This window comes from Tiliqua scincoides, chromosome 9 (genome assembly GCF_035046505.1).
Source record: "Tiliqua scincoides isolate rTilSci1 chromosome 9, rTilSci1.hap2, whole genome shotgun sequence".
Classification (NCBI taxonomy): domain Eukaryota; kingdom Metazoa; phylum Chordata; class Lepidosauria; order Squamata; family Scincidae; genus Tiliqua; species Tiliqua scincoides.
In genome coordinates this window covers 1,978,211-2,110,528 of record NC_089829.1, presented here as the reverse complement: position 1 = coordinate 2,110,528, position 132,318 = coordinate 1,978,211, and the positions used below count along the sequence as shown (strand labels likewise).

The 132,318-nt window shown below is 52.8% G+C and overlaps 6 protein-coding genes and 1 pseudogene across 15 annotated transcripts in view; 3 read left to right on the top strand and 4 right to left on the bottom strand.

Annotated features, from left to right (window-relative positions):
• Positions 1–11,541: 11,541 nt before the first annotated feature.
• Positions 11,542–13,254, top strand: LOC136660226 (uncharacterized). Its single transcript, XM_066637327.1, has 3 exons — positions 11,542–12,405; positions 12,450–13,029; positions 13,187–13,254. Exons 1-3 carry the CDS (start codon positions 11,542–11,544, stop codon positions 13,252–13,254), a joined length of 1,512 nt encoding a protein of 503 aa, XP_066493424.1.
• A 4,362-nt stretch (positions 13,255–17,616) lies between these two features.
• SPEN (spen family transcriptional repressor) lies at positions 17,617–85,844 on the top strand. 4 transcript variants are annotated; one of them, XM_066636895.1, is made up of 15 exons: positions 17,617–17,908; positions 33,132–33,452; positions 36,454–36,930; positions 59,048–59,208; positions 59,898–60,098; positions 60,834–60,985; positions 61,947–62,072; positions 62,583–62,696; positions 64,204–64,317; positions 66,830–66,930; positions 72,891–80,748; positions 81,535–81,939; positions 82,956–83,150; positions 84,054–84,212; positions 84,636–85,844. In XM_066636895.1, the coding sequence occupies exons 1-15, from the start codon at positions 17,826–17,828 to the stop codon at positions 84,765–84,767; spliced, it is 10,599 nt and encodes a 3,532-aa protein (XP_066492992.1). In that variant the 5' UTR covers positions 17,617–17,825; the 3' UTR covers positions 84,768–85,844. The 4 variants fall into 4 exon arrangements, with proteins under 4 accessions (XP_066492992.1, XP_066492993.1, XP_066492994.1 ...); XM_066636896.1 differs by lacking the exon at positions 64,204–64,317; XM_066636897.1 differs by lacking the exons at positions 17,617–17,908; positions 33,132–33,452 and adding an exon at positions 34,597–34,729.
• A 3,471-nt stretch (positions 85,845–89,315) lies between these two features.
• On the bottom strand, positions 89,316–101,865 carry ZBTB17 (zinc finger and BTB domain containing 17). Of its 4 annotated transcripts, none has more exons than XM_066637185.1 (15): positions 101,726–101,865; positions 101,157–101,363; positions 100,441–100,632; positions 99,391–99,567; positions 97,246–97,350; positions 96,103–96,371; positions 95,271–95,413; positions 94,390–94,690; positions 94,215–94,305; positions 94,021–94,137; positions 92,936–93,056; positions 92,463–92,593; positions 92,159–92,374; positions 91,673–91,801; positions 89,316–91,441 (listed from the first exon to the last, which is right to left on the bottom strand). In XM_066637185.1, exons 1-15 carry the CDS (start codon positions 101,730–101,732, stop codon positions 91,161–91,163), a joined length of 2,487 nt encoding a protein of 828 aa, XP_066493282.1. In that variant the 5' UTR covers positions 101,733–101,865; the 3' UTR covers positions 89,316–91,160. The 4 variants fall into 4 exon arrangements, with proteins under 4 accessions (XP_066493282.1, XP_066493283.1, XP_066493284.1 ...); XM_066637186.1 differs by having other exon boundaries at positions 94,215–94,302; positions 101,726–101,864; XM_066637187.1 differs by having other exon boundaries at positions 91,673–91,762; positions 101,726–101,862.
• A 6,070-nt stretch (positions 101,866–107,935) lies between these two features.
• Positions 107,936–113,180, bottom strand: HSPB7 (heat shock protein family B (small) member 7). 2 transcript variants are annotated; one of them, XM_066637030.1, is made up of 4 exons: positions 113,028–113,180; positions 111,993–112,088; positions 110,584–110,717; positions 107,936–108,256 (listed from the first exon to the last, which is right to left on the bottom strand). In XM_066637030.1, exons 1-4 carry the CDS (start codon positions 113,047–113,049, stop codon positions 108,074–108,076), a joined length of 435 nt encoding a protein of 144 aa, XP_066493127.1. In that variant the 5' UTR covers positions 113,050–113,180; the 3' UTR covers positions 107,936–108,073. The 2 variants fall into 2 exon arrangements, with proteins under 2 accessions (XP_066493127.1, XP_066493128.1); XM_066637031.1 differs by having other exon boundaries at positions 112,943–113,033.
• On the bottom strand, positions 110,999–111,118 carry LOC136660867 (5S ribosomal RNA; annotated as a pseudogene).
• A 5,091-nt stretch (positions 113,181–118,271) lies between the features above and the next one.
• On the top strand, positions 118,272–126,155 carry LOC136660164 (chloride channel protein ClC-Kb-like). 2 transcript variants are annotated; one of them, XM_066637236.1, is made up of 18 exons: positions 118,272–118,353; positions 119,647–119,775; positions 119,941–120,080; positions 120,212–120,289; positions 120,373–120,451; positions 120,594–120,719; positions 120,800–120,884; positions 120,969–121,070; positions 121,458–121,542; positions 121,807–121,980; positions 122,423–122,492; positions 122,688–122,798; positions 123,019–123,232; positions 123,772–123,905; positions 124,331–124,438; positions 124,612–124,715; positions 125,319–125,405; positions 125,795–126,155. In XM_066637236.1, exons 1-18 carry the CDS (start codon positions 118,302–118,304, stop codon positions 125,840–125,842), a joined length of 1,926 nt encoding a protein of 641 aa, XP_066493333.1. In that variant the 5' UTR covers positions 118,272–118,301; the 3' UTR covers positions 125,843–126,155. The 2 variants fall into 2 exon arrangements, with proteins under 2 accessions (XP_066493333.1, XP_066493334.1); XM_066637237.1 differs by having other exon boundaries at positions 118,274–118,353; positions 124,331–124,479; positions 124,632–124,715; positions 125,795–126,154.
• Positions 126,156–126,385: 230 nt separating this feature from the next.
• FAM131C (family with sequence similarity 131 member C) overlaps positions 126,386–132,318 on the bottom strand; it is a 7,199-nt gene continuing 1,266 nt past the window's right edge. Inside the window, exons 2-7 of one of the 2 annotated variants that reach the window (XM_066637308.1) lie at positions 131,160–131,330; positions 130,229–130,305; positions 129,900–129,993; positions 128,557–128,739; positions 127,637–127,747; positions 126,386–127,221 (exon numbers count right to left, since the gene is read on the bottom strand). In XM_066637308.1, the coding sequence (XP_066493405.1) occupies positions 126,929–127,221; positions 127,637–127,747; positions 128,557–128,739; positions 129,900–129,993; positions 130,229–130,305; positions 131,160–131,196 (795 nt within the window). In that variant the 5' untranslated portion in view covers positions 131,197–131,330 and the 3' untranslated portion in view covers positions 126,386–126,928. The remainder of the gene's footprint in view (positions 127,222–127,636; positions 127,748–128,556; positions 128,740–129,899; positions 129,994–130,228; positions 130,306–131,159; positions 131,331–132,318) is intronic. The other variant, XM_066637309.1, reaches the window with a different exon arrangement.

Here is a 132,318-nt window from a genome sequence, read left to right as displayed (position 1 = left end):
AATCCATTTTCTTGGCAGGCAACCCCTCTCTTCCCCCTGGCCACTTGAAAGAATGATAATCACTTTACATAAGAACAGCCCCACTGGATCAGGCCATAGGCTCATCTAGTCCAGCTTCCTGGATCTCACAGCGGCCCACCAAACGCCCCAGGGAGCACACCAGACAATAAGAGACCTCATCCTGGTGCCCTCCCTTGCATCTGGCATTCTGACATAACCCATTTCTAAAATCAGGAGGTTGCACATACACATCATGGCTTGTACCCCGTAATGGATTTTTCCTCCAGAAACTTGTCCAATCCCTTTTTAAAGGCGTCCAGGCCAGATGCTGTCACCACATCCTGTGGCAAGGAGTTCCACAGACCAACCACACGCTGAGTAAAGAAATATTTTCTCTTGTCTGTTCTAACTCTCCCAACACTCAATTTTGGTGGATGTCCCCTGGTTCTGGTGTTATGTGAGAGTGAAAAGAGCATCTCTCTATCCACTCTGTCCATCCCCTGCATAATTTTGTATGTCTCAATCATGTCCCCCCTCAGGCGTCTCTTTTCTAGGCTGAAGAGGCCCAAACGCCATAGCCTTTCCTCATAAGGAAGATGCCCCAACCCCGTAATAATCATAGTCGCTCTCTTTTGCACCTTTTCCATTTCCACTATGTCTTTTTTGAGATGCGGCGACCAGAACTGGACACAATACTCCAGGTGTGGCCTTACCATAGAATTGTACAATGGCATTATAATATTAGCTGTTTTGTTCTCAATACCTTTCCTAATGATCCCAAGCATAGAATTGGCCTTCTTCACTGCCGCCGCACATTGGGTCGACACTTTCATTGACCTGTCCACCACCACCCCAAGATCTCTCTCCTGATCTGTCACAGACAGCTCAGAACCCATCAGCCTATATCTAAAGTTTTGATTTTTTGCCCCAATGTGCATGACCTTACACTTACTGACATTGAAGCGCATCTGCCATTTTGTTGCCCATTCTGCCAGTCTGGAGAGATCCTTCTGGAGCTCCTCACAATCACTTCTGGTCTTCACCACTTGGAAAAGTTTGGTGTCGCCTGCAAACTTTGTAACCTCACTGCTCACCCCTCTGTCTCCAGGTCATTTATGAAGAGGTTGAAAAGCACCGGTCCCAGGACAGATCCTTGGGGCACACTGCTTTTCACTGCATTGGTGAAGGGAGGGGTTGAGTGAAGCCTTTCTAAGCTCTTGGGGGGAGACGGATTGATGGATTGTCTTCTTAATGACACTTACCTTACATCACAAGGTCAACAAGGCTGTTTTTAAGTCACCTGAGCAAAGGGACTTTGTTTTTTAAATTGATTTGCTTTAGTGCAATTTTTGCCATCCACCTGAGATCTGGGAACAGAACCCTTCCTGAATAATGAGGCTCAAACTGTAGCCATTTCTAAGAGGCTTCTATTTTTGCGTTCTGCAACACCATTTTGTTGTGGTGTGTATGGTACAGTTAATTTGTGTTTGATTCCTTGACTTTCTAGAAGTGACTTTGTGTGCTGTGAGGTGTACTCACCACCGTTGTCAGTCTGCAACGCGCCAGGATTCCTTTCAAACTTGTTCTTCACCATGGCTAGGTATTTTCTGAGCATCTCAGGAACTTCACTTTTCTCTTTCAGCAGATAAAGCACTATATATCTTGAGAAATCATCTACAAATGTTAATACATATTTATAGTTCCCTAGTGAGTGACTGGGCATTGGACCTACTAGATCACTGTGTACAATTTCCAGAACTTTGGTGCTGCGCTGTTCAGTCCTCTTTGGGAAGGATGGACTGACTGCCTTGCCTTTGATGCAACATACACATCTGTCTGGATAGTTCTCACAGTGTTTTACCTGTATTCCTTTTGCGAGGTCCTTGTTTTGCAAGTCCAGGACTGCAGTTGTGTCTCTGTGTCCCAGCCTGCGATGCCACAAGTTCAAACAGTCTTTGCTGCAGGTTTGCTTGGCACTCATCAGCTGTGCTTCTTCTTGGCACAATTCTAAAACATAAACTTCATCTCTTTCAAAACCTTGACCTGTTAAAGTATTATTGCTTACTCGTATGATGTCACAGCCTTTTTCTGTGAAGATAACTGTGTGCCCACATTTGACTATCTTTGATACACTTAGCATGTTTCCACTTATGTCTGGAGAATACACAACATCACGTACTGTAATATTGTTTATTGAATCGTCTGCTACACATTTCATTTTCACTGTCCCTTTTCCTTGGATCTGGACTTTCTTACCATCAGCTATGGTAATCTAACCTTCCACGTCTGTGTCCATTTCCTGAAAGAAACTTCGGATGGAACATGTATGAAATGAGCATCCTGAATCAATAATCCATTCCTTCTTTTCTACTTTTTCTCCTCTGAGGCAAAAATCATTATTACTCCTTTGGTTTGAGCTGCTGCTTATAAATCTGAGAGTGGGATTGCCAACCCCCTTCTTCTGATTCTCTCTCTGACCCTTTCCTCTGCCTTGGGTGGAGCTTAGGTGCACCTTTACACCTGGCTGTTTTGAGTCACAAAGGCGAGCCAAGTGGCCTTCTTTGTTGCAAAGGTGACCCCTTAAGAGTCCTTTGTTTGGTTTAAACTTTGCCTTGTACAGTAATCTGATCTACTCCTTGCAAGATACTCTTGCCTGAAGGGTCCGCAACATGATCTCAGCTCTGCAAGTATGGCTTTATACTCCTTTCTCTCTCTTCCAAATATTGCTGACTTAAAGCCTCCAAAAACAGATTCATCAAGACATCCTACAAGGTATGCCACTCTTTGGTCTTCCGAAAAAACCAAGTTGGTAAGCGCTAAGTCATTGAAGAGCTGAGTCAACTTGCTACAGTATTTATCACAGTCCTCCTTTCTTCCTAATTTGAGGCAACACAACTCATTAATCAATCTGAACTGATCCTTCACTCCTGTTTTTGCATAGGTTTCAGTCAGGATAGTCATCATTTCTTTTGTTGTTTTAGCCTCTCTTACATAAGGCAATTGAAGATCAGTTAATGATCTGAGAATGAGGCACTTAGCTTTGCCATCTTCTCTGCTCCTCACTGAGATTGCCGCCTCTCCACTAGTAGGACACTCTGCCTCTAGAGCAGACAATGCTCCATGTATTTGGATTTCTGCCATAATCCTACAATGCCAGTTGTGGAAGCTTTTGGGGTTCAGCCTGACCATTGGTTGGACGGCTAAGGCTCCTATGTCTGTTCCTTCTGCCATTGTTTACTCAGCAAGCAAGTTCAGTCTTATAGAGTGGGTGGGGAAAGTTCCCAAAAATCAAAAAATATTCTTTCAAGGTATCTGGGCTTCCCAGTGCACAACCCACCTAGGTTTCTTGGTACCTGGTCTCTGGGTTCCTTAGTGCACGGTCCCTGGGTTCCTTAGTGTCCGGTCCCTGGGCCCATAACCTGTTGGAGGAATCTTAAAAAAAATGGTTTCCTCTTTAGGGGGGAAGCAGAGTAGCTTCATCAGCAGCCCCCCCTCTTGCTGGGAATCAATCCAAGAGAAGCTCCCACACTAATTAGCTGACTGCTAATCAAGAAAGTCAAACGACAATGGCTGGTTGAAGTTGCAAAAGAAGTCATTTACTCACGGTTCCATAGAAGCATATGTTACGGCATCTGATTTTGATCAGAGGTTACACTAAACTTGAGGTAACAAGGCCCTGGAGCTGCCTCGTCCTGCGTGTGCCATGTGGTCAAGATGGCGTTGCCAGCAGAGCCCTGCTGTGACCCATCTTGTCAGGTCAGTGTTCAGAGAGGAAGAGGGGGCATGCACGGAGTAGAAGGGAAGGTTATAGTGTCTGGGCCACACCCCCACATAGGTCATCCAAAGGGGACAGGTAAAAGTGTAGGGTCACTGGGCCATGGCTTAACCCTTTCAGGACAGTATCCTGCCACCTTTGGACAGCAGACGGAGTTGCACCAAACTCCAACACCCCTCAGCCTTCTCTTCTCCAAGATGAACATGCCAAGTTCCCTCAACCTTTCCTCCTGGGGCTTGTCCTCCAGCCCCTGATCATCCTCGTCCCTCTCCTCTGAACTTGCCCCAGTTTGGTTGCATCTTTCTTAAAGTGGGGTGCCCAGAATTGGACACAATACTCCAGGTGAGATCTAACCATTGCAGAGTACTGGTTATGGCAGCTGTGTTTCCATGTACGGTAGATACTTGCCTATAAGGTGAGAAATTTCTGCTGGTCACATGGCTCAGGGGAGAGTGGAGGAGAGATTTCTGGAGTCCTAGGACTTTCTCTGAAAGCTAGACACAGATCATTTGCAAAACAATGCAGAAATGTCTTTTGGCAGGCAGGTGGCCTCTCTGCTCATGAACAAGCCAATTGTAGCAAGATAAGACTGAGGAGAGAAATTTTCTGGGCGGGGGGGGGGTCCTCGCGCTTGCCTCTTCAATTCCTCTCCTACTTATACAGGGGGAATGAACACACACAGAGAGAGAGAGAGAGAGAGAGAGAGAGAGAGACCATGGTCACTGGAAGAGAGAGACCAACTTCAACCACTGAAAAATCTCCTACACACTTCTTTAGTCTTGGAAGTGGGCAATGGGGGGGAGTGGGATTCAACATAGCAATAATTAGCAAGATGTCTTTTAACAGGACACAAATTGCAAATGCACTCTGGCAAGAGACTCAGACCATTTGCAAAACAAATGCAGTAATCAACAGTAGGCCAATTGTTATGAGATAAGCCAGGTCTGCTTCTTTTGATGAGCTGCCAGGGGAACATCAAGGAAGATGAAATGGGATCCCATAGCCCAGCCCTTCCTCACTCCCCCCCCCCCCAGCATAAGGATGGGAGTTAAGCTGCACTATAGACAGAAGATGATCCTGCCAGGAGCATGAAAGTAACAAAAGGGCAAGTTTTTTGGGGGAGGGGGGAGGGAGGCATTATTAGATCTTCTAAAGCACATACAGTCAGCACTCAGCCACTCAAGCAGCACATGGGAGGATAATTGTGGTGAGTTTCTCTTCTCCATTGCCCCCCAACAAATGTCCATTACTCTGAATCTACTGCCCAAAAGTTGGCAAACAGCCAGCAACTTGACAATGCATTCTGGGGCAAGTATTTTGTTTTTAAGGCATTTAATTTGGATTCCAGTATAAGCTGATTGTACTGGTAATTCATTTTTCAGGATATGGCCTTGGGTGAAATCAGTAAAATTATAGTCAGACGCTCCACTAAGCCCCCACCCCCACCCCAACTTATCCAAGGGCCACAGAAAATTCTCAAAGTCTGCCTTCGACTTATCTGTGAGATTGACTTATAGGTGAGCGTCTGCAGTAAGTGTGCAGTCATGCACATTGGGGCAAAGAATAAAAACTTTACTAATGGGTTTTGAACTGCCTGTGATGGATCAGGAGAGGGATCTAGGGGTGATGGTGGACAGCTCAATGAAAGTTATTGACCCCCCGCATGGCAGTGGGGAAGAAGGCTAATTCCATACTCATGATCATTAGTAAAGGTATTGAGAATAAGATGGCTAATATTATAGTGCCATTGTACAAATCGATTTGTACAATGGAATATTGTGTCCAGTTCTGGTTGCCGCATCTCAGAAAGGAAATAGTGGAAATGGAAAAGGTGCAGAAGGGAGCAACCAAAATGATTTCTGGGCTGGGGCACCTCCCTTAAGAGGAAAGTCTGCGGCGTTTGGCACTCTTCAGTGTAGAGTTTGAGGGGGGACATAACTGAGACATATTAAATTATGCAGGGGATGGATAAAGTGGATAGGGGGGTGTTCTTTTCCCTCTCACACAACACCAGAACCAGGGAACACCAATTTAAATTGAGCACTGGAAGTTAGGACAGACAAAAGAAAATATTTCTTTACCCAGCATGTAACTGGTATGTGGAACTCCTTGCTACAGGATGTGGTGATGGCATTTGGCCTGGATGCCTTTAAATGAGGGTTTGACAAATTTCTGGAGAAAAGTCTATCACAGGTTACAAGCCATGATGGGTCTTTGCAACCTCCTGATATTAGAAGTAGGCTACCTCAGAATGCCAGATGCAAGGGAGGGCACCATGATGCATGTCTCCTGTTATCCTGTGTGCTGTCTGACAGCCCAATCCTATCCCCACTTACCAGGGAGCAAGCTTCATTGACTCTAACGGGACTTACTTCTGAGTAGACAATGCATAGGATTGGGCTCTGAGGCATCAGGTGGGCCACTGTGAGATACAGGAAGCTGGACTAGACGGGTCTTTGGCCTGATCCAGCTAGGCTTTTCTTATGTAAGCTGGTAAAGTGAAACTTTTTTTAGTCTTGCAAAGCTAGGTGGGTCCTAATAGTTTGCCATTAAAAAAAAAAAAAGGGTTCTGGTGGTTTGAAAACCACTGCTTTATTGGAAATGGCTGCTGTCTCTTCCAGATACCTCCCCCCTCCAGTGGAGAATTATTTCCTCTCCTCATCACTCTGGGGTTTTAATGCTTGTATTAGAATTGCGGAAGATATTACTGAGGAGATAGGGTGTGGCGTCCACAGTGCCTCTTGCTCTGAGTAAAGTAAATTAAAGCCCAGGTGGTAGCTGGAGGTGTGCTGCACAGCTGCAGCCACTAGAGGAGGGGTCGGCAACCTGCGGCTCTAGAGCTGCATGTGGCTCTTTCAGCTGTCTGCTGCAGCTCCTCGGCTGAAAGTGGCAAAGGGGGTAACAGGAGGCACCTGTGTTGGGAGGGCAGGCTGCTTCCCTCCGCCGCCTGAGCTCACTGCCCTCCTCTCCCTTCACCCGCACCTGCCCCACATTGGTTTCACTTTTCAATTTTGTCAGCTCTGCAGGCTTAAGCTCCCTGTTTTTCCCTTCCCCAACTCTCCAGCAGGAGGCCCTCCTTCTCAGTCATTGAGAGCCCTTGCAGCCCACCTTTCCCTGAGCAGGTCCCCACTCAGTGCAAGGAGAGGCTTTTCCTCCACAGCTGAGGAGACATCCTGTGTGTCTACTCAGTAGTAAGCCCCATTACAGCAGATGAAGCTTACTCCCAGGAAAGGGTGCCTGGGATGGCAGCCTTGGAGCCTGCTCCCATGCATGTCTACTCAGTTGTAAGCCCCATTACAGCAGATGAAGCTTACTCCCAGGAAAGGGTGCCTGGGATGGCAGCCTTGGAGCCTGCTCAAGGCCAAGCACAAGGACAGGTGAGTGGGAGCCTGTGCAGGTCTGTTCGAGAGCAAGCCCCAATGTAGTCCCTGGGCTACTCCCAGGAAGGTGTGGAGGGCTGTAGCCTCAGCCCCCTCCTGTGCAGGTCTACTCACAAGTAAGCTGTAGTCAGGGGGGCTTCCTCCCAGGAAGGTGTGGAGGGCTGTAGCCTCAGCCCCCTCCTGTGCAGGTCTACTCACAAGTGAGCTGTAGTCAGGGGGGCTTCCTCCCAGGAAGGTGTGGAGGGCTGTAGCCTCAGCCTCCGACTGTGCAGGTCTACTCACAAATAGTCAGTGAGGCTTCCTCCCAGGAAAGTGTGGAGAGGACTGCAACCTGAGAGCTCCAACCAACTTGTCTGCTCAGAAGTCCCATTGTAGTCAATGGGGCTTACTCCCAGGATAGTGTGGAGAGGGTTGCAGCCTGAATGAGGGAGGACAGGCAGGGCAGAAGCTGGCCTGTGGCTGCCCCCCACCTCTGGCTTCTTCTCTTCCCCATCTCTGGAGTCTGTGTCCTTTTTTCCTTCCAGCAGGGTGCCTCTGGAAGGTGGGGGGAGTTCTTTAGTATCCATGTAAGATAAGCAGATGTCATAACTGCCATATGTATTGGAATCCTGGAAGATCTGGTGAGGAGGTAGATGTGGTGTCAGCAGTGGCCCCTTTAAGGGTAAGGCCTGGGCATCCAGCAGAGTGTGCTGCACAGCTGCAGCCACTTGAAGGCAATAGGGCCCTCAGGGATATAAGGGGCACCTGGGGCAGGAAGGGGGGTGTGGGTTAGAGAAGGAGTGCAGGTTGGAGAGGAGACTGACTGGGCTTATTGACTTTGACTTGGATACCCTGACTGATTTGACTGGAATCTGACCTTGGACTGTGACTTGGCTTATTGACTTTGGACTCTGCCCTGGATACTCTGCCTCTGACTGACTTTGTGACTAAGGGACTGCTGGAGACACTGGAGTTTGGTGTGTGGCTGCTGTGCCCAAGACCTGCTGAGGACCAAGGGTCTGCTGTAGTGGTGGGAGGCTGCTAGCAGGAGAGAGGACCTCAGCAGGTTGAACAGGCGAGCTACCCTGGAGGTGGGGTCCAGCAGGACTGCAGGCAGAAGCAGGGTCATTTGTTGGGGGAAAGAAGGGGAGCTAATTTGCTTAAAGTGGGCATAATTCTCCAGGTAGAGAATGGCCTTGGAATCAGGCAAAACACCATAGAGGACCAGGCATCTGAAAACACAGGACAAGAATGTATGACAAAACTAACTAAAAGCTACAAGAGGGGGCTACATTATAAAAATGGGACCTATAAGAGCATAAAGGTAAAAAAAAAACTATATATGCAGTGTTATCTTCATTTTAGATGTCAAAAGGGTTTTGTGACTCCTGAGGTTTTTTTTCCTCCAGAAAACGGGTCCAAATGGCTCTTTGAGTGTTTAAGGTTGCGGACCCCTGCACTAGAGCATAAGGAGATCCCTCAGGTATATAGGGAGCACCTGAGGCAGAAAGGGTTTGGTGGGTTTTGAAGGAGTGCAGGTTGGAGGTAGGAGAGGAGACTGACTGGGTTTATGGAATTGGGAATCAGACTGTGGATTGTGACTGGACTTTGGTTTTGGACTTTGATTTGGATACCCTGACGGATTGGACTGACCTACCTGGAACCTGACTTTGGACTGTAACTTGGCTTATTGGCAACTCTGATTGATTGGACTGGTTTACAAGGCCCAGTGGATTGGGATTTGGCAAAACAATGCTGTTTACTCTAGCCCAAACAAAAAACATGTTCAATTTAAAACTGATTTTGTCCCAAATCGCACTGAACTGGCTTAAATATAATAACTTAAATTGAAATGTACACTGGGTAGGGCTGAAAATCTTACTGATTTTTTCCCTTCTTTTTCTGGGAGGTGGGTGTTGAGTTTATTGCAAGCAAGCTACAGTCATTCAGAGGAACAGGGCTGGCTTCCCCATGTCATCTCTCCTTATTTATTTGTTTCAATATTTATAATTTAATTTATTAATAGTCTGCCTATCTAGGGAAAATGGTGCAATTTCAGTGCTTGCTGCATTCTCAGGAAAGCACTTTCTCCTTGATCCTCTCCTCTTCCAGCTGTGGCATCACTTTCAGGTTAATGACATCACTTCTAGTGGATCCCAGGCAGATTGTCATTCTGAAAAGTGGGTCCCAGAGCAAAAAGTTTGAGAGCCACTGGGCTGATGTTTTTGGGTCTATCTGTGACAGATCAGGACAGAGATCTTGGGTGGACAGCTTGATGAAAGTGTGTGGCAGTGGAGAAGAAAGCTAATTTCATGCTTGGGATAATTAAAAAAGAGATTGGCCATTTTATTATCAATCGATGGTAAGGCCACACCTGGAGTATTGTGTCCAGTTCTGGTTGCCACATCTCAAAAAGGATATAGTGGAAATGGAAAAGGTGCAGAAGAGAGTGAACAAAATGATTTCTGGGCTGGGGCATCTCCCTTTTTCTGGAGGAAAAGGCTATTTGCACTGTTTGGGGCTCTGCAGTCCAGAGAAAAAGCACCTGAGAGGGGGTGTGATTGAGACATACAAATTATGTAGGGAATGGGTAGAGCGGATCAGAGGAAGTCTTGGGCTTTCCCACACCCAGGGCCATCTCTGTGTTTGCTATGCCCCCACCCTTGACCCAGAAGTAATTGCGGTTTACTTCCACAAGGCTGCCTTCTCCATTCTACCTTTGAAAGAAAAGTAGGAATGAAGGAGGCAGCCCAGGCTCTCCCGAGGGGAGGGCAGTGGGAAGCAATGCGCGCCTCATCTGATTTCGGAGATGTGTGCTGCTTCTCCAGTTCTGATGGAGCCTTTCATGCTGTTTCCAAGTGATGCAAAAGGCTCCACTGGAGCCCTTTGGGTTGGCTGGAAGTGGCTTTGAGTCAGAATTAAAACAGACAAAATATTTCTTTACCCAGCATGCAACTAATCTGTGGAACTCCTTGTCACAGATGTGGTACTGTCACCTGAAGGCCTAGATGCCTTTAAGGGTATTGGACAGATTTCTGGAGGAAAAATAAATCACAAGCCATGATCTGGTACAGGTGGAAACTTTTTATGCGCAGGTGTTTTGTTCCCTGAACTTCTGCAATTGGGAAAATCAACGTTGTGCCAAATCAACCAGAAACACGTGATTTTATGCAAATTTTGTACTGTTAAGCAAATAGCGCTACAGTGTGATACTTGGGGATGGAAGAAAAGTAAGGCAGAAAAGTAAGTTACTCAATCACCTCCCCCCTCACATACTCAACCCTCCCCTGTTGCCAGCTGTCCCCACTTGTTTCACAGGCAGGAGGATGAGCTTTTGAGTCCAGTCCTATGCATTCTATGTAAGTTCCATTATAGTCAATAGGGCTTACTCCCAGGAAAGCATGGATTGTAGCCTGAGAGCTCAGGCCTATGCCTTCCTACTCAGAATTAAGTCCCATTCTAGTCAATGGGGCTTACTCCCAGGAAAGTGAGGGGTAGATTGCAGCTCCAGAGCCCAAGACTCTGTATGTCTACTCAGAAGTCCCATTCTAGTCAATGGGGCTTACTCCCAGGAAAGTGTTGAGAGGATTGTAGCCTAAATCTAATGCTTGGGATTGTTCAGAAGACTTGCTTGTTGCTGGAGCACAGAAAGCCTGCAGCATCTCAGTCCGAAGGAGGGGGGAATTCAGAACAATCTTCCAGAGCCTCTTCCATGGCTACTTAGCACAGCTTTTTTGCAATGTTTTGGGCTGCCTTGTAATGCACAGGGCAAAGGAGGCAAAGGTGTGTTGAATTTGGTGACTTTGAATCCCCCCCCCCCAATTTGCACTGAGATAAATCTGCAGATAAAAAAATCCGTGTATAAAAAGGTTGCACCTATATATGCAGCCTCTGGGCTTTAGAAGGAGGGTGTCTCGGAATGCCAGGTGCAAAGGAGTGGCAACAGAATGCAGGTCTCTTGTGGCCTTGCCTGCTCCCAGAGACATCTGATGGGTTACTGTGAGATATGGGAAGTTGGACTAGATGGATCCTGGCTTGATCTTATGTTCTTATAAATGTGTTGTCTCCTGTGACCAAGACAAGTTGTGTAGGCAGAGGACAAAGACAAAGAGCTCAGAAGCTGACCCAATGGATGGGGGGCACCCAAAACATTCCTTGCATTCCTCATGGGCTGGATGGGAGAGGTGGCCAAGGAATGAGGTGCTGAGCTTCCCAGGCCTGGTCAACAGAAGGAGGGAGAACTGAGCGAGTCAGTCAGATGGTCCTGGCTTCTCTCCCTTAAAATTGTTATGTTTTAAATCTTGGGAGGTGCTTTGATTCCTCTCATCTGGAGAATGGCGGGGAAATATTTCTTTAGTGGGGCACAGCAGCCGAGTGAGGAGCAATGGGGGACGCCCTCCTGCCTCCATGGGGGGCGTTCTTTCCACAGGCTGCGATGCTGAACAGGCTCGGAGCCCAGCGCTGAGCGGCACTGCTGCCGAGCTGCTCCCAAGGAGTCGCGGGGCTGAGCGCTGCCAAGCCAGCCCGGCAGACAACGGCCCGCTGAGCGCGCCAGGAGCACGAGCGCCGCTGCCTCCCCCCTTCCCTGGAGGAGCTGACAAAAGCACAGCAGGCCCGGCGCGCAAACCGAGAGGCGCCTCTGCAGCTCCGCGGTGTCCTTCCTGCCCTGCGCAGCTGGACCCGCAGGCGAGGCCGGTGCAAGGCCGGCCGGCCGGCCGGGCGCAGGCAGCCCTTTGCTTCCGAGAGGTCGGCGCGGGCAGCGAGGCAGGGGCCGGTCAGGGCGCCGCAGAACCGCCTCCTCAGGCGCTGTGGCGGCGAGCCGCTTCCCTGCGTGCAGGTGGCGCAGCGCTGCGCCGCTTCCGCCTGTGCGCAGCCCCCTCTGTGCTGGGCGGCAGTGCCTGCGACGGCGCCCAGCGGCTGCCGGGCCGCGCCGGCACGGCCGCAGGCGGAGGGTCGGCCCCGCGAGCGCCCCGGACAGCCTCCACGCGCTGGAGCAGCTGCGCCGACGAGGAGGCGGCTCGCTGCGTCCGGAGCGCTGCAGAGCCCAGCATAGGCCGCCTCGGCAGGCGCGGGGCGAGGCGCCGGAGCGCCCCGGGCGGCTGCGGGGGGGACTGCAGCGCCAAGGCGGCCCCGCGCCGCGCCACAAAATGGCCGCCCGGCGGCGCAGAGGCCGCGAAATGGCGCCCGCGGAGGGAAGGGGCGGCGGGCGAGGCCGCCGCCGCGGACACGCCCCGGTCCCGGGAAGCGGCGTCGGCGGCCGCGTCCCGGAACGCGAGCCGGGCCCGCCAAGCGCAGCCCCCGCGCCGCCGGCTCAGCAACGCAGCGCCGCGCCGCCGCAGAGCTCTCCGCTCCCAGGCGCAGCGGTCCTGGGCGTAGGAGGCGCGCTGCCTTCGCGGAGGGCGCGCTGCGCTAGCCGGCGGCTGTGGCTGCGCTCCGCGGAGGCTCGGCTGGCAGAGAAGCCGGGGCGGCCGGAGGGGGCGGTTCGTGCCGGAGCCTCTGAGCGCGAGAGGAACAGCCGGAGGCGTGTGGGGAGGCCGGGCGCGGCTGGGACGGATCGCGGACAGACCCCGGCGAGGCGGCGTTCGCTGGAGGACGAGCGGGCCGGAGAGGAGGCCCGGAGCCGCTGCCTTCGCCGCTCCGCGAGGGCAGAGGCTGTCCCGGCGGGGCCGCTCGCCGTGTGCAGAAGCGAGTGTGCTGCCCTTGGCCTGGTCTCGCAGCCCGGCCCCTTGCTCCCCCTCCCGCGAGCGCAGCAGGCCTGGCGCCGCGCCCGGTTATCCCCGCAGGGGCGCGCCTTCCGCCCGCCCCCACAGCAGGCTCAGGCCTGCCCTTTCCCTCTGCAGGCCTTGGCGCGTGTCCGGGCTGTCCTTCGCGCTCCAAACTTGCCAGCTGGCTCAGGCTCGTCCCTGGCACTTGGGAGTGCCTTCCTGGGTCTGCATGACTGCCCCAAAGTCCTGCCCTGTGAACATGGAGAGCAGACACCTGATGGAGCCCATTCCCTCCCCCAGCAGCCTCCTGCCCCTTGCCTGCAGCTCCAGCTTTTCTTTCTCTGCAGGCCTCCAGCCAGCAGAACAAATGTGCACCAGAAAGGGGCTGGGGGAGAGGAGGAGACACATGGCCTAGACCAGCATTTCTCACCCTTTGTCCACTGCCATAGTCCACCTGTTGTAAGTAGCACCAGAAGTAACTGGTGGTAACATTGCCAGTCACTTCTGGTTTGGGAGGCCCGATGTGACACAAAAACACAGTAAGGGTGCAATCCTAACCCCTTATGTCAGTGCTTTCCAGCATTGCAATAGCAGTGCCAATGGGACATGTGCTGCATCCTGCACTTGGGTGTCACTCACAGAGGCCTCCTCAAAGTAAGGGAATGTTTGTTCCCTCACTGACATAAGGGGTTAGGATTGTGCCCTAAGGTTCAGAGTGGACAGGAGGACTTGTCCAACCTTAAAGGGCTGGTGTTTCAGGACTCTGTACATGGCTTGTCAGTTGGCTTGTGGAAACAATTAGAGAAGAGGCAATAACATTTAATACAGTAGCAGAAACACACTGTGCTGGTTTTGCTTACATTCTTATTGAGCACAAAAGATCAGGTGTTCCAAAAGATTCATCATAGTTCTCTATGTAAACAGCTTGTTCAGAGCTAACTCCGATTGTGTTCAACTTCTTACAGCAAAAAGAGAGGAAAACTGAAACAAATCATGAACTTTACACACCACAGTGAGCCAAACCTGATTTTTTGCTTGTACCTTTGCTTCTGCCTCTTTTCCTGTTTACAACTCTTTTGGTTCCTTGGGGGAGATAACCTGGGTTTTTCTTCCAAGGAGGACAGAAGCTGGTTTTGCTAATACTTGTAACAGCTCATCCCTTCTCAAAACAGCCATAGAAAAAAGGAACAAATCATTAGTTGGACACAAATGAAAGGCTTTCACTAAGTTTTGTTTTCTTACAGTGCTTCCCCCCCCCCCCCCCATATAGATACATGAACCTGACGTTGAGGTTTGGTTTTACTTTCCAGAAGCTGTATCAGCCTTCACAATACACGCTAGTTCAGCAGGTGTGGAGCCTCATGTAGTTTCCAACAGCATAGTGACTTTCCCTTTCTTAACTGCAGCTTCTGAGAGGATTCTTATAAGACTGTTATTCAAACTGTGAGGTGTGGCTCCCTGGGGAGGCACCAGGAATGCACAGGGAAGGCTTGGGATGTCCTCTCGCAGCAGCTCAGGAAAGCTGGTGTGACATCTATACAGTCACACCAGCTTTCCTGGGCAGAATGCAAATCCCTCAGTCCCCAAATAAAATGCTTCCAGCCCAATCCTATTCCTGGGAGTAAGCCCCATTGACTGTAATGGAACTTACTTCTGAGTAGACATTCATAGGATTGAGCTGTGCATCTCCTACTATAGGAGACAAATCAGCCTCCTAACCAAACCCTTATCAGCTCTGATATATTTTCATGGTCTATTTTTATTTTCCCTACCAGCTGCTGGAAAAATTTAATGTAATTAAATTAATAAAGGGTTCAATCCTATCCAAGGAGAATGGGAGAAATGACTAGTTGTATTGGGGTCCGAAGGGAGGGGTGTGTGTGTGTGTGTAATGTTGGTCAGACTGGGTGTTCACAAAGTTCATTTGATAAAACAATTCAATTGGTATGCTTAAAAAGTTAAAAAAAAATGAGTTCTCCTGGACCAGACAAAATCTACCTACTCCAGCATCCTGTCTCCAACAGTGATCAGCAGCTGATCATTTATAAAGCATGTATATTGCTGTGTATTAATAATATATTTTTAAGATCTGCATTTAATTAATGATTGTTGTTGGCAACCTTCAGTCTCGAAAGACTATGGTATCGTGCTCTGAAAGGTGGTTCTGGAAATGGAAATGGTTCTGCATTTAATTAATGATATGATTAATATAATATTAATACAATTTCCTGTTTAATGATGTCACTTCCAGCCCTCAGGAATATGATGGGGAGTCATGGCCAACAGCCACAGGGGTCAAGGGAGCCACAGGCCAGAAAAGTTTGAGTACCACTGTGATAAGAGAACAGATTTTAGCACAAGCATAGCAAAATGGGTTATACTGCGTTCAGCACAGGATAAAGTTAATCGTTGAATGTATTTTAGTCAATGAGACTTCTAAAGCACGTTGGACCATTTTAGACACACAGGTGGCCCACCTTGAAAGGTCCCACCAATGTCTTAGTTTTGGACTGCTGGTATTCTTATGGTCTCCATTTTGCAAGCCTTGTTCTTCTCACATGCCCTAGAGCTCTGCTCCAGATTGTTAGTTGATCTCTCCATCCTCACAGGCAATGATTTAGGCCTTCTTACATCTTTCTGTAGGCCTTTTTTAGACTTACTAATTTGGATAAACAGACAGGCAAGCAAGTACTTGCTAATACAGAAAATGCAGCAGAGACAGACAGAGAAAAGATCTTGTGACACTTTCACACATCTTTCCACACACACACAAAGTCAGCTGATAAAACGCTTCATCAACCTCAGGTCTTCCATGGTAAAGACTCATGCCACACTCCATCACATACACTTCCTATACACATACCACTTGGACCTAGCATCAACACTCAGAATATACAAAAACTGGCCTGATGATTATGAAGACAAAATATCTTAAGGCAGTGTTTCTCAGACTGTGGGTCAGATCCCACTAGGTGGTTCAATTTCAGGTGGGTCTCAATTCAATTCCATATTTTATTTTTAATCTATTAGATCCCACCAGGTGGGTCTCAGTTCAATTCCATATTTTATTTTTACTCTATTAGACTTGATGCTACCATGGTCTGTGACTGCATTTAGGGAAATATTCCAGACCTGTACTTTGAACAAGCTACTTTGCATATTCTTCTAACAGTGATAGTAAATGCTTACTCTTAGGTAAGTATGGGTAGGATTGCAGTCTAGGTTTGTTTAAAATATTCCTGCTTGATGATGTCACTTCTGGTCATGACATCACTTCTGGTGGGTCCCAACAGATTCTCATTCTGTCCTGGTGCTAAATGTGTAAGAACCACTGCTCCAAGATGGTAGTCTAACTCTGTTTCTACTTTGATTGCACCCCTGGGCACCTGCAAGCACCCTAATACTTACTGCATAACTCATATCTCAACTACTCTGCTGCAGCTACCTGTCAGGGTCCCCCTGACTTACCTGGGGGGAAAGGCTTGCAGGGTGAGAGGGGGGCTCCCACAAGGAGAAGACAGGCCCTAAGGCCAGCTATAGGAGGAGTACTAGTCAGGAGAGCCCGGAAAGAGAGTAGCATCAGGCCCCAGCCTTTTAGCCATCCCATGGAGGAAGGGGCGGGGCCTGGAGGGGCTGTCATGAGCATAAAGCCCAGCTGGGCCAAGGATGAAGGCAGTCTGGATCAGGCAGCTGGCGGGGGCAGAACCTGGCTTGCCTATGAGTCTAGAGATGCCTGCAGGTGGGGAGAAGGGCCTGGGTGAGGCCCTGGTGGCTGGCTTGCTGCTTGGGGAATGGGAAACTCCAGTGCCCCACTGCTGCCCACTGTAAAAGGGTCCTCCACAGTCCAGGACCCCACAGTTCCTACTGAGGTGATGTAATCAAAATGGTTTTCTGTATAACAAGAGCGGTCAAGTAAGGAAAGAAAGATGCAGTGCTGGACCCTCATCCCCTCAGCCTGCGAGTCGAGGCAGGAAAAGCTGGCTGCCCTTGCGCACCACCCGAGGCAATAAACAAGCTGTCTTCTGCTGCACCTTCCCTCCGTGAAACCGGGATGCAGCACTCCAGGCAACGGACCTCACACTGCCTTTGTGGGCTCCGGGGCACGCCCTGCAGTCTGGGGGGCTGAACTCGCAAGTGTGTTTTGGCTTGGCGGAACTGTGCGCCAGGGACAAGCTGAGCCTCCCCACCGGAGTCCTCCCAGGGGCAGCGGGTACGTGCGAGTGGGCAGGCGCCCCTCTCCTCGCTGCTCCTTCTCCACTAGCTAAGGCGAGACGGCCTCGTTGCCTCCGGGCCGACGCATGCGCGCTGCCACGGCTTCGCGGCGCGTCGAAAAGGCTGCCCTTGTGCGCTTGCGCACAGACGCGTCTTGGGACCAGCGGAGCCTCCCCCCGCGCCCCCTCCCGATCGCTCGCGCGGCTGCTCCCTCTCTCCGCTGAGACCTTCTGCCAAGTGCGCACGCGCAACTCCCCTCCATGCCTGAAGGGGCGAGCGAGCATGCGCAGTTCGCTCCCGCCCTTTCGCCCCGACGCTCTTCTAAGTTGAAGGGACGAGGAGCTTCTCGGCTCTGCCGCTACATCGCCCCGCCCCGCCTCTCCAGAGCGCACGCGCCGCCTGCTCTCCCTTTCTCGCCGTGCCTCCACTCTGCTCCGCCGCGCGCGCGCGCGGGCCCAGCCCCTCCCCTCCCCCCGGCCAATGGGAGCGCGGCCCCGCGAGCGTCGGGATCCGGGCTGCCGGTGAGTGCGGTCGCGCGACGGCCGCTCAGTGCGCATGCGCGCCCCGCTCCTGTGCCGCCGGCCTGCTGCCGAGGCGAGCGCGAGCGGGAGAGGATCGCCGGAGGAGGGTCGGGACGGGCCCCGCGGGATGGTGCCCCGCGCTGGCGCCGCGGAGGGAGGAGGAGCAGCAACGCGGGCGGAGCGGCGGCGGCCACGACCCGGCGGCGGCCGCGCGGAGCCGAACTGAGGGAGGCCCCCGCCGCGCAGCCTCAGCATGGTCCGGGAGACCAGGCACCTCTGGGTGGGCAACTTGCCGGAGAGCGTCCGCGAGGAGAAGATCATCGAGCACTTCAAGCGGTGAGTGGGCAGCGCGCGTCGGTCGCGGGTCCCTCCGCTGCGAGGCCTCTGTGCCGGGCGCGCGGCCTGCCTCTGTCTGCAGGTCGGGCCGGGCCGGCACAGGCGGAGGCGGGGAAGGGCGCCGCGGCCCGTCGCTGTGCGAGGACGGGGCGCCCGGGCCTCCTCGGCGGGGGCGGCAGGAGGTCGGGAGCTGCAGAACGCGAGCGGGAGGCGCCGCTTCCACCCGGACAGGCTGCGGGACCCCGCCCGAGGTGCTGGCGGCGGAGCGGACTGAATGTAGGCGGGGGTCGCTGAAGAGACCCCGGAGGCCGCGCTCCTTCGGGCCGCCTTGCGGTGGTGGCCTGGCCTGGCCTGGCCTCCCTCGTGGAAGTGTCCGAGACGGGCGGAGCGCTGTCAGGACTGCCTGCCGCGCCTGGAATTGTCCCGGTCTCTGAGCAGGAGCCGCACGCTTCAGGTTGCTCTGGCCGAGCAGAGCAAACCCTCGCGGGCTGCGTGGACGGCTGTCCGGGAACCTCAGTCCCGGCTCTGCCCTGCTGCAGTCGAGTTTTGCTTGCTTTGCTGTCTGATGCTCCGCACGGGGGAAGTCTTGGCAAGATGCCTCTGCAGGGTGGCGTAGCTGGAGGGGAGCGGAGCGCCCAGGCTGGCGGGGAGCCTCTGCGGGGCGGGCAAGCGACCCCTCCCTTCGGAGCCATTCCCGGAGGGTACGGCTCCGTTTTGCTCCCCCCCCCCGCCGGGAATGGCTCCAAAGGGAGGGGTCGCTTTCCAGCCCCGCTGAGGCTCCCCGCCAGCCTGGGCGCTCTGCTCCCCTCCAGCTACGCCACCACCTCTGCATCCCTCTCTGTGCAGTGGAGGGGTTTGCTTTGCTTTCCCTTAAAGACAGAACAGGGATTTATGGTGGGAGCAGATGGGGGTGACTTGGACATTCCATAACAATGTTGTGTGGACTCCTTAATTCAAACTTTGATTGTCCCCCTTTGCTGTGGCGCACAATCCTGAGTTGGCTGAATCTCGCCATTGGCATCATTGTTCTTGCATTTATAATTATTTTTTCCTTGCATTGGGCCCAGAGAAGCAGAATTATGTTTTCAGCTGGCCAGAAATCTTAACTATGCAGTTTTCTCTTTTGGGCCAAAGCAAGTTAGGCTAATAGCGCAGAAGTCAGTGTGTGTGTGGTTGTTATGATAGATAAATCCTAGATGACAATGGCTGTAGGGATGAATTATGGAATTATTTCAGTGATTGCAGAGAGAGTCTGCCATGAACTGGTGGGAGGACATTCTTACAGAAGGAAAACATAACTCAGATTTTGGTGAGCTGAAATTGTTTCCAGTTTGGGACTCCGTAAAGGCCCGTAACTTTCCTTGTAATTTCCTTGCTACTGTTTAGAGTAGGAAAATTATGGAGTGTACCTAATGAGTCATCATGGGAAAAATAGACTTGGTTGCTACCTCATTGGGAACAAGCTTGACTGGTGAAGTGGGGTGGGGAGGCTGGATACTGGAACTGCTCTCCTTGGTTAAGCAGAGACTCACTTGGCCCTTCCTAGCTCATTGGTGCTCTTCATGGGGCTTGAGTTTCTGCCAAAGATATGAGCGAGAGGGTTGGTGTATTTTTGTCGAGAATGGTGCTTCTCTCTACCCCTCTCCAGAATTTTTGGGTGGGGGGGAGGGAAGACCAGGCAGCTTGATTCAGATTTTGGGAGTGATATGTGTAGTGGTGTTCAACCCATAATGGGGGTTTGTATGGGGGAAACATATGTATGGGGGAAAACCCACAATAGGGCTTAATGTGTGTTGGAGTTCCTGTATGTTGAATGCCACACGAAACCTGTGTGGGAGCAACAGTGTTCCCTTCTCTTGTCTTTTGTGGTTCCCTCTGTATTGTCAGTTTCGTGTGTGTGTGTGTGTGTGTGTGTGTGTGTGTGTGTGTGTGTGTGTGTGAGAGAGAGAGAGAGAGAGAGAGAGAGAGAGAGAGAGGGTACAGGAGCAAACTGTGCATTGCAGCATTTACAGAGATTGGCAATGTGCATCCTGCCGCTGGCCCCTTGGCAGCCTCTCTTGTTTTCACCGGCATTTTCAGGCTCATTTTCCTCTGTAGGATGGGGGGGGGGAAGGAAAAATGTTGGGGAAGAATTCCTTTTTGAGTGGTGTATGGCGCAGTGGTCTGGCTTGTGTGAATGACTTTCTAAAATGGCGGCCAGGACCCAGTTTACATAGGAGAGAAGAGAGCTGATCTCAGCTGCTCGCAGGGGGAGGTGGGGGCGGCAGCGGCATTAGGAGCTGCGCAGCAAGAGATTTCTCCCAGTGCCCTTGTTGTATCTGCCGTAGGAGCAGCGCTTCCTCCAGAGCATGCAAGGGAAAAGATTACTTGGAAAAGAGCAGTGGTGTGTGTGCACACAGGGGACAGCCGTCTCCCTTTCCAGCAGTCACTTCATGTGTTGTGAAGGGGCGTGTATAGCCCATGCCATGTCAAACCTAACCTGTGCAGCTGGTATACTACCAGGCAGTGTGTTGAACAGAGGCTTAAAAATTGAAATTGGAGTAGGTGGAAATCCAGGTGTGAGAGATTGGATTGCCTCAAACTGGGGAGTGTCTCATGAGAGAGAGCTTGTTATGTAAAACTGGAGGAGCCGCCTTGCACTGCAAATACTGGTCAGAGCTTAAGATGCCAAATGCAGCTCCAGCTTGAGAATAAGACAAAGAATATGCAGAGAGCCTGAGCAGAGTGCTGGCCATTTTCAGTTGCAGAGGCTGGAAGGGGTTGGGACATGTGGGCTTGTGGACGTGTGCCAAGATCTCTGAAGAATTTCTTGTGTGAGAATGAAATGTGACTTTCCAGTGTTTCCTCCTTCATCCTGTTTTCATGGAGCATGTTTCATGCTGAAAAAAGTTGCCATGGTGCTGTTGCTTAGTGATGGATTAGAAGACATGGAGGGTTTTGAATTAATGGCTTCATTAGAAAAATTTCTCAGGCTTCCGTCCGCTTAAATCAGTGATTTTCAACCTTTTTCATCTCATGGCACACTGACAAGGCACTAAGATGGTCAAGGCACACCACCAGGTTTTTGACAATTGACAAGACACACCATGCTGCAAGTGGGGGCTGACATCTCCCATTGGCCCTATTATTAAATGACCGTTCCCCAAAATCCTGTGGCACACCTGTGAACCACTCGTGGCACACCAGTGTGCCACGGCACAGTGGTTGAAAATGGCTGGCTTAAATATTGGTCTTGACACTGTTTGCTTCTGTGTGGGTTTGGATTTAGGAGACAGATATATTTAGTTCTTCTTTGAAGATTGTTGGGGCACACCAATCCCCTAAATATTCAGCTTTGTCTCCCAGAACTGAGTCAAGAGCAAAATGCCGCACTAGGTTTTCCATTGGGTCTTGCCTTTTACCGCTCAGGTATATGTTGAATGGAGTTTTGGGTAGCAGGAAACCTTTGTCAGAGTGGTCCACTGACAATGGAGCAACCCTGCCTTTGTATGTCCCTGGGTTGGTTGGGGGAAGGGACAGGCTGCACAAGGCTCCTATTCCTGCCTTGTGACCAGAGCAGAGCTTAGCTGCGTCATATGCATATGAAAGGCAATTTCCTGAGTGTGCATATAGAATGTGTAAGGTTTAATGCTTGGAAAAGGCCCTTCTTTAGTTCAGAGTATGGGAGATGGGGGAGGAAGATCCTTTTCAGATATAGTTTCTTGCTGCACAGAGTTCCCACCCATCCCCCAGCTTGGGAGTAGGACAAAGAATATGCACAGAGCCTGAGCAAACAGGAATCACCATGTAGCTGCTAAAGTGGAAAACAAGAGGGACCTCTGACTTGCTGTTGTATTGCAGCAGGACTGAAACATGAAATGGAGGGCAGAGCCAAGTGACAGCTTCTGCATTGACATTTCGTGTTAGTTCTAATCATTTGGGGTGGGGGCATTGGATCCAGAGATCTGTTGCTTGTCAGTGCCTTGGCTCTAAATGCACTTTCCTCAGAAGTGGCTTGTTGAAAGAAGAAACACCGTGTTTTTCAGACTATGGGAAGCTCCCTTTGTGTAAACCTTGGAATGGGTGTTTGAGAGGGACTCAGAAGAGTGGGTGCTGAAGCACTCTTGAAATTAACCTGACCTGGTTTTATAGGGCTGTGGGGTGTCAGTGTATAAAAACATGTGTAGAGACTGTTTTTTCATTACCCTCACCAGTTTTTCAGTGAATGTAGTGGGAACAGGAATCTATCTGCCCCAAGGGAATAGTTGTCCAAAATAGGGCATTTTATCCCACTTTTCCTCCAGCCCCTGTTTCATTCTTGCCACAGGGGCTGTGGTTGGGTTGAGAAATAGTGACTGGCCCAAGGTCACCAAGTGAGGTTTGCAGCTCTGTGGGATTTGAAAGTGGGTCTTGCCCCCCGCCCCCGTTCTAGTATGATCCTGTAAAATTCCACCAGTGAGTTTGCAATTTGAAATTGACAATGCTGGCTAAGGAACTTTGGAGGGCAGTGAAGAGGACCTTCTGGTGCTGCATGTTTTCTGGAAGGAAGTCTCATTGAACACTGTGGGACTTACTTCTGAGTAAATGTGCCTTGGATTGCATTGCAGGCCTTCTTTCCTGAGAGGCTTTCAGGCTGATCACCTTGCACTCTTAAAAATGAGTTCTTTTATCCTCTAATAACACTCAAGCTTTCAGGGAGTTGTTTAAAAATAGAGAGGCCAAAAGTGCTTTACAGCATATCAGGCCTCACCTTTCTGCCTATATCCTGTTATGACGGGTGCTCTGAAATTCTCTCAAGGAGTCTTAAGTCCCTCAGATACTCTTTAGATACTCTTCCTTTTACAATCTTGCCTCAGAATTTGAGGAATTGATTAGTTGTAACTGAAGGTGTTTTGCAGTTAATAAGCACACCCAAATTATTGCGGTCTGAAAAGCTGTAATTATTTCTCACCCCTGAATCCAATGTAGAGGTGCTTGCAAGACAAGTATGTTTGTTCTCTGAGCAAATGCCAAATGTTCACATTTCCCTTTGGAATACAAGAGCTTTTGCCTCCAAACTAAAAGAGTAATTAGTGTTTAGCCTTCACAGTCAGCAATGGAAGTGTGTACGCTCTGCAGAGTGGAGAGAGGGGAGTATCTTAAGCATAGCAGAACTTCCTTGAAGTCTCAAGTGCTCCTTTGAGTTCAGATGGTGCAAGGAAAGTGATTTGCAGACTGCTTCTTTGTCTGAGAATGCTCTGGGTTCTAGTACTTGCCTCCTACCTAAAGGATCCAACACAACTAACAGCCTTCAGTAGGTTGTTTCTGAGAATGATCCCCATTCTGTGGATTTCCAGTTCTGTTTCTGGAGAGTTCCATTTCATTTTAGCACCACCCTTCCAGCCCCTGCCTACTTCCTCTTTCCACTAATGGATAAGCAGCACAAACCTGAAAGCTGTACACACACAGTACTTTGTGTGTACTGTGTGTGTGTGTATGTAACTGGAAGCAGTATGTAACTGATGGCATCATTACTTGGCCTTGGTTAGAGGAAGTTGTGCTTTCAAAGCTGCAAGTAGGGGCTTGGAGTATGCACCTGGGCATAAGCCTGGGAAGTAACTGACTTGAACACTTGTGAGGGCAAGGTAATAAATAAGTAGGCACACGCCTTCCCTTAAACATATTTCTCTCTCTCTCTCTCTCTCTATGTGTGTGTGTGTGTGTGTGTGTGTGTGAGTGAGAGAGAGAGAGAGAGAGAGAGAGAGAGAGAGAGAGAGAGAGTGTTTTGAGGTGGTGGGGATAAGGGTTGTGTAAGAGTGGCTGTTTTGCAACTTATTTGAGAGGAGGATTTGGTGCAAAGAGAGGATGAGTCATTAGGAAGGACATAGCCAAGAAAGTAGACTTTCCCTGGTGAGCAGATATACCTCCCACCCCCGGCTTGAGAAAAAAATAACTGCTACTTATATTAGCAGTGTAGGGCCTGCTGCTTTATTGTAATTCTTTGTTTTACAGTCTTCCCCCTCTTTTACTGATACTTAATTTTCTGAAAGCAGTAGAGCAGAGCGCAAGTTTCTGGGTACTGCAGGTACTGTTTTTCACGTGTCCCCCTTGGCAGCACATTTCCATAAATTGTACTCTTCGTATTAGCAAAATGTTAGTAATTAATATAGCTACTGTTATTTCAGATTTATCTTTTCAACTTCTGATTCATATCTGATAATGCACAATTTGATGACCAAAAACTAGCAGTTGGTGGGGCTTTCACAGCCAACTAGCTGCCTTCCTTCCTGCCTTGCCACCCGCACAAGGCATTCTAATACAGACCTGCCTTTTCCCGCCATTATTCAGTTCTTTTTCAAGTATCTCTAAAGGTACCCCTGGGGGTACACATACACCAGGTTGGGAATGTCTGCTATACTAGATAGCTCCAGTTTCCCTGGCAGCCAGGTTCTACCCCTTGGCTAAGGCTTTCTTAAAGGATCTCCTTGTTTCCTCTAATGAGACTGCAGCCAAATGGACAGAGGAAACCGGAGCTGAGGTTGTCTGTTCCCCCACTATCTGATTCAGCTGTGGGTTTTCTGGATGGCCTTGGATGAGCCTTGCATCTGTAAGGAGTTGTCCGTGAGGAGGGGCAAAGTGCCCCATGGCACTCTGTGAACCCTGGCAGTATTCTGTAAATAGCATTTCAAAGAAACAGCAAGCCACAACCCTCCAGAGTCAAGCCTCCAGAGTGTTTCCATCAACTGGTGACATGTTGTATAGATCAAAGTCATTTTCCTCCATATTTGCACAGAGGCAGAACTTGGTGGGAGCAGCCTTGGTTGTTATTCCCTGGCTGCTGCTAAATGGCCTCTTTGGTATTCCCACTGTATCTTTCCAGCTCATTTTGAGACCAGAAGGCAATACTGTGTCGGCCATTCTGCAACCTGATCTTTTGCAAGTTGCCTGGCTGTTTAAGAGAAGCACACAAACTTTGTGGGTGGAACTCAGTGGGGTTTGCTTCAGAGTGGAGCGGGAAGTAAATGTGCAGTCAAGATTGCAGCTCTAACTGTACTAGCTTAACTCTGGGATTCTTTGCTGACCTGAGTGAAACCGGACACATTTGAAAAGATAATTCGCCAAGCTGGGAAATGAACTAGGGCAGGCATCCTAATAAACCCTGCTTTCAGCTCTGCCACTTGCCTGCTAGATGCATAGCTTTCCTAGGAAGCCGGACATTCTGAGGACAGGGAATACAATTCTGCTGGCTGGTGTTCAGAAACCTTTTGTGCCAGGCATTGGTTGGTGTTGTGCTTGAAACCAGGTTCTGTGATTTGGGCTAATAGAGTAGGTTCCTCCATGGAGCCAGTTAATTTCCAAGTGTTTGTTATCTGTAGTCCAAGTCTCGCCCACTCTGTGTAATCTTGATGAAGCAAGTTCTTGACTAATTACATGCATTAATCTTGGCTTAGCTTCAGTCTTTCAGTGGAATAAACTCAGCATGGTTAAAATCTGTATGAAACTTAAGGTCACTTGTATAGACCAGTCCTTGCCTATAACATACATATTTGCTTTTGGGCCGTCATCTGTTTTTTGGTGGGGAGCATTTCAAGCTCCCTACTTCTAGAAGCATGAATAGTATATAGTAGATGTGTACACACCTGGAATGGCTGATCTGGGCACCTATTGGGTAGTGTCTGTGACAAAAAGCACCCTGCCTTTATCAGAGACAATGTTGGAACTGTGTTCATTTCTCTCTCTCTCTCTCTCTCTCTCTCTCTCTCTCTCTCTCTCTCTCTCTCTCTCTCTGTGTGTGTGTGTGTGTGTGTGAGAGAGAGAGAGAGAGAGAGAGAGAGAACTGTTTTCTAGAGTATGTGAAAGACTGAAGACGCTCTCTTATAGGTGACTGTTGAGTGTGTGTGTTTCCTTCTCTTGGCATGCCTCACCTTGGATGCCTTTCAGGCAGAATAGTGATGAGCACACTTTATAAATAAGAACATAAGAACATAAGAACAGCCCCACTGGATCAGGCCATAGGCCCATCTAGTCCAGCTTCCTGTATCTCACAGCGGCCCACCAAATGCCCCAGGGAGCACACCAGATAACAAGATGTGCCCATGTAGTCTATAAAAGTGCAAGGCAATCTTTTTCTTTGCCTAGCCCTGTCATTTAAGGACACACACCCTTTTTAAAAGAAGTGAAATTGACAAGATTAGAAGGGACCTTTAATATAGTATAGTCAATTTTACTGTCATGGCTATGCTTTGTATGGGACAAGGGGGAATGATTGCAGTCCAGTAAGGCAGCCAGCAGGCCTGGTCCTGTGGCAACAACTGCTCGATACTAGCTCCGAACTGGCTTTGGTAGCCTAATTAACTCCAAGGGGAAGGTCGCCGCCTGTTCCTCCCCAGAAATAGGCAGTCTAGAATCTTGAGTAATTTGTTATCCTAAGCCCTGTATAATGGAAAATGTCTTTTAAAGAAAAGAGGCTCTAAGCATTTGATGTTTAAACCTGGCAACAGAGTCAGATGCATGGCCCACATTTGTGGGGAATGTTTGTCCTTGGGAGGAGGACTGTGTTTCTGAGCGCCTTGGGCTCAGTTTGCTCTTAGGGTCCTGAGGGGCCCTCCCCGTGAAATGGATGGCAAATTGTGCTTGCAAGGAGCCTGGGAAAGGCATGGCCCCTGACCCCAGGGAACATCTCCAGTATCTGACTCTTGCTTGATTTTCCTTAGCCTTTTTTTGTCGACCTGAAAGCTGTCTCCTCTTCACACTGAATGGGAAACATGTAGAAATCTGAGCCCCCCATTTCCCTCTTACTCTCAGTGCCAGGTTCTCTGGGCAGCTCTGACTCCCTTTGATTCAGCTGTCCAGCCTTTTACTGAGTCTCCTTCCAAAAAAGCAGCCTTATTCATGCCCATTTCTGTATGCACATGGCTTGTTGGTGACCTGCTTGAGGATCAAAGTAGAACATTGCCCCCCCCCCGCTTTGTTTCCTCACTCTACTAATGCAAGTCTTCTCGTGTAGGCCCAACAGGTGCCCTGGCACACTCTGAAAAGAGCCCCCTTCTTCCTTGGCAGGAAGTGGGTGTCAAAGCCCTTGCTGAGTCTTATAGCTTGTTCCGTCTTTCTGCAGGATCTTCCCTCTGTGGGTTCTGCTGCTCAGCCACAAAGGTGGCTTCTGTGCCACAAGGCAACATTTAAGTTTCAGAGGTCTGCTGTGAATCGTTTGTCCTGACCTGAACCAACAACTTGGAAAGCGAATTGTAGAACTCCAGTTGCATGGGAAATGGCACCGAGCCTTTCTTTACAACAGGAGCCTTGTGCAGCTGTGAACAGAATGCTGGTGTGTCCTTGGAAATGTATTCCTGTATGCCTCTTTTGACTGAGCGCACACACTCTGATGCAGGAGCAGGATCCTTTCCCTACTTCCTCTTCCTCTTGAGAGTGTCTTGTTTTGAAGAGACACATACCTGGTTCTATGCACACTTGCTGTTGATGCCTTGTGTGTTGATGCACATGTGTGGCTGTTGGCTGTGAAGTTCACTGGTGATCTTACCCAGTCATTTGCAGCCTCACTGACCTCACAGAGTGGTCTGAGGACAAAATTGGGCTATGTGTGATGTTGGTGGGGAGAACCATGTATGCTGCCCCAAGCTCCTCAGACAAAGGGGGGATAAAATACTGATAAAATAAGCATCAGAAGCAAGAGTAGGTCTTTGCTATACCCAGACTGGCTGCTGGAATGGGATTGGGGGGTGGGGTCAGGATTGCTTGTCCGTTCTGTGTGATGAGGATGTCGCTCTATCCCTTGTGCCTGTCCATGGAGAAAGCCTTTCTGTGCTGCAGTTGAGACAGCTAGCCAGTTGGGCTGGATAGAGGAAGCCTGTTGCTTTGGGTTGCCTTGCTTTGGAAGGCAGGAAGGCAAAATCACTTTCATTTTTTAGTGGGAAAGAGTGTGTGGCTTTAACATTGGTTGAAAGGGAAAGCTGCATGCAGCGCCCCATATCTTGGCGCACACACACACTTACTTTGGGGGAGAACAAAAGCAAGTTCTACCTGTTGAAAGTGTCCCTCAGTGATTGTTTTTGGGGAGACCACCAACAGCGTTTCGCAAAAGAGCTTTTTAGGAGGTGGAAGTTGCATTTTTGGAGCTGGTTGCTTAAAGTGGTTTCCTGAAGCACATCCTTAACGCTTCCTGGATTAAAATCTGCACGCTGACATGTTGGATGGTGCATTTTGACTTGGCACCTAGCTTTTATCTTTGGCTGATGCATATGATAGACCTGTCTCTTCTGTTCCATGTCTGCTGTGCCTGTGGTGACAGCTGTTGCTGCTTAGTAGCTGTAGGGTTAGGCAAGCATGGAATGCCTTGGCCCACAGATCTTGGCCCCAAACATTGAGTCGCCATCTCATGTCTGAGGAGCCAGCAGCGCTCCCAACTCGTCTAAGGTGACCATTGTGGTTCCCATTGTGAATTTCCCTTGTTTGTGTGAGGGGCTCACTTGACATGGGCCGAACGGAAGAAAGCTTATGTTTCTAGGCTCCAGGAAATGAGAAGCAGAGTGCTGGCCACCATTTTTGGTGTGCCTTCTGCTTACAAGTCCATAGAGGTATATAAACCAGATGTAATAACCAGGATTACTTGCCTGGCACAGCCTGCTAGAATGATCAATGTGACCTGAAGGGATCTCTGGGGCATCTTTGGTTTGATCAGGCATTCTAACCTTTTTCCCGTGAAGGACCTGCCCTCCAGAAGTGGCAGGAGAGACCTGGAACTGGATAAAAAAGGCAGCAGGGTTGCCATGGGACACTCTGTCCAACTGGCCTGTCACAGTTGCTGCTGCTGATGGCCTGCTTTGGGCTCTGTCCCTCTGAACAGCTGTCCTGCATCAGGACCGGCAGGCTTCAAAACTGGTGGCCCGGCCCCTTTTTTAGTCATGGGTTTTGGGGCTGGAGTCAGGTGCAGCGTGGTGGCCTAGGTGGCATGGAAGCAGGCTCAGGAGGAAGGATGTGAGCAGAGGCATAGCCCAGGGACTTGTGCTGGGAGCCAGAACTGCACTGGTGCTGTTTTTGCCCCTCCCCCCTCCCCTCTGCCAGGTCCTGCTCCACCTCCAGTGCCCTCTCTTTCATCACCTAATTAAGTGTGGGAGGAGGAGCCATCTTATACTTGCCATAGTTCAGCAGTGGGAAATTGAAGCCCCTGCCTTCCTCCCAGGGACAGATCCTGCCCTGCCCACTGCCTCCCACAGCACACATTGTCCACTTGCTCCTGCCTCCCTGCTGTGTGGGTCCAGCAGGGAGAGAAGAGAACCATCTGAAGAAGATTTGCTGGTGTGAGGAGAGTGAATGGTCAGGGTTGGTGCCCTTTCCCCTCCCCCAGCAATATTTTGTGCGCCTGGATTCGGCATACTTTTGCAGTAGGTGTGAATGTGGGTTCTTAATCCTAAGCATCACTGTCAATTCAGCCACCTTGTGCTGTTGGAATATGCTACCAGCAAATTAGTGACAGTGGTGCAATTCTCCTTCTGGAGACTGGCAGGGGAACAGAATCCCAAGTTTTGCTTGGGCTATCCTCTTTACTGAGAATTTGAACAATAATGGTTGCTTTAAAGGTTGTCTCTTTAAAAAAAAATCCCTTTGCTTTCCCTTTACAACTGGGTTAGTAAAGTGGATGCAAAGCATTAATGAAAATGCATTCAGGGATGGAATACTTGAACTGCCATTATCATGTAACATGCCTTTGCCTGGAAGCCTGGGTGGGTGTGGGTGTTCCTTCTTTCTCTCTTGCTTGGTGGCCATTGCTGGCTCCTGCCTCTCCCTGTGTCTTGGTTCTGCCCCCACCTTTGTAATCGGTTTTATTGATGATAATTAACACATTGAAATGCCAGTTCTGCACAAAATCAGCTTGAGTGGAGTTATGGGGTCTAGCAGCAGTTTCTTGTAAGCAGCTGCTTCACAGCTCCCTTATCCCCAGGTTCAGCCAGGGCTGAATGACATGTTAGACTGAGGAGGGCAATGAAGTAGGACTCCTGGTGACATGTTAGACTGAGTAGGGCAATGAAGAAGCTGGCTTAATTGAACCTGCAGAACCCCATGTGCCCAGGCACCATTGTTCTCCTCTGAGGGAGAGGGGTCAGGAGAGGCAACCGCTGACAGTGTGCAGCAGCCCCAGTGCTGCTTCTGCTGGCTGCCTGCTGAGGCCATGAGGGTGGTCCTGAAAAATGGTGTGAGCCTGGCCTTGGGGCACTCAAGGGTGGGTGCCTCGCCCTTTCTAAGAAGCAGGCCCCAGGCTCCAGTGCTGGGGCTCCTGTCTCCAGAGGTGACCTCTTGGCTCCCTGAAAGGAACAGGCAGCAAATTCTGGTCACAGCACACAACACCCTCCTCAGAAGTCAGAGCAATTCCATGTTGGGCTCCGTGCCTTCTCTGCAATGCGGAGACTACTTCTAGCAGAAAGAGCTTTCTGGGTCCCCCCCAAAGAGCCCAACAGGAGGCGCTGCTCAGTGTGCTACCAGTCACTGAGTGGTGCCAAGTTGCGTGTGAGCAGAGGAAGGACAGCATGCTCACTAGGGTCTTCATTCAGGGCTGGTGTCTAGCCTTCTGCTCTGTGTGTCCCTGCTCTCTCCACTGGTGATTGGGAAACAGCGATCGTTGAGAGCTACGGAGCACACTTTTAACAAGGGTGGCTTTTTTGGCAAGATGAAGGCCGTGTTGCCTCCTCCTCAGCCAGTGGTTGCTTAGACAAAGAGGGCACACAGAAACGGCCGCTGCCCACCCACCCACCCAGCAGTGGTGCTTGGAAGCACTGCCTTTAATGTTGCAGCAGCCTGTCCTTCGGCAAAAGTATCCCTTCCTCCTCTACGTGCATTGTTCTGCTGCAGTAACTGATCCCGTGATGCAGCACTGCAGATCTCCCCCCCTCCCCTTCCTTATGGCTCAGATAGCATGAAGCAATGCAGTTCCCCTCCCAGCGGTAACCGCCAGCACAGGAGCAGTTTGAAGAGCAGTCAGCGGGTGGGGTGGCTTTGAGCATTAGGCAGCTTGGTCTTCACGGTGGGTGACTAAATGGTACATGCCACTAAAAAGAGCACAGGATCATCCTGAGAGTCTTCGTGCCCCAGCATCTGCTTGGAAAGGCCTCTTCCTCTCTTGGTGGTGTGAGGGTTGTGCACCCCACTGCCCTTTGCTTGAAAAGCAGCTGCCCAAAGTTCACACATGAGAGTCAGCCCTGGATTGGACGTGTGGCTCCGTGTGGACATCGCAGACTGGCAGTGGCACTCTAAGGTCTAGCTCCCAGTTTGGTCTGCCTGTTCCGCTGGGGTTTGGAGTCCCATGTTATCCTTTTCCTTACTCTTGAGGGGCATACTGTGCCACCCAGCAAAGTGTGCTTCTGCTTGTGGCCCCACAGTAGGTCCTTCCCTTCCCCTGGCAAACTTCAGCTAGCTTGTGTTGGAGAAAGAACTGTAAAAATGACCATGGGTATCTGTGTTTACTCTGAGGCTAGGGCAAGGGCAGTGATCTGTGGCTCCTCTTTAGCCCCTCTTCTTTTGCACTCCGCATCCATCAATGTCCTGTCCCTGTGATTATTTTTGCACCAGCTCTCCCGTTTCTATGTTGATGAGCTGTATGGATCTCATTTGGATTTAAGCCTGGAGGCAGAGCAGCACTGAGAGAAACTTGCAGGTGCAAAAATGACCTTATACACACTCTCTCGGCAGCCATCAAAAGCCGTGTGTATTTCTTACCTTTCATGTAAGCAACATGATCTTGGTTTTACTCTGCAGCCAGTCCTAGGGCTGAAAAATTCCAAGGACCCATGCTTTGTCTGTGTCTTCCTGAAATGCTCTGATAGGGTTTCTCAAGACTTGCATTCAGGGGCTTGGCTTTGAGTGCCTTGGCTGTTGTCTGAAGGGCAATGTAAGGTGCATGAAGGTTTTCAAGCATCCGCTTAGTGGCACCAATGCTTTGTCCAGCAAGAGAGAACTGTGTGTTGTACTCTTCTCCAGGTAGCCGGCTTTGCTTCACATCTTAGAGTGTCTTAGGGAGAGCCTCTTTTAGTCATGTGAGTTTAGGAGCTTGGCAAGTTGCTTAAAAAAAAAAATCAAAGCAACTGGATGTGAAGGATGAGTTCAAAGCTTCCTTTTTGCCCTCCCAGGGTCTTGTTGCATGGAACATGCTGCAAGGTTTGTAACAGAAGCAGAGCTGGCCACCTCCTGTGTGTACACTGGTGACCAGCCATGCCTGGGCCTTGTGTGAGGGCCAAACAAATTGTAGGCATTGACTTGGTTGCTCACTTTGGTGACTGTTCATGATGGATGATATGGCCAGCTGAAGCCCAGCAGGCAGAGCTGCTCCTGCTTTGCACACAGCAGCATCTTCAAGCAGGATTGGGAAAGGCCCCTCCCTGGAGAGCTGCTACCCATCAGAGCAGGCAAATCAAGGATCTGACTCAGCAAGTCACTTTGTGTATCTCCCTGGGTATGATGTCTAGGAATAAGGGGTGTTGGCTTCTAGGCATGCCAGATACTTTTGCAGGCCTGCCTCAAACCTTGCTGCAATTCACACTGTTCTTTGGGCTGCATGCCTATGAACCAGGTTGGGTGGTTTGATGGTTTGGTTAGAGCTTTGTTTTCTTGTAGGAAACTGCTAAAGCTGGTGCAGCTGGGCCTTTCTGCCAGTGTTCAGTGCTGGGGAGTTCCACTAGAGACACATGAGCTGTGAGAGCATGGCAAGGCATGCCACGAAACTCATCTGAGAGCTTGCTGGGATCAGTGCATTTTGATCCATCTTTGGCAGGCATTGCCTCATTGTGTTAATGCTGAAGGAACCAAAGCAACACTGGAGGAGGGCAACACCCTGGATTGGGGCTCTCTTGTTTTCTTTTCATACTTTAGATTCTATCTTGGCTAAAATCTTCATGCAGATACTGGTTCAATCTGGGCAACCTCAAAGCTTTCAGCTGGAGGTTTGCATTCTTGTAACTCAATGAGAATTGTGAAAACAAAGCAAATGGGGGTGGTGAGGGTAAAGGAAGAGGCAGCATGGGGTAACGAATGTCCTTGAGGTCCAGGTAGAATTCCTTGTGGGGGAAGCAGCTGTCCTTGAATATGTTGCTCCTTCAGATGAAGCCACGACCTGAAGCACAGTGACCTGGATGGAGGGGTTACTTTCCAAAAAAGTATATTTAAGTTGCATCGTTGGTATTACTCACTAAAATGTAGCTTAATAGCTTGTGTGTGAGAGCACCGATACATTGACTTTTCTGTCTCTCTCTCTCTCTTCTAGATATGGACGTGTTGAAAGTGTCAAAATTCTTCCCAAGAGGGGGTCGGAAGGTGGTGTGGCAGCCTTTGTGGATTTTGTGGACATCAAGAGTGCCCAGAAGGCACACAACTCCGTCAACAAAATGGGAGATAGAGACCTCCGGACGGATTATAATGAACCAGGAACCATTCCTAGTGCTGCTCGGGGATTGGATGATACAGTTTCCATAGCATCTCGTAGTAGAGAGGTTTCTGGGTTCAGAGGAGGTGGTGGTGGGCCCACATATGGCCCACCACCATCGCTTCATGCACGGGAAGGACGCTATGAGCGGAGACTTGATGGGTAAGTGCCAAGGTTTCAGTAGGCAGGTATTTTGTATTTGGTGTGGTGAAAAACACAAACTCCTATAGAGGGCCCCCAGATGGAGTTGAAATTTGGGGAATTATCTGCGTTTCCTCTTTTGGGTTGGAAACGGAAGTGATTCCCACCCCAGTGGCTGGTATCTTGTGGATCCGTAGAGGATGTTTCCTGCAGCTGGTTGGATACCTGCTCTCGAGATGCGCTGGTCCTCAGATGGAAGACTTCCTATGGCTAGTCCTAACCCTGGAGTTATTCTTCTAGAACTTGATCGTCCTGTTGCTTGGATAACGCTAAAGCCTTACTCGGATGTATCCCTATTATCAGGTGGAGTTATTTGGTTGCAACAAGCCTCAGAACCCAATATGGAGTATCTTCAGAATGCAGGACCTACAGATGCTCTTGCAGTCTTGTGCCTCACTTTTCAGGGTTTTCCTGGTGTGTAGTTTTATTTTTAAAATTGGATTGGTCCCCAAAATTTTCTAGTAGACTTCTGAAAAAGGTGCCTTGTCTTGGATTCTACAAACAACCTATGGCCATGGGAATACCGATGGTGTGGTGAAGACAGCAGAAGACAGTTGTTGATGTTACTCCTTTTGGATCTACATCACTTCCTCATATCTTGGGATTACTGTTCTTCATGGCATTGGCAAAGGTGAAAGGAGGTGGACAGTGCTAAGTCTTGGAAATTACAGGCCATCTGTTAAGGGGCTGGAGTAATGGCTACTACCTCGAATTTGTGGGGATGGTACACAGCCAAGATCCCAGTGGCCCAGGGGAGTGGATTACTATCTAGTCTTGCTAAAAACGCCGTTCAGAGGCACTTTAGCCGTAAAGACTTGGTACTGACAATCTGCTTGTGGATACATCAGAGAATATTGACTTGGCTGGATGGTTACAGTGGATGCCCTTTGGCCAGCAGCAGCATAGCCAGTACTGTGTTGGGGCATTTTCTCCCAGCTGCTCGATTCAGACTCAGGGCTGGAAACCCACCCTTGTGTTGGATGTACTTAGAAGTGCCTGCAGCCTGAAGAAGGAAGCCTCCACTCAGCCTGGGACAGCTTGCCTCCTGTGGAATTTTTTAACTTTGGCCACTAATTTTTTTTTTCTTGCTTGCTCAACCAAAAAAATCCTTTGAGACCCTTGCCCATTAAGAAGGTGGATTACCCCTATAAGAGGGGCCAAAATTGGGGAAGTTATGTTCACAATTCTCTCCCTAGCTTTAATTGGGAATATAGGTCGTGTTTCCACACTTGGAAAAGGTTGGTATGCCCTGCCCTGTGTCTCTTAGCCCCTCTCCTAACCCAAGTTGATCCCTCTTTCCACTAACTTCAGTAGTGGCTAGTACTAATAGATAATAAAGCAGTGCTGCTGTAGCCTCTAGACTCTCGGCTCTCGTAGTTCTCCTATCTGTCTTCTGTGTCCTTCTAATTGATGAGGAGTTCTCCTCCTCTAACAGTGCCTTTCTAGCAGTGTGACTTTCTCTGTTACTTGACTATATTGGCTGAGTTTTAACACCTATTAGGGTGCAGAATGCATGTTGAGTTTTCTTCTTTCCAAGAAGGGAGGGCGAGAGAGTGAGAAGTGGAGAGCTCTTGACGTAAAGGATACACCTTGAAACAGTTTTGCTGCCTTCTCTGCATGCAGCTGCTAATAATTAGAGGTGCATATTGTGCATTTTAAATGCCTGAATTGGGATTTTGACACTTGCTGTGAGACAGCTCTGGGTGGTGTCTGTGTAGGGGGGAATGCAGGAGTTCAGAGCAACAGAGGCCTTGAGATGCACCAGATACCTCCAACTCAGGGACTACTGACCCTGTAGCAGGAGGAAAAAGGGCAGAGTAACCCTGGAGTAGAATCTTTCTCTTAAGATGGAGAAACAGACCGATTCATGACTTTGGGTAGAAGAGCTGTCCCAACCCCCAACAGAAACGGGCACTTGTCTGCATGCGCACACACTGGCTGCAAAGAACTGACATGGCTGCCAGTTGATTTTCAAGGAAGGCTGTTGAGGTCAGGAGGAGAAGGGTTTAACGTCCCTCCTCCTCTTCAAAGAGGTTATTAAATTCTGTAACTAATACAGGCACCGTCTTATGACTAAATCTGCAGCGTTGGTTTCAAGTTACTTCCATCCCCTCCCACCAGCTACTAAAATGGGTCATCAGTTATCCTTGTAAGTTAGAATTATGAACTGAAAGCTTCCTGGCCCTTTTTCCCTCTCCATTTTGAAACACCACCCTATGAAGACAATCCTTGGGCCTCAGAAGTGCCTCACTCACATTAATGGTGTGCTTTGGGGCTATTAAGTGCACAATTTAGGGGGGGCTGTCTCAGTCTCGTTAACTCTTGCATATACCAACTGTCTGTATCTTGACATTGGTAGTAGGAACTTTATGCTGGGGGATCCGGGTGCTCTGGTGCGCTACCCCAGAATTCTAAGCAGCCGACCTGCATGGCCACCAGTGGAGAAACCAGGATGACTGACCTCTTCTGGGGGGAGGATATAGTCTCTTTGGTTGACAGTGTTCTTGTTGATTTTTGCTTCTGGATCCTGATTTTCACATGGGCTTTCATGACTGATGGCAAACACTGGGTGTCAGACCTTCAGCATCTCCATGCAATGGAAGAAAGGTGGAGAACCCTAGTAATTCTCTAGTGTCTGGGGGCTGCCTTGCCCTCCCAGAAGGATGATGTTTCTGTGGAAATGCAGATAGATAACATTGGAAATTCCACAAGGTTATTTGGTTTGTTCTGTGGCGCAGAATTCAGATCATGAAAGCCCACTTTTAATCAGGGAAGTGTCCTAAAGGCTGAGCTGTGTGTGCCTAGACAGAAATGAGAAGTGGTTATGGAAGGACTGAGCCAGTTCGTTTTGCTCAGTGGCACTTGTGAGGACAGCCAACACCAAATGTGAAATATGTGCATGACCCTAGGGCCCTCTGCTCCTCCTTTGACTGACACATGTGTTTTCCCCTCCTCAATGCAGGGCTTCGGATAACAGGGAGCGTGGTTATGAACATAGTGCCTATGGACACCATGAACGGGGGACGGGAGGATTTGATCGAACCAGACATTACGATCAGGATTACTATAGAGATCCTCGGGAACGGACTTTGCCACATGGAATCTATTACAGTTCTCGGAGTCGCAGCCCGAGCCGCTTTGATGCTCATGACCCCCGCTATGAACCTCGGGCCCGGGAACAGTTTACATTGCCCAGCGTGGTACACAGGGATATCTACAGGGATGATCTCACGCGGGAGGTACGAGGCAGGCGGCCGGAGCGGAATTACCAGCATAGCAGAAGCCGGTCACCACATTCGTCCCAGTCAAGGACCCAGTCACCCCAGAGGCTGGCCAGTCAAGCCTCAAGACCCACCAGGTCCCCGAGTGGCAGCGGGTCTCAGAGCCGGTCGTCAAGCAGCGATTCTATCAGCAGCAGCAGCAGTACCAGCAGTGACAGGTAGGTGTCCTCCCCACCCCCCAAAGTGGCAGGCCCTTGTCCGGGCCTGGCTCATGACTCCCAGAGGTACTGGAGATGCAGGACACCCAAGTCCTCCCTCCTTCCACCTCTGGCAAAGATCTGCTGAGGAAGGTTTGTGAAGAAAGGGCATTTGGTGTTTCCCATGGAGGTGTTTGGCACCTGGCACAGCAGTGCCCAGAGGGCCAGTGACAGCAAGTAGCACAGTGACTGTTGCTTACACTCTTCCTTTCGAAAGGCACAGCCTCCGGTCGTTCCTTGGTGGTGCAGTCAGACGTGATGTGGTGGGATGTGCTTGAGCTAGGGAAAAGCCACCTAGTTGACAGCCCCGCTCCAGTGGGCTTTTGCCTTTGTACCCCTCCTTCATTGCATTTTCTCGCTTTGTTGTTGCCGTGTCTTTTATCTGTTGAAGGAAAGTAGAGATTGGGTGAAGTTTGAGGCTGCCCTGCTCTGCCTCTCTGTTGGGTTCTTGTCTGGCCAGGGAACACAGCCTGGCGCAGAAGGGTCCTCTGCTGGAACCTTGCTGTGAGATCTGCACAGATGCAACTCCAGCTCTGGCCCGCTTGGCCCCTGGGGCAGTCAAGACAGGCCTCTCTTCTTTACAAAGCCCGCATGGAGCAGGAAGGCCCTGTTTGGCCTCTTGCTGTGGAGTCCAGCATTCAAGTCATGGTACTTTCAAAGAGCCTCAGTGGAGTCTTCTTTTAAAAAAGCAAAAAGAACCGTGTTTTGGTAACTTGAGGAAATCAGTCCAGCAAGTTCTAATTTTTTAAGTATGCAGTTGCTGTGCTTCATGGACTGTCAGCTTCTCATTTCACATTGGATGGAGTTTTGGAATTTTTCCTGTGCTGAATGACACCCTGGGAGTGCCTCAGGTACTCTGGTGGGAAACTCCTTTCTGTTGGTGGTGTGCGCCTGTGGTTGGGCACCAAAGGCGAAGGTAGTTGTTGCTTGCTGTGGCACAGGGAGGAAGTGGGGCTGGACATGGGCGCTCTCTGCGGGGACTCGGCACTGCAGAGGAGATCTTGTTCTGTCATGGCCGCTGCTGTGTCTAGCTTGTCATTCGGCCTTGTTTCCAGGAGCGAAAGCAGATATTGGTGAACTTAATGTTGTTACATAATGACAGCCTTTCCCTGCTGCTGCTGCTGAAGAATTTTCCAGCAAGCCATGAATCAGCAGCTTGAAATGACATTGAATGGCATGTGGGTGGGCTGGGAGCTGCCCCTGGAGGGGGACAGCGGGAAGGCCACCTTCAGCTTGAATCTCTGCAGAGGGGCTGGGAGGTGCTGTAGGTGAGACAGCGGAAGGCCAGTGCCAGGGACAGAGTGGCACAAGGCGTGAATTTCTCCAGAGATGTAGAGAAAGAGGCGGCTTCATTGGCAGAGAATGTGGACATGGGGATCTGATAGCAGTGTCCTTCAAAAACGGAGCACTTATCGGGCCAGGTTCAAAATGATCGACTGTCCTGCTGTGTTTCATGGCAGGAGCCCATCATGCACATGCGTGTGTATTATCGAGTTGAGAGCAGCTCCCCCTCCTGGAGCATCCTCTGCAAAGTTTCCCTCAGGAGCACATCTTGTTTCCCCCGATTGAACTCAGACTCAGTGTGAGGAAAAGCCCTTGTTCACTTCTGGTGTTTCTCATGGGAGGAGGGGTTCCTCCTTGGCTTGGGAGCCTCCTTACTTGGTTGTGGGCCTGTCTGTTTGTGGGTGATGTTGCTGCCTCCTCTCTAGGCTGCGTTATAAGCTACAATGTCGCCTGCACCACTCGTGTGTTCTGGAAAGCTCCTCTCAGTTATGCAGCCTTTTTTCAGAGGTGTTGCCTTTCCTTGCCTTGAGCACTTCTGTACTGCTTAGCTGCAAGGAGGGGTGTGTGTGAGTGAGAGAGATGCAGACTTGCTTTCCCTTCTTGTTTATTGGGTTGTTGGATTCTCCTTGGAAACAGCTGTCAGCATTGCTCTCTCCTTCAGTGGGTCTTGTGGGGAGGATTTCCCATAACTTTCATGCAGAAACAGTGTCCTCAGCAGCGTCCCCCCCACATCTGGCATGTGGGTCCTCAGCTGGCTTTGCAAGTGCAGGCCTAGTGTCACACAGGCCCCAGTGTGCCAGCTCTCTCTCACTCGCCTCCTTTCCCTACTCAGACACAAAGATTGTGATGTGCCATCAGGCTGGTCCTCAGTCCTAAGCAGGTGACAGGGCCATAGTGTTCTGTGGGAGCTGCTGTGTCCAACTAGTGCAGGCAGCGCAAGGAACTCCTTGTTTGTGCCTCCAGAACCAGTCTGAACTGGAATCAGCCAGCCTGACTTGGCTGCCTGCCACCTCCCAGGAGGCTGTGTGGGAGCCGTGCATCTTCCTCCTGCTTGCTGCTTTCCAAGCCCAGGCCTGGACCGAGAGAACCAGGGTTGGCCGGCTTAAGGCATTTTCTGACTACTCTCCAGAATGCTGAATGCCTGCAGGTTTAAAATATTCATGGTGAAGCAGAGATTCCTTGCCCACTGTGAGCAGAAGTTTCTAGGAGACATCATTGGCATGCTTGTGCAGAGGCACACACCCCAGCAGGGTATTGGAGTGTGTGACGCATTCTGCCTGTGGACTTGCTTGCAGTGGTGACGTCTCAAGTGGCGTTTCAGAGTGAGCTCCCAATGGTGGACAGGCTGGTCAGAATGCTGTCCTCCCAGTGTCAGGCACACACAAACCTGGGGCTCAGGGCTACACAAACAGGCCCAAGGGAGCGGTGGCTGGGGCGCCCCCTCCTGACTTCTCCTCGCTTCTTACATGTGGGAGGACGATGATGGTTTTGGTCTCATTTTGAAGCAAGCTCCAGTTCTGCCTTGTGTGTGGCTTTAAGGTCCATGGTTGGCTCTTCAAGTACAGCCAGAGCAAACCAGGGTTTGGTATCCTGACTTGGTCTAGCCAGAGTGAGCAAGCCCAAGTCGCCCAAGTTCATAAGTAACAGCAGGGTGCTGCAGTTGGGAAGCCTCCCCTCTTCCCTCGCCGTGTGGCTGTGGCACTCTCTGGCTCACCAGGGCAGTGTTCCACATGGGGCAGGTGGTGTCTGGACTGGGCCATTGTCATTTCATTCAGGTTCAGCTTTGCATGGGTATGGTGTTGAGCTTGGTCATGAACCGCAGCCCACTTGTTTGTTGTGTAACTCGTGTCATTGACAATTAAGGATGATTGAGCTGATGATGCTGGAGGAGGGTGTCACCACTACTGCAAAGGCAGAAGCCTGCCCTGACTCAGAGGATGGGGAACAGGGGTGAGAGCCAGTGCAGAATTGGGACAGCAGCTGGCCAGAAGTCTGGCAAAACAGGGTCGACTTGTAAACATGCCAGTCTGGTCCAAGATGGAGCAGGGCTTTTTCCTGCTCCATCTTGGGTCTGCTTATGTGTTGCAGGGGGATACATGTAGGGGGAGTAAAGACCTTTAAGCTTATACTATTACCCTGGATGTGACTGTAGCAACAAAAAATATCACACTATAGTTCATGTAGCAAAATGAGTTTAAGCAAGAGTTCCCGCTTCCCAGAGAGGTTTACAGTGAAAGCAGAAGTCGGGACGCAGCGGGCAGCCCTCTCTTTGCTGAGCAGAAGAGCTGTCCCCCACTTGAAAGGTGCCTCTTGACTTTTCTAGCGGGGATTTCTGCCCCACCTTTCTGTAACAGTGGGAGCATCCAAGTGGGCTGACAGCCAAGTGGGCTGTGAAGCGGACGGAGCCGTGGATTAGCGGTGAACCAGAGAAACAGAAGAGGGTGGCATTGAGGCCAGAAGCTTGCCAAGCATAGAGAGGCCCATCTTGCAGGTATCTGCAAGATGGGCCTCCCCGGCATGAGGAATTTCCCAGCTTTTGTGCAGCAGTGAAGGCTGCCCTTGGGTGCCTCCCCAGTGACTGCACTCTAGGTGGTGGCCCCCTCCCACCCAGAGTGAGTGGTCAGGCTGTTGCAGAAGGAGGAAGGAGGGGTTCCTTGTAGGAAGATTCTTTGCCTCAGTGGCTGCCATGACTTTCTGTCCTTGCTACCTGGGAGTGAGGCTTTGTCTGTACTCGGGTCTCACCCTGCTTGACATTTAGGGTTTCCTTACCTGCAGATCCTCAGATGTCCTCAACTCAAGGCGTTGCCTTGAGTTTGCTAGTCTTTTTCATCCCAGAGATCTTACCTTTGGCTTCTTCCAACCCAGCGTACAAGGGGTGGGCCTCAGGGCAGCATGGATGGGCCAAGCGGCTGAACCTTGGCTCCCATAGGCAGGATGCAGCAGGTGCTGCTGTGGGAGCTTGGTGTTCCATGGCCAGTCTAGATGTGGTGGATGGTTGTAGAGCTGTGGTTTGTTGGACAACTAACCTTCACATTCGCAGTTCAGGTCTGAGTTTTACTCTGCAGTTAGCTTTCAGTGCGCCCTGAAACTGCTGGTGAAATGTCTGGGGAAAACACAGTTGCTTTATTTAGGGTGCTAAAAAACCAGTTGGGGAGAGGGGAAAACCAAGTGCTTCTATCAATGCAATGTTCTTCCTTGGAAACTGGGTCCCTGTGTTCCAAGCAGGAAGTGAAAAAACCCAGAAATACTTGCCTGTGGTGCTTGCATTGTGGTGGGTGCTTTGGCAGATTTTTTCCCCAAGGGATAACAGCAAAAGGCTTTGGAAGTCTACCCCCCTATCTGTTTGTTCAGTTAATAACTAGAGGTGTTTAAAAATGGTTTTGCTTAATTTACTCAGAAGTAAGCCCATAGTGTTCAGTAAGAGTTGGGCTACAATCCTCACTGGGGGAAAAAACAGCTCTGTTAATGAATGTGTATGCCACTTCTCTGTCCAAGCACTTGGAGTGGTTTGCAGTTTGAAACAATGACTTACGATCTAAGAGACATGATCCAGAATTGGGGGGGGGGGGGGCGAGAGAAACATGGAGAGAAGAAGCCATTTTGGTACCAGGCCTTTTGTGGTGTTGCGTGATGCACAGGTGGCCACGAAGAGGTGAGGAGCCAGGTGGTGGCTCGCCTGTTCCCTGACCTTCACACTGTGCACGTGGCTGTTTTGGAAGCTGCACCACAGACAGAATCCAGAGTGGGGGAGAACTGGATCAAAGCCTGGCTTTGCTTCCGCCCTGCATCTCTGGGTTAGGACTGGGGGCTTTGAATGCCCCACGTCAGGAAGCGTGAACCAGAACTGCATCTTGACTCTGAGGTTGCCGGGACCTTCTTAAACATGTGGAGTGAGCGCTGAGGATCTGGCAGCTGGCTCGCAATATTATCTGTCCTCCTTGAGGCACAGATGTGGGACTGAAAGTGGAAAGCAGGTGATTCTTCATGCCCCAGGTTGCTGGACACCTGGATGGGCTTGGTGCTCTTTGAAATGGAGAGCAGGCAATGATGGCAAAACAAGGTTTTGGTGTTTGATATACATATTTTTTGGCAGCTGCTTTTATCTGTGACTTTATTTTGATAGTTCTGAGGTTTATTTTTACATGTGTTGTGTTGGCTGCCATGGGCTGTGTGTCACAGTAAGGCACAATATAAATCTACCAATGAATAAAAGGAGGTTCCGAGCATGGCGTAAAGACCAAGGCGTACCTGCCCTCCACTGCGAGAACTTGGGCACATCCCAAGACACTAAGGCTAGGCCTGTCTTCCACTATCCCGATTATACTGTCTCTACAGTGAGACGGTATCTCTCTTCCAGGCTGATTATCACCAGCTGTGAACTATGGCAACAGCCGGGGAGTGCCCCTCCATTGGCAGTTGACTGACACATCATGGCCAATAAGCACCCCACACCCCCACTGTAACCTCCGTACTCTAACCCAGGGGTGCCCAAACCCTGACCCTGGGGCCACTTGCGGCCCTCAAGGTGGCCCTCAGGGAGCCCCCAGTCTCCAATGAGCCTCTGGCCCTCTGGAGATTTGCTGGAGCCCACACTGGCCCGACACAACTGCTCTCAGCGTGAGGGCAACTGTTCGTCCTCTCACGTGAGCTGTGGGATGAGGGCTCCCTCCACCACTTGTTGTTTCACATCTGTGATGCAGTAGCAGCAGCAAAGGAAAGGCCAGCCTTGCTTTGTGCAAGGCCTTTCATAGGCCTTGAGCTATTTCAAGACCTTCACATAAGTTCATTTTAATATATTCATTTATGTAAACTTATGTAAATTTATTCAAATTTAAATGTAGATTAATTCTTTTTTCCCCCGGCCCCCCCGACACAGTGTCAGAGACACAATGTGGCCCTCCTACCAAAAACTTTGGACACCCCTGCTCTAACCCAACATTCGCTCAACGCTCAACCTTCTCCATGCCATTCCACAAAGTCCGTCAGTTTCATTTTACTCTATTTTATTTGTACATTTTATGCCTGTTTGCGCACTGGGAATGAAAACGATTCCTGCACTTGACTTGAGCTTGGTGTACTCCTTTCCCCCAATTTTTAAAAGAACCACGTGGGCTGTGGACTGGCCTGAGGCACATGCCTGGCTGCAGCTGTGCAAGCCCAACAAGGAGAAAAGGGTGGCTGAAAAGTCCAGGCTGGGTGGAATAACCTTGCTGGAGAGCAGAGCACATCAGCAGCCTTGTCTTTTGTGCATCTTTGCCTTGGGGCTTGCCCGCTTCTGTAGTTGCCCGTGGGGAGAGGGCTGGGACTGTCTGCCAGCCCTAGTAGGTCACCTGACAACTCTGTGCTTGGAGCCTGGTGTTGTGCATTACCCAATGAGGGGCTTCTCCCCAGGAGGATTTGTTTGTCTGCTTGGGATGCCCTGCCCAGAAAATGGTCATGGGTCAGTTGTGGGAAGGAGGAGGCAGCTGCTGAGTTGGTGTAAGTGTTGCTGGTTTTCCTTGCTCTGGGGAAGTGTGAAGGTGGCCTTAATAAAAGTGTGAAGGTGGTGTTCCTGAATAAAAAGGAACATAAACTGTGGCAAAAGAAATGTAAGAAGGTGATATGGGAGGCCAAGAGAGACTATGAGGAACACATGGCCGGCAACATTAAGGGGAATAATAAAAGCTTCTTCAAATATGTTAGAAGCAGGAAACCCGCCAGAGAAGCGGTTGGCCCTCTGGATGGTGAGGGAGGGAAAGGGGAGATAAAAGGAGACTTAGAGATGGCAGAGAAATTAAATGAGTTCTTTGCATCTGTCTTCACGGCAGAAGACCTCGGGCAGATACCGCTGCCCGAACGGCCCCTCCTAACCGAGGAGTTAAGTCAGATAGAGGTTAAAAGAGAAGATGTTTCAGACCTCATTGATAAATTAAAGATCAGTAAGTCACGGGGCCCTGATGGCATCCACACAAGGGTTATTAAGGAATTGAAGAATGAAGTTGCAGATCTCTTGACTAAGGTATGCAACTTGTCCCTCAAAACGGCCGCGGTGCCAGAAGATTGGAGGATAGCAAATGTCACGCCTATTTTTAAAAAGGGAAAGAGGGGGGACCCGGGAAACTATAGGCCGGTCAGTCTAACATCCATACCGGATAAGATGGTGGAATGCCTCATCAAAGATAGGATCTCAAAACACATAGACGAACAGGCCTTGCTGAGGGAGAGTCAGCATGGCTTCTGTAAGGGTAAGTCTTGCCTCACGAACCTTATAGAATTCTTTGAAAAGGTCAACAGGCATGTGGATGCGGGAGAACCCGTGGACATTATATATCTGGACTTTCAGAAGGCGTTTGACACGGTCCCTCACCAAAGGCTACTGAAAAAACTCCACAGTCAGGGAATTAGAGGACAGGTCCTCTCGTGGATTGAGAACTGGTTGGAGGCCAGGAAGCAGAGAGTGGGTGTCAATGGGCAATTTTCACAGTGGAGAGAGGTGAAAAGTGGTGTGCCCCAAGGATCTGTCCTGGGACCGGTGCTTTTCAACCTCTTCATAAATGACCTGGAGACAGGGTTGAGCAGTGAAGTGGCTAAGTTTGCAGACGACACCAAACTTTTCCGAGTGGTGAAGACCGGAGCTCCAGAAGGATCTCTCCAGACTGGCAGAATGGGCAGCAAAATGGCAGATGCGCTTCAATGTCAGTAAGTGTAAAGTCATGCACATTGGGGCAAAAAATCAAAACTTTAGATATAGGCTGATGGGTTCTGAGCTGTCTGTGACAGATCAGGAGAGAGATCTTGGGGTGGTGGTGGACAGGTCGATGAAAGTGTCGACCCAATGTGCGGTGGCAGTGAAGAAGGCCAATTCTATGCTTGGGATCATTAGGAAGGGTATTGAGAACAAAACGGCTAGTATTATAATGCCGTTGTACAAATCGATGGTAAGGCCACACCTGGAGTACTGTGTCCAGTTCTGGTCACCACATCTCAAAAAGGATATAGTGGAAATGGAAAAGGTGCAAAAGAGAGCGACTAAAATGATTACGGGGCTGGGGCACCTTCCTTATGAGGAAAGGCTACGGCGTTTGGGCCTCTTCAGCCTAGAAAAGAGACGCTTGAGGGGGGACATGATTGAGACATACAAAATTATGCAGGGAATGGACAGAGTGGATAGGGAGATGCTCTTTACACTCTCACATAATACCAGAACCAGGGGACATCCACTAAAATTGAGTGTTGGGCGGGTTAGGACAGACAAAAGAAAATATTTCTTTACTCAGCGCGTGGTCGGTCTGTGGAACTCCTTGCCACAGGATGTGGTGCTGGCGTCTAGCCTAGACGCCTTTAAAAGGGGATTGGACAAGTTTCTGGAGGAAAAATCCATTATGGGGTACAAGCCATGATGTGAATGCGCAACCTCCTGATTTTAGAAATGGGTTAAGTCAGAATGCCAGATGTAGGGGAGGGCACCAGGATGAGGTCTCTTGTTATCTGGTGTGCTCCCTGGGGCATTTGGTGGGCCGCTGTGAGATACAGGAAGCTGGACTAGATGGGCCTATGGCCTGATCCAGTGGGGCTGTTCTGATGTTCTTATGTTCTTCTCTTTCAAGCTTTAAGAACAGACTAGGTTCCTCCAGCCCTCCACTCTGGCACAGCAACGGGAACGTGCCTCAGACTGGCACCTTTGGTATATGGGGAGAGTGACTCAAGGACCTTAGCAAAGTCCTAAGTGAAACACCCCGTTTCCTATGTCCTAAGTGGGGGTACTTGAAACACTCCATTTCCCTCCCCATGGGCAAAAACGGTCAACATTACCCTCTTATTTTAATTAATCTTTTGTGCTGGCCATATGCCAAGATGCTGGGGGAAGGGGGTCAAATCGGATTGTAGTCACACAGTTTATCCTGGAGTGGAGAGGCCCAGATGAATAGGGAGTAGCCCAGTTTGCAGGAGTCCCCCCATTCCTGCCACTTGAACTATCTGTTTTCGGTTTACTAATAGTATGTTTTGAGAAAAAGCATTCTGTGTTTGGTTGGCTTGATGTATGCAGGGAATTTAGTTAAGTGCATCTCTTCTCTTATCCAGATGCCCTTGGGAGTTAGGCCTGATGACAGTCACCCTCCCTCACCTGCTCTCCCCCAAACCTGGACTGTCTCTGCACAGGGCAGTGTCACTCTTGTGGCCAGGAGCTGGTCAGCAGGAAATTTGCCTGCCATGAACTGGTCCAAGAGTTTCCCTTTCCAGGTGCTAGGAAGGGTCTGGTTTGAGGGAAGACAGCTTGAGGCAAGCCAGGTCACTTTGGGAGGAGCAGGCAGGGGGCGCTGGTGGTGGCTGCATTTCCGACCTGGCCTGGCAGGCCTGTTGCTGCCCAGCTTGCTGAGTCCCTTCCTTGCTCCCAGGTCCTCTTTCAACAGCAGCAGGTGGGGGGCAGGGTCCTCCTGTTTTTCCTTGATCTTGTGGGAATGGCCACATTGGACCACGGGAATGGCAGCTGCTGTCGCCTGGATACCCACCCAGAGAAACTGCACAGTGTGGGGTGTTGGGGGAGGCAAGACTGCTGAAAGGCCACCTATGGGCTTCCTGGAGAGCAGCTGGTGTTGCCTGTATGCTTCATGCTTCCATTCAGGCTGCCCCATGACCCTGAATAGCTCACCCCCACAGCGGACCTCAAAGGCCCCCATCAGCACTCAGAATGACCCGCAGTTCCACTTTCCCACCAAGCTGCAACCTGTATGATTTGGAGTGTGCCATGTGCCAGTTTCCCATGTAGGAAGAAAGAGGGATGAGAAGCCACCTTTGTGGAATGGCCTGGACCATCCCCCTCCCCCTCCCCGTGTGTTTGTTTCAACATGGAACTGTTCCTATGTCCTGGATCAGAACAGGCGATCATAAGGAGAGCTGGGCTGTTGAACTGGGCCATGGAGCCCATCCAGCCCCACAGCCTCTCTCCCCCAACAGCCAACCACTTTCCCCTTGGGGAAGCCCCCAGGCAAGAGCTGAAGGCCTGTTGGGGTTGCTCTCCTGCGGATGGGTCACCCTGCTTCAAGCCTTGCTTCCTCCTGGCTTCTGACAGTTCCCGGCAGAAATGGGTCTTGGAAGGAAGGGGTTCTAGGGCCGGGACTGCAGCTTGTGGGAATGGACCGTTGGGGCTGAGGCCAGGAGAGGGGTGTTTCCCTCCTCGTGAGACTAAGCAGACCCAAGTACCATGGCGCAGTGGCCAGGCGAGGTTGCAGCAGTGCAGGGGTGTTGTGTCACAGGGAATGCAGGCTGACTCCTCAGCTGGGCCGGGCAGCTCAGTGGGTTCTAGCGTGGTGGCGGCTGGCCCTTAAGTTTGGCCTCAACCTGTTCTGTGTGCTTGCTGATGAGTCTGGGGGTCATTCCCAGGGGTGCATCTTCTCTCTCTCTCTCTCTCTGCACCACAGCCAGCAAAAGGATGTTTCATTGTGTATTAACCAAAACAGGTGGCTGCAGAATGAAACTAATGGTGTGTAAAAATAGCTGTGTGTCCAGGGAAGTTGGTGGCAAGGAAATAGGGCTTTACCTCAAGGTATTAATAACAGGGCCGAAGTGGCGCAGTCCAGAGGTGCGATGGGCAGCTCTGTGTTGATAGCAGCACTGGGAGGAGGTCCTGAGAAGCCCCCCCCCCATCTTAGTTGAGGCTTACTTCTGAGTAAGGGCATGGAGGACTGAGTTGCTAGTGTGACTCAGAAAGAAGTGGAAAGTTCAGAGGTGGGCCGGTCCTGTCCCGCCGTTGCTCCTGAGAAGCGAGTCCCTGGAGCTGGTGAGGAGACTCCTGGGGGCGAGAGGACACTGGCCTGGCCCCAGGTCTTTGCTCATGTTATCTTCGCATCACACAGACAGCCCCGTAAGGGAGGCCTGTGCTCTATTGTGACAGGTGATAACCTGAGTGGCTTGCTGAAGGCCCCCCCCCCCCCGCCAGTTATCAAGTTTTCCTTCCACCACCTGGGCTGGCAGCTTCTTTTTTTATGCAAGGTAATTTATGCCACTTATTGGTGGCACATGGATTTTTTTCCTTGGGCTGGCATGAAAACCTAGGAGTCCGAAAGGTTGTCTGCCACCTAGATTGTTGGGCTGACTCCGGAGTCACAACCTTGTTAAAAGGCTCTTCATTCTGGTGGGTCTGTGTCTTTAGATTTCTAGTTCAAATCCAGGTTTGGTTTCTTCATGAGACCGCTGAAATGTGATGTTTCCATAGGACTGCTCTGGGTTTTTTTGGGCGGCGGGGGGGGGGGCATTCACACTTAACATCTGGTAAATTCCAGGAAGTGTGTGGTGGTGGATGTGTAAGGACCTGGTTTGGGTCCTTGCTGGTTTCCCCGGCCCACGTCCACTTAAGCATTTCCATGCAGAATTGGCAATAATGCACGTTCGGTTTGTTGGCTGCACAAATGGTTGGGAATGTGCCTCACCTGCCCTTCACCGATGCCTTCATTGGTGCTGGAAACAGATGCTGATGTTTGTGCCTTCCTGGCTGCCCAGAGAGTCTGTGGCCTCTGCTGGTGCGCAGGCTGGCTCCTTGTGCGCTTATTTTTAGCCAGGGGGATAAACAGGCCGTCGCTGTTTATCCACACCAGCTTAGTCACGTGCCAGTATTAACAGGCAAAGCATGACGCACAGAAGCCATCAGCTGATACCCTCCCTTGTGTAGGTTGGAGGACAAAGTTCGCTTGCCCTGGGGAGAGGCTTCATCGAACTCTCCAGCTTGTGCCTTTCCCTGCTGCCCTGACTTCAAAACTTGAGGGGGGTGTGCATGTTCTTGTGCACTCCCTGAGGTAGGTCAGTTGCTTGCTTTCCCAGTGGCACAGCTGGGGAAACCAGCTGATCCAGAAGAGGTGGGGACAGCATCTCCCTGGTGCTGCACTGCCCTGGATCTCAAGCAGCTCTTTTCGGGTGGATGGCAGGAATTTGTCGCCTTTGCATATCCCAAAAGAAGGGTGGCTGGTGGGGTCAGTTGAGGCTTGCTGCACAAACTGTTTATGGGCTCTTTGGATTAGCGCTCATTTGCTCTGAGATCCTGGGTGTGTTTATCTCAATGAATGACTGTGATGTGCCCCCCTTGCTTGAGGCACGGCAGGTGGAGATGTGGCTTGGTGTCTGTGGTCCCTAGATATTAACTGAAAGAGCCTGAGGGTGTGGAAGGCCAGGGGTTGTGGAAACGCTTGCAGCTTCTCTCCTGGAGAAGGCCAGTGTCCTGGTGGTTGGAGCTCCATTTTGCTAGGGTTAGGTTGTGCCTGGGATCCTGAGGGTACAAGTTGCTTGGCTGTTCTGGAGGCCACTTGTCATGTTTCTTCTGAGCTGCCCTTTCCCCACCTTCGTTCAGGATCTGTTCAGATGGCTGGCCCTGGAGATTCCGGACAGCTTGGCTCTGTGGCCTGGGGTTCCCAAGGAGCAGAGAGTGCAGAAGCCTCACCCAAGCCACCCTTGCCCAAATTGCGCTGCCCTCTTGGGCCTCTGGTGGAGGCAGCATAGACCAGTTTTTCTCCTCCCCCCAGATGTTCAGCATCTGAGGGACGGCCCTCAGCAGTCTGGGGTGAAACCCCCCCATAGTGGCCTCTCCCCCACACATCTGTACAGGAGCTCTACTCTCTGTCAGAAATCCTCCTTTGGCACCCCTTTTTGGAGATTTGGGGGGAGAGCCCACTCGGTTGCAATGCCAGGCCTTGTCTTTGCCTTGCCTCTCGTCCCCGAAAGCGCATTTGGGTGTGCCTGCATTGGAAACCTTGGCTCAAATTACTGCAGGGTGTTGTCTTCTGACCTGTTTTAAGCTGCCATGTCAGTCAGTTGGTTGTATATAAAAAGAGTCCCACTAGATGAGGCCAAAGACCCATCTAGTCCAGCTTCCTGTATCTCACAGTGGCCCACCAAATGCTTCAGGGAGCACACATGAGAACAGATACAACCTGCGCCCTGGTGCCCTCCCCCTGCATCTGGCATTCTGAGGTAGCCTAAAATCAGGAGCTTGCACATACCTATCATGACTTGTAACCCATGATGGACTTTTCCTTCACAAGTTTGTCCAGTCCCCTCTTGAAGACATCTAAGTGAGATGCCATCACCACTTCCTGTGACATGGAGTTCCACAGACTAATTACATACTGGGTAAAGAATTTTTTTTTGTCTGTTCTGACTCTCCCAACACTCAATTTGAGTGGTTGTCTTCTGCTTTTGGTGTTATGTGAGAGGGGAAAGAGCGCATCTCTGTCCATGTTTGACACCTATCATTAAAAAGGGAAAGAGGGGGGACCCAGGAAACTATAGGCCGGTCAGCCTAACATCTATACTGGGTAAGATGGTGGAATGCCTCATCAAAGATAGAATCTCAAAACACATAGACGAACAGGCCTTGCTGAGGGAGAATCAGCATGGCTTCTGTAAGGGTAAGTCTTGCCTCACGAACCTTTTAGAATTCTTTGAAAAGGTCAACAGGCATGTGGATGTGGGAGAACCCGTAGACATTATATATCTGGACTTTCAGAAGGTGTTCGACACGGTCCTCCACCAAAGGCTACTAAAAAAACTCCACAGTCAGGGAATTAGAGAACAGGTCCTCTCATGGATTGGGAACTTGTTGAAGACCAGGAAACAGAGAGTGGGTGTCAATGGGCAATTTTCACAATGGAGAGAAGTGAAAAGCGGTGTGCCCCAAGTATCTGTCCTGGGACCGGTGCTTTTCTTCATAAATGATGTGGAGACAGGGTTGAGCAGTGAGGTGGCAAAGTTTGCAGACGACACCAAACTTTCCCGAGTGGTGAAGACCAGAAGTGATTGTGAGGAGCTCCAGAAGGATCTCTCCAGACTGGCAGAATGGGCAGCAAAATGGCAGATGCACTTCAATGTCAGTAAGTGTAAGGTCATGCACATTGGGGCAAAAAATCAAAACTTTAGATATAGGCTGATGGGTTCTGAGCTGTCTGTGACAGATCAGGAGAGAGATCTTGGGGTGGTGGTGGACAGGTCGATGAAAGTGTCGACCCAATGTGTGGAGGCAGTGAAGAAGGCCAATTCTATGCTTGGGATCATTAGAAAAGGTATTGAGAACAAAACAGCTAATATTATAATGCCATTGTACAAATCTATGGTAAGGCCACACCTGGAGTATTGTGTCCAGTTCTGGTCGCCGCATCTCAAAAAGGATATAGTGGAAATGGAAAAGGTGCAAAAGAGGGCAACTAAGATGTTTACTGGGCTGGGGCACCTTCCTTATGAGGAAAGGCTATGGCGTTTGGGCCTCTTCAGCTGAGAAAAGAGACGCCTGAGGGGGGACATGATTGAAACATACAAAATTATGCATGGGAAGGATAAAGCGGAAAGAGAGATGCTCTTTACACTCTCCTGTAACACCAGAACCAGGGGACATCCACTAAAATTGAGTGTTGGGAGAGTTAGATCAGACAAAAGAAAATATTTCTTTACTCAGCATGTGGTTGGTCTGTAGAACTCCTTGCCACAGGATGTGGTGATGGTGTCTGGCTGGATGCCTTTAAAAGGGGATTGGGCAAGTTTCTGGAGGAAAAATCCATTACTGGTTACAAGCCATGATGTGCATGTGCAACCTCCTGATTGTAGAAATGGGTTATGTCAGAATGCCAAGTGCAAGGAAGGGCACCAGAATGAGGTCTCTTGTTATCTGGTGTGCTCCCTGGAGCATTTGGTGGGCCGCTGTGGGATACAGGAAGCTGGACTAGATGGTCCTATGGCCTGATCCAGTGGGGCTGTTCTTATGTTCTTATGACGTGTCTACTTGGTTTATTGACCTCTTTTTATGATGTTGCGACTGCATGTGTTTTATGTGGTGTGTTTGTTTTTTAAGCCACCTTGAATATGTTACTGAAAAGTATAACTATTAAGAGAAGTGACACAGCTCCTGGGATCAGTTTAGCCTTATTTCCCACCACCTGCACTGAGCTTCCTAAAGATCATGTTTATTTTTATTCTGACACAAATAGAATTACTTTGGATCAAGGCAAGTTCCTGAAATCCTGACACCTTGGCTAAGCTGTTGGAATCATCAGCCGAGTTGCTGGTTAGACATCAGGTCCCCCAGCAAGGCCATGTGTTCCAAAAATGTGGTCAACTGGGAGTGGTAGCTGGTGGAAAAATGAGGCCCATGGGACAGCAGCCCCTCCCCCCTAGTTCTTGTGCCACCAGACTTGACACTGTGTAGTCTGTAAGCAAGAAGAAAGCAAACTCAGAACCAGGCTGGACTTCTTCACAGAGCAGCAAATAGGGCGACTGGACTGCTGGGCAATGAAGGGAAGCCAGCAGCAGTCCTCCCAGGGTGGCTTGGGCCATGTCAGTCATTTGCGAGGGAGGAGGGGAGTATCAGCCCTCCTTGCCTAGTTTAGGCTAGTGTGGCCATGGCATTGTGTGGCTCCAAGCTATGAGGTTAGACCAGCAGGGAGTGTGAGCTAGTAGAACATGTGGATCCAGTCCTTCCAGCATGCGCAAGGTGAGGTGTGTGGGTCTCCCTGCCCCTCACCCTACTTTGTGACGGGAGGTTGCACAGTGCAGTGGGCAGCTGCCTCTTGTCTTGGTAGAGAGCTGCTGCCCACCCATGTTGACACACCAGAGCTCCGTGGACCAGTGTCCTCGTCTCATGGAGAGGACAAGTGGTGAACCTGAGTCCCCAGCACTCTGTAGGGTAGGATCCCCTCCTCGTGTCCTTGCCCTGATCCTGCCTTTTGGAGCAATGGGGTGGGCCAGACCAGTCTCTCCAAGGGAAACTGTGAGAGTCCCACACAAGAGCCACTTAGGAGTTCAACAGCGGCAGTTTGCCCCAGGCATCCAGAATGTGTTGCAGGGCACTTCATATCCAGAGTGGCCTCTCATAACCATGCCTGTGCCCCCCCTGTGAAGTTCTGCTGTTGTGTTGCATCTAGAAGAGAAGGCAGTTCTCCTGGGTGGGGTACCTCTTAATGCTCACTGTCACAAACCCTCCACCCATTCTGAGTGTTTGTGGAAACAAAACCCAGGGCTTTCCCTGTAGGAAGGGCACATGGGAGGCTGACTGGAAGCTCCCCCTTGGAGTGTCTGCCTAGCCTGCAGTCACCGTTAAGCAGGCACCTGGATGAGGGAGGCTTTGGTGTGACTGAGAAGGCACCTCTTGTGGCGCTGGGGCCTCGCTTGTTCTCTTCCTTGCAGCTCCTTGTGTAAAACCAGGGTAATGATCACCTCCCTACCATGCTGGAAAACCCACTCTCAGCATGAGAGTAACTGGGGCAGTTGATGAGCCCGTGAAGGGAGGGTGTTCCCCTTGTGCCGGTGCCCTGCTGCAACAGCAACTGCTGTGCTGCAATATCACCACTGTAGTTGCAGACTCCTTGTAGGGCTCCTCATACCCCCCCCCCAGATCGATCTCTGGCTTTGGTGAGATGGGGCTTGCAGAAGCTTTTGTCTGGGCTGTGGACAGAGTCCTCGGTTGGCTGCCTTCCAGCCATATGTTTTCCCATGGAATCGAGCACCCACCTTGTGGTTCCAGGTTGGCAGAGGGAGCAGCTGTCCTGGGAAACTGTTGCAGGCCATTTTCCACTCTGTGTCTGTTCCATTCCCCATCTCCTTGTCTGCCACTCTTGGTTCCAGTGGCCTTGGTGTGTTGATTCCCCCCCCCCCCCAATTTCTTTTCTGATCAGATCATTTACAGGCCTCTAACTTCCATTTCTTCAAGATTAAGCAAAAACGGAATGCTGATGTCTTTGCCTGAGACCATCAGGCCACCAGAATTGATGATCCAGTCCAGGAATCATTATCCATTTTGGGTTGTTCTTTGTGTTGGGGGTTTGCTAACCAGGTTACACTCATACTGGTTATAAAGGGATTAAATCACAGTTTTTCAAACTGTGAGGCGCAACTCCCTGGGGAGGCACCACGAACGCACAGGGAAGGCGCTGGATGTCCTCTCGCAGCAGCTCAGGAAAGGTAGTGTGACATCTATACAGTCACACCAGCTTTCCTGGGCAGAATGCGAGCCCCCCCGCCCCCAAGTAAAATGCTTCCTATTTTACCAGTCACCAGGGCTCTTAAAGCTGTTTCCATGCAGTTGGCAAAGGGGGGGGGGAAGGCAAGCACACACTTTACTTGGCCAAGAGCAGAAAAAGGAAACAATTTTTAAAGTGATTTATAAATCTTGTTGTTTGACTGAAGAGGAGAGGCTGTATTTTTAAAGTGATGAATCTTGCTACTTGAAGGGAATACTTATTGGCCATTGATGAAGTGATTGCCAGCCCAATCCTATTCCTGGGAGTAAGCCCCATTGACTGTAATGGGACGTACTTCTGAGTAGACATTCATAGGATTGAGCTGTGCATCTCCTATTATAGGAGACAAATCAGCCTCCTAACCAAACCCTTATCAGCTCTGATATATTTTCATGGTCTATTTTTGTTTTCCCCACCAGCTGCTGGAAAAATTTAATGTAATTAAATTAATAAAGGGTTCAATCCTATCCAAGGAGAATGGGAGAAACGACTAGTTGGAGTGGGGTCCGCATGGGTGTGTGTGTGTAATGTTGGTCAGACTGGGTGTTCACAAAGTTTATTTGATAAAACAATTCTATTGGTATGCTTACAAAGTTAAAAAAAAATGAGTCCACCTAGACCAGACAAAATCTACCTACTCCAGCATCCTGTCTCCAACAGTGATCAGCAGCTGATCATTTATAAAGCATGTATATTGCTGTGTATTAATATATTTTTAAGATCAGCATTTAATTAATGATATGATTAATATAATTAATATTAATATAGTTACTATTTCTGGCCACTTCCTGTTTATTGATGTCACTTCCAGCCCTCAGGAATATGATGGGGAGTCATGGCCAACAGCCACAGGGGTCAAGGGAGCCCCAGGCCAGAAAAGTTTGAGTACCACTGGATTAAGTGGTTTGTCTGCTAAGTTTACGTGTTGAAACGTGCACATGAGTGGCAAGGGTTTGTCCGACCTTTCCTGCCCTGTGATTGGAGGACTTCCATGGGCCCCTGAGTCTTTTATAACTCTTTCTCTTGCACCTGGATGTCTTAGAACAGATAGTAGCAGCCATTTGGAGGAATGATAGGCTAGTTCTGTGCTTCTGCAGTGGCTTCCATTCCACCTGCCTTGACATTTGTGTGACTCAGCAGGCTTCCTGTTACATCCAGGAGCTGGAAGTCTCACGTCTTCCACTGTTGCATTTCAGGGTGGGGATGGTGAGCCACTGCATAGGATGTTTCCCGCTGTAACACAACTCTAACCTTGCCAGAACAAAATGTGTCATGAAGTAGTTGTACTTTCATGAGGGGCCGAAGCATTGAAGAGCTTGCTGACACTCTGCAGGGTGGTGTTGACAACTGATGTGTCTTGGTGCCTTTGGGCTCCCTGCTTTGTGACTAACACTGGTACAACAAACGCAGGAGCAGCAGAGGATGTATGCAGCCAAGAAGCTTACCCTGTGCTATGTGGGCCATGTCGGTCCAGCAGGGTGGGTTGGCTGGTGGAACTGCTCTTTCCACGGTGGCAGTGGGGCACTTACCCTGGGTGTGAATGGCTGCCATGCTGGGCAGGAAGCATCTTTGAAAGGTGGGCTTGAGGTATGAGCTTCTTGAAAAGGTTTTGTTCCATCCACACACAGTTCCTATGGTTTTGCCGGCATGTTGGTTTTTATGCACCAGCCACTTTGATGAAATTTCTTGGTGCAAAACAGGTCAGAAATGTGCTTGCCAGCTGCTCTGCCTTCTCCTGCTCTGCCTTCTCACCCAACTGCAGCTAGCAAGAGCATAGCCAGAGCTTTAAGTAGGAGGGTCCTGTGCCATGGTTGCAGGGGGTGCCCTTGCCCCACCCAGTTGGGGCTCACTGGAAGCACTTGTGGGCACACACAGGTGAGTCACCAGTGGATGGATGTGCTGCTTTATCAGTCATTACAGGGCTCGAGGCAGTTTTGTGAACTCAGGCGCAGGGCAGTTGCTGACCAGAGCGCCACAGTATTCCGTGTTCTCCTGCGTGGTGGCATTTCCCATAACAGAAGTTAGTGTGGTTATAATTATTTCTCTAAGATAGCACCATCTGTGTGTTGCACTCTGCAAAGCCCCAAAAGGTGATCCCTCGACCTGAGGAGCTCATAGGCTGCCAATGGACGTCAGGGGAGCTTAGGAGGGGGAAACAGGAATTCTGATTGTCTCCTGTGTAGGTCCTTGGGTTTGGCTCTAGGACTATGGAGTTGGGACTTGGAAGAAGAAGGAGGGTTTCCAGGAAAAAGGAGATGGCGTCACACAGGCAGATCAGGCTGATGGGGCAGAGTCGTTCAAGGGAGAGGCTGAGAGGGGTGGGCTGGAGGAGCGAAGGTCACGGGCAGAAATGCTTTGGGATGAGGGGAAGCAACAGTAGGGACTTGAGGAGTGTTGTGGGGTCCATGCAGCCTGAGCAAAGTTTGTAGCAGAGTGATCCAAGAGAAAGTTGCAGCAGTCCAGATAAGCAAACTTGCACGTGGGGACAGAGAGCAAAGGCCGCCCTGCCCTGTTGGGTAGGGAACAGGTGCAATCTGGCTCTGTGCCCAGTGAAAAGAATCCTTGCCTTTCATGGTAGCACACAAGTGCTAAGGCCTTCTAAGCAAAGGCCTCTTCCTGGCCATGGTTGCTATGTGCTGGGTTGCAGGCCGCCATGCCTGTGCCATCTGTTGCTGTGCTCTAGGTGTGCTCTCGCACAGTGGAGAACCTCCTGGAAGCATTCTGTGGTGTGAGGCTGTGGGGCCTACTCTAAATGTGCAGCAGAAGAGGGGATGTGAAAGCGGGCAGTGATTCAGATTCCAGAGGTCAGTTATTGATCAGCTGGCACAAACTCCTCCTCCAGGCTCAACTAGCTTTTCTGGAGGCACTTGGGTGTACAAATTGCCTGTCCCTCCCCCACGCACACAACACGCCTTTCATTTATCTGTTGATCATTCACAGGACTGTCCTGCTGAGCTGCAAAGTAGGCAAACCAACCTTGTGCTTGCACTTCCTCCTTCCAGGGGAGTGGTTTAGGTCAGTTTCATCATTCTTGCCCTATCCAGGAGGTCCATCGCATGCAGTCAGTCAGTATCATTGCAGTTTGATCCTTTGCACTAGTGTTTCCCATGTAGCGCAGAGATATTCCCTTCCAGTCCAATGCTAGTAGTTTCAGTGTCTGTATGCAGAAGTTCTTAAAGACAGTTCTGCCAAGCCTGCAGCACATCCTGCCGTCTTGCCGCTCTGCACCTCCAGCAGCCTGTCCTGTCCAGCTTGTGTGTCTGTTTGTCCTGCCAGGGAATTGAGGGACCAGTTGAGTTCATCTCAAAATGGCTACTGCCAGGCTTGCTTGGCACAAGGTGACAGCGGTGTGCTTTTGCTCCAGAATGCTTTTTCCCAAGCCCTCTCTGGGTTGTCCTGCCCCAGATCTTGCTGTTGCTGAGTTCAGCTGTTTAACGCATTAATTCCGACACTACTGGCCTCCATCCTAGACAGTAAAATTTGGCACTGAGGAATCAACTACAGTTCTGCCTAATTGTTTCCTCACTCAGTATGTGCTGTATCCAGTTGTAAGCTGGGGGCCCTGGGAAGAGGGAGGGTTTCTGACTCTTATTTTGCAAACCAAACAAAACCTAGTTGCATGCTCTGGAAATGTGCTCTCTCTTCCCCCTGCCCCATGAGGTGGTCCCTGATTTCAGCTGGGTGCTGAAATGGTTCCAAATGATAAGGCCAGAATTCCGGTGGCAGCAATGCATTGTGATTTCTTTTGGTGCTTGGGAATGCTGGGAGGCCTTGAGGAGCTCTCCTTGGCCTTTGTGCTCTCCATTGGTTCTTCATCTTTCCACACAGGGCCTGGACTGGGGACCCTGCATGTCTGGCTTTTTGACCCCTTCCCGAAGGCTGCCTGCTCTGTTTCAGGTTGTTGCAGGCAGACGCTTGGAGGGTGATCATGAATCCTTTGCAGAGTTGGGAAAGGGAAACAGTAGATCGGTCTGTGGAGAAGCCAGGAGAGTGGAAATGCAGTGATGCTGATGAGAGAGCCCTACTTGGGCAACGGAGCTGCTTCTCACTTGCGTCAGCTGTAATGCAAAAGTGGCCCTCCAGTTACACCTCCTGAGGAGGTGCTGAGGAGCTTCCAGTGATTCTTGGGTGCCTGTGTGAGGTGGCCCTGGAGGGGTCTTTTGTGGCACTGAGGCTGAGCTTCTCTGAAGGGAAGGGCTGCTAAAGGGATGGTTAGTCTCTCAATGCCAGCCCCCGCATCGAACTGGAAAACCATTTCCAACTGCTTGGACTGTGTCAGGTTGCCCCTGTCTGTCTGTCTGTCTGTCTGTCTGTCTGTCTGTCTGTCTGTCTGTCTGTCTGTCTGGGGCAGTGGTAGTTGTTGCCCCCAGTGCCGCCCAGGGCCACAACCGCAAACTGCTGCCCCACCCCTTAATGCCAAGGTTGGCACCCACCAGTTCTGCCTGCTTCCTCCCTTCTGGAGGCCCAGAGAGGTCATGAGCAGCCTCCCCAACCATCCAAAGGCCTCCAGAAGGGAGGCAGCAAATGGGACCGGTGGGGGGCGACATGACTGGGGGGCAGCAGTGCCCCCCCCAGACTGGGATCAAGTGACCCCCTGCCTTGCCCCCCCAAGACATGCCACACGGGGTCAAGTAACCCCCTACCCTCCAAGGTTCGCCACTACTTGTGGCTGAAGAGCATTTCTGTGTTGATCAGAGGCTATTTGCACTGGGTGGCTAGTGAGGTGCGCAGGGTTGGTTCTTGGTGGCTGTGTGCCAGGAGGCCTCTTGCTAAGCCCCCTCTGCCTGCTGATCTGCTCACCCGCTTTCCTTTTGCCTCCACAGTAGTGACTCCAGCAGCAGTTCCAGCGACGAATCACCTGCCCGCTCAGTCCAGTCCACAGCTGTTCCAGCCCCTACCTCCCAACTCCTGCCGTCTCTGGAAAAAGATGAGCCCCGCAAAAGTTTTGGGATCAAGGTTCAGAATCTTCCTGTGCGGTCCACAGGTGAGACCCCCAGGGAGCCAACTTTGCTGCTCCTTCTTAATATGGAACCACAGGAATGGGGTTCTTTCTGGATGCCTTGCATGGAGCCTGATTTAACCAGCAGTCCCCTATGGCAGTGATTCTCAAACTGTGGGTCTGTGGCCCACCAGTGGGTCTTGACCCAGTTTTTGGTAGTTTGTGTAACAGACAGGGCACGTTAGGCTATGTCCAGCAAGGGTTAAACAACCTCCTCCTTGTGGGGAGCACTGCAGCACTGCACCATTACAGAGGCTTGAGCAGCTGGAAAAGTGAAACTTTTTTTCGGTGGGTCCCAATTTTAAAAAGCTGGGAACCACTGCCCTATGGACCTTTGTTTGAAGATTCCCGCCATTTTGTTAGTAAAGGTGTCCTGTTGCAAATGGGAAAGTGCTTGGTTTTCTGTGAAAGGCCGCCATCCAGGAAGGAGGTTCTTCTGCTTGGTCAGAGTTGAGAGATGTTTCTGGGCTTGGATTTCTTCCAGGCCAGGTTTAAGATGCAGAGGAGTAAGGACAGGAGGGTGCTGGGTAGCCAGCAGATATTTTGTGTATTTGCTTGCACCTGGTAGCTCACCACAGAAGTGCGTAGGGCCGCCAGTAGGCATTTCTCTTGGTGTCGTGCGCTTTGCAAGGCCTTCTGTGACCACCACTGTTTCGGCTTTTCCACGGGCACAGACACCAGCCTTAAGGACGGCTTGTTCCACGAGTTCAAGAAGTATGGGAAGGTGACGTCTGTGCAGATTCACGGTGCCTCTGAAGAGCGATATGGGCTGGTGTTCTTCCGGCAGCAGGAGGACCAGGAGAAAGCACTCAACGCCTCCAAAGGGAAGCTCTTCTTTGGCATGCAGATCGAAGTGACGGCCTGGATAGGGCCAGGTGAGCAGTGAGAGGCCTTGGCAGGAAAGACACCCCAAGTAACAGTAACACAGCGGCAAGTTGGCCTCTGCAGCTCCGGGCTGGGGGAGGGCACCCTGGGGCATTTGGTCGGTTTGGAATGAAGGTTCTGTGGAAGGATTACCGGGGCCTCTTTCTTCTCCTCTTCTCAGAGTAGTGGGGAGCAAGCAAGACCACCTTTGGCTTCCTGCACCACCTGCACTTGGGTCACAGGAATGGGGGGAGCGGGTTGTCCATTCCCACTCTCTTCTGGTGCTCTTCAACCCCCCCCCCAGACAAGACATGCCAAAGATCTGCGCTTCCCTGGGAATGCTGTCCAAAGGGGGGGCTGCTCAGATTGTGTGCTTGGGGGGCTGCCTCCCATGGGTTTAGTGCAGGTGGAGAAATGGGACTCCATTCAGTGCCCGCTGCTTGTTTGAGGTGGCATGGTTCATACGTGCACCTTTTCTTGCTAGGAAGTCTTGAGTTGCTTCAGGGCTGCCCCCTTTGTCCTCATTGCAGCCTGTCTAGTCTGCCGAGGTCAGTTGTGGCGACTGGAACGCATTCCTTACGCATCCAGTGTCGGGAAGCAGCCCTAGCCTGACATTTCCAGCCCCACAGAGCTCAGGTGTGTTGGCAGTGGGGGTGGTAGGTTGATAGGCAGCCCCTCAAAGTGTTCCGGTGAACAGAAGCCAGAAGCCATGAGATGTGGAAGGACTTCTGATCTTCTGCCCTCAGAGACGGAAAGCGAGAACGAGTTTCGGCCTTTGGATGAGAGGATCGATGAGTTTCACCCCAAAGCAACGAGAACTCTCTTCATTGGCAATCTGGAAAAAACCACCACGTATCATGACCTTCGCAACATTTTCCAGCGCTTTGGAGGAATTGTGGTGCGTACAGCGTGTGCGTGAGATGCATTAGACATTGATGCCTTTGGCTGTGATGCAGAAGCCTTGGGCAGCTTGTTAGATCAGTGCCCCTGGACTGCTGGTAGGATCTGTGAAGTGTTGCTGGAGCCTGTTGGCAAGAGGACAGCTCCAGCACCCCATGATCTTTAGCAGGGTCTTCAGCAGCCTTGTGACAAACCCCAGATGTCCTGGAGAAGCTGCCCTCTCCCTGTGACCCCACGGATGGCATGCAGGGACATATGTAAGGGGGTTGGCTGCCCCCCTCTTCCACTGCCATCCAGCAAGGAGGATTCCACAAGGAGATGAGCTGGCTGCAGCTGGCCAGCAATGGGAACCTTCCCCCCCACCGCCGCCAAGGAACCAGAGAGTAGTGTTGCCCTGAAGGGGACTGTTGCTCTCCCTGCGCCTGTCACTTGCTCAGTGGTGCGCAGTGCGCGTCTGGCTCAGTGTGAGCTGTGTGCGCTACCCCACTGTTCCATACCGTAGTGTAGCAGCAGGAGCAGAATGGGGGAGGGGTGAGGGCCACAGGGTGTGGCACATGTTGTCTCAAATGGCTTGTTGGACTGGCCCCTTGCAAGGTTCCCCTCCAAACTCAGGGAGGCAGTGTTTGGGGGAGGGGCACTGCACACACAGTGGAGGGGAGGAGATGAGTCTCTGCAGGGGCTGTGTGATGTCCGTTGCATGGCCTCCGTTCATGGACAAGGGTGGCACAGGCCTTGGCAGAAGCTGCCTTGCTTGGAGCCAGTCCGTGGGCAGCACAGCATCCCCTACACATACTGGTGGTGCACAGCCCTCTGTAGCCCCCTGGCCCTCGGGGGGGGGGCTCTCCCAGCCTTGTATGGGGCAGGGGCTCCCCCAGTGAGTGACAGTCTTCTTATTGCCTTGCCCACGTCCTGGTGGCCTGCCCCACTGCTGAGTGCCACCTGTTCTCTCTCCCGGTCAGGACATTGACATCAAGAAAGTGAATGGGGTCCCACAATATGCCTTCCTGCAGTACTGTGACATTGCCAGCGTCTGCAAAGCCATCAAGAAGATGGACGGGGAATATCTGGGAAATAATCGGCTCAAGGTACATGGCTTTTCTCCCAGAGGTGCTACCTGTTGGGTTTTAACTTTTGCATCTGGGGCCTATAATTATCCTCACTAGTTTTAGAATGTGGAAGCAGGAGAAAAGCAATATCTCTCCCTCTTCCCTCTTCCCTCTCCCCCAGGCATTTTCTGTGCTTGTCACTCAGATCAGGCTATTCTGGTTTTCTCCCTGTCCCTCCAGATGGTGTTTGTTGGCAGAGTTGCTGCCAGTCTTGGCACAGACTTGATGGCAGCCTGAATTAGAAATGGAGGTTGCCTTAGCTTCTTGCCATTAGCCATATTTTCTCAGGTTCAGCCGGGGGGGGGGGTGTGCCCTCCTGTGCAACACAGAATAGAGTGAGTTTGGTGCCCGTTTCAAGGGTGTGGGGCATGCCTTGAATTGAGGATGGCTGGTGCCCAGGGTGACCTGCGAGATTTGAACTGCCCTTGTTTGAGGTTGCCTTGCGATGCGTTCTCTGACTGATGGAGGTGTTGTTCTTCTTGTGTCCAGCTGGGCTTTGGGAAGAGCATGCCGACCAACTGCGTGTGGCTGGATGGGCTCTCGACAAACGTCACAGACCAGTATCTGACACGCCATTTCTGCCGCTATGGGCCTGTGGTCAAGGTAGGTGGGAGGAGCTCCCTAGAGCAAAGCTGTCCTCGCATGCTGCTCTCCGCAAGCTGCTCTCTGAGCGCCGTTGTGACCCACGTGCTCTTGTCTACCTCTGCTTCTCTCTCTGAGTCACGCCTGTCCTTCAGGGGGCTTCAGAACTGCATGTACCACCTTTGGGAAAGGAGCACCCCGATGGGCAAAGAATGCACGATTGCTCTCCCTCCCACTTCTCAGAGCTCTCTTTAGAATTGTGGGGGCAGCCCTGCGGGGGCCCTGTTGAGTTGTAGGAGTCATATGACTCTCACTGTAGATGCTGAAGGAAACTGATGCAAAAGGAAAAAGAGTCTGTGCTGCTGCCGTTTGGCAGGTGCCCATTGGACTGATGTGCTTGAGCCCACTCCATCTTTTAAACCCCTCCCCCCCGTATCTTACATGCACATTAAGAAGCACAAAATCTTGCATATAATCTTTTGCGAAGCTGATCTTATGGTGAAAGTCATGTGTCCTGTCCCATCCCCCATGGTCTTTGAGGCGTTTTAATTTGCAAGATTTTCTGGATCACTTAGCCATAAAACAAAAATATTGTCCAGCAAATCAAAACAGACTGAACAACCAGTGCAGTTGTAAGCAAGAGAGAGGGAGGCTGGTGCAGATACAATCACTGGCAGAGCAAGGCCTTCTCAAGGCTGTGCAACAGGGACCATGTGGCGTTCCGGGCTGTAGGGACTGGTCAGTGCCTGGATGTGGAAAGCCTGGGGGTCACCTGGATGCCATGCTGAAAGAGAAGCAGGGTAAAGATGCAAGACCTTCTTCTCCCTGGGGAGGCAGGGAGTTCCATAGAATGGGTCCTTCCCTCGAGAAGGGCCCTGCTGTGTCCTTGCTGCTGTCCCTCAGGTGAAGGTAGGGTGTGTGCGTGGGTTCTCCAGTGGAACTTGGCATCACCTGGGATAAGATGGGCCTTTCAGGATGCTGGTCCTGAGCCCTTGAGTATGGTGACCAGCACTTTGAACTGTGCCCAGAAAGTGGAGTGCATCAGGGTAGCCGGCCCACGTCCAGGATCACCAGCTCAGCAGAAGTGGGCAGGAAGGAAGCTGCTGCCGCTCTGTGCAGAAACAGGCTCCTCTGCTGCCCTGGGCTCTCCAGGAGCCTGTGGGCGGAACTGCCTCCACCCTGTGGCTCGCTGCTTGCGCCTGGTTTTTGGTAAAGAAGTGCTGTAACTGTTTTTGTTACCAGGGGTGGGGGGAGGGGAAAGACAAGAGCTTGCCTTGCCTACATGACAAAACCACAGGGCACCTCCTGCACTCACTGCCCAGGCAAAGGCTGAAAAAGGGCAGGGCAGCCATGCAAGGCCTCCAAAGGCCTCCAACTGCAGTGCTGGCAAGTGGGTGCAGCAGGCCCACCTCTCTCCTAACAGCCCCCTCCCTGCCTCCAGGACACGGGACATTGGGGGCTGTTGCCTCTGTCCGGTGGGTGAGGCTCTGACATGGGTTTCCTTTTGTTGTTTGTTTTGTTTCTGCAGGTGGTGTTTGACCGCTTAAAGGGCATGGCTCTCGTTCTCTACAATGAGATTGAATATGCACAGGCAGCCGTAAAAGAGACCAAGGGGAGGAAGATCGGTGGGAATAAAATTAAGGTCTGCAGAACCAACCTCCTGTACAGAGCAGCAGCAGCAGTGACCACAATAAAATTAAATAGACCAGCCAGAGTGGCCTTGCTCAATGGCCTAGAACGCGTGGTGGTCCCCTCTCTGCAAGGCTTAAGTTCTTAAAGTTGACCCTCTGCTTAGTGAGTGAGGAAAACTCCCTGCTGGATCTGACCCAAGTGGGCATGTCTAGTCCAAGGGCCCCTCTCCTGCCCCAGCGGGAGCCCAGAAGGAGACTGGAGGCCAGGAGCCCCTGCCTGCTGTTACTCCCCCTGCACAATCCACCTCTGAACCCAGATCACCACCACTGTGGTGAAGGGTTTTGTCTCACTCCCTTGTGAAGCAATCAGTACATCCTGTGGCAGGGGGTTCCACAGACTGAATCCATGCTGTCTGCTGAGGGACTTTTTTTTCCTTGGTCCTAAATTTCCTGTCAGTCAGCTTCCCTGGGTGACCCTGAGTTAAGAACATAATTACAGCCCTGCTGGATCAGGCCATAGGCCCATCTAGTCCAGCTTCCTGTATCTCACAGTGGCCCACCAAATGTCCCAGGGAGCACACCAGAGAACAAGAGACCTGCTTCCTGGTGCCCTCCCCTGCATCTCTGCATTCTGACATAGCCCATTTCTAAAATTAGGAGGTTGCACAAACACATCTTGGCTTGTAACCCGTAATGGATTTTTCCTCCAGAAATTGGTCCAATCCCCTTTTAAAGGCATCCAGGCCAGATGCCGTCACCACATCCTGTGGCAAAGAGTTCTAGAATTGGGAGAGAGGACAAAAGATGCCTCACTTTCCCTTGGAGCCAGGAAGGCTTCTTCAGCTGCTGCTTGCAGGCCTCTTTTCTCCCCTGGCCTTCGCTTTGCACAGTGTTCCCTTTCTCAGTCTGCTAACTTCTGGGCTTCTGTGCCGCTCCCCTTTCTGAAGCCACGTGCACGTAAGGGCTCCATTTGACAAGAGTGGCTGCTCTGGGGCCTGAGCACATAGGACGATGCTTGTGTGTGGGTGCACACGCACATGTGACAGATTACATGACTGTTCCGCATCCCAGATGTGGTACCTTATTTTGACCAGGCACACCGTCCTTCCACCCACCCACCCCCCCACCCTCACATCCAACTTGCTTCACCACTTCTCCGGGGCCTGCCTCAGACCTCCTGGTGCCTGGGTCTGGTGTGCCAGATGCCAGCCCTGTTCGTCCCTGGATTGAAAAAGGAAGTGTGGAAGGGGGTGGGAACGGAAGTGTGGAGGAGAGGAGAGCAGTGGGCTAGAGAGGCCCTCTTCCACTTCCTTTTCCAATCCAGGGAGGGGTGGACAGAGAAGGCAACCACCTCATTTGGCCACATCAGGGGGCCAGCCCTCCACATCCCAACCTGTCTGGGTCATAGGATACCCATCACAATTCAGAAGGGGACCAGTCCTCTCTGCCTGCTTGCCTCATTGCTGCGGTTTCCCTGTGAACTGAATGCTGAAACTTACTGCAGTGTAGATGCTGCAAGCCTGAACTCTTTCTGTGCCTGCCTTAGCCCTTTTAATTACTGGCTGTTCATTAAAGGTGCACTGTTGTTTTCTGTAGGGAAGAGCATTTGGGAAGAGCAGGCAGTCTCCTGGGGGAGGGATTTGGCATTCTTGGCATCTTAGTTTTGTTGCTGTGCAGGATGAAAAATTATGTCTTAATTAAAAGTTTTTGGGGGAGGGGGCTTGTTTTCTGTCCCTTACATCAGTGGTTCTCACACTTTTAGCACCAGGACCCACTTTTTAGAATGAGAATCTGTCATGACCCGCCAGAAGTGATGTCATGACTGGAAGTGACATCATTAAGCAGGAAAATTTTTAACAATCCTAGGCTGCAATCCTGCCCAATCCTACCCAGGAGTAAGTCCCATTTATCATATACACAATAGCCTGTTAAAAGATCTGTAACATTTCCCCAAATGCAGTCCCATACCATGGTAGCATCAAGTCTAATATATTAAAAATAAAATATTGAAATGAATGGGGACCCACCTGAAATTGGCTCGTGACCCACCTAGTGGGTCCCAAACCACAGTTTGAGAAACACTGCTTACGTAATAGAAAGTGGTTGGTGATCCCCTTGTTTGGGCAAAGCATTCCCACATCACCAATTTGATGGTTATCAGTGGCTCTTGGCCGTGGTGTCCTCATGGCAGCTGCAGTATCTTCATGCCTGGATCACAGCTCCCACTGGGACCAGAGTGCCGAACTAGATGGACCTGCAGCTTGGCTGAGGGAGCTGCTTTCAAAGTTGTGTGTGTGTGTGATGTCATGCCTTTTCCCTGTCTGGGCTCCATCCATGGAATTCCACCTTTCGTTCCAACTCCCGAAAGCAAGGGCCAGTCTCATTTTGCTGCATGGTTCCTCTGGGATTGGGGAAGCAGTTGAGCCCCTCCCCAAGTGCTGCCTCTTCCCATGATCTAAAAATGTGGTTGGTGGGACTTCTTCAGCATGGCAGTGGGCATAACTTGCCTTGCTCCTTTCCCAGGTGGATTTTGCCAACCGCGAGAGCCAGCTGGCCTTCTATCAATCCATGGAGAAGACCGGCCAGGATATCAGAGACTTCTATGAGATGCTTGCAGAGAGAAGGCAAGTTCAGGATGGGTCTTTCCACTCTGCTGGGGAGTGGGGTGGGGACTTTTCAAGCAGGACTTTTCACTTGGTTTCGGGAGAGAGACAGGTGCCTGCTGCTTGCATTTTCTGCAGTCTGCTTCAGAGTGTCCTTGGTTTATGTGCATCACTTGGAGCCCTTTTTTATTGGAAAGGGGACTCGTACATTTCATAATTGCGTTTACTTAAGTATTGATTACTCATTTGGATGAGGAGTAGGCAAGAAAAGTTGGAGCCACTTGTATGCTCCTATGTCTCATACAAGATCAGGAGACCTATTAGACAAGGGGCATGTTTTGTAATACATGGAGGAAGGCAAACATGAGCCCTAGTTTGTTTTGCTTGATTACTGGAAAGATTTATATGCCACTTTTCTGATATTCGAACTGGTGTGCAACATTGAAATAAAACATACAAATAATAAAACATTAAAAATAAAACCATTAAAATAGTTAAAAATTTAACAACAATACGAGAACAGATTAAAATGTAAAACAGCTATAACATAACCAGCAACAAAGATTTAAAAGGTGCCCCTAGGAAGTTCCTCCCTCCTCAAAAGTAGATAGGACTTTAAACCCTACTGGAAGCTATGTAACGAGGTGGCTTTCCTCAAGTCTTCTGGTAATTGTTTCTAGAGATGTGGTGCCACAATAAAGAGGGCCCTGCACCTTGCCACTGTCCCCTGGGCTTCACATGGCAGCAGTATCTTAGGAAGAGCCCTGTCTGATCACAGGTGGACATGTATTATTATATGGGGGAAGGTGGTCCTTGATGTATCCTGGTCCTGTGCCATAAAGGTAGAGGTGTTTGAAAGCTGTGTTATTTAGGGGGGTGGAGTCAACACTCAGTGCAGTAGCAGGGAACCCGGAGGACTCCGGGAGGAACTGCTAAATAGATGTGCTTCCAGAGGACCTCAGCAATGAGGGACTCTTCATTGTCTAAGAAGAAGACATGAAGGCCGAGAGCTTGAACTCGGGGGGGTCTCTAAGGACAGCGGTCGTAGAGATAACCCCCAGATATCGCTTTATGCTGGATTACATCGTATACTGGATGCCATCTTCAGGGAGATTCGGAGAAGACAGGTTCGGATAGCTGGGTACCCACCCACCCACCACCCCCGCCCACGGTCTAGATACAACAACATGCCAGCGAAAAAAGCTTTAAACTGTGAGTAACCAGTTCATTAAAAGGCTATAAAAAGAACTGCAATCAAGAGGTTGAAAGGAGGGAAAGATAACTTTAAGATTATCTACGTTGGCTGGTAGCCACCCAGAGGGGAAAAGAGCGAACCTGGATTTAAAGAAACCCTTGCTGGAGTATTTTTTTCTTTTTTGTAATAAGGGTGACTGGTAGAAAAGGAGAGAGATAAGAAGATTAAAGATCACCCTGCTGAAATGGTATGCATGGAAAAGGAATAAATAACTAACTTTTAACAACTGAAATAACTTTTACTTTCGCTTTCCTAGCAAGAAGGCTCGATTCAGGCCTGGTCATTTAAAGGCACACTAACTTAATTTGACAGTGTTATTGACCTGGATTACTGATCCACCCCTTCTGGATATTAAAAATTAAGGATTACTTTGGACAAGATGGGATGCAAGATTTGGATGACTCTTTAATTGACTGATTTGACATTGTTATTGACTGGAAGTGGAATATTGACTTACCCCTTTTGGATATAAAAATTGGAAATTAGCCTTACAAGAAGGTGAAACAAGATAATGAGAGTTGGTTGATTTTTTTTAATTGTTGGACTATTTTATCTCTGCTTTTTACAGCCAGAGGCATATTGGCTTGATTTGATATTGATAAGAATGGCATTCCAAAATTTAAAGGATGTTAGTAAAAGCCAGTCCTTATTAATGGATTTGTTGTGGGATTTCAGAAGTGAAATGAAGCAACAGGTCAGAAAATTATCTGAACAAATGAAACAAATACACTCCTCCCTGACAAGCATGCAGGAACAGATTACAAATAACAGACAAGAAAAAAGAAAGGATCAAATGTCGGATAAACTAAAGAAGTGGAGATTTTTGAAATGAGACAGGAGATGGAAAAAGCAACCGTTATTATCAGAATTAAGAATTTTAAGGAAGAAAAAACGGAACTTTCAGAGAGCACGTCGTTTCAAGAAGAGGAAGAATTTTTGGATTAAATCCAAAAAGAACAGAATGAAGAAAAAGAAAGAAGAAAAGAGAGGGATTAAGAAATTTAAGAGTTAAGAAGTGGAAGGAGCAAGAAGGAAAACACCAACAAGACAGAAAACAAAGAAAGTACTAAGACAGAAAGTGAAAATGGCTGAACAACAAGTAGAATTTTTTTTTGGTAGATATTAATGGACCGAATTCTCTTTAGAATTGAAGAGTATCCCATTAATTATATCACATCAAAGCAGATGTAAATGAAAACAAACTTGGAACACAAATATTGCAATAATTAAAGTGGTATTAAAATAACTAAAAGGGTTATTTTTTAAGAGAAATTATATAAAATGTTTTATAGATGGTATTTAATTCCAGAGAAAATAGTAAAAATGTACCCTGGGTCATCAAACAAATGTTGGATAAGTAAAGAATTGAGGGAACTTTTTATTATATGTGGTAGATATGCGAAAAAGCAAAGAAATATTGGAAAATGATATATAAACTGTTACAAGAGATATTGAAGTGTGTATTACCATTCAGACTGGAAACATTCCTCTTAAATGTGACATCAGAAATTAAGAATCAAATAAGAAATATTTTATTTTAAATATTAGTTTAGTGGCAAGAATAGTGTATACGGAAAATTTGAAACCTTTTTATGATTGGATAGATGATTTTAGATTAATAATTTAACTAAACAATCAATATTTTTTATCAGTAGATTAAAAATATGATAATTTTTATATTGATGAATAATTTTGTTTTTAGACATTATTAATTTTTTTTGACTAATGTATGTTGTAATCGATGGCCAATACCCTCATGTGTAACCTGTGTAGTCCCAGCTCTAAGTCTAACCTATTTTCCTTATCTGTATCTGTAATTTTAATCTATTAAATAAATAGATTTATTTATTTAAAAAATAAACTTTTTTGCAAAAAAAGAAAAAAAAAGCTGTGTTATTTTACTCAGTGTAAACCTAGAGCCCACAAAGTAAGCCCATTGTGTTCAGTAAGACTTGGGCTGTCATCCTGTCTTACTAATCGGAAACACACTAAGTATAGGGCTGTAAAAGTCATCACCAACACCTTGAATTGATCTTGGAAAGATATGAGCAGCCAGTGTAGCTGCCAGAGCAGCAGTGTGGCAGACTTGGCACACTGAGTGACTAAAGTTCAGATGTCATTCAGGTGTTGAGTAGCAGGAATCTGCCATGTTTTCGCACATTACCTCTTCCTTCTTCTTGTCTCTCCTCCCCCCCCCCCCCATATGCCCAGCTTTTGTAAATGTGTTCCTGATTTGTCAAGACTGCAGTTCTCCATGACATCCAAGCCAGGAAACTGTGGTTGGGCACTCCTCAGGTTTGCAGGGAGTGTTCAGACCCCAGTTTCCCAGAGGGGATGTTATGACTGTCTGTGGCTTGGTGAATGGAAGGGATGGTGTGAGTGCCCACCTCAGGAACACCTCCGCTGGGCAACTTACACCTATAGCAGTTTTTACTTCCCATTGATCTCATGAACAAATGTGAGTCTCTTTCCAGACCAGAACTGGAACACTTCCCTTCCCAGGCAGGTAGCGGTTGGTGACTTTTCAGGGGCTGTTGTAAGGGCTTGAAGTCAAGAGCTGCCAAGTAGAAGGTGCCAGTTTGGATGGTTGCTTCCACAAACTGCGCATTTCCCCCACCTGTTCTTGGATTAAAATAGATCAGTGGTTCTCAAACTGGTGGGTTGCGACCCACTAGTTTGTGTAATGCTTACCCCATCCTTTTAAGGGGTGGGGGAAGAAGAGAGGCAGGGAAGCGATCCCCAGGATCGCGTACCTAAGGGGGGAGAACGGGGGTGCTTTCACTTGCTTGAGTCCCAGTGTGGGCTGCAGGAGGTGCGGGGAGCTCAGCACAGCCCTCTGCAGAGTTCCCCGAGGCTTGGAATCTTGAAACAGCAAACCACTTCCTGTTAGCATTGCATTTGTTCCATTTCAAGATTCCAAGCCTCAGGGAGCCCTGCAAAGAGCTGCGCTGGGCTCCCTGAACCTCCAGCAGCCCTCACTGAGTCCAACTAAGTGAAAGCACCCCTGAGGGATGCAATCCTGGGGATCACTTCCCTGCCCTTGCCTCTCCCCCGCAAAGACTTACTAAGGGAGTAAAGCTCTCTCAAAGTTTGAGAACCCCTGAAATAGATAATTATTCTGTTGCTGCCGGTTTGTTTCCTTAAAAAAAATCATTATTTGCCTAAGGTGGTTTTTCTCTCACAAAGAACTTGGTTTTTGGCAGGCAGGGACCATTTCCTCCCTCTTGAAACCACCCTGGATTGAAAAACAAGACAGAGCACAACCCCCAAGAACAGGGTCCCAGGATGGATGGTCTCTGCCACCCACCTGGGCTGTTCTTCCACAGACCCCAAACGCTTTGGACCAGAATCTGGACTGTGCAACAGAGTTGCCCTGGGGGCACCATGTGCCGTCTGCAGCATGTCCTTGGAGTAGGAACATTGAATGAACTCTGCTTCACATGTGACTTCTGGAGGGTGTGTGTGTTTTTATTCCTGGAAAAGTCACACTCTTCAGAGCCCACAAATTTTGGACCTTGGTAGCCCAACCAAAACGTGTAGTCCAGAGCCTGTCCCTGACTTCCCACACAGTCCCATGCATGTTTACTTGACAGTAGACCTCATTGTGGTCAGTAGGGCTTATTTCCAGGGAGGCATCCACAGAACTGCTGTACAGGCTCACCGTGTAGTACACCTCATTGAATGCAGTTAGGTTTACCTCAGGTAAGCATGCATAGGATTGTGCTGCTTGTCCCTGAGCTCAGTGTACCTTTGCATGAGGTCAGGCACAGCTCCAGGTTTCCTGGCCACAGGAGTCATCTTTTTCCCCCATCTCTGCTTCAGGCTGGAGACTGAGACTGGGGCTCCCCTTGGCAGACTGAACGCTTGTTGTGGTGGAGCCCTGCATTGAAGGAGGGGCTCTTAGTGAAACACTCTAAGAACATAAGAACAGCCCCACTGGATCAGGCCATAGGCCCATCTAGTCCAGCTTCCTGGATCTCACAGCAGCCCACCAAATGCCCCAGGGAGCACACCTGATAACAAGAGACCTGCATCCTGGTGATCTCCCCTGCATCTGGCATTCTGACATAGCCCATTTCTACAATCAGGAGGTTGCACATACATCATGGCTTGTAACTCGTAATGGATTTTTCCTCCAGAAACTTGTTCAATCCCCTTTTAAAGGAATCTAGGCCAGATGCCAATCACCACATACTGTGGCAAGGAGTTCCACAGACCAACCACACGCTGAGTAAAGAAATAATTTCTTTTGTCTGTCCTAACCCTCCCAACACTCAATTTTAGTGGCTGTCCCCTGGTTCTGGTGTTATGGGAGAGTGTAAAGAGCATCTCTCTATATCCTTCCCCTGCATAATTTTGTATGTCTCAGTCATGTCCCCCCTCAGGCGTAACACCGTAGCCTTTCCTCATAAGGAAGGTGCCCCAGCCCAGTAATCATCTTAGTCGCTCTCTTTTGCACCTTTTCCATTTCCACTATGTCCTTTTTGAGATGTGGTGACTGGAACTGGGAACAATACTCCAGGTGTGGCCTTACCATTGTTTTGTACAATGGCATAAAAAACTCTGATGATGTTTTTGGTCTCTTTGGCAGTAGAGTAAGCAAGGGAGACACAAATGCAGACTAACTACTACTGTAGTTTGTTCTCATGTTCAGTCTAGCTCTCAGGCAACTATATGTGATGACCTTGACTGGGGGAAGCATAACTTGTTTTGATGTCTTTGGCAGAGATGAAAGAAGAGGTTCTTACGAATATGCTGCTGATCGCACTTATTATGAGGCTGTGCGGACGCCAGGGACATACGCCGAAGATCCCCGGAGAGAGTATCCGGCCCGTGGCCGGGAATTTTATGCAGACTGGGATCCTTATCAAGGAGACTATTATGACCCGCGCTATTATGACGACCCGCGGGAATACAGAGACTACAGAGGAGACCCTTACGAGCAAGACATCCGGGAGTACAGCTACAGGCAGCGGGAGCGGGAGCGGTTCGAATCGGATCGGGACCGAGACCACGAAAGGAGGCCCATTGAGCGAAGCCAGAGTCCTGCGCATTCCCGGCGGCCGCAGAGCCCAGGAGCTTCTCCGTCACAGTCAGAGAGGCTGCAGAGCGACTCGGAGAGGAGGATCTACAGCCGGTCCTCCGAGCGAAGCGGCAGCTGCAGCTCCCTTTCCCCACCACACTATGAGAAGGTGGACAAATCCCGCCCGGAGCGTTACGCGAAAACCGAGAAGCCAGAAAAAGAACGTGCTTTTGAGCCAGAGAGACCCGACAAAGACAAGCGCCTGGCAAGGAAAGAGAAGCCGGAGAAGGTCGAGAAGGAGAAAGTAGACAGGCTGAAGCGCAAGCCCAAAGTCCACTCCCCCAGCTCTCAGTCCTCTGAGACAGACCCGGAGAACGAGCAGGAGCCCAGTCCCGAGAAGCTGAAGGGCGGCAGCAAGCCCTGTCGAGAGAGAGCCGACAAAGAGGGGACTGCAAAGAACCGCCTGGATCTGATGCCGTGTGTGGTGCTGACGCGAGTGAAGGAGAAGGAGGGGAAGGTTCTCGACCCTTCTGCTCCGGAGAAATTGAGAGGGAAGCAGGAGAACGACATCCTCAAGTCCCCCTCACTGGACCCCAAGCTGCAGGCTTCGCAGCTGGAGCAGGCCAAGGTGGAGCCGCTTAAACTAGAGACGGGCCGGACCAAGGGGCCCAAAGAGAAGGTGCTGGCCAGCCATGTTGAAGTGGTGGACAAAGAGGGCAAGCCGAAGACTAAGAAGCACCTGAAGGTGGAGCCGGTGAGCGAGGGGGCCAACCCGGTCGACCTTGAGAAGCTGGAGGCACGTAAGAGGCGCTTTGCTGATGCCAACCTGAAGTCCGAGAAGCAAAAACCAGAAGCTAAGCGGATCAGTCAGGAGGAGGACGAGGTGCGCGTGGCTCTGAGGAAGCCAGTGGATGTGGCTGCTGAGCCAGAGCGGAAGCCCCTGAGGAAGGAGCTGCTCAAGAGGGAGTTGAAGAAGGCCCGGCCTGAAAGGCTTGCAGCTACCACCAGTCCCAAAGAAGCGCCAGAGCCTGCTGGCATCTTGGTTGGGCTCGGCTCGCGGTCCAGCCTGGAGTTACAGGCGAGGCTGGGAGAGCCTCTAGATGAGTCAGTGGAGACCCCTGTGGAGGTTCCCTCCAGGAAAGCCAGTTCAGCCAAACTGCCTCACAAGCACATGCCACCATTGCAGGACCATGGAGCAGAGCGGGAGGAGGCACGGAAGAACTGCTGCAGCCTCCCTGAAGAGTTGCCGGAGCACAGGCTCGGGCCAGAGAAGCACCTATCCTCTGACATGGAGGAGAAGATCCCCATAGACATTGACCACACACAGAGTTACCGGAAACAAATGGAACAGAGCCGGCGGCTGAAGCAGCAGATGGAGCTAGAGATAGCCAAGTCAGAGAAGTTTGGCAGCCCAAAGAAAGATCTGGATGAGTACGAGAGGCGGAGCCTGGTGCATGAAGTAGGGAAGCCCCCCCAAGACGTGACGGACGACTCTCCCCCCAGCAAGCGGAAGAAGTCATCAGATGCTTTTGACTTTGACATCAGCACAAAGCGTGAAAGGAACTACCGGAGATCTCTCCAGGTGAATGAAGACTCTGAAAGAACCGCCTGTTCCCCAAGCCTCCGACCCTTCCCCTTCCATGAGGAGGAGGAGGTCCTGGATTCCCCAAGGCTTCCACCTGTCAAAGAAACCAAAGAGTCCCCTAAAACGGATGACAAGGGCCCTGGGTATGTGAGCATGGCCATCAGGGAGGAGGCCCTAAAGTTTAACCCCTACGATTCCAGTCGAAGGGAGCAGATGGCAGAAATGGCCAAACTCAAACTCTCCGCGCTGAGTTCTGAGGAAGAATCAAACCGCTGGGAATCCCAGGGGAAGCCTGAGCCGGGCCGAGGAGACATCAGCTTCCCCAGCAGCATTGTCAAGAGAGATAGCATTCGGAAGCGGTCGGTCCGGGACCTTGAGCCAGGGGAGGTGCCTTCTGACTCGGACGACGATGGGGATCATAAGCTCCATTCTCCGAAAACCTCTGCCATGCTGGAGAATCCCAGGCTGTCTTTTTTATTAAGGGACAGGGAAGAGAAGCTCCGTGAGAAAGAGGAGAGGCTGCCAAGCTCTTTGGAAAGGAACAAGTTCTACTCCTTCGCACTGGACAAGACAATCACGCCTGACACGAAAGCCTTGCTGGAGAGGGCCAAATCTCTGTCGTCATCTCGAGAAGAGAACTGGTCTTTCCTGGACTGGGACTCGCGTTTTGCCAGCTTCAGGAACAATAAGGACAAAGAGAAAGTGGACTCGGCCCCAAGACCCATCCCTTCCTGGTACATGAAGAAGAAGAAGATCCGGACCGACTCCGAGGGGAAGCTGGACGACAAGAAGGAGGACCAGAAGGAGGAGGAGCACGAGCGGCAGGAGCTCTTTGCCTCCCGCTTTCTGCACAGCTCCATCTTTGAGCAGGATTCGAAGCGCCTGCAGCACTTGGAGCGGAAGGACGAAGAGCTGGACCTGATCTCGGGCAGGCTGTACGGCAGGCAGGCCTCTCTGGACGGGGCTCTGTGCAGCGCCTCTGGCTTTGTGCCGGAGCCCGTGGTGCTCTTCCACAGTAGGTTTGTCGAGCTCACACGGATGCAGCAGAAGGAGAAGGAGAGAGAGCAGAAGCCCAAGGAAGCTGAGAAGCAGCAGGAGGAGGAGAAGGGGAGTCGGCCCAAGACCCCGGAAGTGACCCTCGACCTCCAGGAACCAGAGCAGAAACCCTCACTGGCTGTTGGGCCCCCATCAGCTTCTCTTGTCCTCCAGGAGCCACTGCCTCTGATGCCAGAGAAGGGGGCGAGCGAGAAGCCTCCTGTGGAGGTGCCCCTTCCCAGAGAAGAGAAGCCACCAGAGCTTGAGCCTGTTTCTGAAGAGCCCAAGCCCTTCGTGGAACTCCATGTGCCTGTCAAGACCGAGTCACTCGAGCACACGGAGGCACCTCCAGGCCCAGAAGGGAGTCAAGAGGGTGCTCTTCCCACGGCAGCTCCCAAGGAGGAGGCTGCTACTGCAGAGCACCCTTCCTATCTGGATACCAAACCACCCACCCCTGGCTCTTCTTTTTCTCAGGCAGACAGTGGCACAGATCCAGACCCTGAAGTCACTGCCCCTCCTCCCAAGCTGGCCACAAAGTCCGAGGAACCCCCAGAGCAGAAGGAAGAAAACCTGCCGTCAGCCATTAACCCGGAACCTGGTGTGGGTCCCAAGGCAGAGGCTGCTGCCGAGGCTCAGCTTCTAGTGTCTGACGTGGAGATGGAAGCCGAGCCCCCCGTGGTGGTCAGAGACAGAAAGACCTACAAGAGCAAGCGGTCCAAGACTCCCGTACAGTCTGCAGTGATGAGTGTCACTGAGAAGCCGGTCACGAGGAAGAGCGAGCGGATTGATCGCGAGAAGCTCAAGAGATCTGGCTCTCCCCGTGGGGAGGGGCAGAAGCTTCAAGAGCTGAAAGTGGAAGCCGAGAAGTCTTCGAGAAATGCTGCGAAATCCCCCAGCACGGCAGCAGAGCTGGAGACTCCAGAGCCCAGTTTGCCCGTGGGCCGGACAAGGCGCAGAAACGTGAGGTCGGTTTACGCCACCACTGGAGATCATGAAGGCCTGTCGTCTGTGAAAGATGCTGTTGAGGTGACCCGGTCTACCCGCAAAAGAACCGAGAGGGAGCCACCAGACATCTCCACGGCTCCCACTCCTCCGAGGAGAGGCCGGCCTCCCAAGTGCCGCCGGAAGCCTGAGGAGGAAGTCTCTCCCCTGAAGGTGGAGCCAGCACTGCAAGAGGCAGAAGATAATGAAGCAAAGGAAACTGCGGAGACTCCCAAGTTGTCGGACGGCTGGAGGTCACCCAGGGCCCCAAAGCCGGCCCAAAGCCACTCTTCAGCTGCCAGCGGTCCCCAAGGCAAGAAGGGGAAGGCTGAGCCCAAGGCAGACGTCTCAGCAGAAGGTGAAGAGCCCCCTGAACCGGCTAGGCAAGGATCTGAGGCCACAGAGGACAGCAGCAAGCCCAAGGCTGAGAAGGAAGCAGTTGCTAGCGAACAGAAGCGCGACCAGAAAGAGGGCGATGCCGACAGAAGTGCCACCGAAACCTGCACAGTGGAGACTGTAGAAAGAAAACCCGTCCTGGAGAAAACAACCAAGTCCAAGAGGGGGAGGAGCCGCGGCGTCAAGACTGACAAGGCGTCCTTGATGAGGAGCCTGAAAAGCGTGGAGATACGGCTCAATGTGGACGAGGTCAGAGGTGCTTTGCGGCCCAGTGAAGAGGGCACGGAGCCCGTGCCAGCCCCATCACCCAAAAGCAAAAGCCCCCGGAAAGAGGACCAGCTGTCTCCCCATTTCAGCAATAGCGAGGCCGAGGTGCCCTTTCCGGAGACAGACAAGGACGGGCCCTATGAGGCCACTCAGTCTCCTGAAGCAGACCAGTTGGCCAAGCAGATCGAACTGGAGCAGGCTGTGGAGAACATCGCCAAGCTTACTGAGAGCCCAACGATTGCAGCCTACAAGGAGCAGGCGGCAGACGTGGCCGAGGTGCGCCAGGAGGAAGAAGGGGACAAGCCAGCCCACCAGGCCAGTGAAACAGAACTGGCTGCAGCCATTGGGTCCATCATCAACGACATTTCTGGAGAGGCAGAGAGCTTCCCTGCTCCCCAGCCGTATCCCACAGAGTCGGAGTCAGAGCTGGCCACCGAACCACTGGTGCTGCCCACGGCGCGGGAAGAGATGGAACCGGAAACCGACCAGGCTGTGAACAACATCTTGGACTCGGAAGTGGCGGCTGCTGAGCCTGCTGGGTCTGCGGAAAGCAAGGAGGCCGAAGTGAGTCTCAGCGAGTCCTCCAGCTCGGCGCAGGAAGCAGAAACCCTGCAGGAGCCCAATGCCTCGCGGAAGGAACGGGGGCGTCAGAAGACCACCCGGCCCAGGCGCAAGCGCAGCACCAGCAAGAGAGGCGAGGCTGCGGAACCGAGAGCCGTGGAGCCTGAAGGGGGGCCAGGCAAGTCTCCCGTTGCCTGTGAGGCCAAAGCTCTGCCTGAAGGAGCCACGGACGACTCCCTGAGCAAGAGCTCGGCTCCAGCCCCCACTCCTCCGCTGGGCGTCCCTGACACCAGCAAGAGCTTGGCCCTAGAGGCTGTTCCCCGAGAACCCATGGCAGAGAGCAAGTCCCAGTCCAAAGCTCCAGATCCTCCAGACCTGCCCTCCCCATCAGCTCCTGTGGATGAGGGGAGGCAAGCGGGGCTCAAGCTGCACCCGGCGACTGAAAGTGCTCCCATCAGCCCACCAGGGACCCCAAGCACCCCTGCGCCAGCCATCCCATCGGCCAGTGCAGCAAAGCTGTCTGTGCCCACCCCTCCTGGGGTTGTGACTCTTCACTCTGGGGCAGCCAAGGTGACTGAGTGGATTGTGAAGCACGAAGAGACCCGGGCCCGCTCCACCCCGCCACCAGCTCTCCCTCCAGATACAAAGGCCTCTGACATGGACAGCAATTCCAGCACTCTGCGCAAGATACTGATGGAGCCCAAGTACGTGTCTGCCACCAGTATTGCCTCTACCCATGTCACCACTGCCATTGCTGAGCCAGTGAGCACCCCTCGCGTGGAGGAGGCCCCTCCTCACCCGCCAGCTGAGGCCTTGCGGCCAGGATTGGAAGAGAAGCCAGCTGTTCCGACCACAAATGCTTTAGATCCTCCTGTGGCAGAGGCCCCCAAGTTTCCCGAGAAGGAGAAGGTCATCACAGTCATTGCTCCCAAGGCCACCTCTGTGATCAGCCGAATGCCCCACAGCATCGATCTGGAGGAGGCTCCACGGATCACGCTGGTGAAGCAGGTGCCCCCGCCCCAGACGTGCCTGGTGAACGCTCTTTCCCCGAAATACAAGCAGCGGCCAAGTGCCAATGACAACAGTCGGTTCCACCCAGGATCCATGTCCGTGATTGAAGACCGACCAGCGGAGACGGGGTCTAGCCCAGGCCTTCGGGTCAACACCTCCGAAGGCGTGGTGCTTCTAAGCTATTCAGGGCAGAAGACCGAAGGCCCGCAGCGCATCAGTGCAAAGATCAGCCAGATTCCACCAGCCAGCGCTGTGGATATTGAATTTCAGCAGTCCGTGTCCAAGTCCCAGATCAAGCAGGAGCCCCTTGGCCCATCCCAGCCAGCTGCCAAGGGTCCCCAGACTCCCACGGGCTATGGGAGTGTCTCTGCGCCTGCCTCGCTGGTGCTGGGGGCACCACAGTACAGCCCATCGCCCGTGCTGTCCTCAGTGAAGCAAGAGCGCAGCAGCTTAGAGAAGTCCGAGCAGTCACACTTGTCGGTCCAGGCCCCCGCACCTCAGCCTGGCCCCGTGAAGGTCCTCTCCCAGCCAGCCAACACTCCGTCCATCCTGGTTCACAGTCAGATGGTCCTGTCCCAGAGCAAGAAGGTACCTGATCCATCAGCCCTGAAGACAGAGCCGAAGACACTACAGCCCGCGAGCCTCAGCCCTGGAGTCGGGCCCCATCACCCCTCCCTGGCCAGCAAGATGCACCCCGAAGCCAACCACGTGAGTGTGGGGCCCAGCACCCCAGCCGAAAGGACTGTTTCTCACTTGGGGGTCACCAAGCAGGAGCCGCTGTCTCCCCGGACCAGCGGGCATTCTCCATCTCCCTTTCCCAGGGCCTGTCACCCCAGTGGGTCTTCCTCTCCAGCCTTGTCGGGCAACAACTCCATGCTGGGGCTCCAGAGCTCTCCTTGCCCAGGGATCCCAGTGCCTCAGTACATTTCCAGTATGCACCCTGAGCAGTCGGTGATCATGCCCCCCCACAGCGTCACGCAGACTGTCTCCCTGGGCCACCTCTCCCAAGGGGAAGTGAGGATGAACACCCCTCCTCTCTCGGGCATCCCATACAGCATCCGCCCAGAGGCGCTCCACTCGCCCAGGGCAGCCCTGCAGCCACAGCGCTCCAGCACCCCTCAGCCAGCTCCCATCCGAGAGATCGTCATGCCCCCACTGTCTTCCCAGCATTCCTCCGAGGAGGAGATGCACTACCACCACCCGGTGTGCCGGGGGTCGGCCCCCGTGCAGTCGGATGTGCTCGTCATGCAGCCGGACTACCGCATGCACCCCACAGGCATTCGGCTGGATCAGTACAATGTGCCCCGAGATGTGAGGACGATGATGATGCACCCCCACATGGCGGCCATAGGGGGAGACCACCCTGAGTCACGGCAATCCAGGACCCCAGAAGGGAGGTCGGTGAAGACGCCGCCTGCTACCAAGACGCTCCCGCCGGGCAAGGAGACGACGACGTCCAAGACCACAGATATCAAGGTGGCGCACTCGCCACACAGCGAATCCCGGCTTCTCAGTGGCCAGCTTCCGGGGCTGCCCCTGACGCAGCCAGTAGTTGTCCCACATGGCGTCCAGATCATGCACCCTGCAGGAAGCTCCTTCCACGATTACCGAACTGTGTACAGTGACATGCGGAGCTACCACCCAGCAGCGACTCAGCTTGGCCACCCGCAGTTTTCAGGGGCGTCGTCCATTGGGCTGCCGACCCGGAGCATGACTCCCTCTCAGGTGAGAAGCGGGCACACGCAGTGTCAAATGCGGCCGTGTTGCTGGGAGAGAGCAAACCCCAGTGCCCCACCTCTCCTTCCCCTCTGCGCTGGTGTCTTGTCCAAAGTTTTCCACTCCCTCTGCTGGCTGATGCTCTCCCCACACGGGAAGATTGCACATCTCCCGAGCTGCACAAAATGGAGTTGTGGAGAGGGGAGAATTTCAGGGAGTGTGTTAATTGTCTGCTCCCCCTCCCAATGACAACACCTCCAAATCTGTGTGGGTAAAAATATTTGGGAGTTCACCCAACCTTGGGTAGCAGGGACAGTAGCTTTTGCACTGTGGTAGTTGGAAAGGGGTTGCCAGCCTTGGGCAGGACGGTGGGTCACGAAGGGCTGAAGTTAGAGCCTGACAACAGAATGAAGTCGCTCTGGATGGGGGGAAGATCGTGGTGTGACAGCAGTACTGTGGGAGGACCTTGGAGATCAAGGCCCAATGGGAGGGACTGCACACCTGGGAGTGCCAGCTGGCACGTCCCCCTGGGTGGGGCGGGGGGTTGATCAGCCACATAGAAGAATCAGTCCTGCCGGGAACTAGAAGGTGGAGGCAGCCCCCTGAGAACAGAAGCCCCCAAAGTGGCTCATTTGGGCTTGCGGTTCTGGGTTTTTGGGATGTGTGTGCGTGAAACCATTGCAGTCTTTGTCATACCTTTGGCAGCTCCTTGAGAGTGCCTGCACGGGGGGTGGGGGGATGTGTTCCTGTGTCAGAGAATCAAGCGCCCTGCTTTCTTCTACTCCTGCCTTGCAGGGACTGCCAGAAGGGGAACATTCGCACCCCAGTCAGCCTGCGCACAGCAAGACTCCTCAACTCTCCCAGGAGCCCAAGGGGGCACAAGCAGCAGGCCCTGACCCAACCCATCACCCAGCTGTCAGTCGGCACGTCCCGCCGATAGACCCCCACGTGCACCTCCAGAGAGGCCAGGCGGACACAGGCCAGACCTCCTACCCATCCCCTGTTGCTATTTCTGTCAAGCAGGAGCTTCCCTCCCCTCACCAGACCCAGAAGCCGTCGCTGTTCATCCCAACCACCACAGGCCCAGTGGCTCCTACAGGGCTGTCACTCCCCCGCTCCGACCCTCAGGCGCCACTCAAGCAAGAGCCCGCCCCTCGGCCGGCTTCCCAGCGGCCTGTTGATATGGTGCAGCTGCTCACGGTGAGTTTTGCCCGTGTTTTTCCTGCTTGGGGCAGTGTGGGGGGTGCGGTGGAAAAGCCCGGCTTGCTCAGCTTTTGTGCTCTGGTCAAGGTCGCCTGTATCTTTGAACTCTCAAGTCCAGCTCTTCTCCAGCTGTGGACTTCCAGAAATGGTTCAGGACCTGGTCTAGGCTTTTGGAATGGGTTTAGATCGCAGAAGAACGTCAGGCTCTTGTCTGCAGTGGAATTTGGCAAAGTGAACTGTTTCTCTGGAGAAGGGTCAGCTTTGATTGGGTTGGAATGTTTTACAAACTTTGAGTGAGCAAAATACAAAGCCTGCGAAATAGTGCCTGGATCCTGCCGTGGCCTGCTTGACTTGGCCACTCGGCACTGCCAGGGTGTGGAGGGTTTTTTTCTGGTTCGGGGCAGCTGAGAGATTTGAGTCTCTAGTGTAGCGGTCTCCAAACTGGAGACTGCTGCTCATCAGGAATGCCTTCTGCAGCGTGAACAGCGCTTACCGTTCTAGCATGCTGCAGTGCTTCTTCACCCCCCGATTAGGATTATGTGACACTCTGGGCTGTTGTGTCTATGGTGCATTGCCCCAGCAGGTATTGTGTTCAGATTTCTAGGCAGATGTGACTGCCCAGATCATCGCATTGTCCCAATTAGAAGTGAAGAAGGGCCACCTGAATAATAAGCACCTTTTATGGGGGGAGAAGATTCTCTCAAACCTCAAATTTGGCCCACAGGCCAGGGTTTGGAGGGACCTGCTGTCCTGTCAGCCCTTCTGAGATGGAGAGTGTGTGTATACAAGGAAAGAGCAAAACTGGGGAGGGGTGAGTGACATGGAGGGAGAAGCCTCCTGCTGTGGAGAAGGGCCAGTGGAGACCCCACTGAGGTTAGGCAGGGCTGCCAGAGCAAGGCAAAAAGGGCTCTGCCGCCTCCTCCCCAAACTCTCACTGCCTGCCTTCCTCCTGGCAATGCTCCTCTTGCTCTCGTGCTGAGCGCTCACCACTACCTTTCTGCCTCCCTTTGCAGAAATACCCCATCGTATGGCAGGGGCTCCTGGCATTGAAGAACGACACGGCTGCTGTCCAGCTGCACTTTGTCTCTGGCAACAATGTCTTGGCACACCGCTCCCTGCCAGCTCCAGAAGGGGGGCCTCCGCTGAGGATTGCCCAGCGTATGAGGCTGGAAGCCTCGCAGCTGGAGGGAGTGGCCCGCCGCATGATGGTAAGTGGTGGGACTGGCTCTCCTCTCTACTCGACACGCCTCATGAGCTGACCCTGTGAAGCAGACAGGCCACAGCAGTCCATGCCTTTGATTGGGCCAACAGAAAGATCACACAGTTGTGAGCGAGCTGACAAGTCCCCAGAAAGAGTTTGGGGGAACTCCCAACACTTGCTCACTCCTTCTGTGATGTTTTCATTAGTCCTGGCAAAAGGGAATTGCTCTGTTGTGGTGCTTGAGCTTTTTTCTCATGGCCTGACATGGCTCCCTGTGGCTTTTCTGCAAAATAAACTTTCCCAGGCCTGATTTCAAATTGCTAGCATAGAATTGCACTTTGCAGAGCTGAATGGGCCACTGGTACTGTGGGTCGTGTTGGAGAAGGGGGTATGTGTTTCTAAGCAGGGCTTCTAGGAAATGACCAGGTCTGAGTTTGTGCTGTTGGTTCTATGCTGCCCATAGTGGAGCTGCTGGAGAGCCTTGACTTTGCCCCCATGTGCACACACACCCCTAAGCCCCAGTCTCCTATCTGGGGGTGAAGTTTGTGGAGGCCAGAGATGGTTGAGGCAAAGGGGCAGGTTAGCACTCTGTCTTGCTCCTCCCCCCAGCTACAAAATTAGTCTGAATTATGCTGAATACTAAATGTTGCAGTATAGAACCTGCAGACTACAGGGTGTAGCGTTGGACTCCTGGATGCACCAGGGCAGGAAGCCTGGGTGCCCCGGCAGAGCTTCTGGCCATGCCCAGGAGACGCCCCAAGTGCCCACCGGCTCCTTCACAGCAGAGGGGGAGCTGCTTTGGTAGGGATGGGGGGAGTCTTACACGTGGAAAACCACACCTCCCCCAGGTCTATGATGTGTCAGAAGGAGTGGTCCTGTGCAGCCTAATGGGTACTGTCTGGCCTTCCAGGTGGAGAGCGATTACTGCCTGCTGCTGGCCTTGCCTTGTGGACGAGATCAGGAGGACGTTGTCAGCCAAACGGAGTCGCTCAAGGCGGCCTTCATCAGCTACCTGCAGGCCAAGCAGGCCGCTGGCATCATCAATGTCCCCAATCCAGGCTCCAACCAGGTAAGGGGTGTATAGGGGGCTAACCTCAGACTCTTACCTTTGGGGTAGAGGCTCAGCACCAGGACACATTTCAAGGCCTAGAACTTCCTCCTGGCCTGCCTGTTCACTGGGGGAGAGAAGGCCTTGGCTGAGCGCATGCAGAGTACATTTCTCCAGGTGGCTGCGGCTAGCTCTCCTGCCTCTGGCCTTCCAGGCAGAGGAGTGGCGGAAGCAGACAGAGCTTGTCCTCCTTGCTGGCGTGGGCTTCTTCGGGTTTGGGCAAGCATCTTGATGTTCTTAGAGCAGAAGGTGCTAGTGAGAGCGTGGGGCAGGAAGCCTGAATCTGCCCAAGAGCCTAGCTAGTGTCCTGGGCCAGGCTGCTGTGCAGGGCATCCTCTCACCCTTTTGTGTGTCTTCTCCCCCCCCCCCGGCTGTCTCTTCCAGCCTGCTTACGTCCTACAGATCTTCCCACCCTGCGAGTTCTCGGAGAGTCACCTCTCTCGCCTGGCCCCAGACCTCCTCGCCAGCATCTCCAACATCTCTCCTCACCTCATGATTGTCATTGCATCAGTCTGATTGGCTTCCTGGTGGCAGACTTCTTTCTCCCAGGTCCTCCGGCAAAAACAGAGAGATGAAGGTGAAGGAAGGAAGGGAGGAAGGCAGGGACTGGAACCGCCTGCCTTTCTGAGCCTCAGTCAAGCTCTGGCAAGGTGTTGCCCCTGCCTGTTTACATATCGCTGGAGTGAAGGCAGGACACCACCCCCCCCAAGGCACAGGGGGCCAGGCCTTGGGCTTTGGTGCCTCCTTGCGGGAGAAGACAGTGATGGTCAAAGAAGGCGCCTTTTAATGTACGGAGTAAATTAAACAAAACAAGGAACCAGAACTGCCTTTGCACTAAGTTAGTGACTTTTGGACCTTTGCACAGTTGAAGACTTGTGGCGTTCCGAATGGGTATCTTGACACACACACACACGAACTTGTATTTGTGGACTCGAAAACGCAGGACCTGAGAATTAGCGCTCCCGTCTGCAGGTCAAGGAGCACTTCACACAGTCCCACCTTCCTCAGTCCTCCTGGATGCCCCTCCTCCTGCCTCTGACCCCCTCAATGCTGCAGTGGCCCCTCCTCCTTCATCTGGGATGTACAGTTTACAACGAGTCGAAGCAAAACACAAAAAGGGAGAGCTGTTTTCCTTCCTGATGGGATATGCAGGACTCCGTGGGTGTGTATGTGTAATATATATATTTATATGTATATATATACACACACACACGCATACATACATACATACAAATATATATATAAATATATAAAATACTGACTTTAAAACGAAATTTGCTCCCCACAACATACATTTTTTTTAATCTGTGCCAAAAAATGTGTTTTCAGAGAAAATCTTATTTTCATACTCAGACTTTGTATTTGTCACTCATTTGTAAGTGCGCTTCATGTAGACATGACTTTCCCGCCGCACCGCCGCCTCCCTTTCGCGCACCCAACGGACATGTGGAAGTGTTATACACTTGTGCAGACTTTTTATCTTTCCCGCTGCCTCCCCCTCCCCTAACAATTAATTTATGGACCTGTTTTCTCAGCACAGTTTTGTTTTGTGTGTCATTGGATTACAGACTTTATTAAAAAATACAAAACATAGCGGTGGCGTCTGGTGCGTGGCTGGAGGGCTGCCCAGCCAGCCTGGCCTGCAGTCTGCATGTCGTGCTGAAGAAAGTCCCTTTCCAGTGCTTGGTTGGGGTGGGCTGTTTTGTTTCCAGATTTCCAAGTCTGAGGCAGTGAAAACAGCAGATCCTCCATGGTGATCTCCATACTGTGGTACTCACAGGGCTTGCACAGAGAGCAACCACAGGACCTCCTGGAGCTTGAGGATCCAGGAACAGGCTCCTCTCCTCTGGGGAGGCCTCCCCGCTTGGTTCAGCTGGAAGAACTGCTCTGCAGCCTTTGGCAGCATGTGTGAATTAGGGCAGTGGTTCTCAAACTGGTGGTTCTCAAACCCACCAGTTCGTGTAATGCTTCCCCTGTTCCTTTAAGGGGGGGCAGGGGGTTCTTTTACTTTTTGTGTGTTGGGGCAAGCAGCAGGAGGTGCAGGGAGCCCCGTGCAGCCCTCCACAGGGCTCCCTGTGGCTTGGAATCTTCAGAAATAGCAAGCGCAAGCCACTTCCGGTTTGTGAAGGCAGCCAGGGAGTGGCTTGCGCTTGCTATTTCTGAAGATTCCAAGCCTCAGGGAGTCCTGCGGAGGGCTGCGTGGCACTCCCTGCACCTCATGTTGCTTGCCCTAACAGTAACTACGAGCAACCCCTCCCCCCCCTTATCCTGGGGATTGTGTCGCTGCCTTCACCCCTCCCTGCAAAGACTTACTTTGGGAGTAAAGCTCCCAAAATGTTTGAGAACCACTGAGCCTGGGGAAACATGATTCTCACCTGCTGTCTCCATGTTTTGTGTTTTTCCCCTCTTGGGCTTGCTTCCTCTGAGCCCCTACCAAATTTATTTCTTCCTGGAGCTTTTTTGGAGGACAATAAGTCTACTCCATCAGATGCTGCACTAACCTTTGTTTCTCTTCCCTCTGCCCAATACCAGTACTGGTAATATTTGATGAGACCTGCTGACCCTGAAAGGCTGAATTGTGCAACAGGGTTTCAGTGGGTGCCCAGCAGATGTTGTGGGGGAAGCACAACTGAGCACTCTGGCCTCTTTGGCATGCAAAGCAGGGACCGCTTGGCCAGAGTCACTCCTTGGCAGCATCTTCAGTTAGGGCATCAAAAAACCCCTGCCTGAAACCCTGGAGAGTCACTGCCCATCACTGTTGGCAATACTGAGCTAGGTGAATCAGGGATCTGCCTTGCTTGGGTAGCGTCCTGTGTTCGCCTAGGGCAGCGTCCAGCATGTGGCCCACAAGGCTTTTTGGTAGCCGTCGACAGCCCTGCCCTGTCTGAGGGCTACCACCCACCACCACCTCCTGCTTCCAGCAGCTTTCCAATCTCCTTTGGAGAAGCCAGAATGGCACAGCCAGAAAACCAAAAAACCTTGCTGTCCTTGCAGCCTGAGTTTAGCAGCTCAGCAGGCAGCAGTACTTGGCAATGATGTCATTGTGTCACCGCCAATGACTTCCGCGTCTACACAGTCATGGGGCACTGATGCCAGGTTGGGCAGCCACCCTGGCCTAGGGGAAGGGTTGCTTTTTGTGGTGTTTGTCACCTTGAATGGTAACACTGATATACATAATTATATATGCTCTTTAATAATGTGGTTACATCACAAGATGCTATGAGTGTGGGTGGCCCATAGCCTCATGTCTGGTTGCCTTGGCTCAGTTCTGGAGGAGTGGCTTTAGCCTTTACTCCTATAGCACAATGCATCCTTTCAGAAGTGCTTTGTGGCTTCCTTGTGTTGGCCCCTGTGTGCATCAGCACCTCCTCCCCAAAGATTCCTTGTATTTGTGAGAGTTTTATGGGTGCTGGAGTACAAGAATGGGAGCAGTGCCCAAAGGTGAGCAGCTTGTAACAGAAATGGATTTTGATGTTGAGGGCAGTCCAAGTGAGAGTGCAAAAATGCAGTGTCCTGGGACACATACCTGCCGTGGAACCCTGCTCAAGTTTCCCTTCCCTCATGTGCCAGGAGGGCTGCGCTGAGGGGCAGCAGCCGGCCTGTAGTTCTGCTGGACTTTCCATCATTTCACTCTCCTCCCAATAGCTGAAGGCTAAGAGCAACCTCTGCTGGTAAGATACTGAAGAGTAGGTGTAGCTGCATATAGAGAGGTGGACAAGAAGATGAGATGGGGGGGGGCTCAAAGAGAGCAATGGTGCTGCCTTAGCAGTTCCCACTTAAAGGAATGGGGGGGCTGGTGCCCTGACATTGGTGTGCTCTGAAGAGCAGTGTGCCCACTGCCTGAACATCAGCTGGAAGAGACCTTTGCCACCTCACTGGGTCAGCAAATTCACAGTGGCTGTGCAAAGGGAAAGCAGCCCCAACCAAGATTTATGGAGAATCTGCCTTGAGAACCTGAGTGCGCAAGCAGAGACTTTTTCCCCATTTTGTCAAGGAGCTTGGACAACCCCTTGATCCTGTGTGGAAGGAAAACCTTCTGTGCCTGGAGTTGACACCTAATGAGAAACTCTTTCTGCATTTCAAGGCCACATTCACCAAATGTATTTAGTAACCCCTATGTTGCCCTAAACTCTGTAGAGCATCATCAAGGGAATAAAAAATACAACTAAGATGACAGCTAGAAATCCTAAAACTGCTCAGAGCAAGAATAGCAGGCCCTACTGCATGAAACAAAAAAATTAGGCAAGTATCTCTGCCAACAGCTGAAGGAACCCGGAACAGTTGCCATTGTCTGCAGCAGAGCCTCCTTCCATCTAACTGCCAGGCCAAGAACAAGAGTGGCTTTCCACTCTAGAAAAACCAGTCAGGCTTTTCTAATCAACTAGCTGCTGATCTAATTCCACTTACCTCATTTCATCTGTTCCATCACCTTGTTGTTCAGCTCCTTATTTTCTTAAAGGCACCTGTTATGTGGACATGCACTTAGAATTGATTGGGAGGAGTTTTCTGAGCAGATTGTCTGCCTAGGAATTGATTTCAGTCTAGGAAGAAAAAAAAAGGACTTCATTTTTCCTTGTTGAACAATAGAAAGTTTGGAAATTCCTGTACTGTATATATTTTTATTGGTTGATTTTTTTAGTGTACATTCCTGCTTTTTGTATTTCCCCAAGGAGGTGACTGTAAATCACCCTGGTAGCCACCAATTTACCTGCTGTTCTCCCTGGTTCTAAACTGCATTGACACTTCCTTGGCTCAACCTGTGGAAGCATTAACCTAATGAAAAATTTTATCCTATAAAATGAAATCTCCAATATGATGTTCTGCATTTTAGGCAGCTGTGGAGGCAGGCAGAGCAGTAACAGCTTGTGGCATCTGCTGCACCATGTCTTGGGTTGAAAAAGACAAAGAAGCACTGCAAAGGTGTATTACTGCCACACAGGTTTGTGGTCATCACAGACACCTGCCTAAAAGCATAGCACAGTGCCATCTCCTGGCAGGCAGGCAGCACTGCAGCAAGAATCACTAGCAAGACTTACATTAGGATCAATTTGTATTTATGGTAATTTCTATAGCACTTTTAGCATAATTCAAAAACACACTGCATGCATTAGCTTGTTTGCAGTCCTTAGAATCTTCTTGTAGGTGGGTTTGTTGCAAATTAAAATGAATGTATAATGCACACAGGTGGCAGAAATATACAGTAGCTGGTAGCAAGTGTACTTAGAGGGGAGCTTTCCCCAGTTCTTTCTCAAAATCCCATTGCCTGAGGACTAGACCAAGGCCTTTCTGCAAAGCACATGCTCTTCCCACTGAGTTCTTAACCTTCACTTTCCTCTTAATGTTACAAATGGCAGATTCAGTTTTTTCTCTTGCTAACACCATCTTCTTTACCTTCCCTTTTTTTTGAAGCCTTCTGTTAACTCAAAAGCTTTTTTTTTTTTAGCTTACTATTTAGCCAAAAGCAGCATTCTGCTGAAAGCTCTTTTTGGCTTACGGTTCAGCTAGAAGACGTGTTCTGTTGAATTGAACATGAGTCAGTGTGATGCAGCTACAAAGAAGACAAATGCAATTTTAGCCTGTATTAGTAGAACTGCAGCTTCCAAGTTATGAGAAGTTGTGGTTCTGCTTTACTCTGCACTGGTCAGACCTCACCTGGTGTACTGTAACCAATTCTGGGTACCTCACTTTAAGAAAGATGCAGCCAAACTGGAGTGAGTTCAGAGGACAGCTATGAGGACTGGAGAACAAGCCCAATGAGAAAAGGTTGAGCAAACTTGGCATGTTTCACCTGGAGAAGAGAAGGCTGAACAGCATCTAGTCTGCACATGAAGGCTGAGCAGGGATATGATATTCAAGTACCTAATTAATATGCAAGGGACCAATTTGTTCCCAACTGTCTCTGAAAGTAGGACTAGAGCCAATGGGTACAAACTGCAAGAGAAGCAATTCCGACTGGATATCAGGAAAAAATTCCTGACAGTAAGGGTGGTTCAGCAGTGAAACAGATTGCCAAGGGAGGTGGTGGATCTCTCTATAGATCCACACCCAATATTGCTCTTACTAGTACCGGCATCTGCTCAAAGCTGGCCTGATGTCCTGTACTAATGGTGTGTTTAGCCATTAGTAACCTCTCAACCTGCCTCAGTCTGCAATGTTTTTAGTGTTTATTAACCTTTAGCTGATTAATCAAGTCCTCAGGGATACCCATTTTGCTCTAATGCCATCTTAATATGGTCCTGTTCTAATTGGGTCCTGGTTCCCAGAAGGAAACTGTTCCCAGGTAGAACAAAGGGGTCAAAGGATGAGGGTCTTTTTACTGTGTATTCAAAGAGTATCCAGAAAATTCTGGGACAAGCAGATATAGTGTTAGTCTTTAAGCCAACAAAAAAGGTCCAACAGTGTTTGTGTTCCATCAAAGATCCTAGACAACTGTGGGATACTATAGAATCTTACGTGAATGCAGCAAAGTTTACATTGGTACAACCTAAAGGTCCATAGAGCAGGATAGGATTTTCCTGCAAGTTCATTAGCATTTGCAGAGAAGGCAGAATCTCATTGCACATTATGCTTTGGCAGTCTACCTGAAAACAGGTTTCCATGAAAACTGCAGGCCTGTATTTTTAAAGAGACATTATTTAGAAAATAATCGCATTTATTTCATTCTAAATATTAACACAGATGTAGATTTTCTCAAATACAGAAATAATTTGTCTTTGTACATCAGCCTTGTCTCCTTTAAATAGCTGCTTGTGGCAAAGCTGTAGCAGTTCCTGGGAGGGGGGGCTGCAGCCAGCCCTTTAGAGTGGAGGGGGGGGTGCCGCCACTGCCACCACCATCCAAGTAGGCTGAACAAGATGCTGGCCTGGCCCTCTGCAACCAGTCCTCGTGCAGGAGCTCTGTGTGTGTGTCTCACTCTGCCGAACTTTGGCACTGGGGGGCCTGTGACGTCTCGGCAGAGGACGGCTGTGTCTCACTGTTGTCGCGAGGGCGGAAAAGCACCTCTCCAGTCGGGATAACCTGCTCGGCCTGCCAGGCTGTGCTGGTTCCATACTGTTGATAAAAGTCTGTGTCCGCCTGGAACATGACCAGGGCTTGTGCCGTGTGGAGGCGCACATGCTGCGCCAGGCTGTTGGCGTCCAGGAATTTCTCCCCACAGGAGTCGCACGCATAGAGGATCTGGGTGTTGGGGTCTGGAACAAAGACCAGCAGAGGGCTTAGGTTGGGCTCAGGGAGGACTCACTGTTCAGGGGCTTGAACATGGCTGGTAGGCAAACCCACCCACCCACCCACCACTGTTCCTTGTTTTAAAAAATAAGGCTTAACTGCCCCTGTATTTTGTGCTGCCGTTTTCCTGTAATTTCTACTGAAGTCAGCCCCCATGAACCTGAGGCCTGCAAGGTGGGGAGAAGAGAAGTGCTCACCTGCTTCCTGAACTTGCTTCACCGCCTTTGTGATCTCTGCTTTCAATGCTTCCGTCTCATCTGTAGTCACAGGAGCCGCCACGGGGACCACTGTGGAGTCAAGAGGTGCAGGGTGAAGCCCCTGTGCAACTGTGGGGTGAGGAAGAGGGGCAGTGACTCTGGGGAGTGTCTGGGGCACAGCATGAGGAGAAGGACTCCCTCCCAAAAAACCATCTTTTAAAAATGGAACTGGGAAAACCATAGGCCAGTCAGATTCACACCTGTCCTGCCTCCAGGGAGAAGCACTCAGGGAGGCAAGTTGCAAGTTTTTGTGACTGCCCCCCACCAAAGGCTACTGTGTAAGCTTAGCAGGGGTGGATTGGAAATTGGTTAAAGAACAAGCAGGGAGGAATTCCCACAGTGCAGGGAAGTGAGAAGTGCCTCCCAGTGGTCTTCTTGAGTGGAGGAGCAGGGAAAAAGCAGCCAGCTGCAAGCCCCACCACTCACCAGTGAGCTGTGTGACCGCCGTGGCGGCCAGCGCTTCTGTAGCCAGTGTGACCATCTCGTCAGAAGCCACGGTCACAATGTTGAGCGCATCCCCCTCACCAATGTCCAGCAGCTTCATGCCAGCCTTGCCCTGGTGGACTGTCTTGACGTGAGAGCGCAGGTTGTCCACCCGGTTGAACCCACGGCCGCACTTGTCGCACAGGAAGGGCTTCTCGCCTGCAAGGCAGCAGAGGGCCAGCACGGGATGGCCAGGCACCTTCCCCTCCCTGATACGGTGAGCCCGCGCCCCTGCCCCCAAACTCACCTGTGTGGATGATGATGTGCTTGGAGAGGTCGCCCACATTCACAAAGGCCTTGCTGCAGACGCTGCACTTGTGGGGCCGGATGTTGTCATGGTGTCGAATGTGATTGGCCAGCTGGCTGGACTGGACAAACCTGGGGTGGGGAAGGGAGTTGCACAGGTGTGTCCCAGCTCCCAGCTGGAAGGTGCAAGGCCCACCCCCAGCACAAGGAACCAGGAGTGGCTTAGCCCAGGAGGGCCTGTGGCAGGTGCCAGATTCTGGGGCAGCTCAGCATTTTTTCCAAATCAGCAGTCAGCTGAGGCACCCTTGGAAGGGTCTTGAGTGGTTGTCCAGCCCCCCCCCAGCACCACCTCCAAGACCAACCCACTAATTTCCATACTAGGCTGGCTGCAGAGTCAGTGGGGCAGATTTCATTTGGTTTGTTGCTGCCAGAGATCCACAAGCCTGCTCCCCACTGCTGCTGGGAGAGCCTCACCTCTTGCCACATCGCTCGCAGACGTAGGGCTTCTCACCAGTGTGCTGGCGCACATGCGCAATGAGTGAGCTGGCCTGGGTGAAGGCCTTTCCGCAGATCAGACACTGGCAGGGCTTCTCACCTAGGGAGAGAGGGAGGGAATCCCCTCAGATGGGGAGAGGGGCTGGGGCTGAAGGGGGATCCTGGGCTGGGCAGGAAGCAGGACTGTCACAGGCTCAATCCGGCAAGCACACAAAGCAGCTCTCCATCGGACTTCCAGCTAACCCCTGCGGACATGGACTGGCAGCCACTCTGCAGAGTCTCTCCCTGGAGAGGGGACTCGGGACTGAGCCCTGTGCGGGGAAGGCCCTAAGAAGCGGCTCCTTAGCCCAGGGAGTAGCCACAGGACCGCCATCGCATGGCCTTCTTGGGCTAAGGGGGCCCACTGGGTCTGCTGTCCCATTTCTCACAATGGGAAGCCCCTAAGAAGGACACAGAGGTCACAGCCCTTGTCCACTGTCGCTCTCCAGTACCTAGTTTTGTAGAGATGCACTGTCTCTACGTGGAAGCTCTATTCCAAACTGTCAACGAGAAGAGCAGTCCTGCCAGGCCTGACGAAGGCGGCCCCTCGAGCCCACTGGCCTCCCAGATGCCCCCCCTCAGGGGCTCACAGGCAGGAAATGAAAGCGACAGCCCTCTTCGGCCAGTGCTCCCCTGTAACTAGTCTTCAGCAGCAGACTGCCTCTAAACACGAAGAGGCAGCTCCAATTCCCTTCTAAAGCCACCCAGGCCAGCTCCCACCATCCTCTCTTGCGGCTGCGAGTACCATATGCCATTCACACAACACGCGTTGGGTTTGTCTCGGGGGGGAGGGGGGGAGAGAAGGCCTGGCTAACGGGCTAATGTGGAGCAGGCTCCTGGGTGCAGATGGCAGCTTTCGTGGGAAGGGAAGGCCAACCCCACCAATCCACATCACGCCTCTACTGGCCAGCCACAGAAACATGCTTGAGGAAGCAAGTCTGTGACTGGGGGTGAGCACCCTGCATGGCCTGCCTTGCTCAAGGGCTGTCAAGGAGGCGCAGGTGTGTGGAAGCGCACAGCCTCACCTGTGTGGATGCGCACGTGGCGCTGCAGCGCTCCAGGGTCTGCGAACTGCCGCTGGCAATGCACACAGATGTAGGGCTTCTCTCCACTGTGGATGCGCAGGTGGCGCTTGAGGTTACCTGGAGGAAGGGGAGGGAGGAATTAGATGGGGGCATCAAGGCAGAGCTGCAGCCTGGAGCGTGATGTAGCCCCCTACCTGACGTGGTGAACTGCTTGCCGCACTCCCGGCATTTCAGGGGCCCGTCGGCGATGTGGATTTTCAGGTGGGCCTTCAGGTTTCCCACCTGCTGGCAGAGGCGAGAGACAGGCAATGAGTGTGGGGGTGCCACCCTGGCGCACCTGCCGTGCCCGCTGGAGGACCCCCGCCGCACCTGGTTGAACTTCTTCTCGCAGTGGGGGCACTTGTGTTCCTTGTCCGTGTCGTGGGTCTCCAGGTGGCGCATCTTGGAGGTGGGGTCCGAGAAGGAGCGCCCGCAGTAGTCACACTGGTAGGGCTTCTCGCCACTGTGCACCAACTGGTGGCGCTTCAGGTTGCCCGAGGTGGTGAAGAGCTTGCCACAGTCCTCGCAGCGGTACTTGGCCTCCCCCGTGTGGCGCTTCCGGTGCAGGTTCAGCAGGCTGATCAGACGGTAGCTCTTGCCACACTCCTCGCAGCTGTACGGCTTCAGGGGGCTGGAAGGAGGCAGGCAGGCAGGCTGGCTAAGCACCAGCTCCGTCAGGACTTGTCCCCTCCCCAAGCCAGGGCTGCTGGGGCACTGGGCGCAGGATGGACATGAAGAAGCATGCTCCGTGCACCAGGGTGCACTGGCTGGCCATTGCGGGAGCAGACAAAAAGCCGCACAGGGCTCTGCGTACAGACGACGGCCTTCAAGGGAAGTAAAGGCCACAACCCAGCCCCGAGAACGTCACACATCTACTGCACAGAAACATGCTCGAGAGCGCAAGGCCGGGGCCGAGTGCCCTGCACGGTCTGCCTCGCTCCAGGGCTGCCAAGGGGGCTGTCAGCCCCCTCAGCTGGCTACAGCTATCCACAGAGACCAGAAATCCACCTCTGCTCTGGCACAGAATCTGGTCTGGGTCCGGCAGGCAAACACGTGGGGCTGCTTCTCGCCTCTCCTTTTCAGCATGTCCGCATAACAGGGGCGGCACGAGGAGAGCTCTCCCCGCCTCGCTTTGAAGGGCTTGAAACCCCCTCACACGCTGGTGGCTCCCCTGGGCTCTGGCCAAGCCCTGCCCCCTACAGTGTGTGCACCTGTGTGTCTTCTCGTGGGCCTTGCAGGCTGCTGGGTCAGAGAAGGCCTTGCTGCATTCCCGGCAGGAGAAGGGCTTCTCCCCCGTGTGGATGCGGATGTGTCGCTTGAAGTTGCCGGTGTGAGTGAACTCCTTGCCACAGTCCTGCAGGAGAAGGGAGCTGGTGAGCGGCCTCTGCCTCCAGAGCCCTTCCTCCAGCCTGCGACGCAAAATGCTGCCAGGAACTTCCTGAACACGCAACTGAGAAGGACCCTGCCTCCAGCTTCACTGCCCCCCCCAGCATCACCTCCCTTTGCCCCACTGCCAGCCAGGCCACCACAGCCTCCTGGAGCAACACAAAGACATGCCCCAAGAGAAGGGCTGCCTCTTCTTCCTTGGACAGGAGACCCAGCCCAGCTGGAAACCACCTCTGGGCTGCTGAGTAGAGCAAGACAGGTGTGGGCCCTGTGTGGGAGGGAGCCTGACTGGCCCCCTTCTCCTCTTTGCTCTGCCCCCAGGCAGCCAAACCTCAGCCCATAGGAGCCCACCAACTAAGGGGAGCAGGTGGGGACCCGTCTTCTGCTGCGCTCCTGCCGATTGTCTCTGAACCAAGGGAACAGGCAGAAGAAACCCACAGAGATCCACAAGGCACAGAGTCACAAGATGCAGGCGGGGGGACGGGGACGACTTTCCACATTATCTAGCTGTTGATTCAACTTTTCTTGGACTCTGGAACCACTCATGACCCAAACCTTGCACAAACGCACCGGTCCTTGCTAGGAAGGCCTCAGCACCCTTCCGCTTCCAAGGCGAAGGGAGAATTTCCTGCCCCTCATTAATCCCGCTTTCCTCACCTCGCACTTGTGTGTTATCGACCCGTAGGCCTTCGACTCTGTCCTGTCGCCATACGTCCCTGAGCGCAGCAGCCGTGCCTCTCCTGTGTTCTCCTGGCCAGAGTCTGTGCCCCCCGACTCAGTCTCCTCAGGGGGAGAAGTGCCGTTGGCCATTCTGGCCCGCTTGGGCGCAGAGGTGGGGCCCTCCGCCTCAGATGGCGGGTCTTCCTCTTCCTCTTGCCCCTCCAGCTCCACCTCCAACTCGGCAGGGATTTTTGCAGCAGAAGGTTCTTGGAAGACGAAAAAGAAGAAACCAAGCAGTGCTTCAGCAAGGAGCCCTGAATGAGTGTCCAAGGGGGGAGCAGCATGACCAAATGAGGACCGGCTCCTGCCTGAAGCCCAAAGGTGCTGTACTCATCTGGGACAGCAGCAGCCTTCAGGAGCCTCCCCGGGAAGACCAGCTTAGCTCTGCCCTGGCTGAATGCCACTGGCCTAATGAGCCTTCTCAAAGAATCCCAGACTGCTCAGGTTGGGAGGGTCTTGGAGGCCATCTAGTCCAACCCTGTGCTCAGTGCAGGCAAAGGCTTGGGCATCCCTGACAGGAAGACTCCTGTGGGAGGTGAGCCCACAGCTCCACACATTCCAGAGCCAGGCCATTCCTGCAAAAAGGAGCTCCCTCCTCGCGTCTGCCTGAGTCTCCTTCCCTGGTGCCTCAACTCATCAATTTTGAGTTGAAGAGAAATGGCATCCTTCTGCTGATCTAACTATTTTCAGTGTTCACTTCTGGTCTTTTGCAACATCGTCATATTCATTGAAGACAAGAGCCAGGCTCTCAATCACAGGGCTCCAGTTTTTTCCATTCGAGAGAGCAGGCGCGCAGGGGCCCAGAACTGCAGCAGCGAGTCACCTTCTGCAGGGTCAGGTCCTCAGTCCACTGAGCTCAGTCTGCACTGGGCTACTGGCACCCCTGCAGCAGACACTACCCGAGACTGACCAAGCTCTGGTATGTAGCTGCAGCCCTTCCCCATTCTGGGGTTGTGGACTCCATGCCGATTCCAGTTTGGAGCCCACGCTGCTGCTGGCCCTCCATCCCAGCCAGCACATTCCTCCAGGCAACTGCCCTGTCCCAGAGGCTCAAGGAGTCTCTCCCGGTCAGGCACTCACTGGTCTTGCTGGTCCTGGAGGGGAGGCTTTTTGAAGCAGGGCTGGTTTCTCCAGAGGAGGGGCCTTCTGAACTAGGGGGGCTCTCTTCTGCAGCCTTGCCTGGATCTGGAGAGAAGGGAGCCATCACCAACCTTTCAAGGTAGAGCAGCCAGAAGAAGCAGAAGTGGGGGTGGAGAAGGAAAGCCAAAAGAGGAATGGCATCACGGAAAACAAGGAACAGATTTCCCATCTGGGTGGAAGCGGGGAATAGCAACACTGGGTGCAAAATTCCTAGCTTTGCTTTTAAAAATAAGCCATGCCTAAGGCTCCAAACCTCAAGGTCACTGAGAAACAGGGCACCTACTGGAGACTTGGTTTAGATTCCCAAATATTATTATTATTATTATTATTATTATTATTATTATTATTATTATTAACAGTATTTTTATACCGCTTTTCAACAAGAAGTTCACAAAGCAGTTTACAGAGAAAAATCAAATAACTAAATGGCTCCCTGTCCCAATAGGGCTCACAATCTAAAAAGATGCAAAAGAACACCAGCAGACAGCCACTAGAAAAGACACTGCTGGGGTGAGGAGGGCCAGTTACTCTTCCCCTGCTAAAAAAACACCCACTTGAAAAAGTGCTTCTTACTTAGCAGAGATTATCTGCTGCTAAATATCTGGACTAAGACCTGGAATCTCTTATCGAATAGAGAGAAAATTTATTTGTGTAGGTATAAAATTGGCACTCAGTTGGGAAGAAATGACTTAGGGTGCAATCCTAAACCTTTATGTCAGTGTTTTCCAGCCAATGGGACGCGTGCTGCATCCTGCAGTTGTGAGTCACTCATGGAGGCCTCCTCAAAGTTAGGAAATGCTGGAAAGTACGGACATAAGGGGTTAGGATTGTGCCCTTAATGACTTAGGAGCGGCCAGGAGACAAGTCCTCCTATGTTGCGGCCACAGCCTCTTGGAGAGAGGAACTGTGTCTCCCCGCCCCCACCAGATCTCCAGCCCCATAATTTTTTTTTCTGTGGAAGACATTCAGAAAACTGGAAGCAGCATTTTTTAGGCCACTACAGTGCCATTCTGAAGCCTGCAGAGGCCCCAGGTGGACATGCATGGTCTCTGTGGGCTTCAGAAAGCCGTCAGGAGACTATCAGAGCACAGCTCCGTTTGCCTTCAGAGTGTTCAGGTTTTGCCAAGTCTGGCTCAACGCGGGTCTGGGGGACCCACAATGAGCTAAATTTGCAAATATAAAATCTGCAAATAAACAGGCTCCACCTGCGCACATAAAAAACACAAGGTGCGGAGGGGGGCAAAAGGCACCCAACACTTAAAACACGCCCAGACAAGGACTGCAGCTCTGGGCCTAACCACCAGAAGCTCCTGCTGAGCCAAATCCAAGATTCAGCAGATGAGCTTTTTCTTGACCGAACCGAGTGAGAGCAAGAAAGAGCCTGGTTAGTGAAACCAGAACTAATCCCTAACTGCATAAAGCACTAACTGGTTTGATTCCTCTAGCATAACACTGGTCACTGCAAGTCTTTATCCCTTTGTTAAAACCATGAATATATGTTTGAAAAACAAATGGTCAAGAAAAATATTTTCTCTCAAGTTAAACAGTCAAGCTAGTGACTTCACAAAAAATAAAAGAGAGAGAAATAGGTGTCATTCTGTGCGAAATGTGGACCTCGCCTCTTGCACCATTCAGCCTACTGCCAAACCACTTTGAAGACTGAAATGGAGAATCACAAAAAAAAAAAAAAAAAATGAGCCTGACCTGGAGCAAACCCCACCGGTTTTGTGGTTCAAGCCCTAGCTGTTCCTGAGTGCATGTGCGCATTTGCCCAAGGTGCCAAAGGCTGGGGGGAGCAGGAAAATGAAAGTAGCAAGGGCAGAGTAAGAGAGAGAGAGAGCACCAGTCAGTCTGTGCAGGATGCTTCCACCCACCCTTAGCGATCGATCGGAGGTGGCAGAACAGAGAAACACCCCACCCACCGCTCGTTCCTGCCTCCACCTCCTACAGCCCAGCTTCTCTTCCCTCACTGTCATTCCATGCCAAAAAACCCCACCAAAAGAAACACAGGCAGGGCCTGGGGCTCGGGAAGGGTGCTGGCTCAAGGGCCTTCAGCCACAGGTTCCCAGATCTCCCAGCACTCACCGGGCTCTGTGCCAGCTGCTCCAGCTGCCTGCTCCTCCACTGCTGTCTCCCTCTTCAGTCCCTCCACAGGGTCCATCTTGCCCTCCTTAGGACTGCTGGGCTGCGTCTGTGGGGCCCCCTCTGGCTCCATAGGTGTTTCTGTCACCCTTTTGTCCTCACCAGTTATCAACTCCTGCCCTGGGAAAGAAAATGGAAAAGAGGTCAACTGTGAGAGGCTCGCATCTCTTCACCGGGCATTGCCAGACCACAGGAATGGAAAGAAGCCTGTTGCCCAAGGTGGTGGGGGGGGGGGCAGAAAATGGAAGTAGCAAGAGCAGAGTGAGGGGGGAGAGAGAGAGAGAGAGCGCGCCAGTCACTCTGTGCAGGACGCTTCAACCCACCCTGAACGATCGGAGGTGGCAGAACAGAGAACCACCCCACCCACCGCAGGCAGCCACCAACATCCTGCCCCAGCTCTGGCTGTAAAATGGGCACAGTCAAAGCCACACCTGCTATTTCTTGCAGTCTAGAAAACATCCTGGACAACTGTGATACAGAAAGAAGATGGAGCTGGAGCTGGGTTGGAAACAGAGGCTGCCATGAGCAGCAGGTCTCCAGGGCCACTTGCCCTGACAGACCTGTTCTCCTCCAATGAATCTGGCAAACCCCCTCTTGGTAAGATCACTAGAGCTGTAGAGCCATCCAGCCACACTCCCAACCCCGCCGCTAGCTCCAGCAAGCCCACAGAAGGGCATGAAGCCCACAGAAGGGCATTCTTCCCCACTGGCATTCATAGAGACTGCCTCTGCCTGTGGAGGTTCACCTCACATGGCCCATCGCTGCTAGCAGGCCACTCCAAGTATATAAAGACGGCCTTGCCAAGTCTAATGCGAGGCTGACCCTGCATCCTATCAGCAGGTATACCTCTGGGCTGCTGTGTTGCTCCCAAGCTGATCTCTGCAGCCTTAAGAACAATTTGCTTGTTTAAAAGAGAAAAAAGACAAGCTGCTAAATTCCGTGCTTGTTCTCTACAAGCAAAGAGCACAAGCCATTCAGGAGGAAGCCTCATACCAGCTGCTGGCGGTGGGGCTTCAGAGGCATCCACACTGGTGTCCACTGGTGCCGAAAGAGATTTCAGAGTAGTGCAGGCATTGACAATCTCCTGCATCTGGAGGAAGTTGGCCACGGCCAGCACGTCATCCGTGTTCTCCAGGCTCAGGTTCAGCTTGGCAGTGTACATGAACTCCAGCACCTGCTCCAGGCCTGCAGGCAGAAAGTGCCAGTGTGTAGGTGGGCAAGCCCCAGAAAGGGTTGGAGAGCAGAAGGCCACCCTTACCTGGGCCAGAATTCTTGTTTCCAACTGTTCCCCAGCACAGCACAAAAGAACAGCAGGACCAGTCCTTGGCCCTCCAAGGACAGCCGTCCCAGTTCACCGTCAGGCTTTTCCCTGCCTGCGAGCCCTTGACAAGAAACCCAAGGGGAGCTGCGTGGGGTCAGCCCAGAGACTGCTCCCACCATCCTCTTTCCAACCATAAGAGACATAATGTGGGATACCCAGAATTTTTCCAAGGAGGTCAGCCGTTGGCCCCAGTGTCTCCCCATAAGCTTGCCAGGGCCAAGGCCCAAACGGCAGACTGGCCGCAAGGGCAGCCCTTTCCAACTGACATCACTCCCTCCTCCGAAGCGTGTCTGGGTGAGCAAAGGGCCCTGGAGGTCTGCCAGGAGGGGCAGAGGCCTGGCTGGGAGCCCCCAGACCCAGGAGGCTGCCGGGGCGCTCAGGGCTGCACCTGCGGCGTTGCTGATGTCCAGGTGCACCACGTCCTTCTGGTCCACGAAGAGCATCCTGAAGTACTCGCTGCAGGCGGCCAGCACCGCCTTGTGGGCCTTGAAGTCGATGCCGTCCACCACGAAGGTGCAGTCGCAGAGCAGGCCCTGCTGGCGCTGCCGGTTCAGCTGCTCCAGGACGCGCTTGCTGTGCTGCGGGAAGTCCATGGCTGCGGAGAGACGCGGCTCAGGCGGGGCCTCCCTGCCAGGCGAGGCTGCTGCGCGCGGGGCGCCTCCGCCCCTCTCTCAAGCGGCTGCGGGCGGGCGGGCCGGAGCGCCTGCAGGGCGCAGCTCGCGGAGCGGCCAGAGGCGCGGGCGCCGCGGCTCCCGCACAGGGCCGCCCGCGAGGCCGCAGAGGCCCCTCCGCAGCCAGCCGCGCCCGCCCCATCGCCCGCCCCCTCCAGGCCCGGCCAGGCGGCCCGCTCCGCTCAGGGCGGCGGCGCAGAGGCCGAGGGGGGCCCGGCGCGAGTGGCTCCTGCCCGTCCGCCCGCAGCCTCCAGCGCCGCGGCCCCGACCCCGGCCCCGCCCCCACCTGCCATCCCCGGCGCGTCACATAGTCCCGGCCGAGCAGCGGCGCTCAGAGTGACTCGGAACAGACAAAGGGCGCCGCCATCTTGGAGCCGGGCGGAAGCGGCAGCCAGCGCCAGCACCGCCCTCTTCCGCTCGGCGCTGCGGGCCGAGGGTCTCCCCCCGCCCGGAAGCAGCCTCTGCGCTGTGCGCACGCGCGCCTGCGCTCGCCAGCCAGCGCCTGCGGCCAGGGGGCACGTGCCGCAGCGCCGCCCCCCAAAAGCGGCAGAAGAGGCCCGCCGTCCGCTTCCCGCAGCGGCCCCCCAAAGTGCGCGTCCCGCCCTCAGGCGGCCCGCCTCGAGGCCGGGAGCTGGCGTAGACCCCCCGCCCTCCAGCGCTTCCCTGCGGAACCTTGTCCAGCCCCCTTCTCAAGGCGACCGGGCCAGACTCGTCTCCGCGTCCCGTGGCAGGGAGTCCCGCAGACCAGCCGCAGAAATGCTCGCTGTGTCTGTCGGTTTTGCTGGAGGGCCCCGCTGTGTCGAAGAGCGTCTCTGGGGCCCAGTCCCTCCCGTGCGCAGTTGGGATGTCTCCGTCTGGCCCCGCCCTTGCAGGCACCCCTTTCTAGGCTGAAGAGCCCCAACCCGCAGCCCTTCCTCAGGGGTGTTGGAGGAATTTTTAAAAAGTGGTTTCCTCTTTTGGGGGGAAGCAGAGTAGCTTAAGCAGGAGACACCCCCTCCCTTGCTGGGTATCAACCCAGGGAAGCTCCCACACCTGGCTGACTGCTAATCAATAAAAGTCAAACGACAATGGCTTGTTGAAATTGCAAATGAAGTCATTTACTCACGGTTCCATAAGAAGCATAGTTACAGCGTCTGATAGACGTTCAGCAAACTTAAAGATAGCAAGGCCCTAAAACTGCCTCGCCCTGCATGCCATGTGCTCAAGGTAGCCAGCAGAGCCCTGCTGTATGCCATCTCAACAGGTCAGTGGCCAGAGAGGAAGAGAGAGCATGCTGGGAGAAGAAGGGAAGGTTATAGGGTCTGGGCCACACCCCCACAAAGGTCACAAAGGGGACAGGTAAAGAGTAGGGTCACTGGGCCATGGCTTAACCCTTTCAGGACAGTATCCTGCCACCTCTGGACAGCGTTGCTCCAAACTCCAACAAGGAGCAAGTGCACAGCCCAGGAATCATCTTCCCCGTTCCCCACCCCCCAAGTCCTTTCTGAGATGTGGCGGCCAGAACTGCAGAACTGGACGCAACACTCCAGGTGTGGCCTGACCATCGATCTACACAGTGGCACTAATAGCCCAGTCCTATAGAGATCCCAAAGGATCTCCTCTATGGAGAACTTGTGCAAGGAAAGCACCCTACAGGTAGACCACAGCTGCGATACAAGGACATCTGCAAGAGGGATCTGAAGGCCTTAGGAGTGGACCTCAACAGGTGGGAAACCCTGGCCTCTGAGCGGCCCGCTTGGAGGCAGGCTGTGCAGCATGGCCTTTCCCAGTTGGAAGAGACACTTGGCCAACAGTCTGAGGCTAAGAGGCAAAGAAGGAAGGCCCATAGCCAGGGAGACAGACCAGGGACAGACTGCACTTGCTCCCAGTGTGGAAGGGACTGTCATTCCCGAATCGGCCTTTTCAGCCACACTAGACGCTGTGCCAGAACCACCTTTCAGAGCGCGATACCAGAGTCTTTGGAGACTGAAGGTTGCCAACAATTGATGCCTACTCAGAAGTAAGTCCCATTACAGTCAATGGGGCTTTCTCCCAGGAAAGTGTGGCCAGGACTGCAGCCTCAGGGCCGGATGCTGCCCACCTTCCCAGCAGGCGCTGCTCCAAGGGAAAAGCCTCTGGGACTCCTCCTCTCCACGTGCGGCGCACACCCCACTGGGACAGCCGCACCGGCGCTGCAAAAGCCGACAGGCCCTTGTCCTCTCCGCGCCCGCTCTTCCTGCCGCCTCCCGCACGTTCTCCGCCCTCGCAGGCGCGCCCGATCGCGGCCCGGGGTTCCTTTGGCGCGCCCAGGGCCCGGAGCGCCCCGCCGCGGCCGCCTTCCCGTGGGGGCGCTTGCCGGGCCGCCCGGCAAGTCCCGAAGTGTCCCCGCGGCGGGAGAAGGCCCGCCTGGAGCGCTCGACGGTCCGCGCGATCAGGAGCCCTCGGGGCGCCCCCCTCCAGTCGGGCTCGAGAGGCCGCAGCCCCACCGGAGGGCGGGAGGCTCCGGAGCGCTGGATGAGCGGGGCTGGGCGCTGCTGGCCCCGCACGCCCCTGCTCGAGGGACGCCTTGGAACTGTGCGCAGAGCCCGCGGGGCTGCCGGCCACGGAATCCCCGCTGCTCGGCCGGCATCGCCGCGTGCACTGCCCGCCCGCAGGTCCCATTTCTGGCGCTGAGTCATCGCCGAGTCCCGGCCGCCCGACGGGGGCGCGGCGCCCTCTCCGACTCTACTCCCGCGCAAGGTAGCCGTCAACAGGCCGCCCGGGGCGGGGCGCTCGGAGCCTGCACAGCGAGGAAGGGCGGCGAGGGACCGGCTTTGCCAGCTGCACCTGGGAGTCGAGATGGGTGTCAGAAGCTGGCCGGCTGCATCCAGCTAGACCTGCACCGGACCGGAGGCAGCGGCTGCCTTGCCTGCTGCCAGCAAGGAGCAGCTGTGCTCTGCCGCGCCCTTCCTCCTTGTGTGTCTTTGGACACTTGCACGCCCGCACGAGTCTCACACTGCCTTTGGTGTCACCCCCCTCCGGATGCCACCCAGGCCTGTGCCAGCGCTCGGCCCCTCCTGGCACAGGTAATTGCTCTGGAAGCCTGCTGGAGCAGCTGGGGTTGGGGCTGCACCAGTCATGCAGGGCCAGACAAGGCCCCCTGTGCCTCTTTTGGGGGGCACCAGCCTCTGCGCCTCCCCTCCTCTGAACTGGAAGGTGGGGACAAAGACAGGGGCAGGCTAGGCAGCCGCTACTCCCCCACACTTCCTCTCCAACTCTTCCTTTTCCAGTCCAAGGAGATGTGGAGGTGAGCAGGCTGGCACAGGGGGCACTGCCCATCAGTCTGTTGCCTGAGGTGACCACCTCATGGATGGGCCAGCCCCACCTTCATGCCACACACAGAAAATTGGGCACAAGGTTTTCACCTTGCAGGCTCCACATGATTTGGGGGCAGGAAGGAGTTCTTCTGCCACAACCAGGGCACATTGGCTGTGACTTTGATCTTTCTTTCCCAGCAGAATGCGGCTTGGCTTACTTGCTGGAGTCATATTTTGATTGCTCTACTCACAGTGGTGGCCTGGATTGCTTCAGGTGAGGGATTCCTGTACTTCATTGGGAATGGACTATGGTTGTGAGCCATGAGGGGATTTCTGGAGCACTGTTAATGGACAGGGGAATTAGGCACCTGTCTGTGTGGGGGAAGGACCCCACAGAGCACCCTGGTGTGGCCAAGAGCCTCCAGCAGTGGAGGGAGTTTGCTGGGCGATCCTGTCCCAGGTATGTCCCTTTTTCCACCTGGAGAATGTTGGAGGGTGCACCCCCTCATCGCTCTCATGCAGTGCAAGGAAAAGCAAGGAGAGGGTGGGTGTAAATCCAAACTAGTGTGGCTGCTGCTCTGCCCTTTGTGCCGCACTCTATTTCCAGGTGGGTGAGTCACTCCTTCCCCTGTGCTCTGCTTCTCTTGGCTCGCAGCCTGCAGGGAGCAGCTGGACACGGATTGCCAGACACACCACCAAGGGCAAAGCTTGCTCTGATCGTTCCATCCCAAAGCCCTCCAAGAGAAACATGCTCTGAAACCCCTGTAGCCAAGCAGACACGTGTGAAGATCCTCCTGAGGCAAGCTGTCTTTGCTCACACTCTCCCCCCCCCCATTCCCATTTATGGAGGCTGTTGGCCTTGGGAGAGGAGGTTTATTTAAGGGGGGAGTAGTAAAAATGCTGCATTTCACAAGCAAAGATGTCACATGATTGGCAGATGACCAGGCAAAGAAGAGATAAGAACATAAGAAGAGCCCCACTGAATCAGGCCATAGGCCCATCTAGTCCAGCTTCCTGTATCTCAGTGACCCACCAAGTGCCTCAGGGAGCACACAAGACAACAGGAGGCCTGCATCCCAGTGCCCTCCCTTACATCTGGCATTCAGCTTACTTCAAAAATCAGGAGGTTGCACATACCCATCATGGCTTGTAACCTGTGATGAACTTTTCCTCCAAAAATTTATTCAATCCCATTTTAAAGGCATCCAACCCAGATGCCATCACCACATCCTGTGGCAAGGAGTTCCATAGACTAACTAAATGCTCAGTAAAGAAATATTTTCTTCTGTCCTAAACTCTCCCAACACTCAACTTTTGTGGATGTTCCCGGGTTCTGGTGTTGTGTGAGAGGGAAAAGAGCATCTCTCTATCCACTCTGTCCATCCCCTGCATAATTTTATATGTCTCAATAATGTCCCCTCTCAGGCGCCCTTTTTTTCTAGACTGAAGAGCCCCAAACACTGTAGCTTTTCCTCATAAAGGAGGTGCCCCAGCACAGAAATCATTTTCTTTGCTCTCTTCTGCACCTTTTCAATTTTCACTATGTCCTTTTTGAGATGTGGCTACCAGAACTGGATGCAATACTCCAGGTGTGGCCTTACTGTCGATTTTGTACAGTGGCATTATATTATTGGCCATTTTATTTTCAATACTTTTTCTAATGATCCCAAGCATGGAATTAGCCTTTTTCTCTGCTATTGCACATTGGGTCGACATCTTCATCAAGCTGTCCACCACCACCCCAAGATTTCTCTCGTGATCTTTCACAGACAGCTCAGAACCCATTAGCCTATATGTAAAGTTTTGATTCTTTGTCCCAATGTGCATGACTTTACACTTACTGACATTGAGATGCACCTGCCATTTTGGTGCCCATTCTCCCAGTTTGGAGAGATCCTTCTGGAGCTCCTCACAATCACTTCTGGTCTTCACCATTCAGAAAAGTTTAGTGTCATCTGCAAACTTGGGAGGAATGGGAATGGGAGGTGGGGCCAGGATCTGGCCGTTATGCTGAATCCTGACCCCGTTCCTGGGCAGCACAGCACAGCTCCAGTCTGCTCAGATCTGCGCCACCTCATTAGGTGTTGCAGATCCAAGTAGACCCATTGGGGTCACTGGAGCATGACATGGGGTATGGGGAAAGGCTTCCCCTTGCCTCGGGCTGCGCTACTTTTGCCCCCAAACTTGTACTGGATGCAGCACAGGCCTGCTGCCCTGCCTGCTTCCAGCACAAGTTAGGATTGAACCCTCTACGTTGCTGACCATACGTTCCTCAAAGTCTGCAAAATGTTTTGCAACCTGCTCCTTAATACATGCAAACATCGGAGGTTGTCGTGGAAAAGTAAGAATTAGTACTGTTTTACTTTAATTGTCAGCTGTAAGTTTTCTTCTCTCTTGATTTGGGATGATTGAGCCTCTAATTGGGAACCCAAAAGCATCTGTGAGGCTAAGGGAGCGGAGATAGGAGTGAGTTATGCTACCTATAAAATCTTCCCCAACAAGTAAGGGAGAAGCTTAGTTTTTCCTGGGTTCTGTTAAGTCTCTTGTTGGTGGTTACTTATTGGGGAGAAAGACCTACTAGATGAGAATTAGGGTCATATTAGTTTTTTAAGAGCTTTGTCAGTGTTTGTATGGCATATTGTTATTCCATACCTTCTTAATGCTATGTGTTTAAATTCATTGTACGTACTAAATTACCCTTTTGTTACTGATGTTGGAGGACTTTGGGTTCATCCAGGACCAGACTGGTTAATATCTGGAAGTTGGAGACCCTCACAACCACGGTTGCCTGTTGTAGCAGAAGGGGGCAGGCATCTTGTGTGATAGAGGTTCCCATGGGGTAACTGAAACTCAGAACAGAGCTGTGGCCTGATCCGGCAGCCAGGCTCTTTGACCTCTGAGCAAAAGGGCCCCTCCCTGTATCATAGACTTTGGTAGCCATTCTTGAAAAACCTCACCTTTCTTTGTGTGGGATGTTAAAAAGAGAACAGCTGGCTTCTAGTCCTCATTGTCACTGGAATATAACCTTGCCATGAAAATCAGGCTCAAAGATGGAGGAATGAGTTGGGTGGTGAAGTGAGGCTCAAGATTCCCCCCCCCCCCGCCCTCACCTTGCCTGCATCTGCCCACAGTACACACCTCCACCCCTGCAAATAACCTGCTGGCCTGCATGGGGAAGGGTGACAGCGGCAGCCAGGGAGAAGACAGAGAGGGCAGAATGGTCCAGCGGGGCCAATAATTTATAGTGACCAAAGACATTGTCATCACTTACATACACCAAGCTCTCCAAAAGGGGGGCAGGAGGAAGCGCAGCCCCTCATGGCCCACGCCAGGCCCACACTCTCCCCCCTCCACGGTGCTCAGATCTTTATCTCAGTCCGGAAGGTCTGCTGGACATGCTCAGAGTGCTTCGGGTTTCTCCGGGCCTTGATGGTCAGGGCACCGTCCCCACCGAGGGCGGAGGTGACAGAGGTTGGGTCCACGTCCTCGGGCAGCTGGCACCTGTGAGTGAAGGTGTTCATGATGGTCCCGTCAGCTGCCAGCTGCATGGGGCAAAAACACAAGAGTCAGGCTGGGTGGCTGCGGGCTGCCCCACCTCCCCCCCAATCCCTGTCCTGGCAGCCTCTTTTGCCACCTGAGAGCCCATCGCTCCACCTGCCTCAGTGCTGGCAAATCAGGCTGGCAGCCGTGCTTCAGGCAGGAACCTCTTCCTGCATCACCTGAAGACGGACTGAGCTGGGGACGGACATCACCTGCTGGGGACTGAGCCTGGGCATTCTACAGGCAGTGGGGGGAGAGACTGCCCTGCCCACTGGGCTCTGGTCCTGACTTTAAAGCGAGGGTCGTGTGACTAGTGGGGAGGTACTTGTGTGCCACTGCTGGGGGCTGGGGAAGCCGCAAGGGTGGCTCACTCCCTCACCCATGTCCCCTACCCCTAAGCGTTCAGGAAGCTGTAGGGGGCTGAGTTCCCCAAGATACACCCCATGCCAAGTGGCCCAGGTGAGTGTTTGGCCCTGGGTGCACTTGTGCTCTCCTAGTGTCAGTCACCTGGCTTGTAAAATGGGTCTCAGAGCACTGCCTGTCCCCTCTGCAGCCCTTTGCAGCCCCCTTCCACAAGGGGCCTGGAGGAGCTGGTGCCTCCAAGCTGCCCCTCCCCACAGGAGCATCCGGAGAGATGGCAGGGAAGGGTGACCAGGCAGGGTGGGCCTCTGGGCTGCCTGGCAGTGTGGCAGCACCCCTCCAGCCAGACCCACCATCAGGCGCCCAATGCAGCTGTGGGAGCTGGACTCAAGCTTACCTGGCGGGTGGACTCTGCGTCCAGTGCCCCTTCCAAAGCATGTGGCGAGACATGTACCCTCCAGAGCTGAGCTGGCCAGGGCTGATGGTCTCAGGAAGGAAGGTGTGCCTTCCGTTCTGTGCTCCCCTTACTGCCCATGCATGTTGGGCAAGGACTGCAGCTCAATGGGTGGAGCACTGCAGGAGAGCCTCAGCTCAGCAGGGAGAGTCTCAGGTCGAAGGGGAAACTCCGCCCTCCCCGCCCTTTGAGTGCTGCTGCCAGTCAGAGCTGGGCCAGGTCAAAGGAGCACCTGACTCCAGCAAAGGCAGCCTCTGGTGTGTTTGGAGCACTGGAAAAACGGAGATCCCTGCACTCCTTGCACTCCTTGTGACCCAAGGCCCGCTTCCCTGTCAGCGAGAGGCAAACCTCCCCCCCCCCCCGGTGCTGAGGGGTTAAGGAAATGAGCCAGGGTTTCAAAGGCAAGCTAGCAGGCCCACTCAACTGATGCCGTCCTTGCTGTGGCTACTAGCCCTTTTGGTGGGCTTTGCCATCTGCCCCTCCCCCAAGTGCAAGGATGGTCCACCGCTCCACGGACATAGTGTTCCACTGCCCTTCTGCCCTGCGGCTGACAGGAGGAGAGCAGGCAGCCTGGATCCAGCTTCCATCGTATTTGCTGAGATGCCTGGCTGAGAGGCTCCAAGGACCCCATCTCCTCCTCCTCTGCTGGAGGGGTGTGTGTCTCTGCCAGCTGCCTGCAGAAGGCGCTTGGCCCTCTGGCTTGCAAGATCTGCATGAAGCCAGAGGCCCACCACCCACTGAAGCCAGCTAGCCACAAATGCGTGGCTCAGAGACCAGGGAGGCCGCGCTGACCCTCCGGACTAGAATTTGCCAGCACAGTATTGGGCACATCTGCTGCCTGAAGTCCAGAGTGAGCTGGGCTGAAGTCATGTTGGGCTTCTGGAGCAATTCTTGTGCTCCTTCTGCTATGAATCTGCACTTCTGGACTTCACCAGCAGTGACCGCTTGTGGAGTCAGCCCTCGAGTTCTCAAGCTCAGAGCTATCTGTTCTGACTGGTGGGGGCTCACCAGGTAGGTTTCCCCCCCCCCTTCAGCCTGGTGATGTTGCCAGGGTTTGAACCTAGGTGACTTTCTATCTGGCAAAGGAGAGCTCTGCCCCAAGTTGCAAACCTGGCCACCACACACAGCCACTGTATCTCTGACTATATTTCACCAGCCTGCATGTCGTGATGCCTTCTTGTAGCCCAGGTAAAGCCCTTTTTACAAACCACCCTCTGCTGTTTAGAGACAAGGGCCAAATGCAGGTCAGCAGCCGGGTCTGGCCTCTGCAGCCCCTAGAGCTTTTTAGTTTGCAAAAAAAGAACAATTTCATTCTTAATTTCTTGTTTGTCCCTGCAATGAAGAAGGGAGACAGGGAGGGGACCCCAAAGTGCCCACTTTACAGGTAAGAAGCTGAGCCTGCAAGGAAGCGGCTTTCCAGGGCCACATGATGAGTCTGTGCCCTGGGGTGAGGAGGCCCCCCTCAGCCACTTTCTGCACTGACTCCAGCCATGGGGAGTTAGACAGGCGGCTCACCTTCTCTGCATGCACTTCAATTTGGTTCTTCGAGGTGGTGATGACGATGTCTTCAGGGGAAAAGTCGCTGACGTCCACAGTAAATTGGTATGTGTCCCCCAAGGTCTTAATGTTGCCCTTGTTGGCAGTGCGTCCTGTTGGGATGAGAGAGGACGAGGCAGCGTTAATTCTCATAGTCTTTGAGAATTTGCCTTCTGGGTCACAGAATACTCTATGGAGTGTTGGGCGGGGAAGAAGCAGAAGAAAAACCAAGATCTTGGTGCGAGGGGAAAAACAGTCCTAAAGGCCAAACCAGATGAAATTCATTACTTTGGCAGGAGCAGAGCACAGCTCCTTTCTCCCAGGCTTACACCTCATATTCTATACTGAGCAATTTGTTGGTTGGCAACCTTCAGTCTCAGAAGGCTATGGTATAAGCCTACAGCACCCAGTATTCCCAGGCGGTCTCCCATCCAAGTACTAACCAGGCCTGACCCTGCTTAGCTTCAGAGATCAGACGAGATCGGGCATGTGCAGGGTAACAGTTACTCCAGATGATTTATAGGAATAACTTGGGATTACTGGCCAGTTTTCTGAGGCTAATGATAGTCAGGCAGCTGATGCTTTCAGTACTAAAACCTGGAACGTGTCAAGCAATGATCAAGAAGAGAGCATGGGCAGAGTGTCTCACCATGATTTGTCTCATAATCAAAACTAGCTCCTGCCCATGGGGGAAGGCACTTGGCTGCTGGTTACAGCAGAACAGCATCATTTCCTCTTGGCAGAGGCTGAAACAATATGTGTGCTGTGCTTTCTGGGCAGGTAAAACAACCCATTGTATTTTGGTGGAATCCTTGCAACAGGAAAGTAAGTATAACTCTGTCCATATTGCAGATGGGGAAGACTGAGGCTGAGGGAGTGGCTGGCCTAAGGCCTCTTAATCAGTCTGTGGCAGAGGGGGGAAGGCCCAAGTTGCAGGTCTGTCTCAGCCCTCTGCCAAGCACCCTTTTGAAGCTGCAGAGATGCCAGTCGGATGCTAGAAAGCCAGCTGCAGGCCTCAAAGAAAGACCACAGCTCAGGGGCCAACACAGAGCAACCAAGCAGGAAGGGTCTCTTCTCTGCCAGAGCTGTCTGGCACTGGCACAGCTGGCCTCATGCAGGTGGGGGCAGCTCGCTGGAGCATTCCTGCCAGGGATGCGGCAGCAGCTGCCTGTGCTGAGGTGGGGCTGGACTAGATGGCTCTGAGGAGCCTCCCACTCTAGCAGTCTAGGATTCTCTGCGCCCTGGACAAACCTGGCAGCCTCTCGGAATACAAGTGTCCCCGGTGACAAAGGCCTTGAGCTGCAGCAGCACAGCATTAGGATCCCTTCAGCTGAAGCAGGCCAGGTGTGCCCACCGCCCCCCTTCCATTTCCATGAACATCCACTTGCCTGAGAACACCAGGGGCTCACTGTGCGGCCTCAAGAAGCCCCCAAAGCCATCCCCAAATAGTCCGCGGCCCGCCTCCATGGATCGCTGGGTGCCTGCTGGGGAGACAGAAGAGCTGGGAGCTGCCTGGGATGCTGAGGAAGGCTGCGGCTGCCCAGAGCTCTGGGGGAAGGACCGGTGGCCCCAACTCTGCAGGGGGCAGAAGGCACCCCGCTCACTCCTGGACACAGAGCAGTCACCACTGTGCCCTCTCCAGAAGCAGTGCCGGGCAGCTTGTCCACAGGGTGCCAGCCTCCGTGCCTATAAAGGCCTTGGCGCCTCTGGGAGGCCTTCCAGGATCTTGTCAACACCTCTAAATTTAGTCTGTGCGCAGCATCTAGCTGGGCCTGATGGAAAGTTTCCCCATCCAAGTGGAGATGCGAAACAAGGAGGGGCAGCGGCTTCAGAGCTGACATTCCTGCCTGGCTAGAAAACAACAGCACCAGGCTCCAAAAAAAGCCAGTGAGGGTGCACGCTGCCCTGCTCAATGCCCAGTGTCAGTCCCCCCAATGTCCCCAAAGGCTTCCCTCACAAAGGGGGAGCATGGGAGGCAGGGGAGTGCAGGGAAGTGCATGCAGGGGGGAGGGGGCCGCACACTGGGGGGGCTGTAGTTCAGTGGCAGAGCCCTGTCAAGTACAGGGCAGGATGGGGAAACACCCTTCTGTGCCTGAAACACTGGAGAGCTACTGGCCAGATGGACTAGTGGTTTGAGCAGTTCAGTGGGAAGGGTGGCACACAGGATCTGCAGGCAGCACGACCCACATCCAGTCTCTGGCATGCCCCTCCCCGGAGGGCAGGTGCAGGTGGCGACATCCCTGTCCAGGACACCTTTATCTTGGGATAAGTCTTTTCCAGACTATCCTTAGCTGGCTGAAACCCAAGAGGGGAAGCTCGGAGCCTGGTGCCGCCTTACCTGTTGTATTTCAGCCTGCCACACCACTGTCAGGGAAGGGGAACAGGGCAGATCTGCTTCCTGCTCCTCCAACTGCTGCACTTACGGGCTCCGCAGCCTGCACCCATTTAAGGTGTTCTCTCTTGACTGACTGGCTCAGGACTCAGCTCATGCTCCACTCCTTGCCAAGGTGCCTGGCCAGGCCATTCTGTCCCCGGAATCTGCCTTGGGACGCCCAGGGGACCCGACTGAGCTGAAAGGAGGTGATGACGAGGGCTGCTCCCCCTGGGAGAGCATGCATCTGGGCACTTCACCCAGCCAGCATCATCGGGGGAGGAGGAGGGGAGCTAAGTGCAGCTGCTCAGTCATTGCCCTGCAGACCCTGAGTCACCACTTGAATCCTCCCTCCAGCCAGCCAGCCAAGGAGGGCTGCCAAGTGTGTTCATTTACTAGGAAGTGGAGCCGGGAAGAGTGACTCTCAGGCATCCAAAGCCCTGCAAATGTCCAAGGCCAAGTCTGATGAGGTCACAAAGCTGCCAATCCTTGACCCAATCCTTGAGAGGGAAAGCAGCACTGAAAGGGTGCAGTCCAGTGACACCTCCACAGTGAAGGAACAGGGTCATCTGGGGCAAGCTGGCACCCTAAGCAGAGGCATTAGTAGGGGCTGCAAGCAGTGCAGTCCACACCAAGTGACACCCTCAGGGGGAGTGGCAGTTCTAGGGGCCAAAATTTTGGAAACCTTTTGGAAAACCTATAATTCTAATAATATCATCATGTTATATCACTGGAAAGGTCCTTTCATGCAGAGTGAAATGAAACAAACCACGTTGAATTATCCATATTCTATCAGACATTATGGACAACTAACCAGAAAAAGGAAACATAATTGCCTTCTGGAACATGGATTTTCTTAACCCAAGACTGAGCAGTGTGACTGCTTGTTCCAAGGAGGTGTTGTCAATAGCCAATTCTATGCTTGGGATCATTAGGAAGGGTATTGAGAACAAAATGGCTAGTATTATAATGCCGTTGTACAAATCGATGGTAAGGCCACACCTGGAGTATTGTGTCCAGTTCTGGTCGCCGCATCTCAAAAAAGACATAGTGGAAATGGAAAAGGTGCAAAAGAGAGCGACTAAGCTGATTACGGGGCTGGGGCACCTTCCTTATGAGGAAAGGCTACGGCGTTTGGGCCTCTTCGGCCTAGAAAAGAGACGCCTGAGGGGGGACATGATTGAGACATACAAAATTATGCAGGGGATGGACAGAGTGGATAGGGAGATGCTCTTTACACTCTCACATAATACCAGAACCAGGGGACATCCACTAAAATTGAGTGTTGGGCGGGTTAGGACAGACAAAAGAAAATATTTCTTTACTCAGCGTGTGGTCGGTCTGTGGAACTCCTTGCCACAGGATGTGGTGATGGCGTCTAGCCTGGACGCCTTTAAAAGGGGATTGGACAAGTTTCTGGAGGAAAAATCCATTACGGGGTAAAAGCCATGATGTGTATGTGCAGCCTCCTGATTTTAGAAACGGGCTATGTCAGAATGCCAGATGCAAGGGAGGCACCAGGATGCAGGTCTCTTGTTATCTGGTGTGCTCCCTGGGGCATTTGGTGGGCCGCTGTGAGATGCAGGAAGCTGGACTAGATGGGCCTATGGCCTGATCCAGTGGGGCTGTTCTTATGTTCTTAACTACAATTCCCAGGAAGCCTTGCAGGTCTCTTGTTATCTGGTGTGCTCCCTGGGGCATTTGGTGGCCGCTGTGAGATGCAGGAAGCTGGACTAGATGGGCCTATGGCCTGATCCAGTGGGGCTGTTCTTATGTTCTTAACTACAATTCCCAGGAAGCCTTGCAGGTCTCTTGTTATCAGGTGTGCTCCCTGGGGCATTTGGTGGCCGCTGTGAGATGCAGGAAGCTGGACTAGATGGGCCTATGGCCTGATCCAGTGGGGCGGTTCTTATGTTCTTATGTCACCACACAGCAAGGAACCAACCCAGTGTCAGTAGGAGTCAGCTCTCAGTTCCATGGATCACAGCTCATCCCAGAACTCCCATTCGGTGGCGTGTCATCAAGTTGGCCATGAGTTTTTTGTTGGTGACGGATTTGTGGGTGACCTGGACTGTTAGATATTTAAATAAAGAAATGGAATAGGGGATGACACCAATCCTAGCGATGCCACTGCACTGAGGCTGCATATCTGATATTGCAATTTCCTCTTTATGGTCTGGAATGAAGGAGATCCATCATGGGGGTGAGGCAATGAGCTCTCGCACCAGTAATGCAAACCCCAGTGACACCTCTGAACCTAAGAGACTGCTTAGTGAGGTCACTTTCTCAACTGAGAGCCCCAGCAGGTCACCCTTTCTCTCCCCAGTGAGGTGGGCCATCCTCCCTTTCACTGGCACCCCAGAAAGGCACTTTCTCTGACCAGCAGCCAAACAGGGGAGACCACAGCTGCCTTGGGGCAGAAGAAGTGCCTCCTATGCAGGCCCCCCAAAATGCAATCCACCCCTGGTCGGTTTCTGGGATTCAGCAGGTTTCCTCTCCCTCCCTCCCCCATCAGACTATGAGGTGTGACAACGGAACTGACCAGCAGCAGATTCAGAGAGATCCCCATCCCAGGAGCCAGCTGTTGCAAGCTGTGGGCCTCCATCTGTGATGGCACTGGAGGAATCAGACAAGCCCAGGAAAGAGGTCCCGATAGCTGCACAGAGCCCCCTGTTCAGGGATAGTCCACCTCTGAATAGCGGTTCCTTGGGAAGCAGCATGAAGGGAGGGGCTGCTGTTTGGGGGCTTTTCTCCCAGAGCCCCAGGAGAATCCTAGTTGGGAAGAAAGGGGCTGAGTGAGGGGGGCCCACCTTGATGTGACCCAGCAGGGCTGCTTGTAGAAGCCATGGAAGTCAGAGGACTAGAACCTCCAGGTATAAGGCAGTCTACCCCAGGCGATCAGTTGCTGAGGTGCAGCAGAAGGAAAGGGCACTTGCCTTCCTGCCCTGTTTGTGTTCTTCATGGCAGCCCCCCACTGAAGAGTAGGGCAAAGAACTGAAGCTTTGGTCTGAGCCAGGAAGGCAGCTTTTTGTGCCCACCCTGACTGAGAGGCTTCCCCTGCCTTCCTCCCTGGGCATGCACCTGCCTTCACTCTGCCTAGCCAGTTCAGTCCGGTGTGGGGTTGGCCAGCTTTCAGCAAGGGTGTTTTGTGCTGGCCCACAAGGATGACTAGAGGTCAGAGGCAGAGAGGGTGTGGTGGAGGGAGGGGGAGGCAGGCAGGTGTGTGTCTTACCTGGCCAGTGCAAGTGCGGAGGAAGACTGGGCTACTGTGGGATGTCACACAGACGCTGAGGTGAGTCTTTCAAGCCCCCAGAGCTGGATCCACATGCAGGGTAATTTTTCTGGGGACTCTGGGCTGCTTCCAAAGAGAGCAGATCCCAGAAGGGGCCTCTCCCTTGTCCGTTTTTACAGACACAGCCTGCCCCTGTGGCCTCCAGCAGTTTGGCTTCTCTTCTTCTCCCTCTCCCCCAGTCCCCAGATACCCCGTTCCATTCCAACAGAATCTGGTAGCCCAGAGGGCAGATGGCCATGGGAGGACAAAGGAGTACCTGGACGGGGCCAGGGGGACCTGGGAAGGATGAAAAGGGGAAGATGCTGGTGTTTGAGGAAAACTGGCAGCCCTGGCCAAGGACCCGGAGGAGGGTGACAGGTAAGGGGAGCTGGTGGCAAAGAGGGGGGCCCTGCTGCGAGGGAGGACTTCTGGCTTCCTGGTTCTCTTGCAATTCCCATTGAAGCAGGCAACAGGGACGCTCTCATCTTGGTGCTGGAGGGGCTCTCTTGCCAAAACTGCAGGCTTGGTCTCTTCGAGCCTCATTTATGTGGAAGGTGAGCTGGGAACGAGGACTCTGCCCCATTTCATCTCTAGCAGAAACAGACAGCTGCAGCCTCCAAAACATGTACATCTCATGGTTCGAGACCCATTGCCTCCAAGGACACTGATTTGAGGAGGGGGCTGTTTTGCCACCAGGGCTGCAAGAATGTCTGGAGCCTGTCGCATTGCTTTTTGGTGCCTCTTCAAGGGGATGGGCCCCGGGTGAGGGTCTGTTCTGCTCTCTGAGTGCTGCACAGGTTGGTGGGGAAAGGCGGGACGGGCAGGCATCTTTTGGAGTCCAAGGCTTTGAGCTGGGGCTCCCCAGTCTGGCTTTCCCCTTTCCAAGGCATCATGTACACAGATGGCACCTTGTGTTAATGAATGTGCTTGCTTAAGGACTCACCCCCCCTCCCCAGATTCAATACAACTCCTAAACTGCAGAGGAAGAGGCAGAAGTCCAGTTAGGAGACTGAGTGGATTAAACACCTGCAAATGATACGCCCAGTTGTGGTGCCATCGAGACAGTCTTTGTGCAGCCAGGGGCTTCTTGTTTCTCAGATCTGAGTGATGAGGAGCTCTGTGTGTCTCAAAGACTGGCAACAGAGACTGGCCTCACCAGAAGCACTTGGCATGCTGAAGCCACTGCTCATTTTACTAGATGGTGATGGAGGCAGGGATTCCATCCAGATGGGCCTGGATTCTGGACTGGTGATCCAAGCACAGATTTTGTGAATTGACCTGCTCTGTGAGCCATTCCCAGCACTCACCTGCACACACACCCCCAACTCTGGTGCTTCTGGCATTGCCGGAAGTTCCACATTTTGGATATGTTTCCTGCTTCTCCCCCAAAGACGGGAGGAAGGGAAGGCTGCCCATTCCATGTAGCGATGTGTGGCCTGAAAATGGAGACACGCTGGAAATGATGCAGATTTAGTGAATCTGCCCCGGAGGGTGGTGGCATTGCCTCTCATGATTCCTCCCCTCCACAGGGCAAAATGCCCCTTAAAACATGATGGTCTTGATCTACCTGCCACCTTCAGAAGCCCTTCGCTGGACGCAACAGGCACCAGCCAGGAGAGGTAGACAGAGCCTCCACACTGAAGGACGGTCTACCCTGAACACCAATTCCCAGGAAGCAATGGTGGGAGAGAGCTGTTGCTCGTATCGAATGCTGGTGGGCCTCCCTCTGGATCTGGCTGGCCACTGTGGGGGGAAACCCCATGGAACCACCTCCCTGTCCTCCAGCTGGGTTCCTCCTTTGGAGGCTTCTTAGCTGCCTCATTTCTCACTGTCTGCATCCTGTTTCTACTCCCTTCTCATCTCCGGTCCCCTGGCATGTTACTGCCATATGTCCCTGGATGGGGAAAGGCCAGATGGGCTGACTGGGCTCTGGGGCAGCAGCCTGCCATTCTCACCTGGGTCCTCTCCCACACTGCAGGTTGCCTAGCGGTCCTCAAGCGCCAGCTTTTCCGCGTGGGCGATGACTGGTACTTCCTCTTCGTGCTAGGGGTCCTCATGGCACTGGTCAGCTTCACCATGGACTTCACCGCCTCCAGGGTGGCCAGCGGTAAGCAGTGTCTCCCAGCCAGACCTCTCCTTGACCATAGGCAGCCAGGACCAGAATGTCCCCCACCTACTTTTGGATCCCTGATCTGAGTTTGGGGGAATGAAAATAATAATAATAATAATACAGGCATTTCTATACCGCCTTTCCTGGTCGTCAGACTTTAATTCAAGGCGGTTTACATGGGCAGGCTGTTCTAAATCCCCGTAGGGATTTTTACAATTGAAAGGTTCTTTCTTTCAAGAGCCACAACATTTCAGATGGATCTTTCTGATCTGGGATCACATTCTGGCCTCCAGTTTCCTCCCACGCAAGCTGACAAGCAGCTCCTTCCTCTCTCACATGGAGGGCAGCCAAGACGCTTCTTCGCTCACACCCAAGAGCAGGTGGAATAACTCAGCTGGGCTTGTCAGCTGCTTCAAGGTCTCGCCATTCACGGTGCCGGCGGCCTCGAACTGGCGACCTGCCTGCGGGTGTTATCTTCAGGCAGACGGAGGCTCTACCCTCTGAAAACCCTGAAGCTGTCCTCAGGTTGGGGGAGGGGACATGGTTGTCCTTGAAAGGCAGGAGAGTTTGAGCAGCCTCTGCAGGTCTGCTTCCCCTGCTGACACCTGTCAAGCCCACAAGGTCTCCTGGGCCACTCTTTGGCCAAAATCAGCAGCTGAAACATGACACCTCTTTCCCCCCACGTGCCTCCTCCCCTCCCCTTGTGTCTGACACTGACCTTCTCCTCCCTCGCAAAAACCAAGCTGGTTCCTGCACTCACCCTCCCTTTCTCCTCCTGTTGCCTGCCCCCACCCCATCCACCTCTGCACCCCTGCTAGCTGCACCCTGGCACCTCTGGAGGGCTGTTCCGTGGGCAAGAGCGCCTGCCCCTCTTCACCTCAGCAGGGGTTGCTACTGGGGTCTCCTTTGCACTTTTAAAGGGTGTGCACACTTAGGGGGCAGGGAGCCGGGCCTGCATTTATTTTGCTTTGTGAACTGCTGTTGTTGAAAGCAGGATGAAAATATTCTGATTGGCAATAATGCAGTAGCTCTGACCCTTAACGGGTAGGGAGGAGGAAGGCAGGCAACTAGGCATGTCTACTCAGAAGAAAATCCCATTATAGTCCGTGGGCTTTGCTCCCAGGGAAGTGTGGCTAGGATTGCAGCCCCAGCAGGCGGCAGCGCCCAGTGTGGAGGCTGCGAAGCTGGCAGTGTTCAACTGGCCCTCCTAACTCGTTCGTCGGGGGTTCTGACACACTCGGGACTGGGACAGGGCTCTGCCACGTGTGCTTCTCTGTCTTCCTCTCCCAGCCCACATGTGGCTTTACCAAGAGATTGGAGATTACCCCGTGCTGAAGTACCTCTCCTGGACCATGTACCCCGTGGCCCTGTCAGCATTCTCCACAGGCTTTGCGCAGAGCATCACCCCCCACTCTGGAGGTCAGTCAGGCCCCCTGAACCGCCCCCTCTTCCTGGACCACCAGAAGCAGTCCGTCCGCTGCGCCCCGACGGGACAGGCTCGCAGCCCCTCCGGGCAGGGCTGGCGGAGGAGAGTCGGGGCTGGGAGGCCCCGCTCCGACCTCCGTACACCTTCGGGGCCCGCAGGATCCGGCATCCCGGAGCTCAAGACCATCCTGACTGGGGTCCTGCTGGAGGAGTACTTGGACATCCAGAACTTCGGGGCCAAGGTCGTGGGCCTGACCTGCACGCTGGCCTGCGGGAGCACCATCTTCCTGGGCAAAGTCGTAAGTGCCTTCCAGGGCGGCTCCCGGGGGGGGGGGCGGCGCACAGGCGGCCCTGGTCCCCGGCAGCGCCGCGTTCGTCCCCGCGGGCCCGGGACTCCCAGGCTGAGCCGCCGCGGCCCTCTCGCCGGCAGGGGCCCTTCGTCCACCTGTCCAGCATGATCGCCGCCTTCCTGGGCAGGGTCCGGACCAGCGTGTCGGGGGAGTACGAGGTGAGCGCGCGGGCGGGCGGGCGGGCGGGGGGAGCAGGTGCGCGGCGGCCGGCCGGGCTCACGCGCGCGGATCTGACCCGCAGGACCGCAGCAAGCAGAACGAGATGCTGGTGGCGGGCGCGGCGGTCGGGGTGGCCACGGTCTTCGGGGCGCCCATCAGCGGTGAGCGGGCGGGCGGGCCCCTCCCCTCCCCTCCCCTCGGGCCCTGCGCAGAGCCGCGCTGTCCCCCGCGGGCTCCCCTCCGGGCGGGCGGGCGGGCGGGCGGACGCCTCCCGGCTGACGGGCCCCGCTGCCGCCCGGCCAGGCGTGCTGTTCAGCATCGAGGTGGTCTCCTCCCACTTCGCCGTGCGCGACTACTGGCGCGGCTTCTTCGCGGCCACCTGCGGCGCCTTCGCCTTCCGCCTGCTCGCCGTCCTGGGCAGCCAGCAAGGTAGGTGGGGGGCCGGCGGGGGGGGGCCGGCGGGGGGGCTGGGGGCCCGCTGCCCCCGCGGACCGCGTCCTCCCCCGCAGAGACCATCTCGGCGCTGTTCAGGACCAGCTTCCAGCTCGACGCCGCCTTCGCCCTGCCGGAGACGCTCCTCTTCCTGCTGCTGGGGTGAGCCCCGCCGGCGGGCGGGCGGGCGGGCGGCGGGCGCCCCTCGGGCGGGCTGCAGCCACGAGCCTCCTGCTCTCTCCGCAGGGCCGTCTGCGGCGTGCTGAGCTGCGCCTACCTCTTCTGCCAGCGCTGGTTCCTGGGCTACGTCCGGAGGAGCCCGCTCACGGCCCAGCACCTGGCTGCCGAGTAAGCGCGGGGGTCGGCAGGGAACGTCCCTCCGGGTCAGCCTCCCCCGCGGGCCCCAGCCTCGGTCTTCCGCTCCGCGACGTGGGCACCGCGGCCTCACCGGGTCACTGCGGGAACCGAGAGGATGAGCGCCTTCAAAGTGCTCCGCAAACCCCTGGCCACGCTAGACGGTCTTTTCGCCCTCTTTGCGTGCTTAGGGGTTGGACTAGATGACCTCAGAGGGTCCTCCCAACTCTGTGCTTCCCAGTGTGCAAATCGCTTCCAGGAACCCCTTTGATAAGCGAGCAGCCTTTGCCCCCCCCCCCATTTATTTCGCTAGACACTCACTGCTGCCCTTTTCTGGCCTTGAAAAATAATCCTGGCTTTGGGGGGGGTCTGCTTTTCCAGAAAGCCCCTCTACTCGGCTTTGGTGGCCCTGCTGTTGTCCTCCATCACCTTCCCTCTGAGCCTGGGACAGTTCATGGCCTCCAGGGTAAATGCTGGGTCTTGCTTTCCAACAGCTCTCCTTCTCAAGAGCGACCACCTCCAAGGATGTGCAGAGCATCTTTCCCTTCTCTGCTGAAGAGCCTCCCAAGAGCTGGCTCCTGCTCCTGCTCCTGCTCCTGCTCCTGCAGGAACGGGGTGACAGGCATTCAGTCTCCAGGCAGGGCAGGCCAAGGAGCAGATCAGAGGGAGACGCGGGCAGTGGCAGTCCTTCTGGGCAGTGCCTCCACTCACCCCTGCCTCTTCTCCACAGCTGAGCATGAAGGAGCTCCTGACCTCCCTCCTTGACAATCGCACCTGGAGCATACTTTCCCAGAATGCATCTCTGGCCAAGCCGCTCCAGGTGGTTCCCAACAACCTGTGGCAGGAGTGGTGGGACCCCCACATCACCATTTTTGGCACCCTGATGGTCTTCCTGGTGATGAAGGTAGCCCACCTCCATGGTGGGGGCTGGCAGGGCTTTCTCTCCTTAGGACCTAGTACCTGGGCTGGGGCTCCAGGGGCATCTCCCTCGGAGTGCCATAGGGGTGCTCTGCAGGGTGGGGGGCTCTTCTTCTCTTCCTTAGCCTGGGGGCTAAGACCCAACTGGGCAGGATGCCAAGCTTGCCCACAACCCCTCTTGTTTTCCAGGTCCGGTGGGGGAGGTTCTCCTCCCTGCTTCTTGGCCCTGTGCTGCTCTTAATCCCTTGCTTTGAGCCCTCCCCTCCGCTCCCCCACATAGCAGGAAGCCCTTTTTGTCCCTCATCTAGCAAGCTTCCCCTCGCCACCTTTCCTGCCTGACCCTTTGCTCTCAGGGGCTGGGATGTTGGTGAGTGGCCCGTCCCCAGGGCCAGGCTGGCCCCTTCAGCCTCCCCTCCTTGTTCTTGCAGTTCTGGATGCTGATCTTGGCCACCACGATGCCTATGCCTGCTGGCTACTTCATGCCTGTCTTGGTTTATGGTGCGTGTCTCCGGCCAGGTCCTCCCCAATGGCCTCCCCTCTCAGGAGATCTGCTTCACTACCAGCGAGGGAGAAGGGGATTGGCTGGTGATGGGTGGTCCGGTTTGAATTCACTTGGAAGAGTGTGGTGTAGACACAGCCTGAAGGAGCCCCAGGCAGGGTGACGATTGGCTGCTCTTTTCTGCACCTTCACAGGAGCTGCCATTGGGCGTCTGGTAGGTGAGGCCGCTGCCTTCCTCCTCCCCCAGGGTATCACATGGGAAGGCGTCACTAGTCCCATCACTCCCGGGGCTTATGCGCTGGCAGGTGAGTCTAGGGCGTGTGGCCCTGTGAATGGTGCTGGCCAGAGGGGCCGTTGACTGAGCCAGCCGTCGCTCTCCAGGCCTCCTCCTCAGGGTGCCTGCCTGGGCTGCCCGGTGAGACTCCCCAGCATCCCCATCCCAGTTGGGCTGTCCTGAAGCGGGTCCCAGCCAGCAGTGCAGCTCTGGCTGACGTCTTCACCGTTGTCTTCTGGCCTTCCAAACAGGTGCAGCCGCCTTCTCCGGCGCAGTCACCCACACTCTCTCCACCGCCCTGCTGGCATTTGAGATGACGGGCCAGATTGCCCACATCCTCCCGGTCACCCTGGCTGTCCTGGTGGCCAACGCCATCTCACAGAAGTGCCAACCCTCCTTCTACGATGGGACCATCATTGTGAAGAAGCTGCCCTACCTCCCCCGCATCCGGAGCAGGCACATTGGGTGAGCTGCTCCTTGCCAGCCACAGGGAGTGTGGTGGAGGCAGAAACAGTGCTGTGGGGGGCTCAGAGCTACAACTGGGGGGAGCCACCATTGGAATCCCCCCCCCCCCAATCTGACTGATGAGGAGTCTGGTTCCAATTACTGAAGGAAATGGCCCTCTACACACACTCAGCGCCACTCTTGTCTGGTATAGCTCCCATAAGATAGGCAGGAATGTCAGGAAGGAAAAGGGCAAGAAATGGGACTGGGGGGGCTGCTCTTAGAGTTGGGAAGAGCCTTGTGGGTCATCTAATCCAGCTCCCTGGAACTCAGCTGTTCAGCCCCTGCTGAAAGACCTCCAGGGAGGGAAGCCCTGGCCGTCATTGGTAGCTGAAGCCCTCCCCCATAGGCCAAGCAGCAGGGCCAGTGGCAGTCTGTACACCTTTCCCTCTCATGGTTGTGTTCTGGCTGGGTCTGCCCTCCGGCTACAGGGCAGGGCCGACGGGGGTCCTCCCAGGAGACAAGCAGAAGCTGCCTGAGACCTCTCTTCCCTTCTGCAGCTCCTACAAGGTCACAACACAGGAGTTCATGAGGACAGACTTCATCGTGCTCCCCAAGGACGCCACCTTCCAGGAGATCCTTGGTGCGGTTACCTCAATGGGCGACCTGGAGTTCCCAGTTGTTGACAGCACCGGTAGGGTCGCTTGGGGCAGGCAGGAGGCCATGACCCCCTTCTGGGGGTCACCCAGATAATCCATAGGTCTTCTCACCAGAGCGCATGTCTCACCTGTGGGCTTGCTGCGTTTTGCTTGGCCGTTGTCTGCACACTGCACGGCCCAGGAGGCAAAGTGGGGGGTGACCTCCAGTCTTCCCTTTGTTCACACAGCTGTTTTTCTGACACCCCAGCTTACCCCTCTTCTCCTTGCCACGCCTCCTCTTTTGCCTTTTGCAATCCAGGAAGCAGGAGGGAGGCCAGAGGTAGCCCCCCCCTGCTGCCTGAGGAGAGGGCCTCAGTCAACCTCATGCTTGGGCCAGCCCTGCCGGCTGCCACAGGAAGCTGCCTCATGGACTGCCTCCACCCCAGCAGAGCTGACCCTTTCCTGTCCACCTGCTCCACAGAGACTTTGCTGCTGGTGGGCCTGGTCCAACGCTCAGAGCTGATCCAGTTTCTCCAGACCCATGAGGATACCAGCCTGCCCCACAAGGAACACAAGGACGAGGAAATGGGTCACAGATCCTTGACAGTCTCCACTACGGAAATGAAAGTGGTGAGGGGCAGCACCTGACAAGTCCTGCAGTGCTGCTTAGCAGAAGCCCCCCACCCCACCCCATTGCATGCTTCCTCTCCTGTAAAAGTGTAGCTCTGTCTTCTGCAGCTGTGGCTCACCCGCTGCAATGAGTCTGTTCTTGCCCACTGCAGGCTTCCTCTGGCCAGACCCTGGGTGACACTTGTGCCATCACCCCGGTGACCCTGCAGCTCTCCCCCTGGACCTCCCTGCACCAGGTGAGCAGAGGACACGGACTACAGTCACCAGAGAGAGCACAGACTGGTGCTGGGATTGTGGGGCATCTCCTGCCCCACCCTTCCTTTATTTCCTATGCCTTTCTGTTCTTGTGTTGATTTTATGACTGTAAGCCTCTTGGGGCAAAGGCCTTGTCCTCTTGTTCTTTTAATATGCTGTGTACCTGGAGGGCATTAGTCACAACCCAATTTATGTTGCACTAGTCTGGCACTAAACCCTGCCCTTGCAGCAGATGAGAAGGCAGCTCTCTTCCCCATGGAGCTCACAATCTAGAGATAGACACAACAGAGGAGATGGGGGAGCGTCGGCAGCAGAGTCAGCAGGGGAGAAGATGCTGCCATTTTGTGTCCTCAGTTATTGGGCTGCTAAGTTAGTAATAAACCAAGCATGTCATTGATGGGAGACAGGCAGGCAGTCGCTGGCTAAAGAGAGCTCCTTGTGGGGAAGGGGCGGGGGTGAGAGTTTGAAGGAGGCAAGCCAGATGGAGTGATGGAGATCCAGGCTGGGCTTTCTCAGAGGGAGCTTGTGGAGCTAAACCGACCAGTCCCCCTCCTCCATTCCCCCCTCAACGTCTCTCCTGCCAGGCACACCACCTCTTTGAGCTGCTGACCCTGCAGCATGCCTTTGTCACCCAGATGGGAAAAATTGTGGGAGTCGTCTCCAGGAACGAGGTAAACCCCCCAACACCTCCCCATGCCCTGAACTCTGGGAGAAAAGGGGCCAGGCTTGTTTCCTCCTGGGCGCCGTGCAGACCAGCCTCCCCCCCTCCAAAGGAACCCTGAGTTGGTGGGCACAATGACCGAGGGAGCAAGTGGCAAGTTCTACACTAGGAATTAAAAATATGAGGCTTGACCTCCCACCACAGTTAATCAAGAAACATTTCTAAATGTAACTATTTTTAAGAGAAGGATATATGCGGATGGATAGTGCCTTCTGAGAAGAGATGCCCCTCTTCACTCTCACAGGCCTTGGCATTTCAACCAGTTTCAAATTGGTTGTAGCATAGGCAGAGCCTCCACATTCACCCAGCTGTTTCTTTCCTTTTTTCTCTTCTTGGCAGATACGAAAAGCTATTGAAGATTTGGCAAACCCTAAACCACTGAACTGAGACAGAGAGAGAGAGAGAGAGAGAGAGAGATGCCAGAATGCAGCTTTCTGCAGCTGAGGTCCAGAGCGATTCCTCTCAGCTGACCATCATCCCAGAGGAAAGACAGTGGGGCTGCCCATTTGATTCCTAGTGATCTGGCTTTGACTACAAATTAAACATCTATTTTCAGATTCTTGTACCTCTTGTAGGCCAGTGGAAAATGGCAGCAAGTGGACAGACGCACCTTTTCATGATTGATTTTTTTTTTTTTCCAATAAATGCAAAATGTAGAACTCTCCTTTTTTCCAATGCAGCTGGAGGCTTCTGCAAATGTAACATCCGTATGGTAAACTTTGAATTCCTTTCATTAATTGCTGGGTTGCATTTTATCAATGTCGTAGGCATGCAAATATTTGACCATAACTTCAGATAAGAACAGAACATGCTCTGATCAAAGTGTTGCTGGCCCAGGAGCCAGACCACAGGGCCTTGTGTGGTCCACGCTACAATGAGGGGTCCCACTGCAGGACTCCACTTCCTGATGATGGAGAGAGAGATGCTGGGTATTTTTGAATAATATCCGTTTATTTATAAATATACAAGTTGAGCTGGAGGGGAGGCACCCAGAGAAGCAGATGCCAGCCAGCATCAAGCAGAGGCCTGAGGTATCACTCACCTCCCCTTGATTCAGAAAGCAAGTGGAAGGCACAATTCTTACAAATCACAGAGGTAACAAAAGACAGAACCACGCACAGCCTGAATAAAAGCCTTGGTTGGCCACCATTTGAGGGAGGGACAGGCAGGCTTCGCTCTGTCACCAGCACCTCTAGGGTCCAGGTATCTCGCTCCTACAGGCCACCAGTTGCATCAATGCTGGTGGTGTGGATTGGGGAGGGGTTCACCCTTGTTGCTTGCAAGACCAACTGCTGGAAATGGAGCCCAGCAGGACTGGATGGGTCACCGTCATCCATGGTCTTTGCCACACTGGCCTCAAGGCCTTTGGTTCATGGGAAACACACGGAAGCCAGACACAATGAGCCCTCTCCATTCCCTAAGGGGCTATGCAGCCCCACTTCCACCCCGATGGTCTCCCACCCCTCAGGGCCTCTAGTTGTAGAAGACTTCGTCCTCGGAGAGGGAGCTGCTGTCCACGTAGCGGAGCGAGAGGCTGCTCCGCGGCTGCCAAAGGGAGCTAGGTGAGCTTTCCTGTCCCCCTCCTGAGGGTGGGGGCTTCTCCAAGCTGCCTCCCAGAGCACTCCAGCCATTGGCCACAGAGTGTCCGTTTGGAATGGGGGACACACAACTTGGAGGAGAGAAGACCTGAATGTTGTCTGCTAAGTGGAGGTCACTCATGTCTTGTGGGCCCAACAGAAAGTTCTGCAGGTAGAGGCTTCCCAGGTCTGGAAGGAAAAAGGACACCATTGGAAACCCCATTCTGAACACCATGCAGAGTGCTCTGTCACAGTAGAATCAGTCCTCTGCCCGAGGCACTTACAATCTTAAGACATTTCATGGCCCACTCATTCATAGCTAAAAAGACAAGGCACCATTATAGAAGATGAATAAAATGCCCCCTTTACTCAATCCACATGTGTGGGAGAGGCACCAGTTTGGAGGGGCCACCAACAGAGATCCAGGGCAGGTGACAACACAAGTCTTGTCCCACTGACCTGGTGAAAGCACCAGTGGTCAGTTGCTGCCTTCACTTCCAGACAGGCAACATTAAAACCACTCATAAGGGACCAACAACATCATACTGCCTGTCTACCCTAGAGAGGGGGGAAGGGTCCTTGAAAGAGAGGCAGGCCAGGGTACCTTGGAGCTGGATGGCATTCTGCATGCCCTCCCTGTAATGCAATTCTTCTCCATCCAGGAAGGACCAGGCACTCAACATGGCTTCCGAGATGGCAAGCTGCTTGGCCACACCTGGAAGGAAGTAGGAAGAGAGGCATGAGGCCCAGAGACTCTTGTACTGGATCATGACTTTGGCCCCGACCATGCAAGAACCCTCGGTGGGCCCTTCCCCCCCCCACCCCGAGGCATAAAAATGGAGAGAGCCAGTGCTGAAGCTCTGGGGATGATCCAGATCATGGTTCAGAGGTGGAGATGCGCCCCCCAAAATCTCACAAGGGGACCTTCTATGCCATTACTAGAGTGTTGGGTCACTTTGCTTGTTTAGAAGCCTGTTTGTGGCTTTTAACGTACACTTATTAAATCACTTAAATCACTATCATCACTCAAGTGCAGCCCTGCACCAAGGGGGGGGGGTCCATTCAGCCCAGCACCCTTTCCTTCCCCATCCTGGTCCGTGGGATGCCCTCATGGGCAGGGCCTGAAGGCAACTGGTATCCAGAGGTAGACTGCCTTCTTGCCTGGAGGTTCAACTTAGCTACTCTACCCAACCGGGCTTAGGCCTCCACTCCTCCATTAGACTGCCTCATGCACTCTTCAATAAAATGAAGGCCTGTTACGTAATGACCCAGGCTAGACTTCTCCACACCAGCCCTTCTCTGCCACAAGTGAAGTGGGGCAAGGAAATAAAGATTTGAAGGGGAACAGTGGGGTGTGTCCAGCTCTTTCTACCCCCATGCTACCCTCCCAGCTGCCTCACATGGCAGGTGAGGAGGGGTGGTGCTCAAGGATGGCCTGCCACATGTGTCACCTCTTAGCATTACAGTGGTGACACCTTTGCTGAACCCAGCCCCCCCAACCTGGCCCTGATCGCTGCCACCCACCTGCAGCAAAGCAGGCCTCCTTCAGCTCATCTGTCAGGTCAGCGTAGCACTCCTCATCCGCCAGTGAGGGCTCCCAGCCCGTCTGGGGGGCACACCAGCCCTTCCACTCGATGAGGTGAGCCACACGGCCACGGGCCATGGCTGTAGGCTTGGTGACATGGTCCTTGATGGTCTGGACTAGACCTGTGGGGCAGAAGTGCAGGAAGTGGAGAATGGCAGTGTGAGGCAGAAGCACTGCTCAGACGCGGCCTGATGATGAAGTCCAGCCAGGCACCACTGCAGCCTTGCACAGAAAAGCTGCTGGGGTTTCCATGGAAACAGGCACCACAAGCCATTTGTCTCCACAACATTGTTGCCTGACTACTTAAGCACAGCCTGCCCAGAGAACACGCAGGCACTGCTTCCTGTTTGGCAGAAGCATCCCCGGCCCGAATGCCACACCACCACCACAGCCCCCGGGCCAACCTTTTCCTTCTGCCCTTGGCCACCTGCCATGCGGCTGGCTGGGGTGGCCAACACAGACAACCTGCGGGAGCAAAGAGGCAGGCAAGACAGACCAGTCTCTGGCCCAGCGTTTGTGTGCCCGGCACGCAGGAGAGCCACACAGCGACTGCCGTCTGCCCACTGCCAAAACGGACTGTGCGCAACTCTCCCAACAGGAAGATAAGGCACCCAGGGAGACAGGCAGTGTCCGGAGCAGGCCACATCTTGCCTGCAGTCTCAAAGCTGCAGCAGTCTGGAAATGCACCAGGCATCCTGCTGGCTCCTGAAAGGTGCACAGCACAGGTTTGCAATTGCAATGGCGTTGCAGGAGAAGCACAGACCAGCCTCCTTGCCAGGTCCAGAGCGGAGCTGTGTGGGCCCCGCAAAGCCTTTCAGCACAGAGGTCTCTCTGGCACTTCTTGCACTCACACATGAACCCATTTTCAACTCTCTTTTCCCCCAGTGGGGCTCTTTAACAGTTGTGCACCAGGCAGAGATCCAACAGGTGACATGTTGCTGTCACAGAAATGCAGCGAGAGGGGAGCCACCAGCTTTAAGGATTATTAGGCAATTTAGGAGGATAAATCTACCAAGAGCAATGCCAGTAACATGGAGCCTTCACATTCAGGGGCAGTCTACCACTCACTGAGTAGCAGGCGCTGGTGACAGACAACAGAGGAGGCCGCCTTTGCAGGCTTCCCAAAGGCACCTGGTTTTCTGGACGATGGATCTTTGGCCAGGGCATGACTTACATGCTTCACCAGTTGAATTTCTGCTTGCCTTGCAGCTCTGAAAGGCACAGGAGCCAGAAGCAACAGGTTAAGCAGGTATGCGGTTTGCCAAGGGAGGATTGTACATACCCCCCAGGGAAGAGGTGGCGAGGGCTGTCACGTGATAGGTGCTGGGATTTGTGCTGCTGCCAGAGAGGGTCCCACTGGAGGCCTCCAGGCAGCTCTGCAGGAAAAAGAAGGTGGTCAAGAAGGCAGCCAGACCACCCTCCTGGAGGAAGGAGGCAGGAAGAACAGGCAGGGCAAAGGGGGTCATTGGGGAGTGTGCAGAGGCATGGCCTGAAGGTCCCACATCAAGCCAGGCTTGGAAATGCCCAAGAGAGCTGCCCCTCACTGCCGATAGTCCTAGAGAAGCAGATTCCTAGAGAAGCAGGGTCCTCACAGCCAAGCCAGCCAGTTACCTCCTTGCTGCTCTGTTCAGGGGCAACAGCCGGCACACAGCTGTCCTGGGGAGCCGCAAGGGGTTCCTCGTGGGCACCTGCAAGAGAGGAAGGAAAGACACGTTGTCAGCAGCAGGAACCCCCGACGGCTGGGCGGTCCTCCTTGGATGCAGGGCACCAGTCCTCAGGGCCCACCGTTTGCCCACTTGCAGCCCCTGCCCCTCTTCCCTGGTGAGCCTTTGAGTGCACAGCCAATGGCAGCAGGTTCCTGGCTGCCCCCTGCTCAGCTGACTTGTGCTCCACAGGAAAACTACCTCCCCCATTTCAGCAGCAGCTGAGCCACACAGCACAGGCGCTTGTCTACCCTGCTGGGATCTGACATGCGCTGCAGTTCGGAACCTGTGATCCCAGAGCATAAATGAGAACACCTGCACACATCTTGAGGGAAGGCTGACAACATCCCAGACAAGGCAGACAAGGGTCACTCTGCCCATACTGCAAGGGGGAAGACTGAGGTGCAGAAGGAGTGACTTACCTAACTCTTCCTGGTAAAAGAAAGGCAGAGGCAGACCCTTGGCCCTAGGGACAGTGGGGGAGGGGCACCACCTCTCTCCTTTGAGTCCTAATTGCACATGATGGGGCTGCTCTGACTAAGGTGCATGTGATCCAAGCGAATGGCCTTTCTTCAGCCTCTGCAGGTGGACCAAACATGCAAAGAATTTGCAGCATCCAAGTCCTTGATAGACAAGTGTCAGTCTCGGAGATCAGCCTCGGAAGAAGAATGGGCTTGCACTCTTGCGCACCTGAACATGATGCGCCATCAGTGACTACACTATCAAAATACACCATATCTCAGAGGCCCCCTCGTGTGGTGCCCAGACTAGGACACCCAGCAGCTCACCCCCCAATTCACCCCACCCAAGGTTTGTGTTGGCTCCGTTCTGGCATTCACCTTGACACCCCTGGTGTTGTGTCGTTGTCCTCCACATGGGTAGACCACCCTGCTGCTCTCTCCTGGGCACCCTTCACCCCAGTTTGTGCCAGTCTTTGGCAAACAGACCCCTCAACGCCTCCTGCAGGGTAGCTGCATTTCCCTCAGCACTGGGGGGAATCGGAGTGCATCCTGCAGTGAGGGGAAGAATCACCAACCAGGCCACAGCCTTGTTGTCTCCCTCCTGGCCCACCAGGACCCCTGGAAGGTGTGCATCCTTGGGCACCTGTGCCAAGCCGACACACCTGAGCTGTCTTGTGCAACATCTTCTATCTGTGAAGTGGGAAGAAGAGCCAGCTTCTGAACAGAATCGAACTGGAAAGGCCAGAGCTGAAGCCAAATTTCTGATGGAGAATTCCTAACAACCGTCTGTGGTCCCTCCACGCAAAGAAACAGTGACAGACCTGGGCAGCAGGAGGCCCAGCCGGGATGGTGATGACTCAAGGTAAGCTCAGACACCCAGTCCCGCCTCTTCTCCTTTACATTCAGTAAGGCAGCTATGAAAGCCATCCAAGCCTCCCCCCTTTTAAAGGTATTTTTCCTGGTTCCCGTTTGGGACAAAGTGCAATTGCCCAGAACCAGCCATTTTAGATATTTCTTTAAAAAGAGAAATAACTGGACTGAGAGCAAGCCTGACCCCCCCACCCGGACCCCCATCTCTTGAACCCAGAGGCCGGGGGGGGGGGCTGACTGTGGTTGGCCAGGGCAGGCTTCCAGAACACGCTCAGAAGTGCTTTGTTTTGTCCTACCTTCACACATGCAGAGCTGAGCACTGGTTCATTCAATTAAGCCTCAGCTCAGAGCAGCAGAGGTTCCCTGCCACCCTCTGCCCAACACTCAAGGCTCTAGTCCTCACTGTCAGACTTCTCCTTCCTGACTGTCTCCACCTCAGGGCCTCTGAGAGTAATTTTACCAGGGGGTACAAAGTTTCTTTTGGGGCCCTTTGCAAAGGGAGAGGGGTGAAACAGAGTGGGGGAGGGTGGTGATGGGTGAGCAGAAATAGGGGCAGGGAGGGGCAAAACAGGGTGGGGGAAGGTTAGAGACAGCTGGAAAAGTCTTTGGAGCTCAGGTCTACCAACCCATGTGGCATCAGTAGTATCCCCAGCATCCCATGCAGGCA

What these genes read in the sequence shown, in the direction of transcription:
- SPEN (XM_066636895.1), top strand. Translation starts at nt 17,826, where the DNA reads ATGGTCCGGGAGACCAGGCACCTCTGGGTGGGCAACTTGCCGGAGAGC. An exon ending in GACGGCCTGGATAGGGCCAG is followed by an intron (nt 60,099 to 60,833) that starts GTGAGCAGTGAG and finishes TTCTGCCCTCAG; the next exon opens with AGACGGAAAGCGAGAACGAG. An exon ending in TGGGAAATAATCGGCTCAAG is followed by an intron (nt 62,073 to 62,582) that starts GTACATGGCTTT and finishes TCTTGTGTCCAG; the next exon opens with CTGGGCTTTGGGAAGAGCAT.
- ZBTB17 (XM_066637185.1), bottom strand. An exon ending in GCCCACGAGAAGACACACAG is followed by an intron (nt 94,691 to 95,270) that starts GTGCACACACTG and finishes GCCTCCTTCCAG; the next exon opens with CCCCCTGAAGCCGTACAGCT. An exon ending in GCGAGAAGAAGTTCAACCAG is followed by an intron (nt 94,306 to 94,389) that starts GTGCGGCGGGGG and finishes CGCCTCTGCCAG; the next exon opens with CAGGTGGGAAACCTGAAGGC.
- LOC136660226 (XM_066637327.1), top strand. Translation starts at nt 11,542, where the DNA reads ATGGGGGGCGTTCTTTCCACAGGCTGCGATGCTGAACAGGCTCGGAGC. An exon ending in CGGCGGCCGCGTCCCGGAAC is followed by an intron (nt 12,406 to 12,449) that starts GCGAGCCGGGCC and finishes CCGCCGGCTCAG; the next exon opens with CAACGCAGCGCCGCGCCGCC. An exon ending in AAACTTGCCAGCTGGCTCAG is followed by an intron (nt 13,030 to 13,186) that starts GCTCGTCCCTGG and finishes CTTTCTCTGCAG; the next exon opens with GCCTCCAGCCAGCAGAACAA.
- HSPB7 (XM_066637030.1), bottom strand. Translation starts at nt 113,049, where the DNA reads ATGGGTGCAGGCTGCGGAGCCC. An exon ending in GGGTGCAGGCTGCGGAGCCC is followed by an intron (nt 112,089 to 113,027) that starts GTAAGTGCAGCA and finishes CTGTCTCCCCAG; the next exon opens with CAGGCACCCAGCGATCCATG. An exon ending in TGAGCCCCTGGTGTTCTCAG is followed by an intron (nt 110,718 to 111,992) that starts GCAAGTGGATGT and finishes TCATCCCAACAG; the next exon opens with GACGCACTGCCAACAAGGGC.
- LOC136660164 (XM_066637237.1), top strand. Translation starts at nt 118,302, where the DNA reads ATGGCACTGGTCAGCTTCACCATGGACTTCACCGCCTCCAGGGTGGCC. An exon ending in CATCACCCCCCACTCTGGAG is followed by an intron (nt 119,776 to 119,940) that starts GTCAGTCAGGCC and finishes CGGGGCCCGCAG; the next exon opens with GATCCGGCATCCCGGAGCTC. An exon ending in CCATCTTCCTGGGCAAAGTC is followed by an intron (nt 120,081 to 120,211) that starts GTAAGTGCCTTC and finishes TCTCGCCGGCAG; the next exon opens with GGGCCCTTCGTCCACCTGTC.